Genomic DNA, 106,759 nt, shown 5'->3' with positions numbered 1-106,759 from the left:
CAAAAATACATCCATTAATGATTGTAACCCATTCAAAAAGAATTATAAAGGTATCAGATTTGACATCATATCATAACGTTGTTCACCTCACTGAAAAACCTCAAGACCTCCGAGCCAAAAGTTACGTCAGTTCTAATTTTCAAACGTGGTTTTCTAAAATCTTAGTTTTCGTCGATATTCTCACTTCAATTGACCTCCGTATCAACCCGAACACTTCGATTTATGCTCTAAATCGTCCGTGCGCGATAAAAATTCATTGAAATTGTTTTTTTTTTCTCTGCAAAAGGCACGGTGTTCATTTTACCACCCCTGTTCATTTTACCACCACTTCCCCTACTAGAAGTGGTACCCAAACTAAGACCGAGTGGGACGGACCTGCACTCACCCCCTCGTAACGCATTTTGTATGAATATTTTTCAAATTTTGTATTAGCTGTAACATCTTAAGGACACCCACCTACTCCCTTCAGCGTTATGAAATTTGTGAATGGGCCCAATGGGAGTCGCTGTAGAAAATTTCTGCAAGTAATCGGCGAAAAATTTATTTAACGATTCCTTTTCAGTATCAAATCAGGCTTAAGCCTAAGCATAAGCATTGATGATCGTAGTTGCTACATACTTAAACAGTGTAAAAATTCGGTAAATAAAATTAACGAATTAGATCTGTAAAACACTAAATTACAGATGTGTCGGTAATCGAGCAATTTTTGACAGCAATACTACCGAGTTTCGGTGAATTCTCGTTGATCTGTCAACATTTTTACTGAAGCGTCTGTGAATCCCCATCATCACCGACAACGGTAAAATACTCCACTGATGAAGGGACTACACTGAAACAAGCATTGAAGTAATGACAACCATGAACAAGTTTTTAAATTTACTATTCCAATCACGATAGAGCTATCAAGAACGATTTTTATTTGCGTTTTGTTCCCTCTCAATTCCAACCGCATCGATAGCCAAGCGGTAAGCGTTCGCACTTGACAATCGCAAGATCCTCGGTTCGAATCTGGCCTGCTGCAAGGTTTTAACCATGATATAGTAATTTTTACTGTCGAAACGGTGCCATGGTAAAATTGAACGCACAAAATATTTGAAATAAATGCTAATTTAGTCTGCACAAATCAAGTGGCGTTGTGTATTTAATTTAACCCTCTGATATAGTAATTTCAACTGCAACGCTGTTCTCAGTGTCCAGTCGCCCTGAACGTTAAGTGTCCTTAAGTCCTCCTCAACTGCAAAAAGACAACGTGTGCGCGGCCTACCACGAAGCCGACGGCCTCGTCCGGGTTCTCTACTGAATATTATTTTTGCTTGTCGTTCTTCCGGCATTCGTACCACGTGACCAGCCCAACGCAGCCTGCCGTGTTTTATGAGCTTGATAATATCCACTTCTGTATGGTACAACCACAGATAACAGATGTTTATGCTAGAACAAACATTTTCTGAAAACCTGTGTAAATATTCAAATTAAAACTCCTTGCAATCACTAGCGCCGCCACACAGCGAATTGCGTCAATCAGTGGTGAATATCAGTATTTTGAAATATTTCATATTCACCTCTGACATTGCCATGGGAACTTAGCGATGACAGCGCCACCACGATGTTGCTACTTGTGTTGCCATTCAAAATGACCATTAATTGTCTTGACACAGTTTTACAATCGGACTTCAACGTCTGTTATCTGTGGTACAACTCATGATTCATGCGACGCCGCCAGATGCCATTTTCTTGTTTACCGTCGAGTATTGTTCGCAGCACTTTACGCTCAAAAACTCCAAACGCTTTCCGGTCGACCTCTTTTAACGTCCAGGATTCATGGCCGTATAGAGCAACCGGAAGAATAAGTGTCTTATATAGCGCGAATTTTGTTTTCGTCTGCAGGCTTAAGCTGGTTACGGAGCCCGTAAAAAGCCCTATTCGCAGCTGCAAGACGCCTTTTCATTAACATCATTATCGCACGTCACTAAAGTTCCAAGATACACAAATTCTTCCACTACTTCAAATTTTTCACCACCCAGCACCACTTCACTACCAACGTCACGGTTGGAACCACGCTGTCTACCAGCGATCATGTACTTAGTTTTGCTGGTGTTGACGGTAAGTCCAATCCTCGCTGTCTCCCTTTGAAAAGGCACGAATGCCTCTTCTACGGCTCGACGATCAATTCCGATTATATCGATATTGTCCGCAAAACCCAAGAGCATATGCGACCGGATGACGATGGTACCGCTTCTTTCCCGCCCTCCTTATAGCTCCTTCGAGAGCAATGTTGAACAAAAGGTTCGAAAGCGCATCTCCTTGCTTCAATCCATCTAAGGTTACGAAGGAGGTTGAAGTCTCATCCGCAACCCGCACACTTGATTTCGATCCATCCAACGTTGCACGAATCAGTCTAATCAGTTTCGCCGGAAAACCGTGTTCTACCATTATCTGCCATAACTCATTTCTCTTTACTGAATTGTACGCCGCCTTGAAATCAATGAACAGATGGTGAGTCTGCAAGTTGTATTCCCGGAACTTATCAAGGATTTGTCGCAAGGTAAACATTTGATCTATCGTTGATCGGCCCTCATGAAAACCAGCTTGGTATTCGCCGACGAAGGACTCCTCCAGCGGTCTCAATCTGTTGAACAGAACACGCGACATTATTTTGTACGCCGAATTGAGGAGCGTTATTCCTCGGTAATTGGCGCACTCCAATCTGTGGCCCTTCTTATACAGAGGGCAGATAAGGCCCTCCAGCCAGCTAGCAGGCAATTCTTCTTCCTCCCATATCCTCAACAGAGTACGGTGCAGTATTTCGTACAGCTGCTCACTACCGTGCTTGAAAAGTTCGGCCGGGAGCTCGTCTTTTCCAGCAGCCTTACAGTTCTTCAACTCCTTAATTGCTCTTCTACAGGATCAAAACTATAACCACCGCTAAAATGTGAAGCGAAAAATATGTATATGGCGAAATGCATCTAACAAACACCATTGTGGCCAAGTTGACCATTTTTGCATGTGTATATCGCGTGGCAAGCACGAAGATACTTTTAAATCCTTAGAAGTCGAGAAAATTTTCTTCGACTTCGGGATTCGATTCAACAATCCTCAGCTTAGTCTTGCTGAATAGCTGCGCGATCAACGCTATGGCTATATGAGCCCCTAAGGCTCAAGAAAGAAAATAATAGTTTCCAAAACCATTGCTCAAAACTTAAGCAATGTTTATCATTTCATTATACTTGCTATCTGGATTGTGATGGTTGATTTTTATAATTCTTTTAAATTTGAACGAAAAAAACTGGTTTTCATTTTTAATGATTGCTGATGACTGAATAAAAGATTTCTGAGCCTTAAATGAAATGAAGGGTGCTCTAAGGCAAAAGTATAAGATGAAAATAAAATATATATGTACCTATTATCTTTATTTCAGAGATTTGCGGCCCGAAGCTGGCTCATCAATTGAAAATTAAACAAAGGCTCGAATGTACGTCTACTTTCTGTATTCAATTCTTAGTCGATTAGTTAATGGCTTGTTAGAAGTTCTTATGACTAAAGGTTTTTTTTAAGAATATCCGGATTAATTGTGGTTTAATGAAAATTTTCAACACAATATTTTAAAGTGCTAAACCCTTCGCATAGAAGTTACTAAACTTCGATTCAAAACTTCTGAGTCAAATAAGTTAGAGAAAAGCTCAAAAAATGTTTACACTGACAGTAATAAGAAAGATTAAAAAAATATATTTTTAAACATCGCTAACCATTGAGAAAGTGAAACGATTTCAACACGTAAGTAGTCACGCTGTTGTATTTAATACAACACAGGCGAATGAAGTTCGCTTTTCGTCATAGTGTCAGCACGGTGTTTCTGTCGGTGGTCAACCACGTGACGACCGAAAAAGATTAAGAAGTACTGTGAGCAAAGTACTAATTAAGTCATTGATGTTTTTTTTAATTTTATTTTATTTTATTTTATTGATGTACAAGGGGGTCAGGGGCCAAGTCTCCAGCATAAGTTTAAAAACTCACGCCTTCCATAATACACCGGGGGTTTTGGAGTTTGGGAAGTAGGCAACGCAACATCTTTGACCAGAAGGTTCTTTAAGTTTTGCTTGTACTCTAGACTTCCACTACACGTATGAATGATGCAAGGTCAATAGAACATGAATCAGTCATACATATAGCGGTAGTGAAGTGTTTTGCCTAAGGATTTGGGAAAGAAGGGATTATGTGTGGTGTTTTGTAAATAGCTCTGTGGAATAAATTTGTTATTAGTTAAATAATTAGTTAATCTGATTTACCTTTCAAATTATATTAAGAAGGGTTATAGAAACGTTATACTCATCGTTTTCTCGGCTATTACGCTGCCATGAAAACGATCTACTTATGTAGCTAAACAAGCAGTAAAGCATGTAGTCTGTCATTTCGTAACTTTTCATCGGAGCTGCGTGTATCAAAGTTTTGTTCAACGTCGTTGCTGTACCAAGATTTTGTTTTGTCATGTCATTTGTATGATATTTCCAATTTAAGTATTGTCTGTCGAATTAAATCTTCATTTTGATTTGTCGTTTCAGTAATTAGAATCCACCTTGTTAACTAAACTTCTACAAACAAAGTCAAGTAAACTACCAGTGTAACTAATTATTTAATCTGAAATGATTTGTTTTACGCCCAATGTTTTGTTTTACTCATATTTTCTTGCCCTTTTGAAAAGGAAACATTGTGAAAATAAGACAGCCCGAATTTGTTTGAAAAAGTAGTGTCATAATTGTATTATTATTGTCTTTTCGAAATAATTTAAAACAATGTGTCATTTAAGTGTACTTTTTAGTCATGCTACTGTGATTACCCTTGTCTTTTACGTGAGTTTATAGTCTTAAATCGGGTGAGTTTATAAGTCCCATCGGGCTCATCATCAAGGAAGATGTTCAATGCTTCAACCAAAGGGGTACCAGAGGAGTCCGCGACACGTGTAAAGAGGAAACGCTCAGAAGCTGGCAGCAGGAATGGGATAACTCCACTAAGGGTAGATGGACCCATCGACTAATACCAAATGTGTCAGATTGGTATGGTAGAAGACATGGGGAAGTGAACTTCCACCTGACGCAGTTTCTGTCAGGACATGGTTGCTATAGACAGTACCTGCATAGGTTCGGGCACGCAGAATCTCCTGCGTGCCCCAATTGTGCTGGTGTAGAGGAAACAGCGGAGCATGTCGTGTTCGATTGCCCCCGTTTCATTGTTGTGAGAGGTCGCATGCTCACTACATGCGGAGGGGACACGTCCCCCGACAATATTATAGAGAGAATGTGTGCGGATGCCGAGTGCTGGAATGCAGTAACTACGGCTGTCACTTACATTATGTTAGAATTGCAGCGTCTATGGCGCGCCGACCAAGAGTTGGCTGCAGAGGATTAGCCCTGCCGAGGCTGGTCCCTTGTAACATTGTTTAAGTCGGCTAGGAGAAGCAGTTTGCCTAGGCTACTTCTGCTACACGTGTTGTGCTATATGCACTGGTCCCTTCTCGAAGAAATACCGTAAGGTGGTTCCGGGGAGATGAGGGTCTGAGTCCAAGGGTCATGTCGATGCACTGTTCACCACTTGAGCAATTCTAAATGAATTGCTCATGCACAGTGCATAGGCTGGTTTTAGCGGGTCGTCGTTGGTGCGTCATCCCCGCATTCCCTGAGTAATCTTCTCAGGGGATCTGTTTGCAGATTTCCCCCTTGTAAAAAACAAAAAAAAAAAATAGTCTTAAATGTCAATGTTAAATTGTTATTTAAGTCTGAACCAAAATATACTATTATATCAATACTTGTCCTATTTAGCTGGAAGTTGCTGCGATCCTTCGTTGATCCGTTGGTTCCGACGGTCGTTCCCGTATCCGCGTTTCCTCGGCCACTACGCTGCTAAGATAAGGGATGTTCTTCCTCTTCGTTGACTTGTTGCTCGTGGTAGTGGCGGGTTAAATATGAAAACAAGGATAGGGAGAGAAGAAATGTTAGTGATTGTAACATGCTTTATTGCAGTATTGGCCTACATTGAAGTCATACAGAATTCGCTCTTTGGATCTCACGATAATAATCCCTGAAATTGATTATGAATCGCATGAAATTGATCCGAAAGAGCAAAAATCTTAATGTTTCAATGTAGGACAATCCAGCTTTATTGCATGTGAGAAGTTCTTGGTGATATTGTCACAACGGCCATTCAGAATGGTTCGACGGATGTAGATAAAAGATCGTTATGATAAAATTAACGCGGCGACATATTAGTAAGCTCAGCTCAACAATCGTATTTGCAACTGTTAATTTAGATAGTTAAGCTAAGGGTCGGTTATTGTATATAACTTTATAGATAAGGAGAAGTATAGTACGAACGCGAAGTTATGACCTTCCATTCCATCTGCAAGTGCTCCCCACAAGCACAACACTTCATTCTGGCACTTTAGAACGTCCATGTTGTAACTTGTTCACACAAGAAATCTGCCTCTGTTCTGCCGAGTTGGCAGAACGCGCTCGTACCCCATTCTGAACCAAAGGACAGGGTTCAACTAATATCATGGTACCTTAACTACAAATACAAAAGCTACTTCAATGTTATTTCCACTACTACGCTCACGATAATTATGTTATGATCGTTAGAACAAAAACGATAGAGGTTACTACTACATAACAGAAATACTACCACAAGAACGTTATAAATTACAGCATTCTGTTCAAAAATATTATATTATTTTATAAAAGACAGTAAAAAATGAAACATTTCAGTAACAACAGCGTCATTAGTTTTCTAATTATTATACATATATCAGTAATACTTCTAAACTATCTCTAATACCGTTACAACCTTAGTAGATAACGCAATACCGTAAAATGCCGTAAATAGGCACATTTTGGAATATTTCCCAAAAATTGGAAATTATTGTTAATGATGATTTTGATTGCAATTATGAATATACAAAAACAAATAGCGGTATGGGCATCGGATTTAGGCGATGCTCTGAATTAGGGCAACCCACGGTATTGGTCTTATACCAAGGTAAGTATTACTACATTGTTAGTAAACCTAATATAAAAGTGTATTTTAACTGTGTGAGATGCAGAGACCACCCGCACCCACTCTTGCGCCTCGTGGACTATTGAAAACGACTTGTAGGGGCAATGGGGGCAATATGAACATACGGGGCAATATGAGCCACCCCGGTTTTGACCTCAAAAACAGTGCTTTAATGTCTAGTGTCATTATGATCTGCTAAAGGATGCCTCAAATAGCCACCAGAATAAAAACCGTAAGAATATCCGTTTGAACACTCAAGATATTTACAAAAATGTACAAATTTGTCCTTCGTCATGAAAAGCTTATAATTTTGGCAATTTTTAATTAAGCCTATAAGACAATTATATTTATAATTCTGGTAAATTTTACCAATCCATGGAAACTTCTGATCATGATGAACAGTTCGTGAGCGAGATAAGATTTGTTCGTAAACAAAATTATTGAAAAACAATATATTATTTTCAAGATGAAGGGGCGGGGCAAAATGAGCCACCTAGATTTAAGCAATACAAACTATGTTTTGAACATAAAAATGCATTGCCTAAATATACCAGATTATTATTTTTACTGCATAGTCATCTTTATGCACCATTACAAATGGAGCACTTTGCTAGAAAATACGTTGAACCAAGTATCGCAATTTAGTACTAGTATAACATGGTCTGTTTACTATGTATTATGTATCTTTAAAAAATAAGCCGCTAGAATCAATAATTTCAAGCAAAGCTAATACAATTTCCTTTTCAATAATGTACTCTTCACCACTAACTCGTCTCTATACTGTTTTAAATAAAAATCATTCGATTGAATGAGGTGGCTCATACTGCCCCGTAGGGTGGCTCATAATGCCCCGTATGGTTGGTGACCACATAGAAAAACATGGTTTTCCAAAAAGTTCCTGAAATAATTTTCTAGTTGATGTTAACATTAATTATCGACGTAACCATAATGTTTGCTGTTTTTCTATGCATTCCATGACGTTTTCCTTAGGCGGCCCATATTGCCCCGATCACCCCTATATATTGAACTAATACTACTATTAGAAATAGTGCTACTGATGAAGGTGATCGTTGGTTTCCCAGTCTTGTTAGTGATTTGAGTGTTAGTAGAGACTGGTAGTAGGCCCTGCCGGTCCCTCCAGCATTACGCGTAGTTATCTGGTGTTAGATCATGCGACAGTAACTAAACTCATGCTGAAGGTGTGATAAATCAAGTGTAAAATATATTTAAGCATTGAAACACATGTCATTCTATAACTGAAACTATTAGACTAACTTACATTTTATAAGTTATTATTACGATTAATTTTCGCGATCAATATATTAACATTAGAGTAATTTCACAATATCAACAATATGTAATGCCAACTTGATGTATCACCGTCAATCCCATCACCCAAGGGCAGGGACTAATTAAGTCATTGATGTTTTTAATACATTTCTATGAAAGTTATTTGTTTGAATCAAACATAGTTACAATACTCGACGAGTCACTTCACTGAAGTAGAGAATTGTCACCTCGGTATACGAGACCGACAATTCTCACCTCACGCCACTTGCAGAATAAACCAAAAATATGTAACTCTGCTGAATATTCCCTTTCATAACTTACGTCATTTTTGTGGTTAAGCTTACTCTCCACAGAACGACACCGAGACATCTCCACAGAACGGAAACCGTTCTTAACCCCTCTACCGGCAGCTTCATTTTTTACCGCAAAATTCAAATTCAAATCGTTATAACTTTTTTGTTTTTCAATATTTTTGCACCATTTTTTCACAAGCTTTCAAAAAACTCTTCTAGTTTTAGGATCTGTGTCAATATTGATTATTGGTCATCTGGTTTTGAAGATATTCCAAAATTCCTTGGGGGACCGACCCGTAACTAGAACCCCCCGTTAATTTCTCAGTCTACAGATTTTTTATCGTATTCGGATATTCACTCTTCGGAACAATACACTAATAAGAGTATGTTGTGAAAAAATGAAGCAATTTGGTGCAGCCGTCTTTAAATAATGACCATTTAGGTTTCTGGAATCACGCTGGCCAAATAAAGATCTTAAAAACTTCAAAAAATATCATATCGTAATTTTCAGATATCTCCAAGAATACTGAACCGATTTGTATGATTTTTTCAGAGAAGCTCCTTATTACCTGGCATTATATAGCCCACATTTTATTTTTTTGATAAATTGATCAAAAGCAAAATGGCCGCCAAAGACATTTTATATGGAAAATGTCGGTCCCCCAAGGAATATCGGAATATCTCTAAAACCAGATAACCAATAATTAATATCGACATGGATTCCTAAACTAGAAGAATTGTTTGAGAACTTGTGAAAAAATGGTGCAAAAATGTTGAAAAATAAAAAAGTTATGACAATTTGAATATTTATTTTGCGGTAAAAAATGAAGCTGCCGGTAGAGGGGTTAAAACAGTTTGAAGGCATCAGCATTAGGACAATGCGAAGCACTTGAGTACATAATTTTCATCAAGGTAAAGTAAAAATGAAAAACAAATATGGAACACCAGGAGTAATGCACCAAATGCCATAAAGTCGATTGGCATAATTAAACAAATGATCAAGAGCCATTCGGCATAACATGAAAAACAAGCCTATCCGAAAAGAAGAAGCATAACCTTGATGGAATTCCAGTTATTCCAAATGGCCACTCAGTGTTTAATGTGGTTATGCTAAATGTCTTTGTGCTATACGACTTAAGCCTTATTTCATATGGGCTCCTCCGATGGAAGCCAGGCTTTGATACTTTTTCTTAAGAATGTTATAGAGACAGAGGCTATGGACGGTGATATTTAAAGAAAAGTGTTTTTTCGAAAGCATGCGTTTTCCATTTTTTTTGTCTTTATTACAGTTGATTTGTATATAATCATTCAGAAAACTCGTTTAAATATTTTCATCGGTGTAAACACTCCAAATCCCGAGTTTAATAATTTAATGTGTACATGACAGTGTCATGTACAAAATGAACATTTTTGCTTTCCATTTCATCGATTGGAACAATCTATTGTTTCACCTTATGCTTATGCGCCTGATATACTGTGTAAAACTATTGTTATGATCTTTTCCTAGCATATGCTTATTCATAAAAATTTGTAGAACTGTCGATTCAGCAAAAGTTTGTCCACTCGCATGAGCTATTTCAACGCTGCAAATTGTGCATATCCTCACCGTTCGTTGCGCCGTGCATATAACCTTGCACACTCCATTGACTCGTTAGGTAGGACAATTCTTGCGCGTCGTTAATTAGCCGATTGTAAATGTAAGACTGCACATCTTCCGGTGCTGGTTCATATCTTGGAAAAATAATCATAGAAACTAGAGTATTTGCGATCAGTTAACAATTCGTCCTAACGATGATTATCGGATGGAATGCCAAACCTCTCTAGATGTTTATGAGTGGCTAAGGATAACCCGTATTATGAGCAAACTCCAAAGTAATAATGGCAAAGACTTACCTGTTTAGTGCAAGTGGATTGAGTGGTAAATTGCTAGCTTGTTCTAGTGGACTTATCGGCAACTGGTATGGAATGGTTGGCGTACTAGCAGTTGTAGATGAAACATCTGTATGTGTATTTGTGTTCATAAATTATTGAATAATAATTCAAGGTCTTAAAAGTAATGGAATAGTTTAATAAAATAATAGAACCAAAAAATAATTCATTGTATACAGCTGAAAGCTCACTTACTATTTGACATAGCTGAAACCCCGCTATTGTATGCTGGTGGGTTTGGTGTCGATGGTGGGGATGGAGAATCTAGAGATATTACAGATTGCGATGCATCTTCTGCAATGAAAGACACAGAAAACTTAACTAAAAACATGCTCAAGGGGGCATCCATATACCATAATATATTATGATTTAGTTTTGTGAAATTCTTAAGAAGTTTCGTTATATGTACCATCAGTGCACCAGTATCCGCTCATGTACCAGTAGCCCGCTCACACCGAAAAAAGATAAGTTTAAACAAAATAAATATGAAAACTCTAGCCACTAGACGATTCAAATCGACAAATTGAATTATACTGTGGACAATCTTTTGCGTATTTACTCAAATTACCTTACTTTTAAAACTCGTGAGCGGGCTACTGGAACATGAGCGGATACTGGGTCACTGATGGTACTATTCTTTTTTTACATTAATTTGATTTAAATGGAACTAACTTACGTTATCAAAATATAAACCCTCCACGCTCAATTTTTGTCGATCTAATCATCATGTTTTGCTAGTTAAAATCGATCATAGCACATATTGTACAATACAATAATTAATTTTTATGCGCGATTTTTTTAGTTTTGTTTTAAAACTTAAATTTTATCTTTGAAGGTAACTATTCTTAACTTTTTCTAAATGTAAAATATTGCTTTTTTTCTAATTTTTTCTACAGTTTCGAAGTAAATTATATACCTACTTCAGGCTTTTATTTCAATGATAATTTATTAGCAGAGTCAATAAATAAGTTGATAATGCGTGTTTATTGATTCTGTTTTTTTTTGTATTACATGTTAAATGAGGCTTAGACATTTGTGTTTTTCAAAAAAATTGAAGTGCAAGGATTGAATTCTGAGAAAATTAAGAGTATCCCTCACTTACCGCTCTCTGTTGCAATCAAGAATCGCAGCCAGGCATATTGCAGAATTCGTTCTCAATTGATTTTGAAACACGACCTGGGAGGGAGAAACCGTTAAAAAATTTATGTACGTCATAGTGAGCCGAGATTCTGCTGTCACGAACTGCCACTGTGAGCCCAGATCTTAAAGAATGGAAAAACATGAAAAAAGCGCGTAATTGATCAAAACATATTTTTGCATTTCAACAAAGTTGACAACAATCGGTTGAAAATCAATTCCTGCACACCAAAAACAACGCCACGATAGCACCTTTTAATTTCATCGAATATAAAGTACTGAAACACACATCTTTTTACTCTTTCCCAATCAAAATTAAAATTAAATGCACATAAAACTATGGCCCTTTTTCCAAGTTTGTCCAGAAAGATCGCAGGTACACATCAAAAGAAAACTAGCGATTTTTCCCAAGCCTGCCTTGATTGTCGTTGGTGAGCGGAAGTTATCTTGCAATTTGGAAAAGTGTTGTTCAATATTTCGTGTGTAGTATCTGTGCCTCCCTCCCAGGGTGGAACTACTATTGCAATACGAACGCTTTATGTATGGTTTTAGCATCACTCCACATCAAGGCGTCGATAGGCGCGTGGTGTACGCTCGGGCCTATCGACCGCATGGTTCTTGGTTCGATTCCAGGTTGCCGCGAAAACGTTTTTTGTTTTTGAATTTTGATTTCATAAGGCAAATTTATGAATTTCAATCCGATTTCTTGTGGCGAATTTTCATAAGCGGTTCCTATGTTTATCGATAGTCCATTTGCCTAAGTGTGGGGTTGCGGTGCCGCGTCATTTTGCTGATCTGAAAATTTGTTTGTTTTTGACGCCGGAACTATTTGTTGTGGTGTGATAATACTGCTTGTTACGCTACTAGCAATCATATTTACAAAATACTTCTCAAAGTGCCCTGCGAGAAGAGACGAACCAGCCAAGGGCTGAAAGTCTCGATAATAAAGATAATTCAATTCTCAAAGTAAGTAGTTTCTAAGACGTTTTTCTGGATTGTTTGTTAATTTTTTCATCGTATTTCTTCCACAGAACGCGGCTGTGAATGGTGCAATTTCCGGAGCCGCTGTCCAACGTCAGTCAGTTGGAGCATCTACGATCGGATCTTACAAATTTTAAAATAATTTATAATTGTGATGATGTAAGTATGAGCTTGTGAAATAATAAATAGGGGGAGATCCCCCAGTACCGGACAGCACCCAATACCGGACAATGTCGAAAAATTGAGAAATCATGGTCCAATCAAGATGGTGTATTAGAAGAAAAGAAAGCTATAATGGAGGCTAATGTTTGCGTAGAATAACATATCCTAGAAATATGTATGCCTTTTATAAAAAGTTGCAAAGTTTGAAAATCTTAAAAAAATTGAGGTATCGCCTTAATTTTGAGCCTATTTAGTAATTATCTTGAATATGAAAAAATACTATGGATCACGCAAGCATGATCGAACATAATCCTAATTTGATAGTAGGAGTGTATTTTGTACCATAAATGAACAAAATATGGACAAATTACAATTTTTGTTAAGCACCTTCTGTCCCCCAGTTTCGGACAGCTATATTATATCTTTGTAATTATTGCACCAGTGTTTCTAAATACATTCATTTTTCATGGTTTTTGTCGATCATGGCACAAACATGCAATAAAATTAAGAAGAATGAACAATCAGAACAACATCGTAAAATGTGCTATTTTTCATCATATATGAAAGAAGTTTTTGATGGACGTCTTGCAAATTAAGAAAAACTCAAATTGTTCTTGTAAATGTTGCAAATGCATTGAATTGGCAATTATATAATATTCCTATAGTAAAAACATTCAATGATGCTCAAATTTACAGAATTCGAGGCATTTCCAGATCGTGTCCGGTATTGGGTGCCACCTTTCAAGATCGATCATTTTGGTACTAAAATACCTCATCAAAATCCAATGTCAAAATTCATATTTAAATTTTCGAATTTATTTTTGTACACTATAAAAATGATAATATTTGTCATAAATGAGTAACACGAGCACATAAAAGCAATATTTTTTAAATTATGAATTTAGTGGCTTAAGTGTCCGGTACTGGGGGATCTCCCCCTATGTAATGTTTTATGTATATTTTTCTGAAATTCTTCCAATTAGATATTTGAAAATCTCAACCTAAATCCGGAACAAAATTAGCAAAAAATGAGGGATTTTTATACTTTTTTACAAAATACATCAAGGGTGAAAAACACCCATGTTCTGAAGTTCCTGCCGAATACTCCTTAATGGGTAAGTCGGCCTTACCCATTTAATGAGTCAAGCCACTTTAGTTGGAAATGGGTACGAGAGTACCCATTAATGGGTACTTCAGAGTTAGCGTGAAGGGACCATAGAGTTAGCCATGAAAATCAACTTTCAGTATGGTTCTCTAACTCGATATCGAGATACGAAATATCGAGTTAGGGAAAGCTAACTGTATTTAGCATTCGCGATTTTGAGTAAACACAGCGAAACGTTGTCAAATTCAAACAAACATACTCAAAAACAAAAAAAAATGTTCTAGAAAATTCAAAAAATAACATGACAATTGACTCATTGTTAAATTTTATCGTTTGAGTGTCGCAAGGGTTCATTAAACAACTTCGTTTATTTACGTTGTTTTCGTTTATTTTATTTACGTGATAGCTCATTACACAGTTTAATCTATGTACGTAATATTTTGTAACTTTTAGTTTATTTTCATACTAATCAAAAATGCAAACATTGCTCTCCGTTTCCTCAATGCCTTCTATTGTCGAATTTTACGAACATGCTGTTACGATCTCAGACAAAGGTTGAGCCTTTATTATATTCTATGCTTGACGGAGAACGTGCTACTGGTACACTAACGGTAATACAAATATTGTAAACTTCACCATACCAGAACCATAATAAACCGATAACCTTTTATAGTAAATGTAACAAAACAGAAAAGCTGAACAAAGAAGAAATAAATGACCAATAAGAAACCATTTCAAATGAAAACATGGCACCGCACACAACTTTAATGGAGACAAATCATTTTAGTGTGGATGAATAGTATGTTATTGTTGTGTCGTACATGTATGATTAAGGACCGTTTCTTTGTAAGTCGGATATCTCTAGTCTAATAAAACTACAGTTTGTTAGTTTTCTTATAAGCTGAATAATATATTCACTTTTGGACAAATTAACATATTAATGGTTAGCAAGTTATTTTACTTGACGGGTTACGTAATATATATTTTTTGAAATGATTTCTCTGTACCAGTTCAATTATTTCCTCGCCTAATTATTTCTATAACCTCGCTCTTTTGCGTTCATAGTTGAATTTTGTCAATGCGTCATCAACTGATGTGGCGCATTATACGTAATTAGAAATAAAATATTTCGAGGCATAAAATCCTATGAGACCGATTTTTGATGTTTAATGTAATTGTATCAATCAAAACCAAATTCCATCAATTAATTCTACACAATAATATATATTCGTTTTCTTCGCGATTTTTTTTTTGTTTGAATTTTTGTTATAATTCATAATGTTTTTAATCAAAGGAAACTATTGATTGACACGAGTTCAAGAAATACAACAAATGTATGACAAAAATGGTCCAAACATAAATTTATACCTCGAAATATCAGAAATTTGTTAATATAGTATCTAAGTTAAAAAAATTCTATGCCTTTTTCACCTAGTAAGAATAAATAAGTCTTATGTGTGAACTAAATCCGTCTGAGTTAGTATCGTATTTACATCCTTCTTTTAATAACAAAACCTTTCAAACCTGCTTTATGTATCATACAACTAAACAGTTATCCTTTTCTTGTAATAGTTATGTCTTATAAGACACATTTAATTATTCTGCAGAGAAAGTAATTGTGATTTTTTGGCAGAAATGTAAAAAATAGATTCTAAACATTAACACTACGCCACTATCTACATTAGGATTTTTTTTAGCCGATACAAATGTAGAGTTTGTGACTAATGCAAGAGTTGGTTCAAAAACGAATTGGGACGAAAGTAAACTAATTGATGCTTTAACCGAATCATGGAGATCGTATAATAAGAGGTCTCTTTTGACCTGTTCCTTAAGAATGGTCTTTAGTAATTTTTTGCATGACGTGCCTAATTAATGTTTCCTTTATGCTAAATCGCTCGTACCCATTGCAAAGGCTAAACAAATGTGCATTTCACTTGGGGCTCATCCTGATAAAAGCATACAGTGGCTTGATGTCGATAAAAATCTATTCTCTATTTAATTACCGTAAAGTGCCCTAATTCAGCGCATTGCCTAATTCCGCGCATTTCATACAAAACGATTTGTATATGGAAATACATATCAATATTGCAACAACTTTCAATGCCATTTGATGCTACTGCTATTTAGAATAAGTTTGAATCATCAATAAAAGCAAATAAGGCATTTTTTCGCGGCGTAAAAAAATAATCAGTGGAGGCCCGTCGAAGTCGACGCCATTTTTCTAATTTCCTTAGCGTCCGTGCTAAGACTGTAGGACAAAAACAAACGCGATTTCTTTATTGAAAATGTTTTATTTTTTATGCAATTTTCCATGGAACTACTTGCTACAGATATGTTTCATGATGCTTCTATGAAATCTTATCAAATTTTAGCATAATTATTGAGTTTCATCCCAAAAAGTATTGCGCGGAATTAGGTCATGTCTTTTTTCATAATGCCCTAATTCCGCGCACTGTGCTTCGCTGAACAACAAACAAGTAAAATGCTATATTCGTCATCACATCTAAGTATTTCTATGAAAGGTGTCTTCATGCATACATACGTTTCACGGGCAAGGATCTTGGGAAAGCTCACTTACAGGGAAACTAAAAGCAGCCGTGCAGAAACTAGGTGGTCATGGTGAGAGGAAAAGTTTATCCAAAGACCAAGGCCCATAAAAATTATAAAATTGTTGTGTGAAAAATATACCACGAGAGGAGAGAATCTATACATATGTGCACACAAAATTTACTTAACATTTTGAACCACAAATAACAAAAAGTATGATTTACGGGGAAGAGGGATTGCAGGGGCCCAGATAGCCGTAGCGGTAAACGCGCAGCTATTCAGCATGACCAAGCTGAGGGTGCTGGGTTCGAATCCCACCGGTCGAGGATCTTTTCGGGTTGGAAATTTTCTCGACTTCCCAGGGCATAGAGTATCTTCGTACCTGCCACACGATATACGCATGCAAAAATGGTCATTGGCATAGTAAGCTCTCAGTGAATAACTGTGGAAGTGCTCATAAGAACACTAAGCTGAGAAGCAGGCTCTGTCCCAGTGGGGACGTAACGCCAGAGAGAAGAAGAAGAAGGGATTGCAAATGGCCATATTTTGTGAGACGTAATTTATGGATGAATTTTATGGTTCTTCTGAGGTTTCTAGTTTGCTTAACAGATTTATGTATCAGGTACCCGTGGCATTAGCGGATACCATTGATTGAATTGTTTAAGACATATCGATTCCAAGCAATAATGCGAACTGGTCCTTGTGTTGTATGAACAATGCTGAATACAAATACCTATAGGGATAGTCGGGGCGGTTTCGCCAATGGGTTGGAATCAGCACCTCTTGAAAACTGCATAAATTCTGGAAATTTCATCTGAAGTAACATGCAACTCCAAAGCTGGCAAGGAAATTGAGCAATATGTATGTTATAAGTCAGTGTTCTGAACTCATAGAAAAATGAATGAATTATATTCGAAGTATAATGTTGATCATGGACTGTTACAATGTTCTTTGAAATTTAATATTTTTGCACAGAGTGTTTATAAACACTATTTACTTTCCAGTTTAGTGAACAAAATAATTGAATTACTAGATTCTATGAGATGATTTTACAATCTAAAATAGGATGCTCATATCACCCCATCGATAAAAAATCGACACGAAAAATGACAAATTTTGAAAAATCATTCATTCATTCGTGAACTTTATAGGCCAACAGAAATCGTGCGGATATAAAATTTGTTGGAAATCATACAAAGAACTGATCATTCCATAATATTTTCTGCACTTCTATCGACTTTTCCTTAAGGTCTCCAAACTGCCCAACATTTCCCTATACGAAATTGTTAATGAAAAGACCATAACAAATGTTTATCTTTGTTTCATGTGATAGTCATAAAAATATAAGAAATAAAACTAAACGGCTCACACAAAAATTTACTTTTTTTCATATAAAAAGTATTATGGAGGGTGGAGGGGGTTGTAAATTTTCTATTTCAACGTTACGTAATGAATGAATGCTGCCTTACATTGAAATAAATCTTAATTTGATTGCTTCGCGAGTGCGCGGAATTAGGCGTTCTTCTGCGCGGAATATGGAAAAGCGTTTCAGAAAGTGCGCGGAATTAGGCAATTTCTACGAGTGAACTATTTCAATAAAATCTCATTTTTAAATTATGAATACAGTCTAGTTTATATTTTTCCCATAATCTAAAACAGATTTGCTAGCGATCCACTCATAAAGCTTTTTTATTGATGCAATACTATTTTTTAATTAAACATTTGAATCGTTTTATTCCTTAACTGCGCTGAATTACGGCACTTTACGGTACACCCAGGTTTTTTTATGATGGGATTGTGCAGCGCGTAAATTAAAACATGTTTTTCGAAGAATTTTACAAAAACAAATCGCTGGTAAAAAAGCTTCAATTTACTGAGTGTATCTCTTTTCCCAAATATCACACTGACTTTCAATTTCTCCATTAAACAAAGTGATCTTAGGTAATAAAGTTCTCGCATTGAGTTTCAAAACGGCGTATCTGCAATGATCGAAAACGTTCGCTAGACCAAGTTGTTAACGAGAGAGAAAATCAATGAAGATTATATATCGATTTGTGTGGTTGTTATGACACTATACTAACCACGAAAATTAAATTTTATACTGATTAATCAAATTAACAAAGAAAAATCGATCAATGCGATTTGGCTTATACTATATTAACGCAATATACATTATTTGACAATGCCTTTGAAACTGTTTGTTTCGGTTTTAAATTCAAAATGGACGACTTAGAGCCTTCTAGTCCATGTTGTTTATGGGGGTAGCCCATATGGCATAATGCCATTTGAATACCTTATGAACACTGAGTAGCCATTTGGCATGACTTGGTGTGCACCATAGTTATGCCTCTCTTTTTAAATAGGCGTTTCTTCATGTTATGTCAAATGGCCATTATGCCAAATGGGTCTTGGTCGGTTAATTACGCCAAATGGCTTCATGTCGAACGACTTTATGTCAACTGACCTTATGTAATTCGGGGTAACCCCATTACATTCAAATGTTCAAATCATTCATTACAGTTGCTATCTTTTAACACATACAATGGAAAGAACAAAGTAATTGTGAAACAAGAGGTTAAAATGATAGTGAAACAATTTGAAAACGCTCAAGGTCCAGATTGTTGGTAAAAGTTTCAATGTTTTGAATAAAAATGTATCAATTTTCTGACCATGTAAAAGTCTAAACAAAATTACACAAAAGGCTCGGTTTCAAATATGCTTTATTGAAGTCATAGGTGGAAATGATGAACAGTTAAGCTATTAACAGTGAGAAGACATTTTGTCGGCATCTTATCGTGGGCATTTTCTAAAACTTTTGCTTAAATCTTTTTTGCCTTCAAATTCATGTCAATCCCTTGGAAAGTCGATAAGAAACTGAATTTTGAACTGTATGCTCAATTTTAATTTTTTTTTTAATTTTTCTCAAAATTAGATAATTTTAACCTTTTAATAAAAAAAACTTTAACAAAAATCTAACGCTCGAACTGATAGCATTATTCAAGAGTTGACGAATTGTTATGTGCACTTTGAAAACTTGAATATAAGTATCAAGAGTTTCAGAAATTCCAGAAAAACAAACTGAGAACTCATACGGCATAATCAGGCAATGGACATGCTCTATATCAGGCCTGCCCAACCTTTTTGGCTCTTTTTCGACATAAATGGTTGGTGCGTTCGCAAGAATAGACCAATATGAACAAAATTAGTCTCAAATGAAAGCTTTGTAGTATATCTGTCTAATCCATGCTGAAAATTTTAAATTTATATCAAACTCTTCGCTAGCGATCCAAGCAAAGGTAAAAATCAGTCCGGCCCGCGGGCCGGATCATTTTTTGGACTTAATTGCATCGGTAGCAAAGTGGTTGATAAAAATTTTAAATTTGCAGCATGGATTAGACCAATATACTACCAAGCTTTCATTTGAGACTAATTTTGTTCATATCGGTATATTCTTGCGAACGCACCAACCATTTATGTTGAAAAAAGCCAAAAAGGTTGGGCAGGCCTGCTCTATATCAACTGCAGCGATTTGCAGTAGACAGGATGTCCCGGGCCCGATCTATCTGACAAGCCAATCGAGCCCTCTGTCGCCATAGAAGATGGTGTCTCCATGCATGTCGATAGCCTGGGCATAATGGATTTATCAAATTCAAGACTTCTTCCCAAAATTGCATCGTTTCGAAAATTTATTTGCCCTCACATGGAAGTACTATCATAACTTATTGTGTAATCTCGTAGCAGTTACGCTATTGAGACAATTCTATAATAGCGATTTTCCTATTTATGGATTTGCCGATGACTGTCTAGCATTGGTAGTTAATATAGTGAAATAAACATCACCGCACATTAAATACATAGTCAAGAGATCTTACATGACCTTTGTACCATCAGCGCACCAGTAGCCACGCATGTCCCTATTACAGCTCACTAGTGTAAAAATGGATGTTTCGTATAAAAATGCAATCTTTTTCGCACGGATATCGTCAATTAACGCCGTCTGACATTATTTTTATTGGTTTAAATAATTCTTCATATTAGAAGCACAAGACCCTGCGACTATTATATCAGTAAGTATTTTTGTAAACTTGCTCTGATCAGTGTTCCCCAAACACCGATCATGCGGAAATCGATTCACTTTCTGGTGGAAAGAATAGTTTACCCGAACAAAAATTAATTAAAGGTACTGTACCTTTACGAAGTAGAAATCGGCTCTGTTAAGCTGGGTACGGCGGGTGAGCCTTTAAGTAAACGAATTGGAAGAAAAGTATTGTTGCAATTCCGTTGTATATCAGCCTACTTTTTAACAAGAAATTGATCGACATAATGGCCTACTTTTCCTACCAAGAGAAACAGTGCTGAAAAGTGCTACTTGCTTGCTGCCTGCGGCTGGTTCGGCTCCGTTAAACAAATTGTACATCCGTTTGAAGATCCGAATTGAGTCGAATTGGATCGTTCAATCAATATGAAGTCAGGGGCTAGTTGACTGTGATGGATTCTGAGTTGGAATCTGTTGGAATATGATCGTCTTGCGGACGAAGAGTTTATTTTGTTCACTCTTGCCTGGGAGCTTCATGTGGCGGTTCGTGCAGGCAATTTAGCACAAAATAATAATTTCGATATTGAGGGAAAACTGTATGCAGCGTCTTACCTGATCAGGAAAAGTGTGCTTTTACTACGCATGGAAGCTCATGTGGGTTTTCTTGAAATATGTTTATGCTCCAAGAAATAATCCAACTGTAACGGCATTTTCCGTAATTGCAAAAAAAGTTGTACGCAACTCGTTGCAAAACTCGATTTTTTCAGCACTCTTCGTATTTATCCAACTCGGCAAGCCTCGTTGGATAAATGTACGACTCGTGTTGAAAAAATCATCATTTTGCAACTTGTTGCTTAAATAACTATTTTGTGTGTTCCCGCTCATGCAAAAAATGGAACAAGTTGATTAAAAAAAATGATTTTAGTATACAGTCTTCTTTATTGTTGTTGTAGATATGGTTTGGCCATAAAAAGTATCAGGATAAATAACAGAATTCAAAATAGTGCATTTTTTAGTATGTTCGTCATGAAATCTGAATATCGTGAGCGGAAATAGGAACACTTAGATGCAGTGACAAATGCAAGTAATGATTATATAAATGTTTTCCATATTCATTTTATATTGTTGCTGATCACCTATATTTTGATCTACATTGTGACATAAAAATAGTATCGACTAAATAGTTATTTTATGGTAAACATTTGAACATTTAATTTCCTTTAAATGTGTGGAATCTGTTCCACTGATGGTACAATGTTTTGCACGAAAAAAAAATACTTACAAATCCTCACAGGGGATTGTGTTTTAGTAGAATTTTTTTTTTAACTAATATAAATAATGTCAAAAGATTTTATCAACAGTTTAGGATGTTGCCAGAGAGCAACCGTATGAAAAAGATTGCGTTTTTAAAGTTTTTTTTTTGTTTGCACTGGTAAGCGAAAATACTGGTGCTCTGATGATAAGTTGCAGACGAAATATGCCACAAAAGAAGCTCTGTATTAGAATTGAAAGGAGATTTGATCGCCTTTTCAGGGTTTTCAGGTATTTCATTTTATTTTTTAGTTTTCCAGGGGAAAACGGTATTGTGAAGTGATATTAAAATTAAATTAGTTGTTTTTTTTTTTCTAGATTGATGCTCTAAGTAAACTGTATTTGTTAATTGTAAATGAACTTTAATGTGGTAATCATGGAACAATGTCTTATTCAATGAGACCAACATGCCTATCTTACTGTTAACGACTGTTTAAAAAAAATGCAAGTTACTGATACGGGATAATAGGTAGTACCTAGTTCAAAATTATAGAAAGCAAGCAATATTCCAAATAAAGATTTACCACATTTTATAAAAAGAAAAATATAAAACTAGAATGTTTATGTCGAATCTGAGAAAGAAATCTACACATTCAATTTGTTTCACTATCCATAATTTCTTCGCTGACTATGTCAGTGCTCTCAAGAGCCACATCTTTAGGTTAAACAACGTACGAGGGCAACCAAAGTTCAGCGTTTTAGATTAGCCCGTGTATTGCGTGAATAAAAAAGAAAGAAAAACAGACATGGTTTGAGTTATTTCAGGTCGAATGCATAATTAGTTAACATGTTTTTTGAGCTTATGAGCAAATTAAAATATAAATATGACTCATAATACATTATTAATCGTGCGAAATAAAGATGACAAATTTTATAAAACAAGTTTGATGAATTGGTCTTAAGTCAAACTGCAGTTCACATAAAACATGCGATGATTAGGCGGCTTATCATGCCAAATCAAACTTAATTATAGACACGAAAACTGGCCATATTTTGCAGAGACCAAATTTGGTGAATTCTATCCAAATGTTACCCGATGTTTCAGGCAAGCGTAACAAATATTCTGACTTCATGGCATTTAAGTCCGCCTAATTATCGCTATATAAAATAAACGTCACAAACTACCGCAATTTTCCATTTTGCGAGATTTGTACTCGAACACTCTTTCGTCTAGTTCCGTTTTCGGTCGTCGAGTCTGGTCTAGAGTCAATCATTGTAAGAGTTCGTTTTCCATTTGACCTACCATTCATTTTTGGTTTAGATACCGCCGAAGCAGTAGCTGTAGCAGCAGTCATTGCAGAACTCGTCGTACTTGCGGCAGTGGTTGCACTCGAGGTAGTTACATTAGTGCCACTCTGGCCGCCAGCAGCAGCACGGGTTACTGTTTTGCGCTTCAAAGGGAGATCATCATCGGAATCGCTGAGCGTCAAATCCACCTACGAGGAATTGTCGGTCAATAAATAGACATATATGCATAAATTGTCAGGTTTTCAATACCGTATCATTTGAAGGAGCTGTAGTCGAAGAAGGTTCACTACTGGAAATTACGCTGGCTTGGTTGATGCTGGATTTTGGGGGATCCGTTGTAATTATTTCTGTTGAAATATGTTTGATACGTTAGCTAATTTCTATATCTTGCGATTTAGAATGAACCAATTCCGGTAAAATTCTTAGAAATCTTTTGAATAATACCATAATCGGTTAATTTGATCGCTTTGAGTTTGGAGTTTACGTATCTTCAACATATAAAAGTGTACTTACCAATATCATCCGAAACAACTTCGACTTTTTGAACTGGCTTGCTGGGTGTATCCAAAGTACACGAATCGTTGGTTTTAACGTGAGTACTCCACGATCCATCCTTGTGAAGCTGAATTTCATTATCTTCACTAGACAATTTGTTAGATGCAAGTACTTCTTGGAAATAGCTGTGAAAAAAGCGGGTGATCAGAATATGTTGATTGAAGGATTCATGAAGGACTAGTAGTACCCATCGATAACAAGATTGTCGTAGATAGCCGCCTTATCGCAGACGGGACAGTTCCAAGTTGGTTTACGCTCGTTCATCTGCAGATACAGTGAAGCATCAAAGCACTGCAAATGCGAGCATGTCGATGATCTGCGGGAGGAAAAAAAGTAGATATCAAACGTAAGAATTACATTTTGCTGGCATCTTCAAACAAGTTTGTTTCGAACTCATATTTTCAGGTAATTTTGAGTACCAACTCGGAACCACTTGTACTGGATTGCTATTACCTGCATGGGGTCGCCATTCGCATCTTTCCTAGAGGGCAAACCAAGGAGACTTTCAACATTGTAGTTGCAATCTCACAATCCGCATCTTCATTCAATTTTTCTTTGACTACAATGGATTATAAAAATGAGAAAAACATACAAAACCTGTAAGGAACATTTTAACTCACTCAGTGCCCGTGTGTAATCGGCCGGTTTGACTCCTTTAGTTTTCATGCGTTGCAGCAGCTGAGAGGAACTTAGTTTACGAACCAGATAACAGGCCGCAGCATAGCCTCTGTTATATTCCGTGCACCAGGACACCGCAATGTGATTCGCAACCAATGGAGAGAGCTTCACATTTGGAGTTATATTTACTGGCCGAGGAGGACGCTTTGGTTCAACCCCGGGTTTGTTGGTAGGTATGGGATTCTAAAAATAAGAATAAAGGTTTTTTGTTTAACGCGACTTACACGAGCAAGGCATGGAAGTATGAGTGGGAGTGCTTCGAGCACATAAGGACCTTTGACAGTGCGGCCCCTATTACCATCCCCCTAACAGCGCAGACGACCCCCCTGACTGGATAACGTCGAGACTTAAGGTGGCGCACTCTATTTCCATAATTGAGAATGGATGACTTAGGAAACTTGGACTATCTAACCATACGACTGAGGCAGTAGTTGTCAACAATCGCAATCCTGAGCAAATGGCGCTGATCTCGAAAAGAGAGTGCATCATCGAGTCCAAGCGATTCATGCATCTCGCGAAAATCTGTGCGATAATGATCAGCTTTAGCTTAGCTTCACTTGCTACGTTGAATATGCATATAGAAAGGCATGGACGGCTATTGTGGATGATACCTAACAGTTTTGATGTAATTGCCAGCAATCGTAAGCTCCTGGTAGGAGTGGCGCTATCCATACTTAGGTATGGGCGATTAATCTGGTCAAAAACGCTTGGAACGAACAGTAAACCAAAAGCGGCTATGAAGCACGTAAAGGATTATGTGCTTCAGAGTAGCAAGCGGACACCAAACGGTTTCTAAAGGGCACATCATTAATGAAGATGTTGAATGCTCAAATGCAAAATCGTCAAAATTGTCTTACGTAATTAAAAGACACTTCCAATGGCTGATACGCGCAACGCTGAATAATTCGAATTCAAGTCAACCTCGTTCGTCACATTAGACGGATTGAAACAAAGAGACGCACTTTTAGATTTACTGTTTAACATTTGCATAGTTGAGAATGGCTGAGGTAGGAAACTTGGACTATCCACCATACGACTGAGACGCTTATCTCAGAAAGAGAGTGCATCATCGAGTCCAAGCGATTCATGCATCTCTGGTTAATCTGTGGGATAATGATTAGCTTTAGCTAAGCTTCACTTGCGACGTTGAATATGCCTATAGAAAGGCATGGACGGCTATTGTAGCGTAGCTTTTGTGGATGATGTCCAACAGTTTTGGTTTTAATAATAATAAGTTTTAGTGTAAGCTCCTGGTAGGAGTGGCGCTATCCATACTTAGGTATGAGCGATTAATCTGGTCAAAAACGCTTGGAACGAACAGTAAACCTAAAGCGGCTATGAAGCACGTAAAGGATTATGTGCTTTAGAGTAGGAAGCGCGTACCAAACGGTTTCTAAAGGACACATCATCATGGAAGATGTTGAATGCTCAAATGCAAAATCGTCAAAATTGTCTTACGTAATTAAAAGACACTTCCAATGGCGATACGCGCAACGCTGAATAATTCGAATTCAAGTCAACCTCGTTCGTCACATTAGACGCACTTTTGGACTTTACTGTTTAACATTGCACTCGAGCGTGCAATTAGGAGATCTGGCGTGCTGATAAACGGCCAGGCTTGACAGAAAAAATGCAAAAATACAAAAATGAGGCGATTTCGAGATTTTTCTGAGGAGAAAAATTGAACTCAAAATTTACAACACAATTCCTCAAACGATTCGAGCAAGAGTGCAACCAAATGCGAGGATTTTTTTTCGTACTCATGCTTTCTTGCTGCTATGCTCACCTTTACTCACACCTGAAAAGAACTCTTGAGTGACCCGCCCGAACTTAACAGGCCTCGTGGAGTTGCGATGGCACTGATTTTTTTATTGAATTTTCCTCTGTTATGTTTTGTGCCGCATCTCCCTCGCAAAGGCAAAGACAGCATTCTGCTCTAGTGCATTGTAACAGGTACGCCTAGCGTACGTTACTTTGTATATATTATTATTATTATTATTGTGTATTAAACTTGTATATATAACCTTGAATTAAATTTAATGAATTAGGAAAAATGAATTCGAACCAATCATACCATTTTGTACAGCACTGTTAATGAAATGCTTAAGAAGTAGAACTTCGCCTGGAGGTTATGCAACCTGTGGGCATCGTTACGCAACAGAATTCGCGAGGTCAAGGAGAGAAATGGTCGTTAACGGCTATGATGCTCGGATCTAAGTCCGAAGGTCATCTTCACTTCGTGTCCTTGGATTTGATGGGAAAGTGGGAAGGCAAGATCTGATGTAGCCTGCATGAGCGAGATGCGATTCAATCTTGAGAGTATGAATAGCCAACTTTATCGTACTCGTTCGGCTGAAGCATTTCCGGCTTATCCATCTTTCGAGGTTTCTTATCTGAGGACATTACAGTCACTCGATCATTTGCCTGGAGACTCGAATACGTTTAGGAAGTGTGGCTCTGCCAATAACCGCGGTGTTCGAGGTAGTGAGTTTGAAAATTTTAGAAGTCTTTCCAAGTGCTAACCCCCGTGTTTCATTGCAGTGATCTGAGTAGAATAAAACCAGAAGTTAATTGGACCACGTTAAGATACTGTTGTGTGAAGAAGAGCTATAACAGAAAGGTAATGCGATAGGGTTGAAATCATGTGCGTGCCATGTGCAGTGTCTTATTATCTCGTTTTCGTACAGCCGTACGACGGCTTTCTGTGTCCGATATAGGAACCACCGTTCAACCCGTGAGCTACAACTCTCCATCGAGTCCGTCCGTTGGCAAATTCCCTGGCCGACGGTCATCCAACGGTCAGAAGGGGCCGCGCCGTCACCATCGCGCCCAGGTGGAAGCCGTTCGAATCCACGTGAAGTAGTCGAGGCATAAGGATCCATTCCGGCTCCGATCCGCCCTGCTAGGTGAACACCGAACAGCACTAGCAGCGAGCGCAAGCGATACCACCAACCCTCCGTCTCTCCACCAACTACACCATCCGTCCAGCAACCCATATCTAGCATGCAGTAGCTGATCCCGCAAAGTCGATCGCAACAAAAAATAACAGGCCTGTAAGTAGAACAAAGAGCTCTATTTTTTCCCCAGTCCGTGTGCACATGAGACGACGAGATCTTTAACTCGTCAATGAACCCATAGCGTTTTGTGGTTCCCGAAATTCCAGCCTGCGGGCTATATTTGTAGCGCTATTGTTTCGTGAGATGCGATGAAGAACGAGGTAAACGAGAAATAGAAAAGACACGCACATGTAGGGATAGGAACGATTAGGTTGAAGTAAAGATTATTAGAAGTAGAAAGTTGAATTCGGTTATTAAAAATGTAAGATTGTGAACTCTATGATATCGCTTTTGAATTCCTCATTAAAACCCTTTTAGATTCCTATCCGTTTTTGATTCATGGTGTTGTTAGCATGGTGAAAGATTTCAGGTCGCGCGCTTAGTTTTGAAATTTGAATTCACTGAAAGTGTGAAGTGTAGAGTGAAGAGCGAACCGGTTCCATGACGGTGTCGACATCTGGTGTATTTGGCGGTGACTTCCAGTGATGATAACCGAAAGTTTCCTCGGAAAGCTTCAGTACCGTTTCGTTTAGGGTGATTTTGGCTATTATGCTCCTTTGATTGGAATGCAAATCAGTAAGTCTGATGTGGGTGAATTTGGGGATTGCTGGACCATTTTCCTATCCTTTCCAAGGAACGAATTGAACCAAACCTTAGGTTAGGTCTCATGCCGGGCAATTTAAAACTGGCGAATGGTCCTCACTAGAGGTGGCGCATAAGCTATTCGCTTAACCAACGGAAAACGGCCAGTAATCCATGTTTGGAGAGAAAAGTTTAATTCTTTCGGAGTAGACCGCCAGTCGTTCCCAAACGACAACTTGGCGTGCTACAGCATGTCAGCAAACTCAGGTGATGTTGGAAAGTATTATCAAGCCTATAAACGGCACGGTCGCCATTTAGCTTTCTAAACGAAATGTAACTCATTGAAATTAATCGCAGGGCAAATGTGTAGGCCTCTGTGCTTTTGAAAAGGAAAGCAACGAGAATAGGTCTGACCGTTTTTTAATAAAACTAAGTAGGTACATTTTTGCAGGTAGAGATAGAGGGAAGAACAGTAAACCTAAAGCGAACAAATTGGTTATTTTGGAACCCTTGTGACATGTGACAATGACATTCAATGGCCTCTTCGATATCTATTTATTTAAGTTTACATCAACAGGCTACGTATAGTCCCAATGATATCTATATAAATAACAATGGAATGATGTTTGTATGTCACGAAATGGCTTGAGAACGGGTGATTGGACTCACATGATTTTTTCACTGTTGAATTCGTCCAGAGCTCCGACGTGTTTGTGCGAAGAAAAAGTTTAGGAAAGTCTTCGGGATAGTAGGGAAAACGGGGGAAAACTAGTCTGACATGTTCTACACGGGACTTGCATAGCGTTTTTCAACAGCCTACTCGATGGCAAGACAAAGTTTGCCGGGACCACTAGTTAAATATAAAAACAAAAATACGTGGTAGGGTGCCGGTACCAATGGTTGTACTGTACCAGTAGATTGGACTATGGAATAAAACGTACATTTTTCGATAAAAACAACCTGCGCTATTTTTGGTGGATAGATCGCTTCTAGTTTAGTCGATTTGCAAAATTTTAGCTATTTATTATATCAAAAAGTTATATAAATAATTGAGTTTATGCAAAAAAATTGCTTCCTTGCACCAGCAGTTGCCATCGTGTTCCAATAGTTCCGTCATTGATCGAAAGTAGTTTTTAAATAAATATATAAACATTAAGAAATGTCCCAGAGATGATCTTTATGCTTCATTCGAAAGATTGTAGTTGCTGCTCCGAGGGAAAAATATTAAATCTATGTAAAAATCAACTATTATGTATAAAATTCCTCGTATCATTCCCGAACGTCCACTACTGGAGCACAAGCGCAACTACTGGAACACGTGTACCGATAGTTTAACGACACCTAACATGAACTTCACAATGAATTTATAACCATCCATCACCACAATTATACACAGTCACTGTACGCAATAGAACAGACAAACAACACCAAGTGAAGAGAAGAACGATCATGCATTACGGAAGACACCCATTACCAAAGTAAAACCCAACAGTACAAAATAGACTAGCAAAACGAGCGGTAGCATTTTCTTCCCTCGTCCGTTCTCCCGCGCAATAAAATCAAGTGCAAGTGCAATTAATCGTTCTCTTTCTCGTTCCGAAATATATCTTCGGCTGTGGCCAACGGTGGCAAACATCAACCCTTTAAGAGTACCCGGGTAGAGGTGAATAACAAAACAATGGTAAAATAAGAACAAATTTTGCAATCATATCTGGTTTAACCATTATTATGTTATTAATATATGACATAAATATCTTATCAATAGCAAAACATACAATCATAGCAAAATTTGTCATTGGTATGTTATCCTTGAGAGTCATGTAATAACTAATCAATAACAAAATATACTATCATGGTAAAATTTGTTATTTGTGCAAACATACTAAAAAATATTAAATATCTACATAATAACAAACATCGCCATCACAGTAAAATATGTCATTATTTTGATATTTGAAATCTTTATTTATATAATTCATGAGAACAAACCAACATCAAATTTTGCAATAATAGCTCATTTTACAATTCGTATGATATTCATTGAAGATTTAAAAAGCAAATGTTTTTTGCAGGAAAGCAAAAAGTTTATTTTTCAAACATACTAAATTTAGATATTAAAGTCAAAGAACTTAAATTACCATTATTTCGATCTATTCGTGAATAGCTTATTTAGTTATTATTTTGTTATCAATATCTAAATAATAACATATTTTGTTATTTGCGGTTGCCTATATTTTTGCTATTATTTTGTTATTACAATGGCAAAATATGATATTATTTAGTTTTTATGCCATATAAACTTAGTTATTATTTTTGTTATTTTATCTCTTATTTCAAACAAACAAAGAACAAATTTTGCTATTCAAACATTCTATTTTAATAGTAAATTTTGTTATTCTTTTACTATTCTCCTCTACCCGGGTAGGGATCGTGCGCGTAAATTACCTCCCAATAGCCAGGTTTCGTGCACCTGATGTGAGATTTAGTGCAAGTCGTGGCTACTGTTTGACGGTTGAAACCGTAATTGTGAAGTGCTGTGGTGGTGAATTTCACGTTCCCACGATTTGGTGCGCCGCTATTGCAAATAGCGGGTAGTAAAACCTCCGGTGGCCGGCAATTAGAGCTCCACGCTCGAACAAGATCTCTTTTAAGACTTTTCGTTATTATGTTATGATTTCTTTATAGCTCAGGTAGTCCACAAATGCAAAACATTGAATATAAAAAAGGTCAAGATTGTAAAACATTTCAAACTTAAAATATGTCTTCAGTTGCTCCGGCCAGCGAAAAAACTAGAAAATTTACGGCGAAGCATATTTTGTGTCAGGTGGAAATGAAAGATCGACACCACTCGATTAAAAATACGTTGCAGACCATGAACAGCATTGCTCAATTCGTAATCGGTGCGACGAACTATTCCGCAGTGGACGAGGTTGCACGTTGAGATGCATTTGTTGCCGGATAGCTTCGCAATCGATTCTTCCGATTAGAGTAGCGACAGCGGTTAAAGCTCTACAAACGTCTCTTCGAATTCGCAAAGGTTGCAAGTCGATCAGTTGGCAGCGGCTCTCGTAACTCGGAACGCGTAAAGGGTCTCTCCAAGGTAGCCTCCGAAGTGCAAAACGAAGAAATCTTCGTTGAACTGATTCGATGCTCTCGCATCCGTTGTTGTAGTTCGGACTCCATACCGCAGCTCCGCCGGCTGCTTGGGCACGTCAGGAGTTAATCATCAATATTAACCTCCTTTTCCCGAGCAGCCTAGATAGCCGCGTAGTGTCGGTAGCGGTTGTTTCAACTGGCGAAGAATTAACACTACGGACTGCCTGTTCCAGTGGTAAAAGTCCACCTCACAGGTGACCCCTAATTTATGGTGTGATGCGTACCGTGCCTAGGAATGAATGGTTAGGGGGGTCTAAATAAAACCTAACCGCTAACGGAGCCTGTGGGGTATCAGGGCGCCCTCCACAGTATTGAGTCCTTCCTGTGCTACCCGGAGCAATGGTGCAGGTGACCTTGTGTTTCTCCGAGATAATCGGTTGCCCTTCTTCAGTCTCTATCCTGAGGCTTAATAAGGGTGGGATTATGAATATGTTGACAATTAATTTAAATTATCACCTATATGGATTCGCATTATGCGTTTTACACAGTGTATTCTGTGCTCTTTCGCCTTTGGCGACTTTAAATAGATACCGATCTGGTTTTTTCGTTGCTGGTCTTTTTCGTGCTGAGATTACAAAAAGCTTAATCCTGCCTAGTTTGGGTAGTGGCTACGGTTAGGTTAGCTCAGATCAATCTTCAGCATAAAAGAACAGCAACGATCAATCTTTGCAGACTCATGCAAAATGGTGCAGCCCAAGTGGCGCTAGTTCAAGAACCCTACTTTCGTAGAGGAAACTTCTATCTAGGTAATTTTGTGGACCCAGTTTTTGCTACTTTCAGCAAACTTGAAATGGCAAACTCGCGCTCCATGCCCCGCGCATGCGTGCTCGTAAATAAAGCAATCGTTGCTACACTCATTTCTGAGTTGACGACCAGAGATGTGTGTGCTGTCACAATTGATGTTTCTGCTGGTGACCTCAACAGGAAATACGTCTATTGTTCGGTATATTTACCACATGATGAACCATCCCCAACGGATGACTTCAAACGAGTTGTCGTACACTGCGTAACAAAAGGCCTTCCGCTGATTGTGGGCAGTGATGCCAATGCTCATCACATCATCTGGGGCAGCTCGGATATCAATTTGAGAGGCTCCAGTCTGATGGAATACTTAAGTAGTACAGACCTTGGATTACTTAACATAGGCAATCGCCCAACCTTCATGGTTTCTAATAGAGAAGAAGTGTTAGACATAACGCTCTGCTCGAATAGAATCAGTCACGAGTTGACGAATTGGCATGTATCAGATGAGGAATCATTATCTGATCATCGCTACATCTTCTTTGAACATTCAAATGTAACTGCGCAGACTTTGCGTTTTAGGAATCCCCGATCAACAAACTGGGAACTCTATATTGAATTGGTTGCGACCAAATTTCTTGGATATTCTCCGTCCATTGAAAATCCAAGTGATCTGGATGATGCCGTTGATGCTACAACATCCTACATTATGGAAGCTTTTGAAGAAGCATGTCCTCTGCGGTCTGTAAAGACTACAAGAGGGACCCCATGGTGGAATTCCGATCTGACTAGACTCAGGAAACAATGTAGAAGGAGTTGGAACAGACGCCGTTCAGCTGGATCAGAGTCGTTCAAGTCGGCTCGCAAGGCTTACAAGAAGGCTCTTCGTTCTGCTGAACGATCCGGCTGGAAAAACCTTTGTACAAATGTTTCCAGTTTGAGTGAAGTCAGTCGGCTGAACAAAATCCTTGCAAAATCTAAGGATTTCCAAGTGAACGAAATTCGCTTACCTAATGGTGACTTTACTTCTTCCGATGAAGAAGTTTTAGAATGTTTATTCAATACACACTTCCCCGGATGTGTGGACATAGCATCTACGGATGAACCAAATGTCTTTTCATGCAGTTACGAGTCTCTGGCCTCGGCTCGCAGTATCGTAACTACTGAATCGATTCAATGGGCACTTAATAGTTTTGCTCCTTTCAAATCTCCAGGAGCGGATGGGATTTATCCTGTTCTGCTCCAAAAGGGATTTGAGCCTATCAAACATGTTTTGAAAAAGCTACTTGTAAGCAGTTTTGCTACCGGGTATATTCCCAGATCCTGGCGTGATATTACTGTAAAGTTTATCCCGAAAGGAGGCCGTGCGTCGTATGAAGAAGCGAAGAGTTTTAGACCAATAAGTCTGACTTCTTTTCTTCTGAAATGTCTGGAACGCATTATTGATCATCACATCCGTGATGTTTATTTGGCAAACATGCCTCTTCATGTGAATCAACATGCTTACCAATCTGGAAAGTCCACGGTGACTCTTTTACACAAAGTTGTATACGATATCGAGAAAGCATTCGCTCAGAAGCAATCCTGCTTGGGTGTTTTCTTGGATATTGAGGGTGCCTTTGATAACGTGTCTTTCGATGCCATATTGGAAGCCGCACGAAACCATGGGCTACCTACAATGATTACCAATTGGATTCATCAAATGCTCAAAAACCGACATCTCTTCTCGACATTGCGTCAAGCAGCGATTCGAAAATTGAGTGTTTGCGGATGCCCCCAAGGGGGAGTCTTGTCACCACTTTTGTGGAATCTCGTAGCAGATACGCTATTGAGGCAACTCAATAATTGCGGTTTTCCAACTTATGGATTTGCCGACGACTATCTAGCTCTGATAGTTGGTATGTGCATAAGCACCCTATTCGACCTGATGCAAAGTGCTCTTCAGGTAGTCGAGAGTTGGTGTCGCCAATATGGCCTTTCGGTTAACCCGAATAAAACATCTATTGTTCTGTTTACGGAAAGACGAAACCGCGATGGAATTCGACCTTTACGTCTTTTTGGCACTGAGATTAATGTGACTGATCAAGTAAAGTATGTCGGAGTCATTCTAGATTCCAAACTTTCATGGACACCTCACATTGATTTCAGAGTCAAAAAAGCTTGCATGGCCTTCGGTCAATGCCGGCGAACCTTTGGTAAAACTTGGGGCCTCAAACCCAAATATATCAAATGGATTTACACAACAGTTGTTCGACCAATATTGGCATATGGATGTCTTGTGTGGTGGCAAAAGGGCGAAGTGAGAACAATCCAATCAAAATTGGGCCATCTCCAAAGGATGTGCTTGATGGCGATGTCTGGTGCGTTCTCTACAACTCCCACAGCAGCGCTCGAGGCCCTTTTCGACGTTGCGCCACTACACATATATCTTAAACAAGAAGCACTTTCTTGCTCTTACCGTTTATGGGTACTGGATCTACTGGAGAAAAATCCAGTGAATCGTATATCTACACACACTTCGTTGTTTCCACTTTTGGTGAATTGGGACAAAATTGTCCTTGCTCCAAGTGATCTCACAATTGCTTGTCACTTTCCTTACAGGACATTTATCACACAATTCCCTTCACGGGAAGAGTGGACGTCTGGCTATTTGGAAAGAAGTATATCAAACAATATAGTATGTTACACTGATGGCTCCCTTCTTGAAGGTAGAGCTGGTGCAGGAGTATATTCTCGTGAGCTAAGGCTGAATCAGTTTTACTCACTTGGTAGAAACTGCACCGTTTTTCAGGAGGAAATATTTGCCCTTATGTGTGGAGTGCAATCAGCACTTCAACAGCGCGTAATGGGTAAAGTCATATACTTCTGTTCAGATAGTCAAGCTGCTATAAAAGCTCTCGCTTCGGCCAACTCAAGGTCGAAGCTTGTTATCGCATGTCGAACTCAAATTGAGGAACTGAATTCAGTCAACTCTGTAACTCTTGTATGGGTACCTGGCCATTCTTCCATCGTTGGAAATGAATTGGCTGATGAGCTACCTCGCGATGGAGCATCACATGACTTCATTGGCCCTGAGCCGGCTATTCCAATTTCGAAGTGCTGGGTGAAGCTTCAGATAAATTCTTGGGCGGCAACTCAGCACAAGCAATATTGGAATAGTTTGGAGTCATGTCGTCAAACAAAATTGTACATTACTGAGCCATCTCCAAGGGTGGCGAAGTATTTAACAAATCTGTCAAAGCAGAATTCCAGTCTCTTGGTCAGATCGTTGACAGGACACTGCCGACTCAACTATCACATGGCAAATATTCAGCGTGCTGACTCATTTGTGTGTGATAGTTGTGACTCCGATTATGGAACTTCGTATCACCTGATATGTAACTGTCCAGTTATTGCGCAAATGCGATTCCAATTACTTGGTAAACACTTATTAAGTGAAACTGAATTCAGAAGCCTGAATCTTCAGGACATTCTGTTATTCTTAACCCGCTGTGGTAATGAGCTATAGGCTCTCTTTACGCTCTTGCGTTTTGCAGTGTCCTTTTTAGGGCGCTGTTCGAACCCATTGTGGTATGGAGCTACATGCTCTCAATTCGCTTATGCGATTTTCCCTCTTCAAGGGACCCCATTCCTATTTCCTCCCATCTTTCCCTTCCCTTTCCTCTCCCATCGGGTAGATGATGAAATAGGCTCAAATATGGCGATGGCACAAATCTCCCAACTGGTGGGGAACGTGCCTTTGGAGCCGGCCTTCTGATACCTGATACCTGATCCCGCAAAGTCGATCGCAACAAAAAATAACAGGCCTGTAAGTAGAACAAAGAGCTCTATTTTTTCCCCAGTCCGTGTGCACATGAGACGACGAGATCTTTAACTCGTCAATGAACCCATAGCGTTTTGTGGTTCCCGAAATTCCAGCCTGCGGGCTATATTTGTAGCGCTATTGTTTCGTGAGATGCGATGAAGAACGAGGTAAACGAGAAATAGAAAAGACACGCACATGTAGGGATAGGAACGATTAGGTTGAAGTAAAGATTATTAGAAGTAGAAAGTTGAATTCGGTTATTAAAAATGTAAGATTGTGAACTCTATGATATCGCTTTTGAATTCCTCATTAAAACCCTTTTAGATTCCTATCCGTTTTTGATTCATGGTGTTGTTAGCATGGTGAAAGATTTCAGGTCGCGCGCTTAGTTTTGAAATTTGAATTCACTGAAAGTGTGAAGTGTAGAGTGAAGAGCGAACCGGTTCCATGACGGTGTCGACATCTGGTGTATTTGGCGGTGACTTCCAGTGATGATAACCGAAAGTTTCCTCGGAAAGCTTCAGTACCGTTTCGTTTAGGGTGATTTTGGCTATTATGCTCCTTTGATTGGAATGCAAATCAGTAAGTCTGATGTGGGTGAATTTGGGGATTGCTGGACCATTTTCCTATCCTTTCCAAGGAACGAATTGAACCAAACCTTAGGTTAGGTCTCATGCCGGGCAATTTAAAACTGGCGAATGGTCCTCACTAGAGGTGGCGCATAAGCTATTCGCTTAACCAACGGAAAACGGCCAGTAATCCATGTTTGGAGAGAAAAGTTTAATTCTTTCGGAGTAGACCGCCAGTCGTTCCCAAACGACAACTTGGCGTGCTACAGCATGTCAGCAAACTCAGGTGATGTTGGAAAGTATTATCAAGCCTATAAACGGCACGGTCGCCATTTAGCTTTCTAAACGAAATGTAACTCATTGAAATTAATCGCAGGGCAAATGTGTAGGCCTCTGTGCTTTTGAAAAGGAAAGCAACGAGAATAGGTCTGACCGTTTTTTAATAAAACTAAGTAGGTACATTTTTGCAGGTAGAGATAGAGGGAAGAACAGTAAACCTAAAGCGAACAAATTGGTTATTTTGGAACCCTTGTGACATGTGACAATGACATTCAATGGCCTCTTCGATATCTATTTATTTAAGTTTACATCAACAGGCTACGTATAGTCCCAATGATATCTATATAAATAACAATGGAATGATGTTTGTATGTCACGAAATGGCTTGAGAACGGGTGATTGGACTCACATGATTTTTTCACTGTTGAATTCGTCCAGAGCTCCGACGTGTTTGTGCGAAGAAAAAGTTTAGGAAAGTCTTCGGGATAGTAGGGAAAACGGGGGAAAACTAGTCTGACATGTTCTACACGGGACTTGCATAGCGTTTTTCAACAGCCTACTCGATGGCAAGACAAAGTTTGCCGGGACCACTAGTTAAATATAAAAACAAAAATACGTGGTAGGGTGCCGGTACCAATGGTTGTACTGTACCAGTAGATTGGACTATGGAATAAAACGTACATTTTTCGATAAAAACAACCTGCGCTATTTTTGGTGGATAGATCGCTTCTAGTTTAGTCGATTTGCAAAATTTTAGCTATTTATTATATCAAAAAGTTATATAAATAATTGAGTTTATGCAAAAAAATTGCTTCCTTGCACCAGCAGTTGCCATCGTGTTCCAATAGTTCCGTCATTGATCGAAAGTAGTTTTTAAATAAATATATAAACATTAAGAAATGTCCCAGAGATGATCTTTATGCTTCATTCGAAAGATTGTAGTTGCTGCTCCGAGGGAAAAATATTAAATCTATGTAAAAATCAACTATTATGTATAAAATTCCTCGTATCATTCCCGAACGTCCACTACTGGAGCACAAGCGCAACTACTGGAACACGTGTACCGATAGTTTAACGACACCTAACATGAACTTCACAATGAATTTATAACCATCCATCACCACAATTATACACAGTCACTGTACGCAATAGAACAGACAAACAACACCAAGTGAAGAGAAGAACGATCATGCATTACGGAAGACACCCATTACCAAAGTAAAACCCAACAGTACAAAATAGACTAGCAAAACGAGCGGTAGCATTTTCTTCCCTCGTCCGTTCTCCCGCGCAATAAAATCAAGTGCAAGTGCAATTAATCGTTCTCTTTCTCGTTCCGAAATATATCTTCGGCTGTGGCCAACGGTGGCAAACATCAACCCTTTAAGAGTACCCGGGTAGAGGTGAATAACAAAACAATGGTAAAATAAGAACAAATTTTGCAATCATATCTGGTTTAACCATTATTATGTTATTAATATATGACATAAATATCTTATCAATAGCAAAACATACAATCATAGCAAAATTTGTCATTGGTATGTTATCCTTGAGAGTCATGTAATAACTAATCAATAACAAAATATACTATCATGGTAAAATTTGTTATTTGTGCAAACATACTAAAAAATATTAAATATCTACATAATAACAAACATCGCCATCACAGTAAAATATGTCATTATTTTGATATTTGAAATCTTTATTTATATAATTCATGAGAACAAACCAACATCAAATTTTGCAATAATAGCTCATTTTACAATTCGTATGATATTCATTGAAGATTTAAAAAGCAAATGTTTTTTGCAGGAAAGCAAAAAGTTTATTTTTCAAACATACTAAATTTAGATATTAAAGTCAAAGAACTTAAATTACCATTATTTCGATCTATTCGTGAATAGCTTATTTAGTTATTATTTTGTTATCAATATCTAAATAATAACATATTTTGTTATTTGCGGTTGCCTATATTTTTGCTATTATTTTGTTATTACAATGGCAAAATATGATATTATTTAGTTTTTATGCCATATAAACTTAGTTATTATTTTTGTTATTTTATCTCTTATTTCAAACAAACAAAGAACAAATTTTGCTATTCAAACATTCTATTTTAATAGTAAATTTTGTTATTCTTTTACTATTCTCCTCTACCCGGGTAGGGATCGTGCGCGTAAATTACCTCCCAATAGCCAGGTTTCGTGCACCTGATGTGAGATTTAGTGCAAGTCGTGGCTACTGTTTGACGGTTGAAACCGTAATTGTGAAGTGCTGTGGTGGTGAATTTCACGTTCCCACGATTTGGTGCGCCGCTATTGCAAATAGCGGGTAGTAAAACCTCCGGTGGCCGGCAATTAGAGCTCCACGCTCGAACAAGATCTCTTTTAAGACTTTTCGTTATTATGTTATGATTTCTTTATAGCTCAGGTAGTCCACAAATGCAAAACATTGAATATAAAAAAGGTCAAGATTGTAAAACATTTCAAACTTAAAATATGTCTTCAGTTGCTCCGGCCAGCGAAAAAACTAGAAAATTTACGGCGAAGCATATTTTGTGTCAGGTGGAAATGAAAGATCGACACCACTCGATTAAAAATACGTTGCAGACCATGAACAGCATTGCTCAATTCGTAATCGGTGCGACGAACTATTCCGCAGTGGACGAGGTTGCACGTTGAGATGCATTTGTTGCCGGATAGCTTCGCAATCGATTCTTCCGATTAGAGTAGCGACAGCGGTTAAAGCTCTACAAACGTCTCTTCGAATTCGCAAAGGTTGCAAGTCGATCAGTTGGCAGCGGCTCTCGTAACTCGGAACGCGTAAAGGGTCTCTCCAAGGTAGCCTCCGAAGTGCAAAACGAAGAAATCTTCGTTGAACTGATTCGATGCTCTCGCATCCGTTGTTGTAGTTCGGACTCCATACCGCAGACCCATATTCCAATGTTGCTCGAACAAGGGAACAGTATAACGCTTTCATGCAATAGATGTCGGTAAAGTTTTTTGCAGTTCTAAAGACGAAGCCAAGCGTTCTTGGTGCTTTATCGACAATATAAGCGATATGATGGGAGAATGTCAGTTGCGAATCCAACAGAATACCATTAATATCATTAACGCATTGCACTCGTTCGATGGGCGTATCAAAAATGCTATACTCTAGGATTATCGTCTCTTTCTTCCATAAAAAAAGTGATTACGGAGCACTTTGCTGGATTGACGACTAGTCGGTTGAGATCACACCATCCAGCGAAGACGTCCTGGATATAACGGCAATCGACAATTGAGCATATTCGCAGAAAAATGTCGTCTGCGAACGTTAGTCGACGACCTCCACAACAAAGTGCACGTCGTTAAAATACAGAAGGAAAATCAACTGACCCAGATGACTGGTATCGTTTTAGTTTTTCGACGTAATTAAGTCGTTGAACTATGCTCAAACGTTTATGTTACAATGTATTTCCTTGGACTTTGCAACTGTTACAAAATGCTTTGGCTTTCAATACTTTCTTACAAAAGTTGACCACCGAACATCATAAGCCCCTCCCCTTTATAAACTGGAACAAACCCCTCGATTCTTATACTCACCGGCAACGGGCACAACTTGTTGTTCACCTTGACAACAATATTCGGTGGGAAGTAATCCTCCTGTTCACAAGAGGTCTCCAGCAGACAAAACCGCAACTGAACCTGAATGGTATGTTCGATTTTGTTCACATTTCGGATATCCCTGTTAGTCGCAATATCAGTTGCTTGCTGAGGAGTCAAGTGGAAGAAGAATGAGCCCTCCTGGATGCGCTGCGTGGTGTTGCTGGGCACAAGAGTTGCCGGTTTCAGCAACGTTGCAAGCACGTCAAAAAATGCTAGCTTCTTTAGCTTCACGTCCGGGTGTATTGGATAGCCCGGATTCGGTGTTGCTTCCGGGTATGGAATAGGAACGATTCCGTTTGCGTGAACCTGCCCGCCACGGTTATCATTCTGCACTGCATTTGCATACTGTTGTTGATACATTCCCTGCGGTACCCGTGAGATCACCGGAGGCTCTGGAGGAAGAACAGGTGGTGGAGGTTGTATGGGTTGAGTAGTTATTACCGGAGTCTCTGCTGCTTGCTTCAGCAGTTCTGTCTCCTCTTGACTGTAAAAAAAAGGAATCAATCAAATCGAATCACACGAGTTCCAACTACAAGGTTCTAACGTACGCTTTTTTGTGAAGGTCACGGACTTTGTACTTGAGGACTGAGATATTTTGACGAACAAGGATTAATACACGTTCGATCAGTTCGCTTTTCCGGCCACTTCTGCTGATGTTATTTTCCCCAAGTAGTTGCTGCAGATCAGATACACGAAGCTGATGTACCAAGTCCTGTAGAAAGTAAAAAAGGATAGTTTTGTAGAATGTGAAAAAAAAATGAATAAAAAAATGTCAATAAGTGTTTTTGCCGACGCTCACAGTGACGAACCATTCATTTTTTGTTGAAAAATCATATTTACTTCCCACCGTTGTAACGATTAACGATTACATATTTTACAGATTTGTAATAAAAGCATGGAACGAGCTCACCAATTGATCCTTCCTCCTTGAATTCGCAGCTGAATCCAATTTCAGTTTTACTTAACGCATACAGACTACAGTCACCCCACAGTAGGGAGCGGCTTATTTTTCAAAAGTTCTCAAAACCAAAAATTCGTGTGCTCTACTGAATTCAAATCACATTAAAAGAGAAACCTCAAAATCTGAGCCAAAAATATTAACATTTAGAGGTGGCGCAAGCGTCTTGAAGGTGAATTTTCAAGTTATAAAAAATGACCTTCAAGGAAGTAAACATAACTTTGTTATTTTTCAACCGATTTTGAATCTTTCAGCACCATTATCTTCCAAATTAAATTTATGGAAACTTTGTTGAACACCAAATTTGTCTAAAATTAAAACTTGATTAAGTTAAAAATACTTTTATCCAAATATTTCCTCATTTTGCTAAAAAAAATAATTTTTGTTAATAAAATATTGATGTAAAAACTCAATCGATTCTGAATCTGTTTTACATGTTTTTGAAGCAAATTTAGTTGTTTTCAAACTGTCGATGCAACATATTTTTCTAAAAAATGGTTTTTACTTAGTTATTCAACAAAAACTACCCAAAAACGTGATCAATCAAACTTCTTTGGATTATTTAAATTTTTTCGCCGGAAATTGCATTTTTTATATTAAACCTAAATTTATAAAGCATCTTGCTTTAATTACGAGTTGAATAGTGCACATATTTTTTAACATATGCAAACATATTTTTGTTTCAAAATTATTTAAAAATTGTTGCAAAGTCCTTCCCAAAGGTTACACAAATGAGAAAAAACAGTTTCAGCTTTAGAGATAATATTTAACTAGCAAAAATTTGAAAAAAACTGACATTTTTCATTAAAAACTAATGTTTTTGTGCAGTTTTTGCTGAATAACTTGGTCAAGGCATTTGTTTTGTGAAATGTGATGTATGAGAGGTTTGAAAACAATTTAATTAGCTTCAAAAGCATGTAAAAAGATTTGGAATCGGTTGAGTAATCATGAAGTTGTGGTCAAACAAAGTTGAAACTTTTAGTAAAATGAGGAAAAATTTGAAGTAAATTACTTTTAACTAAAACTTGTTTTGATTTTAGACAAATTTGATGTTCGTCAAAGTTTTCATAAATTTAATTTTGAAGGTATTGATGCTAAAAGTTTTAAAATCGGTTGAAAAATAACAAAGTTATATGTACTTCACTGAAGGCCGCGAATTTTAAGGTACCTATATTATCAAAAACAACTATATTTTGCAGTACCAGGGTGGTTATTTTGTTTTATACAGCGTTACCATGTTTTTCATTCTTACAGTCAAACCTCCATGAGTCGGTATCTGAAGGGACCATCGACTCATGGAAATATCGAGTCGTGGAAACAAATGCTTTGGTAAGCTGTTTGAGGGGACCATCGTAGTAACCATGAAATTTTGGTTTTAGTATGGTTCCATGAGTCGATATCGAGTTATGGAACATCGACTCATGGAGGTATCACTGTATTTTGTTCTGAAAAATGACCCTTAGTTGATCCATAACTGTGGGATGACTGTAACTGAGAAAGAAATCACTCTGTAGACGCTAGAAAAATAACACTTTTGCTTTTTTTGCAAAAAGTTGCTCTGACGACACAAAACAAAAACACGAGTGCTATAGCTTCCGCGTATTTCGACCTCAACTGTAAGGCCGTCTTCAGCGTTGTGTACTAGGTTGAGGTCGAAATACGCGTATCTGTCAAAGGATACAAACTCTAGAGGATTTAATGGTATAGTACAAAATTCGGTTTTTCATTTACTCATTCTTACCTTGTTTCAGCATCCCCGGATACAGATTTATTTTTAAATTAACCTTATTAAGTTGACAGTTATTTTTATAGGTATGTAAAATCATTAAGGCACAGCTTCTTTAGAACGTATAAACAGCTGTCCGCCGTTTTTTTAGAGAAAATTACTTTTGCCTAAGTTTGCCTAAACATTAGTTATTAAAAAAAATAAGTGCCTCAAAATGTATAAAAAAAACAGCAATTTTGTTAGAATTTAGTTCTATAAGAACCAAATATATGTAATTTTGCTCAAAATGCAGTCTTCAACCCTAAGTCATAGCCCAAAATAGGTTTGTGCCGAAGGCGCCTTCGAGCTTCGTGGTCTCTCAAAGGGCTCCGCAGCTTGTAGGTTGAAGCGCCCATCTAGCGAGTCGTGGGTTCGATCCCCACCGGAGCACATTTGGGTTTATTCATATATTTCATAACGCAAAAAATGTAATTTTCAACACCCACCCACGCCCTCGTTACGCTTTTTGTATGAATATTCTATAAATTTTATATGGGCCGTAACATCATGATAAGGGACAATGGAAATTCGCGATTTCACGGAAGCCGCGAATTCCGCGAAATTTGGCCTTCGCGCGATGTTTTGGAAATCCCGAGAAATCAGTTAAATTTGAAGAATTTATATGATAATCACAGTATGATCCAGTTTTTTGCTTATGTAAATAGTTTATTCATCTTGAATTCGAAGTTTCATCGAAAAATTTAAAACCGTTTATTTCTAACTTTAACGTTTTTCAACTTGTTATTTTCGGTTTTAGATTTTGTAGTGCCAATCTAATATCAAACTTATAATCAAAATTTGTAAAATTAAAACCGTATTTATTGAAATTCCATGACATTTACACATATAATGACTATTTTTACTGAAAATGTGTATTTTTGTGTAAAATATGGTCAAAACAAGTCGCGAAATTTCGATTTTATCGCTTTGGTCACACGCGAAATTTCAAGAATTTTGTCGCGAATTTCCACTGTCCCTAATCATGATGATACCCATCCACCCCCTTCAGCGTCATGAAATTAATGAATGAGCCCTTTGACACGTGTTTCGACGTGTACATGAATACATGTTAACTTCTAAACGTCAAAACTTTATAACAGCAAGATTCCTTAGGCGGGATTTGCCTATAATTTGACCATTAATGGTGCAAGCTGTTTATGCTGAGCTGAACTTCAAATAGTTGATTTTAGAAGAATTTAAAAAATGGAAATCGTATATAATATCCGTTAACTTTAAAAAAAGGAGGATATGTCCTCCCTAAGGATGCCGTATGATAACATTGTAATCTTTTGTAACACCTTAAATATACATAATTGCATTTAGAAAGCATCTGTTCTCTTTTTTTCTTGTATGGTATTCAGTTGGAGCTGCCTGACAGCTTAACTTGTCAAGGCTGAACCCTCGGTCTGGCTTTTGCCAAGTTTCCCCTCTACCAGGACCAATACTCAGACGGACTAGGCAATGGCGCCCACATGAACACTGTTTTTTATTAGTATTGTGACGTGGTAGTTTTTGAAAAGTACCCATATTCCCTTGCTTCTGAGAAAAGGAAGCATTGTGAAAATCAGCAGCTCCATCAGAATTTGTTTGAAATAGTGGTGTAGTAGTGTCATTACTAATACTGTCTAGTCAAAATGGTTTTGAATAATTTTTCATTCAAGTGCTATACTGATTACTCCTGTCTTTTACGTAAGATTAGAGTCTTAAATGTCAATTGTCAAGTCTTAACAAAATTAGGCTGTTTAGTAGTAGTTCTAGTTAATTTCATTTTTTGTTGTTAAAAGTATTTATTGGTTATTGGCATTACCTTCATATATCCTTAAAGAAAAAAGCCACTTTCCTTGTCTGTTCAACAATTTCTCGAAGCTAGCAATGGTACCCTAATGATCGATCTCAGCGTCTTACTTTCCATAGTCATTTTTATAGTGAATATTGAAGAATAAAGTTACCCTAGGCTTCTATTACAGTCTCCTACAAGATTCACTTTTCGGTGGCAAATGCAATGCTTCACAACGCCTACTTTCTACTTGTAAATTTTGCGAAAATGAAGCTGGAATTAGATTATTTATACCGCTGTTACAAAAGAGGTATTTCTTATTATGACAATGTAAAAACCATATTAAAATAAGATTGTCGCCACTTATTTCTACTCAGTGAATCTACTAGTCATTTTCCTAAGAGTTCCTAAGTATTCCCTACGTCGTATATGATAACGATGTATCTAGCTAGGTAATAGTAAGAGTGGCTACGGATCATTCAGGTTAGCAAAAGGCAAACTAAACGTCACCAATAGTATTAAGTGGACATTAATTATTTGAAATGGGCATCAATTCTATCAATAACGCAGAATGTCCGTTGGATCACATCCGAGATATTATTGCGTCTATGCCATATGAATTATGACGCGGCTTTAAGCAAAAAATGCCAAAATGTGATACCACCACTACAGGTTACGCCTTTGGTTTCCATCATATGGGCTAATGGATTATGCCCTCCCATCGCGGCAAGGTCGCATAACCAAGGGGAGGGCCTTTAGAAAGCATCTGTTCTCTTAAAACAAAAATACACAAGATCGGACTCTTCTGGACCAACACATCTGTGTGTAATTTTCAGACATGCTGAAAAATCGGTTTTGTACTGATTTATACTACATTTTCACAAATGCCATGTCCATGTCACATTGGGAAACCTGAAGATATTGCGAACCATCTATGCTCGATTTTATGCGGATCGCACTTAATTTTGTGCAGCTTCGTTTAAGCGTGTATGAAAGAAAAAAGCTCAGAAGAGCTAAAAATCTTTATCGTCAATGAAATATTTGATTCATTTTTTTTATATTACAGTCATCTCTCCCTTACTCGATATTCTGTATCCCTTATCTCGATGGAATGCGCGGTCCCTTTAATTTAGCATGCTTTGATACCTCTGTAAGTCGATACCTCTCTAACTCGATGCTATCTGTTCCAGTTTCCCACGTGAATTATCCTCTCTAACTCGATATTTTCATGAAAAGTTCCAAATGTCCTCCAAATGTTAAATAAAAATCTAGAATTTGAATATTATGACTAAATTGATAGTAAAATTGAGGTTTACTGCCTATTTCTGGGTGATAAAATTTTCATTTTTTTCCGACCGGTAAAAAAGTTTCACATAGGTAAATGTGGTAAAATTGTATTATATTTCACATTTAAATTACTATTTTGAATGTATTTTGTCAAAATAAAAAAATAACATTTGAAAAATATGTGTTCTGTATCTCGATACCTCTCTAAATCGATGGTCCTTTCAATATCGAGTAAGGGAGAGTTAACTGTACATACACTCCAAACAAGTATAATCTTCAAAAAATCATAAATAAACCTGTTTTTCACAATGTACAGTCTCCCTTACTCGGTATTCCGTATCTAAATATCGAGTTAGATAAACATAATAAAAGTTGATTTTTATTGATTACCTCGACGGTCCCTTGGATAGCATTCGCACTAATTTTGTGCTCTATAACTTGACCTCCCCAACTCGAGGGTCCTTTCAACATTGAATTGTGGAAAGTGATGAAAAATGATCAGGTATATTTATGAAAAGTACAAAAAATGCAAAATGATAATTTAACAACTTTTAATAATTCAAACTGTTTTAACTACCTTAGCCCGATAAAAAACCTGCATACCATTAATAAATAAATATAATTGCAAAACCAATAATTTCAGTTCAGTTTTTGTAACTTTGGAATTTGAAAACTTTATTTTTTTTTTGTATGGTATTCAGTTGGAGCTGCCTGACAGCTTAACTTGTCAAGGCTGAACCCTCGGTCTGGCTTTTGCCAAGTTTCCCCTCTACCAGGACCAATACTCAGACGGACTAGGCAATGGCGCCCACATGAACACTGTTTTTTATTAGTATTGTGACGTGGTAGTTTTTGAAAAGTACCCATATTCCCTTGCTTCTGAGAAAAGGAAGCATTGTGAAAATCAGCAGCTCCATCAGAATTTGTTTGAAATAGTGGTGTAGTAGTGTCATTACTAATACTGTTTAGTCGAAATGGTTTTGAATAATTTGTCATTCAAGTGCTATTCTGATTACTCCTGTCTTTTACGTTAGATTAGAGTCTTAAATGTCAATTGTCGTCAAGTTTTAACAAAATTAGGCTGTTTAGTAGTAGTTCTAGTTAATTTAATTTGTTGTTGTTAAAAGTATTTATTGGTCATTACGTTCATATATCCTTGAAGAAAAAAGTCGCTTTCCTTGTCTGTTCAACAATTTTTCGAAACTAGCAAGTGTACCCTAATGATCGATCTCAGCGTCTTACTTTCCACAGTCATTTTATAGTGAATATTGAAAAGTAAAGTTACCTTAGGCTTCTATTACAGTCTCCTACATGATTCACTTTTCGGTGGCAAATGCAATGCTTCACAACGCCTACTTTCTACTTGTAAATTTTGCGAAAATGAAGCTGGAATTAGATTATTTATACCGCTGTTACAAAAGAGGTATTTCTTATTATGGCAATGTAAAAACCATATTAAAATAAGATTGTCGCCACTTATTTCTACTCAGTGAATCTACTAGTCATTTTCCTAAGAGTTCCTATGTATTCCCTACGTCGTATATGATAACGATGTATCTAGCTAGCTAATAGTAAGAGTGCACTGAGCTGATTCCCTCGTTGAATGCTATATGGTAGTCATATACATCTGCACTATTAGATTTTCCTATGAAAATTACCATAGTATGAAAATGTATGTTTGATGTTATATGCGTAACATATGAGATGACTTTTCTGTATCCATGTCAGTGTTATATGCAAATATATTACGGTCTACGAACCGTGCGAGTAGGTGAACATCATTTGCATGTCTAGTATATGCTATCGTAGTGAAACTGAACATTTATATGTAAAAGCAGTATCTTCTGAGTGCATCCAATACACTTTTTATTGATATTTCGAATAGTTGATACAAAATACCAAAACATATTCTTTTTCAATGATTTTGTTCTTTTTATTTCAAATTTATTATTTACCTGTTACTATTAAGAACTTCTAAATTTCAATTTTTTTTGTTTGATCACCTATGGAAGAGCCCAGTATCTTGCCTAGTGCGTTGTCGTTCACGAAGTCGGGTGTCCTTGAATGCTCATTATTTTCCTACAAAATAAACAAAATTCAAATCCGACATAAACATTTTCTCTTCAGTAATAATTTGTTAAAACATATGAAGCTTAAACTTACTTGTCATTGCCAAAAAGGTCTTAATCTCAATGGTTCGATCCTTACAATGTCCATTGTATCGCTTTCATTTATGTGAAGAGACGTCGAGTAGTACATTCTGCAAAATGGAAAAATGAACAATTCAAACCAATATCAACTTTATTGTCAAATCAATATAAAATACAAAACTTACCATTCTTAATTGAAAAAAAAAGATTGCTTTTGCTAATTTTTCAGTAATTCTGTTGGTTCGCCTTCCGCTCTACATCTGTTGCACTCACTGGGTAAAATCATAGTGGTGACATGAAGTATACGCATATAAAAAACGAGATGTCGTTGAACCCGCTGAAACTATATACGAAACATGTACCGGTTATATGTCCCATGCTTATAGCTTCAATGTAAGCCACCGACTATAATGTTTATGAGGACGCTGTTGAATTCAAAGAGTTTTGCGGATGATATGCATAGGAATCCATATAAATTTTAGGCAACGAGGATACAGTTGAATTAATATGAAATTTCTAATAAAAAAGCCTGTTCGTTTTATTTCAGTGTGGCTACGGATCATTCTGGTTAGCAAAAGGCAAACTGAACGTCACCAATAGTATTAATGTCCACTTCCGTTGGATCACATCCGAGATATTATTGTGTCTATGCCATATGAATTATGACGCGGCTTTAAGCAAAAAATGCCAAAATGTGATACCACCACTACAGGTTACGCCTTTGGTTTCCATCATATGGGCTAATGGATTATGCCCTCCCATCGCGGCAAGGTCGCATAACCAAGGGGAGGGCCTTTGGAATTTGAAAACTTTATAAAACATTAAGTGCATGAGACTTCATCATAATTTTGTTTTGATCAAGGACATCTTGTGGCTAAATTTAAAAAGGCATTTTAATGATTTCTGTTAATACAGTTACTTCAGTGTAGAAACACGCATTCAATTGAGGCTCTATAATTGCTTTGAAGCATGGGTCGTCAAAGTTGGGAACCACTAACGTAAGCCGACTTCAATTTGGGTTTGATTAAAATTTCTGTTTTTGAACCAGATATTTTCTATGGTAAAATGAAGATTCTGCATTTTTCGCGTTTTCGTAAGAAATATCATCCTTTTTACAGCAACCATCCACCTTCTACGTGTATAACATAAGGGCCCATTCACAAATTTCATAACGCTGATGGGGGTGGGTGGGTGTCCTAAAAATGTTACAGCTCATACAAAAATTTAAAAATATTCATACAAAATGCGTCACGAGGGGGTGGGTGGGTATCGAAAATTGCCATTTTTGGCGTTATGAAATTTATGAACAAACCCTAATACATCTAACACCCTCCTCAGCTGCGTTGAGCTGTACACTAAAAATCACCTTTTACGATCTCCATTTTCTGCTGGTCCCGTTCACATGAAATTAATTACGTGCGTATCGCGTATTTCACTTCCTCCCGACACTATCACTCAAAGCATAATCTTTCTGGTTGCTTTTATGCTCAAATTATCAGAGAAATTGCAAGAAATTTAACAAAATACAAAAAAATATTCCTGCACAAACAAAAAAAATGGACAATCTTTCAATGTCGCTCATCCCTTTTCCACCACAAAGCAAAGATAGCAGTGATGCCAAACGCCAACCGGCTTCATGTGTCGAGTAGACAGTACAGAATCCAGCTCCTCAGAGAAGAAGAGCAGTGGCACAGTGGCTCATCATTGTTATATTCGATGTTCAATTATGAATGTCGTATTCGTTTTTAGAAAAAAGGGTCAGTTCAAACAAGAATTTGTAAAAAGTTGAGTTTCAAACCTAAATTTTGAAAAAAAAAAAAAAATAAATAAAGAAAACTATTTAATAAGAGTACCAGAAATTCTGTAGTTTTGGTTTGATTTTGAACATGAAATTTGTTTCAAAATTCTATTGTAAAGATACATAACAATCCCCACTGTGAAAAGATCATTTACAATCAATTGAGAGGTACGAAAACAAATTGTGAAAAATACATTTGATAACCTGTAGAAAAATAAGATATTGGGTACAATAAAATCTATTGTATATTAATAATTTTACCAAATAATTCTCAAGTATCTTTTCAAAAAAACCTATCTAACAATTCATTTTAACAATTTAATTTGAAATAACATAAAACCAGACATTTAATCAATGTTTCCAACTGATCTGAATAAAAATAAATCTTCGATTACTTATAAAAAGGTTTCTCAATGGTTTTAATCATATTTATTTATTTATTAATTGATCACCTTGTAACGTAAGATATACATCTTTTTTATTGTTACAGTTAAGATTGCAATTGATGAAAAAAAATGACTGACGTACATAATTGAATTTTGGAAAATTGTTCTCTTTAACTAACACAACCGTCTATTGTAAGTACAATAAGAGATTTACATAATTAAATAGTATAAAAACTCGTTTATTTCTGTAAATTTATAGTTTTACTAGAATGTTCATTTGAAAGCCGCAGATGTTGTTCAACTTTACTATAGGGATCCGTTGCACTCGCGGAAATTAACATTTCTGTCAAAGTGTGAGCCAAACGAAGAAAAATAAACATTTTTAGTTATTTCCCTGTTACAATATTATAAGTAAACACAGTCAAAGCATTCCATTGTATTTTTGCTAAATCCTCATATACAGGATCCCTAATTGACTGTAGACAGTACATGTTAGGTGAAGAAATAACCAATATATTTTGGACCCCCTGGGCTGTTTTCCTGCAAATTCTACAGTTTAAATCGAAAGACCAACTCAGTTTGCGTGTCATTTGGAAAGATAGGACTATTCCGCAACAAACAAACAAAAACTTTTTTCAAATTTCTGATCTAAAAGCGTAGATTTTCTACAGATTCTATACAAAAAAAAAAAACATGTGCTTGTGCCAACATTGGTTGTTCGCACAAAGTATTAGCGCATTTGCTCAAAAGGACACGCGGCGTTCCCCTGAGGAAAGTAACGCTTCCTTTTTACCTTATTATTGACAGATAATTTTTACCCTGAAAGTGCTTGGAAGCTTGTTCCAGCGAGTCAACTTTTCACTTCCGAAAGAAAATACGATCCGATATACTAACTTCTTCTTCTTGGCATTAACGTCCTCACTGGGACAGAGACACCTGCTTCTCAGTTTATTGTTCCTATGAGCACTTCCACAGTTATTAACTGAGAGCTTTCTTTGCCAAAGTTGCCGTTTTCGCATTCGTATATCGTGTGGCAGATACGATGATACTTTATGCCCAGGGAAGTCAAGGAAATTTATATTACGAAAAGATCCTGGACCGACCGGGAATCGAACCTTCAGCATGACTTTGCTTTGTATCCGCGGACTCTAACCACTCGGCTAAGGAAGGCCTCCAGGATATCATCATTCCCTATTTTCAATTGCGCCAATTTAAACTGTGTTCGTGACACTAGATCCGGAACGATATTACACATTTGTCTCATCCATCGGTTCTACAGTGAACATTTTCATGAAACTAGAATACATTGGGTATCATTTAAATGAATTCGATGTGTGTGAGTATATCGATACATATTTAGAAAATTATTATAATTTTTGCAATGTAGACTTAAAATGTGATTATGGTGATGGAAGTTTTCAAAAGTTATTGTTATATTTTTTCTATGTAATAAAATGTAAGGTTCAAACGAAATGTAAATGCCTTACCTAATAATTGATTGCATAGAGCTTCCATGGTTTCCATTCATAATTTTCGTATGAATTGACACATACCTTTAATATTTAATGAAATGAACTCTAATTGTGTGTGTCACACATATCAAGCATGTTCCGATACAAACTGCAAAAATTGATATGGGAGACACATATCAGCAATATGATAAATTTTATCAATATACTTTACCAGAGGCGACGCATACCCAACCAACCACCTGCCCAACGAGAGTTTTTTTTTTTTAATTTTGTTAATAACGTTAATTTAAACAGTAAATTGGTGATTTACCGGTTTTAGCACGTTTCAGCTACAAATCTTATCAGAAATAACAAAATATTGCATTTTGGCATTTAGTATAATCCCTCTAGCACTAAACCGAATAGCGTCTTCCGCTTTTTACTAGCGCTGCCTCTCCTGTACGTTAAACATAATGTCGGAAGAAGTGCGCTGTATAGATCATCAGATACTCTGTACAGCGCACTTCTTCCTACATTAAGGAAAGGAAAGGCAACGCTAGTAAAAAAACGGAAGACGCTATTCGGTTTAGTGCTAGAGGGATTATAAAATAACATCAGCGATCGATTTTTTACAATTTCTTACTTGTCTAGGAAATATTTTCAGCTGCAAATTATCTTCGTGTATCCGGCAAACATAAAAAACCCTATTTTAAAAAACATTCTTTCGGTCCTCAAGCATTGCAACTAATATGTGAATATGTAGTGTACTGCGTACTTGAAAATTGTAACAATGTAGCGTGAGAGCGCATCGCAAATGATTTGAAGCCGTTCGCTTTGGTAACGACCCGACTGTTATGTTAGCAATGTGCTCTAGCACAATTATGTTAGAGCTGGACTCTAGCGACCTTTTCATAATAGGGCTCGAGAGACACATACTATTTCAATGCGTCGCTGGAGCACTAAACTGCAAAGCGCTTGCCAGTCCAGCGACGCGACAGTTGAGCGACGTTGCAGCGATTACCTGGATGCACAATAGGGCGATATTCAAAACTGAAAAGGCAATAGATGGCACTTTTTCAGTGGTAGTAAGGGATGGTACACAAATTATGTCACGCTAAATTTCAACTTTTTCGACCACCTACCCCCCCCCCTTTGTTACACTTTTTGTATGAGTCCTTCGGAAATTTTGTAAGGCTTGTCACGCTTGGCTCGACCTCCTCCCCCCCTTGGAGCGTGACGTAATTTGTGCATGACCCCTAAAAACGAAATCCTGAAGCAAAGAAAGCACCACGGAAGATGAACTAAACACAAAAAGTTATGTATTCACTTTACACTTGATTTCTAATCACTACTTTTTTGATCCAGTTGTCTAATTGCAAGTAATTTGCGTTTTTCATTATTTTCCATACGTTTTGACAGTTCTCCGACTACCATTCTTCCGTGCGCTTGTGTTGAAAGTTTGAGAAATTTGAGAATCCAGCGTAGCGCGATCAGTTGGTGGCATACAAACAACAGTGTCGTCGCTCGGCGGCCAGTGAAAGAAACTGAATGTTCGAAAGGTTGCCTGTACTATTTGCCGCTGGCGCCAAGCGTTTAAGACCGAAATAAACAGTCGTTACCCTATTGCCCATTGCACGGTGACGTCATCAGAAAATCGCTCTTTTTCTGCCTTGGGGAATCTGAAACCAATGGTGCCAGTACCTGTCAAAGTTGACAGGTACTGGCACTGTTGTTTTCAAGTTTTGTTGTTGAGCGAAAGAGAGAGAATTTTGCCGTGAAATGAGCTATTAGCATTAGCATTAAGCCTTTCGCACAAATTCGTAGGTGGTACAGTCTTAGACCATTGTATGAGGGTTGCCTCCTTCCCGTCCGTTACCAAAGTCAGAAATTTGGGACTAACCTCTAACTCTTAGACAAAATTGACGCATCCTCCAACAGTCGAGAGCTGTCCTGGTCACGTCCTTGCGAAAGCTGGGGCATGGGAAAGGATGATTGATTGAACACCTACTTAATAAAGATGCACAGAACTGTACGACCTCTCATAAGTGTTACGGGATGTTGTGGAATGTTGATGGAAAGGGTATTGCCATAGGATACGTTCGGTAGACGTTCTGGCCGACAAATGGTTAATATTTACGTATTTTGGTCATGCGCTGCTGATCAGAACAAACTCACCAAATTCCTCTTTCGAAACTCCTCTGCAATCCGTCTCTCCTCAATAATGAACAATAGCGTGAGCCGTAACTTGGCGATGCCCATCTTTTTTTTTTTTCTATTATAGACGTTTTAACCGCAAGGGTCATTCACGTCTTTCTTTATTAGGTAATTCATAAATATTTTACAATTTTTTGGGATTTTTTTTACAATTTTCAAAGTTTTTTGTATAATTCTATTGTTTTTACAAAATGTATAATTTTATCTTCTTTCTCTTTTCTGTTTTGTAACATATCATAAAGTGTTCCAGTAATACCGATTGAATTCCTGATTCTTTCATATTTTACACAATCTACCATTAAGTGTTTTATAGTTAGTCTGCAGTTGCAGCTTGAGCATACTGGGAAATCTGCGTATGGAGTTAAAAGAAATTCATGTGTTATACGTGTATGACCTATCCTGACTCTTGTTAAAATTTTTTGCTCGTATTGATCTCTACGATCTGTCCATTCAGAAACCTCGCGTTTTATATCATTTAACTGCGTCCCAGGATTTGCTAAATTCCATTCTTGATACCAAGCCTTCCACATTTTCCTTTTAATTAATTTCTTTGCGTCTTTGGCGGGAATTTCGTTATTCACTATACTCAAGTTCCTCCCTTCCTTCGCTAATTTGTCCGCATTTTCATTACCAAGTATTCCTGCATGTCCTGGAACCCAAACTAGACTTACATTTTTTGATTTGATGATTTCTTCACACTCTTGTACCCATGGATGTTTTGAGCAACCACCTTCTAAAGCTCTAATACAGCTTGCGCTGTCCGTAAATATAACACTTTTTGTGTTTGATGGGACTTTCGACATGGCTGATTTGATTGCCATTATTTCCGCAGAAAAAACTGAACATTCATCGTGTATTTTCCCGCTTTCTGTGAATGAGGTAGAATAAACGCCATATCCTGTTTTTCCATCCCCTTTAGAACCATCTGTATAAATTTTCAGATGTGATCTGTATTTCTTGATACATATTTCGTTAAAGCACGACTGAGCCTTGGCTGCATTACTGCCAGCTCTAATTTCATTTGCAACAGACCAATCTACTTTTGGAAAATCAAAATTCCACTTTTGTGGACTCCAACGGAATAATGGAACAATGTTTGGGAAAATATCTCCAGTTATGGTCTCGTATGATGTATTTGCTCTTTTAATCAACACCAGATCTCGGTTTGTGCGGCCTAGTTCCATCATTCTAACTGCTATTTGGGATTCCATCAATATAGCAAGGTACTTGAAAGGAAGCTGCCCTGATTCACAGCAAATAGCTGCAATGGGACTTGTGCAAAACGCTCCTGAAGCTAATCGAAGAGCTTTATTATAAGTAGGTTCCAGTACTGGTAAAACCATGTCTTTCCTTCTGCTACAGATAGAAAACCCATAGAACAACCTGGGTATTAGCAATGCTTTAACTATTCTTATCAAAGTTTCACGGGAACATCTAGCTTTTCCTGACAATATTTTGAGGAGGTTTATAACTCCCGTTGCAGATTTTTTTCTTTCTTTTACATGTTCTTTAAAGCTGAATTTGTTATCTACTATCACTCCTAAAATCTTCATATGCTTCACACATGGAACTGTTATCTCATCAAAATGAACATTCGGTAATGAACCTCGATGTCTGCAATTTGAACAGGTATGGAGCAGTTGACACTTCGAAATCTCGACTTTGAAGCCTGTAGATGAAAGCCATTCAAATGCTCTCTCGGCTGCCAGTTGAATTTTTGCTCTGAGTCGTTTCCTCTGTTTGCCGTACGCCACAATAATGATGTCGTCAGCATATATAAGTATTTGCACGTCCGTAGGGATGGCAGTGAAAAGTGGATCGATGGCTATCAGAAATAGTGTAACAGACAGTGTAGATCCTTGCGGTACTCCACGGTCCATTGATCGTGTAGTTGAAGATATGGATCCCACACGAACTTTAAAGGTACGGTTGTCCAAGAAACTTTTGATATATCTGAGCATTCGCCCAGAAATTTTCATTTCAACAAGAGATTTTAGAATGGCTGTTCTGTTTACCGTATCGTAGGCTTTTGATATGTCTACTGATAGTAGTTCACAATGCTGGTCCTGTTTGATTGGTTCATTCAAAAATTCTTCAAGTTCAGAAAAGTAAACATCAGTACCTAATCCTGCCCTAAAAGCATATTGTCGTGGATCTATCAAGTTTTCATTTTCAATATACCCTATCAATCTTCTGTTGATTATTCTTTCAAGGACTTTTGCCATGCAGTTTATCAAGGATATTGGGCGGTAGTCACCAGGATTCCCTTCATTCTTATTTTTCTTGGGTATAGGAATAATGATAGCTTCTTTCCAACTGTCAGGAATTGATCCTGAATGCCAAACTTGATTACAAGTACGTACTAACGCTAATTTCCCAATCATTGGTAAGTTTTTCAATAGGGGATAACCTATTCCATCTGAACCAGTGCTCTTGCTTGTGCATTTTCTCAAGGCCCACTCTAGTTCTCGAATTGAAATATCTTGATTGTAATTTCCATTTTCTAGTTGATTGGTAGGCAGTAAAAGAGAATTTGATTGATTGTCCTCCGACATCGATTCTCGGCTTGAAATCTTAGCATAATGATCGGCGAGAGCTTCAGCCACAACACTGGGTTCATCAGAAATACCTTCATCAGTTTTAATAAACGGTTTAGTATTTTTCAATCGTCCTTGTAATGTATTAACCCGCTTCCATAACTCTGCGCTCGATGAATGTATGCTTACCCCTTCTACGAAGTTCTTCCAGCTTTCTTCTTTAGCATCTTTAATTTTTTACGGGCATTATTTCTCTCCGTACGGAATTTTATCAGAGCTGCTTGGTAATTTGAATCTGTTTTCTGCAACCGTCGTAAAGATCTTAAAGCTTTACGCCGGCTTTTTATCGATAATGCCACTTCATTATTCCACCACGGGACCTGTTTGTGCCCCTTTTTTCCGGAAGATCGAGGAATACAAGATAAAGCTGTGTTGAATATCAAGCTAGAGAGATCTTCTGAGGTATAAGAAATATTTTGATCTAAAATGAGGTTGATTCTACTTTGATATTCGCTCCAATCAGCTTTTTCGAAGATCCATTTAGGATTACCGGGATTATCAATATTTCTATCAATAGGAGCCAGAAAGATTGGAAAATGATCGCTGCCGCGTAAATCGTTATCAACACTCCAGTAGAGATTGTTGATGTACTCCGAGGACAATGTCAGATCAACGGCTGATTGGTTTCCGTTAGCTGGACAGAAGAATGTCATAGAATCGTCATTCCAGATCGTCAGCCCATGATTTCCTATTATTTCTATCAAAATCTTTCCTCGCAGGTCGGTCGAATGTCCACCCCATATTTCAGAATGCGCATTTAAATCACCCATTATTAAAAAAGGTTTGGGTAGTTGAAGAATTAGCTCATTAAGTTCATCTTTAAGTATGTTGTTGTCATGAGAAGGGGGGATATACAGTGAAACATATGTTCGTTTAATGGGACAATTAACCTGTACGGCCACCGCCTGTAAAGTTGTAGTAACGGGGATTCTTGAATGCGGTACATTTCTACTCACTGCGATAGCAACTCCACCCCAACCGGTTATTGAGGTTGGATGCAAGCAGTAAAAATTGTAGTTAGTTGAAAAAGATGAGCAGTTAGGCTGGCAAAGAGTTTCTTGATGATGATGATGATGATGATTATTGAGCCACCATCAGCGCAAGGATTACCTATGGCTGCAGAATCATACCGGGATGGTTTGATCTACCTGATGGTTTGTTGTAGCAGGGCTAGTTAATATCTTTGAAGACCTTTGGAAGACAACACTAAGGCTGTTTTCTCATGACAATAGGCTGGCGACCCCACGCACTTTCATCCAGTCAACAGTTCAATTAACTCCCTTAGGCTACCCCTCCCCAAAACCCAATATATAGTAATATATCATACATAGTGTTGTTAAAGTATCTTATCGTAAAATTATAGAAATAAATAAATTAAAAAATATACTCAGCCTAATCCAAATAAACTCAAAAACAACGTCCGGGAAAGTATTTCAAGCTTGAAAGTCAACCAGTTTGAAACATGAAATGAACATCAAAAAATGGAACGCTTCTGACATTGAACGACCTCTTGAATATTTTGCTTCCAACAGATCCAAAAGTTCTTCTCCAGAAAGGATTAATCTGGAAAACGGATCACTTCCAAAGGCTCGACACAATCTCCTAGAACTTGTATCCGAAACGCCACAGCACACACGGAAACCGAAACCTCGAACAGCTTCTATGGTTCGGAAAATTTTCTCCTCCGGATCCAACCTTAAGCAGGATTATCCATCGTCTCAGAATCGTTTAAAAGGGATGATGAGCGTGCCGATGATCCTTGTGTTATGTATGAACCTTAAAGGTGGCATAGCTGCATAATCGATGGCTAGCACATCACTTCCCGAACTACACAAATTTGAATTAACACGAACTATTTTCAAAAAATCCAAGTAAATGCACCTTCGAATTAACTTTTTTACAAATAAAACTTCAAAATTTTCAGAAAATTGACGGAGCATGAAATGTTTGCTTCCGTTTTCAGCCATCGCTCACTTCGATCATGGCTGGCAAAGAGTTTCTTGTAGACAAACTACATCGGGTTGATGATTTCTAGCTAAAATTTGTAGTTCCGATCGTCTAGCACGATAACCACGTATGTTCCACTGTATCGCGGTAGCTTTTTTGAAGGGTTTTTTGTAATTATTGTTGTTGTGCTCGATGCCTGTGTTAGTACTATGAGAATGTTGGATTGTTTCAAGATTATTGGTACGTTCAGAGTTATGTTTAGAATTGAATGTTAGTTGGTTGGGTTGGGATCAGGCAGACTTACTCAAATATGGATTATAGAGTAGGTTCAATCCACTCGGAATCGTTTGTATCACGGGAGGGAGAAATGCAGAAATCGGATTTGTTGAAAGTGGTTCGTCCTTCGGTGTTAGCAGTATTCTTTTTCCTTGTATCCTTCTTCGATGCGGCTTGTGGCTGTACATCCGTTGAGCCTCCGGATGCCTTTTTGATGGGAGGTGAGTTTCTACCGTAGTCACACGAGGTATTTGGTGATTTATCTTTGCTTCGCTGACGTTTCGTATTTTTTTGTTCTTCGCTGGTGTCCATCCTGTGTTCATCATCTGTTTCCGCTGATACTGATATGGCTTGATGTTCTTTTTTCTTCAGATCTGCTACCTCCTTGATTAGGTTTTGTAAAAGGGTTCTCAACTTCGCAATTTCCTGATCCTTGGCTTCCAATGTCTTCATTAGGTCGCTGGTACTCGGTGTAGCTGTGATTCCTTGTTGCTTTTGGGCTTCGTGTCATCCTGATCAATCTTGATTTTGACTATGTTGACTTCGTCAATTTTGACCGGACAATCCCTTGATCTAGAGCTGTGAGGCCCGCTGCAGTTAATGCAGAGAGGATCAGCTGCGCAAGGTGTAGAGACAGCATGCTCCGAAGAGCAATCCGCACATGATTCGTTCTGCGTACAATACTTTCTGGTATGTCGGAACCGGTGACATTTTGTGCATTGTAATGGGGAAGGGTAGTAGGGGCGTGTTTTTACCCTTACATACCCAAAGTAGAGAAACTCTGGAACCGTCGTTCCTTGGAGTGTCAATACCATCGTGTTCGTTGGTATAGTCTTCGTTCTGTCTTTGGGGTCTTTCCTGGTAAAACGACGTACTTCGATGACACGCTGAGCACTGAGGTGTGAAACCATTTCGTTGTCCGCAATTTGCAGTCCATACTGACAACTTACGATGCATTTTCTCACGTTGAGAGTCTCGTGGAAATCGATTTTAATAGGGGTACCATCAATCAATTCACGCAGTCTCATCAGTTTGTCGATTTGTCGCTTCTGACGAACTTTCAGCACATATCGGGCTCCTCTCGCTTCTGGACGGGCATCTTCGATCGCACCAACAGCTGCATCAATGGACTTCTGAATCACAAACGGATCATCAGGTAGCACATCTTTCTCGGTAGCCGGTTTCATCAAGAGAATAGACAGCTCCCCGTTGATCGGATCCATCCACTCCGGTTGTCTTCGACCCGCAAAGCTGCCATCAACAATGTTTGAAACCACGTTTCCATTTGACCACGGTTTTCTTCCTGTAATGTCAGGGGGAAACGGGTCCCCGCCGATCGCCTGAGATGACCCTGAGGCCATCGTCAGGCTGCTAACAACGGTTGTTGCGTTGAATGTGGTTGTACGTATCGGACGAGAAACGATGATTGGATAATATGAAAATTATTTGCGTATTGCTCACTATTGTTCGACTGAACAATGGATACTTTCTGACGCGATGTCGAACACGTGGGTAGGATTTATATTTTTCACTTTTTATGAAATTTGCAGTCCAAAAACACTTTTGTTTGTCGTTTAATCCGAGAACTCTTCAAACTTCACTACTTTGTCAAGGTCAGTCCGCCCTTCAAGATTTAGGAGACGAACGAAAAGCGAAAATAGTCCAACTCACAGTCTCTAGATGAAGAACATCGACTGTCCTACACTACGGCACAGAGCGAACTGGCGATGCCCATCAAAATGCACGCACCGCCGATAAAAAAAAATGCAGTTCATAACCTATGCCAAGCCGAGCATCCGCGAACCACAGAAGATAAAAAACGAGTCGCGCGAAACAACGAATTCAATTGCTGGAGCCATCACAGAGCACTTTCGAGCAAAACGCAAGCAAATCATCTTCCGAAAAAAAAAAAACACTTTTATCACTTTGGAAAACATGTTTCCACAGAACATTTGCACGTGGCGTAGAACCATCCGCCAAATCTAATTTTCACAAGCCGACCTGAAAAAAAAAACTCGGTGCGAGGTAAACGGGACACAAAATTCAAAACACTTATTTCGCCGTGAAATGAACTATATTCAAAAAATGTAAATCGGCACAGTCCACAAAGGAAAAAAATGTGCTAACTTTATTGATAAAACATTCTTTCTGAGCTTTTAACAACTTTTTCAGCTTGTTAACATTAACACATCAATGCAGAGCTAGATTGAGGGCGAATGTCAAAACTAATACAATCTCAGTAAAATAGATTTGAAGTTCAACATATAATTTCAATTCTCTAGCATGTTTTCAATCGATTTAATCGCAGGATTAGATTTGTAGGATCCATTCATATTACTTTTGTAGCAAAAATTGTTCCCATAACATGTTAAAATAAATGAAAATATATCATGCACCATTCGTTCAAATTTAAACACTGTTGCGCCCCTCGATTTTTTGTCTCCTTCAATTTACAGCAGCCATGGGGCTTTGCACAAAAATCTTCCTCTCTCTCTCTTTCCCTCTTTCGTGAAATTTGCAAACAACAAGGCTTTTGCGCACTATTGAGAATCGAGTTGCGACGCGGCGAAGTTGGTCAAAAATCAAACTTCGCACGTTGGTTAACCCACTTTTTAACGCAAAGCAGTATATCATAATTAGAGTGTCCATTTCCCGGCCATTTTGCTCGTCCCGGGATTCGGGACAAAAATCTATGCTTGTCCCGGGAAATCCCGGGATCCCGGGATGTATCAAATTTTCAATAAAACTTGCATTTCGGTTGAAATGGAAGTACAAATTTAACAATGCATTTTTTTTAATTTAAATTAACAAATAATGTAACTTTTTAAAATAATATGTTAGTTATAGCAAATCACATTTCAGATAAGACTTTCTTATTTTGATGAAGTAACCTAACAATAATCAAAATTTAACTTGACTAATTAAGGGTTTGCTATGGATTTTCTCAAATTCTGTATAACAATTATGAAAGGAAGTATAATAAAAACTTAAGTCATAACTTTTAAGCAATTTACTTCAAACATTTGCAAAGTCATAATATCTTTAAAACAAAAGAAACGATTAAATATCATTGAAGGTATTGTAGATCATGCTAAAAGTTAATTACTGAAAATTATTGACTGAAGTTTACTGTCGTGGATTGCAAGTCAGTCCCATCTGCATTTTGGTCAAAATTGAGTTGATATCAGTTTTCATTATATCTTCTAATTATCTTTCAGCTGCACTAACAAGTAATCACTTTTTGTTTAGTAAAATTGGAAAAAAAACATCAAGTCGAATTGTCCCATAATGAAAAGTAAACGCATTTCAGTCCCACTGCAGATTTTCGCATCGTGTAATACAAAAATGAATCGTTATTTGGTTATCTTTATATTTTTCTTGGAAAGGTAACGAAGTAAAAAGCAAATTATGAAATTTTCATTGAGATCGAAACATGTTCCAATCTCCTAGATTTTTTGAATTTTTGTATGGAAAACGAGATTTAAAACTTCTCAGTCAATTTTCTCAATGCCTATTTTTTATAAATGGTACTGACATGCGATTTCCGGCACTTTAGGTGTACTTTCAAATTTGTTATCTCAGCATAGGCTTATGAAAACGGCTAATGTTGAAAAGAAAAGCATTAAAACTTTGCAATTATACAAACAAAAATATGTGTTTCTTACTTGGAAAATTGATCTTTTCATGAAAATAATTACTCGTGTATTATTCTTTTTGATTATGCTTTTCTACTTTATCAAATAAGGTTGACAGTGAGGAAAAATGTCATTGTTTTTCATTGAAACTTAGTGGTTTTCATCAAATTTTACGTACATTTCGGGAATCTCGGGATTCCCGGGATGTCAGACATAAAATCCCGGGAAACGGGAAATCCCGAAATTTGTCAAATCCCGGGATTTTTTGTCCCGGGATGTCCCGGGATGGACACTCTAATCATAATCAATCTCAAATGCGCCCGGTTACCGCATGAGGGATATTGTTCGAAATTAATATCAAAGTTTGTTTAATACCAACTTAAGGACAACAAATTCGCTTTTATGTTTTTCTCACTTGTTTTGTGAAAAACGTTATTCCAAAAGAAAAGCTGTGCATTATATGAATGTAATTTATTAAATAAACAGTTAGGTAAATAAAACTCAGTTTGTTTACATTTGTCAGTTACGCCATTATTCTGGTACTGCATTGAATTGATTCAAGAGCAACTACATAAAATTCGTCCCGTTGTGCAGAACATTGCCAGAATTTTTACCACAAATCTATTAGAATCCCAAAAACACAATTTCATGTAATTCACCAGAAATGTCTGCACAATATTTATCAGAAAATTCAAGTTTCAATTAATTCAAGATTTTCCATTTCTTGAGACTTAATTTGAGAAGTTCATTGCTAAACACTTTTAATTTGAGAAGGTACTCCATCTTCTTCTTCTTCTTCTTGGCATTAACGTCCTCACTGGGACAGAACCTGCTTCTCAGCTTAGTGTTCTTATGAGCATTTATTTACTTCTTAGTGTCCAGGGCGAAGATAGTGACCGGCACTTAATTGTGACTCGCTAGTCGCTTCCAGCCCTGCTGATTGAAAACATTATTTAAATGAGCTTATGCCGAACCGGCAGCCGCGGCACAAACAAGATAGGGAATTTGTTCGATTTGAATCACTGTTTGTGCTATACCTTGTTATAATCGAATAATTGAACTTGGGCATCCCTATGTGAAGCAAATACTGGAGACCAATATGCGTTCCCTTACCTTAACAAGAGATAAAAATTCTTCACAACTTACCTTCAGTTCCGTAAATTCTGCGGCTTGCCGCGTTTTTCTCATTTTTTAGAAACAATGGAACTTCTATGGCTGTTCCTCGCCTTTTTCAAGGAATCTATTTATCAATGTACTTTGACTCAATTTTTTCGTACCGATTTTTTCAGGCCACTGCCAGGATAATGATGGCAATGGAGGAGGAATCTCACCGGGAGAAAGAAAAACCGGAAATATTCACTGATCACATAGAATTACGATCACAAACACACAGATCTAGTCAAAGTACAGAAACTTGCACAAATTTATACTGATCTTCAAATGCAAAACACCAATTTGACTCGCGAAAATCCTTTTCAGATCACAAAAATGTCGAGGATTTGGACGATCCAGCAGCAAAGCAAGCGCAAATTTCAGTTTGCTGGCTGGCTTGCGGTGTCCTACGAAAAGAAGACCAGAAAATCTTGCGAAGAAGCAATAAAATTGACAGCGATCCTTTTTTTGGCAACTAGAAATGCACGGAAAAACAAAACAAAGCAATTAATTCGAGCTAGTCTGATTCGAGCAGTTCTCGCGTAACATTACCAAAAGGTTTATAAACTACAGTCCATTTTACGAGCCGTTTTATAGTTCAGCTCTCGCTAACCATAAATAAATAAATATATGAAGAAGAGATCCTCCATTATCTCCCAGTGGTGATAATTTTGGTCTTGGTCAATTCATTTGCTTAAAAACTATAAGGGTATATCCATATGGGGTTATACGAACTGGTGACGTAGGGACGTGGGTATGTGCCGATAATGTATTGGGCTTAGAATTATGGATAGTATCCACTTCGTAAAGTACTGTGCAAAAGGATAGGCCAAGTAATGGCCAAGAAATAATTCAGCTGTCCAAATTAGGGCCCATTCACAAATTTCATAACGCTGGAGGGGGGTGGGTGGGTGTCCTAACGATGTTACGGCCCATACAAAAACTGAATGATATTCATACAAAAAGCGTTACAAGGGGGTGGGTGGGTGTCCAAAATGGCCAATTTCAGCGTTATGAAATAAATGAATGAGCCCTTACTTGAGCTGTATCCAGTTGACAAGTAGAGCTGATTTTGTAACATTGGTAACGCCTGCCGTACAAATCAAATCTCGCATACTCTGAGATAACGCCATAAAAGCCATTGGTAACCACGTGTGTAGCTCGTTGTTTCTGAGCAAATGAAAGAATAAGCACCCAAACCAACATCACGGGCAGGTAGATAATGATACTTACATCCCCATAGCGTTGGTAAGTAACATGAAAATACATTCAAATTCTCAGAAACAACGAGCTACACACATGGTTACCAATGGCTTTTAGGGCGAGATCAGAAGTTATGCGAGAAATGGAGCTGTCACTATTCCGTGCGGAAAAATGTGCCGCTCAATGGACCTATGCACGAGTTCACTGTTTGACGTTTGAGCGGTGCCGTGTTATTTATGTGACCATGGCAACGAGTGATTTCGGCACCGCTCAAACGTCAAATTCGTGAACTCGTGCACTGGTCCATTATGGACCGATGCACGAGTTCACTTATTTGACGTTTGAGCGGTGCCGAATTCACTCGTTGCCATGGTCACGTAAATAACAAGGCACCGCTCAAACGTCAGATAGTGAACTCGTGCATTGGACCATTTCGCAAGTAAAAATGACACTTCGCTCATTCTGGATCAGCTGTCAAAATTACTTTGGTAATTAGCAACAAATTGTACACAAAGAAGGCACAGCAGCAGAGTCCGTGGATACATTCTCAGATTGTCGTGTCATCAGTTGTCCATGGCAAATGAGACATTGTGCGAATCTTTGAGATTGATTGAGGGAAAGATTTAATAAATAAAGTCGGAAAAATACTCTTTTGACCAGGAAATGCTAAAAATTCTTGAGGACCTTTTATATCGAAGACGCAAACTTTTCCGTGTTAAATTTTCAATCGTCCGACATCTATCCGTCATTCGGTAAAACGTTCGGCGGCAAAACGGTATGAAATTAAATGTCACTTCGGAAGAGAAGGCAGGAAAAAGGTAATAAAAATCATAATCCATCGAAGTTATCGAAAGCAGACGTTTCTGCGGTGTGAAAATCGAACCGTAATTTTCAAACCTTTAATTAATTAAGAATCATTTTTGTGGAATTCGGTGTAACGCTTTTCATCATCACAGGGGAAGTGATTTCCTCTAGATTACAGTGAGGTAAGTTACTTAAAAAGTCGTATTCGGAAGTGGAAAACTTCCAATTTATTGAGTCAGCCGACCCGAAAGGCAAATAGCAAGGGGAAAGGGGGAAGGTGAGGGGTGATCGTAAGTGATTTTGAATTTTCGTTCCTTGGAAGCCGGAAAAATGTCCGGTCTCAGTAAATATTCGCCTACCCACCGCTATTCATGTAGAGCACAGTGACATCAAAATATTGATTATACTCCTGATGTGCCGGTTAATAGGATTTAAACGTGGTTCATAAATAGAACGAATAGTGTGGCAAAAGACCACGTAAACCCTCGAAAATGGGTGTGAGGGAGTGGATTCTTTTTATTGATTTCGGAGATCCTTGTGAAATATGATGAACTTGGTTCCGCGATGCATTTTTATCGTTAGGCTAGAATGATGTCACAAGACGACTGGCGGGAGGTAAATTCTAAAGAAAGACGAATTTTAGACCTACAAGAATTAGTAGGTATCATCTGTTGATTGCTCAATCTTCCGCCTGTATGACTCTGAAAAGCTTTATATGCAATTGAGCCTTAAAAAAGTTTCTTTAAAACCCATTATGTCATGGAGAGTTTACAAAAAATGAGAGTTTTGAATAAATTAATAAATTTTGGAATACTTTTTCAAATCGACATAAGGCACTTCCACACGGCTGGAGAAAAAATGAAAAGAATTACAGTCAACTCTCCATAATTAAAGGGACCATTGAGTTAGGGAGGTGTCGGGTTATAGAATACAAAACCAGTGCGAATGTAATCAAAGGGGTCGTCCGTAAATGACGACACATTTTAGGGGTACGAACGGGTCCCAAACTAATAGCATTTTCAATCATATCGGCAAAAACAGGATGCGATCAAAACGAATTTGACAAACAGTTTTTTCGAACTTCTTTTATACCATAGTAATTTATTTTCGGCGTCAAAATTGAGATTCAGCTACAATTATTCTAAAATTTAATTTATTGAAAAAAATCTATATAAATGCAATCAAACATTTTATGAAACTTAAAATATTTATACCATATTCTAAGTAAGCTCTCAGTTAATAACTGTGGAAGTGCTCATAAGAACACTAAGCTGAGAAGCAGGCTCTGTCCCAGTGAGGACGTATGTCAAGAAGAAGACTAAGAAATACTTAGTTCCGAATTGTAACTTAGTGATAATGTCTACTCTTGTTGATCTTATCTTATCGAATATTAATAAATATACAATTCTAAAGTTTGGTAAGTTAATTTATAATTACAGTTAAACCTCCATGAGTCGATGTTCCATTACTCGATATCGACTCATGGAACCATATTAAAAATCAAATTTCATGGTTACTATGATGGTACCCTCAAACGGCTTTCCATGGCATTGCTGTTCCATGACTCGATATTTCCATGAGTCGATGGTTCCTTCAATATCGACTCATGGAGGGTTGACTGTAATTCTTCATCGACTCAGAAAACATTTTGTTTCCTATATGTCAAACAAACAGAATTAATCGTTTGTGTTTTTCATTGTTTTTTCTGTGAGCTTTATTTCCTAAAAAGAAACCGAAAAAATAAAGAGGTTTTGTGCCACTTTGAGAATGATTTCCAATGGAAATCACTCAAGGGGGTTTTCCCCCTTTCAAAATTTTAGGGCTGTCTTGGTAGTGTTGTTCGAATAACACGTCAAACTGTTCTTATAGAGGACGTTAGCAAACAATAAGGACGTTTCAATGCTACGTAATTTTCAGGGGGTATCAGCATTTGTGATTAATTGCTACAAGGGAGGAGGGGTGTAAAATATCAGTGAAAAAATGCTACATCATTTCGTTCCCTGAATGCTACAACTATATAACCCGAAGATCAAAATTTAGCTCTGTGTAACTTTGAAAATATGACCATTTCACAAGGTGATGGTTAATCGCAGAGAATATGATTGAAAAATAAACTAAAACCTGTGTGTTTTGAATCACACGCTAATGAGCTGTGGATAATTTGCAGAACTTATTAAGAATAAATTAAAAATAAATGGGCCCAGATTTACCGCTACGCAGCTATTCAGCATGACCATGCTGAGGGTCGTGGGTTCGAATCCCGCTGGTCGAGGATCTTTTCGTAAAGGAAATTTTCTCGATTCCCAGGGCATATAGTATCTTCGTACCTGCCACACGATATACACACTCAAAAATGGTCAATCGACAAAGAAAGCTCTCAGTTAATAACTGTGGAAGTGCTCATAAGAACACTAATCTGAGAAGCAGGCTTGTCCCAGTTAGGATAAAAGAAGAAGAAGAAGATTAAGAATAATGTTTTGACATATCGAAGTTTTTTTTTTAAATTCTTTATTAGTATCATTCTAAAAATTACATTCATTTCTTATATCTAGGTGTTCTGTGTTAGACAACACTATCGTCCTTATTTGGTAAAACAAATTTAAGCTTCTATTAACATTTTGTTAACAAAATATTACATTTCATTTGCCGTAGTAGTTCAGATTTTTTACAGGTGAGTTGATTTCACCTGCTTGCAAGATAAAAAAACACGTTTTCAATTTACTCAACCTAACTTAACTTAAATATATAACGCATTAATCGTTGCAATAGAAGATTGCAACGATTTTTGTCGAAAACTATTAATTTTTTTATTTGACATTTGTTCCAATGTTTCAACATTGGATATTCTATGTAACTCATTAGTACTATACCAGGGAGGAAGCTTCAGAATCATTTTAAAAAGTTTATTTTGAATCCCCTGCAGAGCTTTCTTCCTGGTATTACAACAGCTAGTCCATATTGGTACAGCATACAGCCTGGCTGCTCTGAAAATTTGTTTGAAGATCTTGGTCTTAAGACAAAGTTGTGATTTTCTATTAACAAGGGGATAAGAACATTTTACATATTTGTTATATTTGCCTTGAATGCACTCAATGTAATTTTTAAAAGTTAATTTTTTATCTAGCATGAGACCTAGATACTTAACTTCGTCCTTTGGCGGAGAGATCTGTGTCATCAGCAAGCAAAGATTTTTGACATGCTGCCTTCAGAAACACCAGCTCTTACAGGAAGTCTTTCAGATCTGGAGTTCTGAAAATGAACCTGAAGTGTACGATTTGACAGATAACTTTGAATTATTCTAACAATGTATGTTGGAAAAATAAAGTTTTTTAATTTTACGATCAAACCTTCACGCCAAACACTGTCGAATGCTTTTTCTATGTCTAGAAGAGCATGACCAGTAGAATGGCCTTTAGATTTGTTGGAACGAATCAAATTTGTTACACGTAAATGTTGATGAGTGGTCGAATGTCCATGGCGGAATCCAAACTGTTCATTGGCAAAAATTGAATTTTCATTGATGTGGACTATCATTCTGTTCAAAATGACCTTTTCAAAAAGTTTACTGATGAAGGCAAGCAAACTGATTGGACGATAGCTATATGCTTGTGCAGGATTTTTGTCTGGTTTTTTATCATTATCATTTTTCCATTTGTCAGGAAAATATGCCAACTGAAAACATTTATTAAATATATCCATGTTCGCTCTCGCATCGCAGTTGGCGTCATCGTTGGCTGCTTCAATTACGCTCGAGCATCGCAGCGCAGAATAGCAGCCCATTCACTATTGTTCGCCTTTGATCGGATAGCAGCAAACAGCCGAGAGCATCCGGACCCCTGCGTCCATCTATTGGGACCCCTGCGTCCATTCTCGGACCTCTGCCGTCCATTCCGGACCCCTGCGTCCACCTGTTGGGACCCCCGCGTCCATTTCCGGACCCTCGCCGTCCATCCGGACCCCTGCGTCCACCTGTTGGGACCCCTACGTCCATCCCGGACCCCTGCGTCCACCTGTTAGGACCCCTGCGTCCATTCCCGGACCTCTGCCGTCCATCCGGACCCCTGCGTCCATCTATTGGGACCCCTGCGTCCATTCTCGGACCTCTGCCGTCCATTCCGGACCCCTGCGTCCACCTGTTGGGACCCCCGCGTCCATTTCCGGACCCTCGCCGTCCATCCGGACCCCTGCGTCCACCTGTTGGGACCCATGCGTCCATTCCCGGACCCCTGCGTCCACCTGTTGGGACCCCCGCGTCCATTCCCGGACCTCTGCCGTCCATCCGGACCCCTGCGTCCATCTATTGGGACCCCTGCGTCCATCTATTGGGACCCCTGCGTCCATTCTCGGACCTCTGCCGTCCATTCCGGACCCCTGCGTCCACCTGTTGGGACCCCCGCGTCCATTTCCGGACCCTCGCCGTCCATCCGGACCCCTGCGTCCACCTGTTGGGACCCCTGCGTCCATTCCCGGACCCCTGCGTCCACCTGTTGGGACCCCCGCGTCCATTTCCGGACCCTCGCCGTCCATCCGGACCCCTGCGTCCACCTGTTGGGACCCCTGCGTCCATTCCCGGACCTCTGCCGTCCATCCGGACCCCTGCGTCCATTTGTGGGACCCTTGCGTCCACCCGCCGGACCTTTGCCGTCCATTGCCGGACCGTAGCGTCCACCTTGAGGAACCCAGTATCCACCCCGGACCGTAGCGTCCACCTGTAGGACCACAGCGTCAAAACCCACCGGGCCGTAGCGCCACTATTTCGGACCGTCAGCGTCAAACCACCAAGCCACAGCACCGCAAATTGGACCCAAGCGTCAAATCGAACCGTAGCGTCAAATCATCACCATCCCATCAAACCCAACAGCCAATTTCAACCACCGCTGCAACGAAAATCGATTCAAATTCCATACCACGTGAACGAGAGAATCATTAACCAATCAAGTCGGCATTTGTTTGCTCTCACCAGTTCCACGCACCAGCCAGCTAGATCGAACTGAACAGCACATCACAGCAGCCACCGATCAACAGCCTACTAGTAAGCAAAAGGGAATTTGAAAACATTCGTTTTCGGGCGGGAGTATGTTCGCTCTCGCATCGCAGTTGGCGTCATCGTTGGCTGCTTCAATTACGCTCGAGCATCGCAGCGCAGAATAGCAGCCCATTCACTATTGTTCGCCTTTGAGCGGATAGCAGCAAACAGCCGAGAGCAACGGTAGGCATGGTAATGCTATCTGCAGCGCGCTGCTTCTATTCTGTTGTATGAATATCGTTACCGTACTGCTTGCACCTATATAAGGCGCAAGCTAATGAATGTATTTTTAGTGTGCTTATCATATCCCTCACCGAGTAGGAGCACTGCCTCTTGGTGGGGAGAAATAAATCGTTTAAGAGTAGTCAGTTCAGCGTGTTTCTTTGTCGTCGCCCGGAGTCCCGTCGGATTAAGTAAAACACAACGTAGGGCCGTCACATCCTGGACGAAACAATCCACTAAGAATTATAAGCTACTTTCTGGAAGTTTCTTGATGAGGATGTAAAAAATTCCATCATCGCCAGGAGCTTTCATGTTCTTTTAGGTTTTTTTCATAATAATTCTCACTTCTTCCAAATCAGTCTCCCAGGAATTTTAGAAAACGTTCTCTTGATTGACAATGTTTTCGAAGTCCTGAGTAAATTGATGGCAGTAACTATGGCACTAGGAAGTCCTAAATTAAAATTGTGCGCACTTTCAAACTGCATAGCAAGTTTTCGAGTTTTTTGCTATTAGTTAGTAATAATTAGTTTTCCTCTGGTTTTCATCGTCACAGCACACCACTTTGTAGCGTGGAACAAAATGTTGCGCAGCATGTATCGCGTTAAGCACTTAGAGAATGGTATGAGATCGTGCGTCGCAAAAAACAGCTTTTGCATTTAATTTGCATAGCAAAAATTTAACGATTGATTGGTGAAAATTGCGATACATGCTATCAACAATAGTGATTATTGAAACGTGCTAATTTTTTTTAAAAGAAATTTTTTAGTAAACTTCAAAAGCAGTGGTTAGGATGAACGAGCTGCCACCCCTGTGCAGTGCACATGTTGCACATGTAGACGCGACGCCTCTGATGTTTCATATATATTTCAGTCGGCTCGAAAATAATTGAAAGTCGAGCTGATAGGATTGAGAATCGGTTCCGATCGGGAATAGTAGAAATATAACAGGGATATGATCAGAATTAAAATCAGCGTGAGTAACCAGTTGGCTACAAAGGTGACTATGAGTCGGTAAGACCAATCAATCGTAGGGGATGGTACACAAATTATGTCACGCTAAATTTCAACTTTTTTGACCGCCCCCCCCCCCTTTGTCACACTTTTTGTATGAATCCTCCGAAAATTTTGTAAGGCTTGTCACGCTTGGCTTGACCCCCTCCCCCCCTTGGAGCGGTTTCTAGAAAAGGAAAAACTTGTAGGACTATCAGGGTATTGAATTGAGAAATATCCTGACGAGTATTCATCAAATTAAATTCTGCCGTTAGAATTACAGTTAACTCTCCCTTACTCAATATTCCGTATCTCGATATCGAGTTAGAGAACAATAATAAAAGTTGGTTTTCATGTACGTATATGGCAATCCCTATCCCACCTATTTGATTTGACAGTAGCCAATATCAATTGAGTATCCACATTATAATGCATTTGAGTATCCGACGGTAGCCTAGAACATGTTGGTTTCGAAAAGATGGCGGCGGCGCGTACTGCTGTTTTCATGGCTAACTCGATGGTCCCTTAGATCGCAGTTGCACTGGTTTTGTGTTCTGTAACTCGATACAGGTATGTTCCGTTTTTATCAACACGATCGGCAATTTTCAGTTGACAAAAACGGAACCGTGACAAAAACGGAATAATTTTCTTAGACAAAATATTTTACAAATTTGAAAAGAAAATTGCTGTTTTGTCAGAATAAAACACATTTTCTTCATATTAGTGCACAGTATTGATGTTTACGAGATATGAGAAGCATTTAGATTGTTCATTCTTATAGGTTCGTAACGAAAGTTGATTGCAGACTCCTAATAACACAGCGTAACAAAAATTACACTTTTGCGTGTCTCAAGGATCAAATTAGGTGTCTCTAGTAGTTTTGAGGTTGCCGAATCTGATGCCATTCTCAGAAATGTTCCAGCACGTCACAATTTTGAGCTACAGGTCGCCGAAGTTGTATAAAACACTGGTTTTATTGATGTTTACATAAAATTTAAGGTATAATTCATCAATTTTTTTGTGATCTTATCCAACAAGCGAATAAAATAGGAGTTAAACTTTCAATTTTTTTTTTTTTTTTTTTTTTTTTTTTTTTTTTTTTTTTTTTTTTTTCCTAGCTGGACCTGTATGACAGCTTCGTTGTCTGTGCTGGACCCCATTGTGCAAATTTTTACCTCTACTTTTGCCAATATTTAGACGGAATAGGCTATGTTGCCCGCTTTAACACTATTTTGGATGAATATTGTGCAGAAGTAGTTTTATTAAATTGTTTATGCTTCAGTTTCCCTCCCGTAGTCATGTTTGTATAGTCATCCTTTAGTTCTGAGCAATCGGATTCTTGTTTACGCATGGAGAAGCGACATGAAAATATATGTTATTAATTAATGCATTTCTTGGAAATAACATACAGAGCTATGTTGTAGTAGTCTATGTTGACAAATTGTAGCACAGATGTCATCTCCAAGCATCTTTTGACAATGATGGACAGAAAGTATTAATTATACAGAATGCGGTCGTATATCAAACGATAGCGATAGGGAGATCCTTTTTTCCCGAATAGAATGAAGGTTATTGAAGAGAAAAACATGAAATGTACTTCCATCTATACGCGAACAAGAACTATCTGAAGTGCCTCGTCATTCTACGTCATGTATTCTCTAGTATTTTAGTCGTTTATGCTACTAGTCTGAAACGTGATTTGAATAAATTTCAAAATATGAATCAAGTGTTTAGTTCTAAATAGTCTTTATCTTCCGAAGGTCGTACTGGAATGCTAATCAATACAATACTTTTCTAGGAGAGATGACTGTCTATGTTGCCATCTTGTAGTACCGAATCCAAGTTGTAGATAATTAATATGAGGAGAAGTATCAAATCTAAATGTACTGTAAGTGTGTTTGGTGTGGTCATCGATGTGCTTTATGTTCGTCTTATTGTTATTGTTCTGAGGATTTCTCAAAATAAGAATTCAATTGAATAATGTCTCAAGTTAGTTTACAGTTTGGATAGACAAAGTTATTGGTACGGTATTATTGGTACGGTATTATGAATATATAGGGGGGCTGAAATGATATACAATATGTGTTCGCTAAGAATTAAAAATGTTACTTACCCCTTTCTTAGTATACCCACCATTTCATATGGATCGTTTTTACCTCAGTTTGATGGTAATTCGATCCGTGTCCGTGCTGATCTATGTGCTTCGGCTCCTAACACGACGTTTGATACATACACTCAAAAAAATCCAAACGTCATTGCTACGTGAAAAATCACGTAGATCATTCCAAATTCATTTTGCCTCCACTTTACCTGACTAAGATAAAGATCACTAAGCCATTCATAACCATCAAATAGTGAATCGGTAATTGTTACTGAGGTTACCTATCGCACCTACGTGAAATTCACGTAGGTGCCTAAGTTCATTTTGACATCTGCATGTTGTACGTACATTCGGTGTTGAGCGCAAATTCTAAGATGGCGCCCGCTTGATTTTTGAGGAACTTCAGAAGCTGCTGAACTTTAAACCCTGTGTTAGATTGATTTCAAGGTAAATATGCTTTGAATGCCGAAGAATCCCTGCATTAATTCATATTTTATACCTGATTTATAACCTCTATCAATTACAGCACGCGAAGGCAAAGACTACAACAAGAAAGAACAAACTCACAACATTTGGGAAACAGGATTCACAATGCTCAGATTGAATATAAAAATATCACAATCTTTTAGGTCTGTTTACATTTTCCAATTGGGAATTAGTTATTAGATATAAGGTTGGTCTTTATTCCAGTTAAATTTAATGCAAAACCATCTAGATCCTATATAAACGCTTCGTAAAGGCTACCGGAAAATCCACGTAGCTCTTACGTGTAGCGCCGGTGGAATGGACGAAGTTCAAAAGTTCATGCGTTCATTATGGGCTACCTATGATTAACGTAAGAGCTACGTGGAAAGTGCGATGGAAAAAAACCACGTATGTTTTTACGTAACAATGACGTTTGGATTATTTTGAGTGTACGACAGACCACTTGCTCCCTCGTGATGGTGTTGTTGTTAGTTGTTATACATGAAAAGAAAGAAAGTTATTAGTATTAGGAATGAACAGGATTTAGTGAGTTTTCATTGAATTACATTTGACTACATCGCTGATTATAGTCAACGACATCGGAAACTTTATGTGTTGACTGTTGATCTAGTTTTTCCTCAGTCCCGTTGGTCAGTATTGCTAAAGGTCCTTTTTAACATGTTTATTAGTACTTGGACAAGTTGAATATTTTAAGTTTACTACTTTTGTCATGTTGGTCAATAATGATTTTGATCAGTTTGTTTTATACATCTATTCATCTTCAAATCTGGTCTCGTCTGTTTTCATTTAGAATCGTCGTACCGTCAAGCTACCATTCACCGTGCATTTAAGAAAAATCTTTTCATCAAAAAATTTTTCCAAATTATTTAAAGCAAACTAGAATACCACTACGAGGCGTACAATTATTCCATAAGTCAGGGAAAAATAAAAAATTAACGATGCATATCAAAAAAATACTCAAAAATTATGTTTACAAATATCATGTTAAGGCCGCCTCGTACCGTGCTATGGCACCATTTACCGTGCACACTAGTGCACCATTTACCGTGCGTATAGTTTTCGTCATGATTTAATTTCGTATCTTGAAGAAACGTTGTTGGTGGAGCAACTATGTTGCTAGTAGTGTGCGCACTCAGTTTTAAGGGTATTCAAATCTTATTTTACAATAAAAACCATAGAAAGTTGAAAAAATGGCAAAATCATTTTTTTTTTCATTGTAATCGTTATAGGAGGTTTGACTGTATTGTCCAAACCATTCCTTATTCGCTCAAAAATTAAATATGGAGTAGTTAAATCACGACATAACAATAAATCCGATATTACCCAATAATTTCAAGCCTTTTATACTAATGCACGGTAATAGGAACCTTATATATTAAAACGGATCCATTCACCGTGCATTTGTATTTCGACTAAAACACAATACAAAATCGAATTTGCATAAAATCTCATGGTTCATACAATGAAATACATGTAGCTAGAAGTATCTACAGCAAAAACTCATTGAAATTTTGAAAAAATTGATACTCTAACGTTAAAATGAAAAATGTGATTTTTTGGCGTTTCTACCAAGAGTTTTAAAAAATCCCATTATTAAACATAATTCACATGATTTTGACTACTACAACTAGGTTTTTCAGAAGGATTTGTGACAAGAACTACTTCAATCCATCAGCTTTACCTTATATTGCTGACAAAAAAATAATTTGTGAAAAATGTATGAATATTCTGTAGGAATTTGTATGTGTGCACGGTGAATGGAGGCCGCACGGTGACTGGTGACTTAACGGTAAATACATTTCTATGTGTTAAAAACTATACTAGAAATAATAAAGAAATAGAAAGTCATTTTTTATTGTCCGGATCCACTTTTCGGTGACAAAATAAAGCTTCATCGCGCCTAAGCCCTATCTATTTATTATAATTTTGCGAGAATGAAGTTGTTGTAGTTTTATGATACCAATATAATAAATGTGGTTTTTTATTATGATTCTAATAAGAGAAGCATAACAAATTAACATTTGTGTCACATTCTACTCGATGGATCCTCAGTCATTCTCCTCATTAGTCAATATTATAACCATTTAAACAAAATCTAACCTATCTGCATCAAAGCGTGGCTACGGCTCCTGTTACCCCGATGCCTGGTAACAGGATAACCGTTGGATCACATCCGTAAGATTGATGCATCTATGCCAGATGGTTGATGACGCGGCAATTAACAAATATTTCCTGATGTGATACTACCACGACTGGACATGTCTTTGGTTCCCATATATGTGCTAATGGGGTAAGCCCACCCATCGCGGCAAGATTACACGTCCTAGGGGAGGGAGTTGAACTTTCAATTTGGACATAATTTGGTTTAAATTGCACGATTAAATTGAGATTAAACCGATTTTATCAACATGCTTACTGTCTCCATACCAAATTCATCGTTTCTTTTATATGAGAAAATACAATACTTTTTCAAATCATCAAATAATAACCTTTCCGCTTCGAAAGTATTATGAACTTTATTGATAAGTATTGTTGTACACATAAAGTTTAGATTCTGGGGCAAATTTGGCGAATAAATTGCCTTACAAGCAGGAAAACTTGCATGCAAGTTGGCTGAAATAGTCATTTTTTGCATTTTCAACAGCCAATATGTGTGGGCTTCGTAGCCGTGCGGTTAGCGGCGTCAGTCGTTTAGGCGTATTGTGCTACAGAGTGTGGGTTCGATTCCCGCCCCAGTCGGAGAAAACTTTTCGTCAAACGAAAAATTCTTCATTGGTCCACTGGTCGTTCCGTGTGTCCGTTGTCTAATGTAAGTTATGTTCAGTCTGTGCAGCCTATGGCTGAAGACGGTGTAAATTGTCTTTCTATAATATCTTAAAAACTAGACGTGCTATGATATTTTTGAAAACGGCAATGGATTCAGCAACCCTTAATTGAGTAAATAACGGGATTTTTGGTGCTTGAGACAAAAACGTGTTCCGCAGTGTAATCGATATGATTTTCAATCAATAAATTATAAATAGTTTTAGTTTTCTTCATCAGAATTTCAATAAATGTATTATAGAATATTAAAACGATAATCACATAAATGTCCTTTGCATCATAAGATGCGTCATATTTGTAAAAATAGCTACAAGGAAGTGGGTCAAGCTGACCATTAACATGTTCTTTTTAAAGAAAGATTAAACAAGAAACAACTTCTTTTTCTACTGTTCATCTTCATCCTTCTGCTTCTTCTTTTTCTTTATGAAATCACATCCCAACTGAGAAAAAGCCTTATTCTCAACTTAGTGTTCTTATAAAAACTTCCGCAGTTATCAACTGAGAGCTTTTTGTCAAGGTACATATTTTTGCATTTTTGGCCACACCCGAATGGCGATTAAATGTGGAGTAATGTTGCGGAAGTTTTGCAAACTGAAATTGATATTTACATTTTCCTGTGCCTTGAACTGCCAAAATCTTATTAGTATAATGATTGTGGTGATCTTTCTTCCAAAGTTATTACTACCAACTTCAGCAGGGATGCACTAATCGCCCATCTAGAATAGCACCACCATCGCCTTTTAGCTTTACGTTAGATCACAAATAGACTGGCAATAAACTAATCTAAAGTTTTTGTTAAATAAGAATAATATTAAATACTAGTGGTCCCACCAAACTTCGTTTTTCCATCAAGTAGGCTGCTAGAAAATGACATGCAATCTCCCATACAAAACGACCGATTCGTTTTCAGTTGTTTTTCTAGTTATTCCAGAGAATTCTCCATATCGTTTCATTCACTCAAACGCGTCGGAACACTTAAGCAATGCAACAGTGAAACAATCATGTAAGTCTGTTTCGTGATATGCAAACACCATTCCATTTTTATTTTTATACTAGTGGTCCCGGCAAATTTCGTCTTGCCATCAAGTAGGCTGTTGAAAAATGTCATGAAATCTCCTATGCAAAATGACAAATTAGTTTTCTTCTGTTTTGTGGGCTTCGTAGCCATGCGGTTAGTGTCACCGAGGCATTTAGCCGCATCGTGCTAAGGAGTGTGGGTTCGATTCCCGCTCAGGCCGAAAACTTATCGAGAGGAATGTTTTCCGACTGTACCACTAGGCGTTGCATGCTAGTCCGTTGTCTAGTGTGGTGCTACCTTCAAAGGGCAAACAGCCCACTGGAAGCATTAACGTGTAGTGTCTTTTTTTTTTCTGACTATCCTGATAACTTTCTTAAACTTTTTCCCCGCACGAACCTGTCGCATCCCCTGAAAGAATTATGCAAATCTGTTCACCCTTTCTCAAGCCATTCCGTGACATACAAACACCATTCCATTTCTATTTATATAGATACATAGATAAATAGATAGAAGTTCATCAAAAATACAAACTCTAGAGCAAGCATCGCCAAATTAGAACTTTGTTGTAAGAAACTCTTTTGTAATTTTTATGAATAAGGGTATAGCTGTTTGTATAAGACTCCTAAAAAACCTTTTAGTCTTCATGTGGGGAAGGGGCTCAGGTCTGCTCAAAGATCAAGACCCCAGCGAATTTGGGATGGCAACGTGCATGACGTGGGAACATCCAGTATAAACAGATTTTGAAATTGTCAGCCATATCAGCCCTTTACCCTCTTCCTCGATAAAGTTTATTATATGGAGATTCCAAAATTTTCTATGGATTGATTAATTTTGCTGGACCTCTTTCCCTACCCATTGGAACAGGATCTAATCAATGACTGTTTGCTATAGTTTGTGCAATGCTATCGAGTTCGGGAGGTAGAAAATAATGTCCAAAATATGACGGGGTCGACAGTCGTGTCAAAAATAAAATAAACTCGATCATGTTTCTTTCCGTTGCCCAAACATTCTTGAGTTCATTCCCAAGTGCATCCCTTATTTGAAAGAACTGAATATAAATGGGATCGTCCATTAATCACGTAAGAGGATATGGGGGGAGGGGGGTTTGAGATATCTTTCGTGCCATACATTCTATTTTTTATTTTCATACAGTCGAAAAATCGTCAAAATTGTCTTACGTAATTAATGATAATCACAAATTCCAGTTGTTGCTAGGACGTGGCCAGAGCAACTCTCGATTGTTGAAGGATGGGCTAATCTTGTCCAACAGACCATGCTAAGTTTGAGAAGTCCACTTGAAACACTATTGAATCGTATATGACTTGACACCTAGCGTGTATCGTAGGTGCTCAACATTAACATAATGTCGAAAATTCAACTCTGAGGCTATTGAAAAGCATTCAAATTATTTTAAAATATGTATTCAGTTTGTATTCTAGCCATTCTGGAAATTTAAAAAAAAATCAATTTTGTTTGTTGATAAAAACGGAATACTTTGTTGACGAAATCGGACATTCCGAAGTCATTTTTCAAGCGTGCGGTTGCGAGAAAAAAGAATTGAGGTTTATTAGTGCGAATACGGTGGTTGAACGATCGAATTTTTGTGTGACAACGTGAAGGAAAACAGGAGAAGTATCGCCAAGGAAACAGAAAGTGGAGAAAAAGTGGGATTAAAGAAAAATCAGTGATTGAAAGTGTCGCGAAAAATCGGACGCCATTTTGGTGGGAGAAGGCGAATCGAAGTGAGGTTATGGGGGAGATAGAAGATCCTCCGGATACCGGAGGGAAGAACAATGGAAAAGAAGAAAATGGAAGGCAAAACAAACAACGAGTGAAATTTGAGTACAACATCCGCGATGAGGCTCCATATCGAGTTTATTTCGAGCTACGAGGTGGACCACAAGGAGGAAGAATCAACAAGTTTTCACTTGGATCGAAGCTACGAGGCCTGGAGGGATACAAAAACCACATCATCGATATGAAGCAGATCGGAAGAAACAAAATAATGGTTATCTTCAACAGCTACATAAGAGCGAATTCCATCGTCCACCATATCAACAACGAAAACAGTTTGTACACAGCGTACATTCCAAAGCATGTTGTTTGCATTTCAGGAGTCATAGCAGGAATCCCGAGTGACATCACAACTGATCAAATCCAAACGGACATCCAAAGCGAAGTTCCGGTCGTCGAGGTTTACCGACTCAACCGGTACGTGAATGGAGAAAAGCAACCATCGAACAGAGTATCCATTACTTTTCGCGCAAGCCGGCTGCCGGATATGGTTAAGTTGTTTTGCTGTGTGAGTAAAATCCAGCCTTTCGTGCAGAAGGTAGTTTTCTGCAAAAAGTGCTTGAGGTATAATCACAAAGCCGAAAACTGCAAGGGCTTCCGGAGATGCCAGACTTGCAGTGAACGTCACGAGGATGAATGTTATGAAAATTGTCAACAAGGGTGTAAATGTCTGCACTGCAAAAAAACCCACACAACAGGAAGCGTTGGATGTCCAGAGCGTCTGCGACAGGAGCAAATCAAATCCATAATGGCGAAGAAAAACTACACGTACATCGAAGCACGGGAGATGGTTTCGTTTACCTCGAACAACATCTTCGAACCGTTGAACTCATTACAAGACATGCCAACGCTGACGGAAACAATGTCGGAAGGTAGTAATTTGGCAGCACAATGGCAACAAACGAACAACCCGAGAGTACCTATCACAGCAGCGGTGAAGCTGTACACCGAGAAGAAGAAAAAACCGCAAAACAAGCGTAAACGATCTGCAATAACGGAGTCAACAATGGAATCACCGTCGAAAGCGAAATCGCAACCAGAACCTCTACCTGGTCCGTCAGGAGTACCGAGTACAAATCAACAAGTAAATGGAGTTGGATTGAACAACCCGCACAAGGTTCCCGAGGTGGAAAAATGGAAGTCGATGATGCAGGATACGAGCAGAAAAATCGAAGCAAGTGTAACAAACAAGTACCAAAATAAAGCAATGAGCTTTTATACGGAGCTCATAAGTGATGAAAGCTTCAGCTGTGAATTAAAAGAAAAAGTAAAGGAGGTAGTGCAAAAGCATTTTCAACTAAATCAAACAATAATTTAAAATAAAAAGTGAACACGAATCAACCAGTGAAATGTGAAGAAGATAAAAGTGTTAGAATGGAGGGAAACATAAAAATATTTCAGTGTAATATCCAAAGTTTAAGAAAACATAAAGAAGAGTTGCAGAGAGTGTTGATTGGAGAAGAATATTCAGTAGCGTTATTGCAGGAAACGTGGACCCAAGAGCTGCATGAAAACAGCTCGCGTTATAGGATATCAGGATTTCATAGCGTTCTCAATTCGAGGAAAGATGGCTATGGTGGAGCAGCAATTTACATCAAAAATTCGTTGAGCTACAACAGGGTGGAAATCGATGGATTGTCGGATGGAACACAGGCAGTAGCTGTGATTATTCCGAGAAAGGGAGTAGTGGTGACATCTGTGTACCAAACCCCATCAATCACAAATGTGGATTTTGAAAAGGACATCACACAAATTTTCGAAGCATTAAAAAATTTCAAAAAAGTGATAATTGGTGGTGATTGGAATGCTCACCATGTTGCTTGGGGTAACACAAGTTGTGACAGAAAAGGCTGTATATTCATGGATTTGGTGAACCAGTACAATTGGATAATACTGAATGACGGGCAGAGCACATTTGTGCCTACCCAACTGAATAGAAGAAGTACGGCAATCGACGTCTCACTGAGTTCTGCCGACATTTACGGAGATGTTCAGTGGACGGTACTAGATTATGGAGTAGGAAGTGAGCACATGGCGCTGCAGATCGATATGATTGATACGCCGAAGAGAAAAGAAGACAAGTGGATATATAATAGGAAGAAAATCTGCGAACAACTCACAGTACTGGATTGCAACGAAATCAGTTCTTGGAAGGAGCTCACCGAGAAGTTGCAGCGTTTCTACAAATAAAGCAGACAACGTGATAAGCGGACACCCAAATACTAGTGGTCATCAGTGGTAGAGGAAGCATGGCAAGCTAAAACTCACGCGAGAAGAGAATTTAACAGGAAAAGCAGTATGGAAAATCTAATAAAATTCAAAAAAGCGTCAGCAGTGTTCCAGAGGCGAAAAAAGGAAGAAAAAGAAGTCAAGTGGAAGGAGTTCGTCGACCAAATAAATCCGATGATGAGTTCAAAGGAGCTTTGGGAAAAAATAGGAAGGTTAACGGGCAAGAAAGCTCACAGGAAAGAAAATAATCTGCTTCTTGACGATCCCAAATTAGCAGAGAATTTCTTAGATATCCATTTCGGCAAAAACAGTCAGATAGATACGATTTGCCTACAAGGAACATTTGCGAACTACGACATTCTCGATGAAGATAAGTGGAACAGAACAGTGAAGACCAAAAACTCGAACTCTGCACCTGGTGAAGATAAGATGACATACGGGATGCTTCGACAACTGCAGCCAGAAGTGGTGCGAAAATTACTCGTCGATATTAACGGTCAATGGCGGAGAGGATATGCTGAAGAAATGCTAAAAACGATCAAAATCGTCGCAATCCCGAAAGCAGGTAAAGACCAGTCGAAATTGGAAGGAAAACGACCGATATCTCTAGTTCCAACTTGTACCAAAGTTGTGAATACAGCTGTGTTGGAGAAGCTAAAGGCTGAATTAGAATCAGGTAATGTACTGCCCACTAAATCCTTCAGTTTTTGAAAGGGGTTGTCCACGAATACGTGTGTATCGTATGTAGTGAATAAAATAATGGCAAACAGACGAGATGGAAAACTAACGAGTATTATATTTGTGGACCTAAGCAACGCTTTTTGCTCCATCAAAATTGAAAAATTAGAGAGGATTATAGCCGAAAATCGGATTCCCTCTGAATTGAATCGTTGGATCATAAATTTCCTATCCAATAGGAAAATAGTTTTCCAAACGAACGATAAAAAGCTAACGAGAATTGTTAGCGAAGGACTTCCACAAGGAGACGTGCTGTCTCCTACGCTTTTTAATTTATATACAGCCCAAATGCACGACATATATGTGGAGGGAGTCGAGCTGGTACAATATGCCGATGATTTCGGCATTATTGTCACGGCCAGATCGGTAGAAGCTCTAGAAACAATCGGACAGAGATATCTCGACCTTTTTGTGGAAAAGGCAACTGATCTGAACCTGACAGTCAATGCAGGGAAAACCAAAACTATACTATTCCAAGCGAGCAACAAAGCGTTAAACTACCAAATAGACGGAACAGTCATAGAGACTGTAAGATCACATGGATACCTCGGAGTGATACTTGACAGGTCTTTCACTTTCGGAAGACACACGAAAGAACTGAGACTGAAGGTAAACGACAGGCTCAATATGATCAAAGTGATCAGCGGAGTCAAAAACGGCGGACACCCTGAAACGATGCTGAATATCCACAAGGCACTGATTCGAAGCACCATTGAGTACGGATCTACGGTATACAACAATGCAGCAAAAATCAATCTAGGAGCACTGGCGGTAATCAACAACCAAAGCCTCCGAAAGTCAACAGGATGCACAAAAAGTACACCATTGAACACCTTACTGGTTTTGTCTGGTTTGGAACCCTTACCGATCAAACATGAATACATAGCTGGAAAGGAAATTGCACGAAACATTGCGCAGCAAACAGCAGTTGGGCAACAGCTTATTAGGACTACCATCAGGAACAACGTTGAGGATAATAAGATAAGCTTCATGGAAAAAGTTTTCATTAAGCATTTCCAACTGTTTGATGCTATCATGCCTATTAGAAGAAAATGCCCTGAGTACTCTAATGTTAAAATCGTGTCAGCCTTAGAAGGACTACTAACATCTAAAGGAAATGCAAATCCACAACTCCTTAAACAGCTAGTACTATTTGCCTTCAATGGCAAATATAAAGGACGTGCAAAAGTTTTCACCGATGCTTCAAAAGAAGGCCCGAACTGCGGTGTTGGAATATACGTAGAAAGAACAAACAGAAGACTTTCTTACCAACTAGTTAACGAAGTAAGTATCACTGGAGCGGAATTGATCGCAATCAGTTTAGCCTTGGACACAGTGGCCGAAGAGCGCATAACGGATGCTGTAATTTTCACGGATTCCCGATCCGCGTGCGAAATGTTGGAATTGGCGCTAGAACAGGACGAACGAGAAGAAATTTTAGAGGAAATCCTGAAAAAGGCGGCAAAGTGGGGTGTATCCTTACAATGGATACCCAGTCACATCGGAGTGAATGGCAACGAAATAGCGGACTATCTGGCGAAAAAAGGAACTCTGGACGAACAAGTTGCTCTTGAAAATAAAATCTCGTATAAAGACGCATACTGGATACTTAAAAGTAATAAGGCCTCAAAAACAAATGAATGGTACAAAGAGTATGCTAAAGACAAAGGGCAAAAATTTTTCCAAATCCAAAACGATTTCAGTTCAAAACCGTGGTTTGTTGGGCTTAAGCTTAAAAGCCAACAGATTCGTCTGCTTAACCGTTTATTGGCCGGGCACGATTGGTCGAAGTTCTGGAAACATAAGATGAAACTAACGGACAGCCCGGATTGTGAAAACTGTGGGGTGTAGTGCAACCAGCTCAGGATGTAAATGATTTTCCAATTAATGACTAAATATCATCGAATCATTCATCTTCGTTACTCGCATTGCACACTACATGGGGTATTGGAGACCGCAGAACATCTAATCCTGCACTGCGAAAAATATCGTAACACACGCACCAAATACTCTTTTTTGGTAATTTCAATCAACTCACGGATTTGTTCAAAACCAAAAACTTGAACATTTATAAGGAAGTTACGGATTTTATTAAGGAAGCAGCTTTGGATCTGTAAGAAACCTCAGCTGTGGTCAATGGACCGACGACAAAAGCAGTAGGGCATATAGTCTTTGTAACTGGCCCTGAACTAGCAGGCGGCCAAACGTCAACCTGCAACCAGAGAGAAGAAGAAGAAGAAGACGAAATCGGAACGTGACCAAATCGGAGCGTGACAAAATCGGAACGTGATAAAAACGGAACATACCTGTACCTCCCTTACTCGATGGTCCCTTCAACATCGAGAAAGGGAGAGATGACTGTACCACAGACAAACAGACGTCACACTCTCATCATTGCCCATCGACCACCTTTTTAACGGTCGATTCAAAAATATGGTAGGTGGCCAATCCGGGCGTACATGTTCTCGTGACTATGATTTTGATCGAGATTTGTTCTAAGTGTTACGTCTGTTTGTCTGTGACTGTACTTTGCGAATTATTCCATGAGCGAAGTTTGGCATTCAAGTCACCAATGACAAAAAAAAATGACTTAGGCGGCATCCATTTATTACGTAACGCTAAAATTGGAAATTTCCGACACCCTCCCCCCCTCCGTAACGCTTTTTGTATGGAAATTTTTAAAATTTTGTATGAGTCGTAACGCTCGAGCCTACCCCCTCCCCCCCTTCGAGCGTTACGTAATTTGTAGATGCCGCCTTATTGCGAGTCAACTTTCGCAAGACAGTTTGGAGCAAATTAACTTGCTATCCAGAGCATTAAAAAGCCAAATAGCAGCTATGAAAGTATATTTACCAAGCTGTGTTTCAACAATGACATCTAAAGTTTCAAAAACTGTAATTTCAAATGGCGAAAAAGTTGATGTTTTATACGCCTATGAATGATGATTGAAACTCCCCCACATACCCCATCAAATCGATCATTACGATTAACAAAAAAGCTGGGATCTTCTTTGAGTTTGGATCCAGGTTTCAAATAAGTCTCAGTAATAACTGCTATATGTTTGTTATTAGCTGTTCGAAAATGAAACAGCTCGTCCTCTTCACCATTCAAAGAACGAGCATCCCAATTTGAAATGTTTAAAATATTCGTTGGATCCATTAGAGAAACGTTAATATGGGGCCTTCCTTAGCCGAGTGGTTAGAGTCCGCGGCTACAAGGCAAAGCCATGCTGAAGGTGTCTGGGTTCGATTCCCGGTCAGTCCAGGATCTTCTCGTAATGGAAATTTCCTTGACTTCCCTGGGCATAAAGTATCATCGTACCTGTTACACGATATACAGTGACGCCACGCAGTTGAATCACCCACAATTTATGAATCAGCTGATTTCAAAAGACAAAATTATTATCAAACTTGTCACAAAATATCACAGAATTATTTTTAAACATAGTTTCTTATCAGTAAAATAATTCTTTTATTTTTTGTGACAAGTTTGATAATAATTTTGTCTCTTGAAGTCAGCTGATTCATAAATTGTGGGTGATTCAACTGCGTGGGGTGACTGTACGAATGCGAAAATGGCAACTTAGGCAAAGAAAGCTTTCAGTTAATAACTGTAGAAGTGCTCATAAGAACACTAAGCTGAGTAGCCGGCTCTGTAAATTTTACACCAACTTGGACTGCTTCAGTCATAGTGGTGGTTTTCAACATTGCATCAATCATTTGATTCAATTGTTTAGTTAGAAAAATAAAATCAGAGGGAGAAACATTACTTTAAGTAGGTACATTAGGGGTCATGCACAAATTACGTCACGCTCCGAGGGGGGTCAAACCAAGCGTGACAAGTCTTACAAAAAATTTGGAGGACTCATACAAAAAACGTGACAAAGGGGGGGGAGGGGGTCAAAAAAGTTGAAATTTGGCGTGACATAATTTGTGTACCATCCCTTATCTGATGATTCAAGCTATCGTTAACTGAAAAATGAGCATTGTTCGATACTTTTCCAGGGGAATTCCGGAAACGAAAAAAACATGACCATTCATCTGCCTGGCACGAGCCTCGACGACTCGCCTACGCGTAGGGCAATCCCAAAAGTTAGACTTATGATGGCCCCCGCAATTTGCGCATACAAACTTTGTGGTTGCATCCTTCACAGGACAGACGTCCTTAGCGTGCGTCCCTTTTGGCACCGACGGCACTGAGTGGAGTTCTGGAAATTCCCTCCAGGTTTTTGGAAATGTTCCAATGTCTCACGGATGTCGAACATAAATCTTGTTTTTTTCTAAAGCTTTAATATTATTTAGATCACTTATTAAAGTGAACTAAATAATATTCTTGAGAAAGCCCTTCCCGAACAATGTTAGATTGGGTTCTCTTTTCATAATGATTACTTGGACTGGGGAAAATCCAAGTAAATTATTAATTCCATTTTTGATCTCTTCGGGTGGCTTATAGTCACTTGAGAGACTTTTCAAGACAACTTTGAACAAACGTTCAGTTTTGTCGGCATAAGTTAAAAAATGTGCTTCTTCTCTACAATTCCTAACCTTTCCTTGTAATTTGGAAGGAAACCTTGATTCCCCTAATAGAGTTCAAGATCTCCTGCCTAAATCCCCCAAAATCGGAACAATTGACCACGATAGGCGGCACTCTTTGTTTGCTCACTTGAATCAAAGAGCCTGGGCAAGAGACTGCTTCGATTTGGTGTTCGAAAAATTTGTCTAGAGCATCGAACTGATTGCTCATTTCGATACAATTATCCATTACACCCTTGGGAGAACGTTCGCATTCCGGAGAAACGTCCTTTCTTCCATTCTTGCCACGTTTAGTGACAGTTTTAAATCCCACTTTTTTGGATGGAATTTGTGAATTCAGAGATTCACCCTTCCTTTTGTTTGTAGTGGCAACCATGTTAAGTGAGTAAACGAAAGAAGACGAGACCTTCGAGAGGTTTTTTCCCAAGACGGTGTCCAAGAAGGATTACCACTGCTAGCTTTCGCCAACGGGTCCAACGAAAAATCGAAGGCACGGGTCCAAACAAGAATCGTAAAGGAATCAATAGTAGCAAAAATAGTACTGAAAAGTACTGTTTATGTAGCACTGAAAAGTATTGTTTCATTGCTTTAGGTAGTTTTTAAAGAAAAACTTCCAAGCGCAGAGAGAATTCGTGTACGCACAGCACGAAGGTACGATGCGCACTGATTTGTGTGCATCCTTGTGCCACCAATGCTAATTACGGCCTTATATACACGTACGTATAAAAAATATATGAATTTACAATTAATTCAACTGTGGCTGGGTTCGATCCTTAATTATTGTTATTAACCTTTCAGTTGTCGCGCGGTTTGCGACCGTCACCGTCAGAACCACCACGCGACTACTGCAGTGTTAACAACAAATAGATTCGGGCTAATAAATGCGTGCTCTCCACTTGACTCCATTTTTATAATGTTTTAGGTATGCACATCGACATTGTTGTATCACTTCTTGGCATTACATCCTCATTGAGATTCCTCAATGGTACAGAGCCTGTTTCTCAGCACAGTTATTAACTCAGACTTTTATTTGCCAAAGTTGCCATTTCCGCATTCGTATATCGTGTGGCAGGTACGATAATACTCTATGCCCAGGGTGTCAAAGGATCCTAAACCGACCGGGAATCGAACCCGGACACCTTCAACATGGCTTTGCTTTCTAGCCGGGGACTTTGACCACTCGGCTAAGGAAGGCCAATATCAATACGTATTTTTAATACCTACAAATGCTTTCATTACCGCTTATCAGGGTTTTCAATAATTTTCCCACAGATGAAAATTAGGAAAGAGAGGAGCTATCTTCTGCTTACTAGCATTCTTTTGCTGGTAACTTTGTCCTATGCCGACGACGATGGAGTAACTGTAGAGACGGAAGAGGAAACGTCATCCGATAGTGTTGCCGCTAGTGATCTCTCATACGAAAGCCCGTATGCCGACCCTGCGAAATTCTACTTTGCGGACCATTTCGACGATCAGGAACAATTCGCTTCCAAGTGGGTAAAGTCTCAAGCAAAGAAAGATGACACCGCTGACGAAATCGCCAAGTACGATGGCGAGTGGGATGTTGAATTGCCAAAGCGACCATTGCTGCCTAACGATCTAGGACTTGTTCTGAAATCGAAGGCCAAACACGCTGCCATCGCTTCCAGACTGAATCGTCCGTTTGTCTTCTCCGACAAGCCTCTGGTTGTGCAGTACGAAGTGAACCTTCAGGACGGCCAAGAATGCGGAGGTTCATACATCAAGCTGCTTTCGTCCGGCAAGGAGACAACAGATCTCAAACAGGTGAGTGATGTTCGCGAATCATATGGGTATTTTATATAAATTTAGATAAAATATTAATGATTGATAATGAGGCAAAAGATGCTAAAAATACCGAAATAGCAATAGGTAGGGTAGGTGTACCAAGTAAGCATGACTTGTTGGTGATAATGACTAGTTTGAAGTCTTGCGAAACAAACAAATAAAACAGTTTTAGTACTAAATCGGCTCAAGCTTCTAAAAAATTGGTTTTGAAAATAATTGTGATTGTACCAATTATGTCAATTCACCATAAAAGTTTTCCAATTATGGACAATCGATTATTTGCACGAAATTAAATCAAATGCCATTCAAAGCGATTTATTATGCAACGCTAATAAGTAATGAAAGAATTGCTTATAAAAATATTAATATAAATCAAAAATGTTGCGTTAAATTTATCGTAGGATTTTGTTATACTTCGTCGTAAGCGTCGTTTCAAACTTAAAATGTTACACTACGGCGGATATTCAAACTTACCTGCAACATAAATTTATTTTCCAAGTGTAATTTTGTGAAAACTGTTATGGTTCGTACACTTCTACACAAAAAATGCAATAACAATTCTGTATTTCGATAAATAACTTCAGTTCAATTATCTACTTTGCACTTTTTCACCGAAATCGCATGGACGAACACGTAGAGTCAGCTTTTTGTCTTATAAGGGGCCGTCCATAAATGACGTAGCATTTTTAGGCTGATTTTTTACACCGCCCCCCTCCCCCCTCGTAGCATTTCGTCACAAATGCTGGTACTCCCCCCTGGAAAATACGTAGCATATCGAGCACCCCCCCCCCCCCCCTTTTTTTTTTATTTTCCTTAGTGACTGGGTTGAAACAAAAAATTGGAATTGAGAAGTTCAATACAAAGTTTGATATTTATTACTGACTGAAATGAAAGGATAAACTATTCTAACAGTTTGATATACAGTAGCGCTCAAAAGTAATTTGAAAAAGTTTTAAATAAACATTTTCCTTGGTTTTGGTTTCCAGTTTCTTATAGACTAAATTATATTAATAATGCTGTTACTATAAAATAACAAGTTTACTACCGTTAAGTCACCAGTCACCGTGCGGGCTCCATTCACCGTGCACATATACAAATTCCTACAAAATATTCATACAATTTTCACAAATTATTCTTTTGTCAGCAAAATAAGATAAAACTAATAAAATGAAGTAGTTTTTGTCACAAAGCATTTTAAAAAACCTAGTTTATGTGATCAAAATCATGTGAATTCTGTTTGATAATGAGATTTTTCAACACTCTTAGTAGAAACGCCAAAAATTACCATTTTTCATTTTAACGTTAGAGTATGAATTTTTTCAAAATTTCAACAAGTTTACATTGTGGATACCACTAGTTAGATGTATTTCATCGTATGAGCAATGAAATTTTATGCAATTTATAATTTTACATTGTGTTTCAGTCAAAACCCAAATGCACGGTAAATGGACCCTTTTCAATATGTATGGTTCCCATTACCGTGCATTACTGTAAAAAGCTTGAAATTATTCGGTAATATTAGATTTATTGTTATGTCGTGATTAAAAAAACTTCATTTTGAGTGTTTGAGTGAATATGAAATGGTTTGGACAACACAGTCAAACCTCCTATAACGATTTTAATGAAAAATTATTTATTTAGTAAATTTTTAAACGTTTTATGGTTTTTATTATAAATGAAGATTTTAATATTCTTAAAAATGAGTGCGCACACTACTAGCAACATAGTTGCTCCATTACCAACGTTTCTTCACGATACAAAATTAAATCATGACGAAAACTATATGCACGGTGAATGGTGCACTAGTGTGCACGGTAAATGGTGACATAGCACGGTACGAGGCGACCTTAACATTACATTTTCAAACATATTTTTAGAGTATTTTTTGTTATCCAACACTAGTTTTATATTTTTTCCTGAATTACTATTTAATTGCACGCTACGTAGTGGTATTCTAGTACGCATCAAATTATTTGGCAAAGTTATACAATTTATTGAAGTGCAATTTTTTCTTAAATGCACGGTGAATGGTAGCTTGACGGTATAAAAAATGTGAAAAAAATTGATTGAATTGATGAAGCTCGTTACTGTCGAGTTAGGGTCCAATATATTCTATAATATATTGAACAAAAATTTCGTTATATTAGAGGATTTTTTTTTTAAATTATTCGTTGTTAGGAAATAGATTTCAATGAAGATGATCAAGAAAATATATTAATTTGAAATGAATCATCGTTAATATTATCCAATTTCAAATCATTTTATCAAACAGTGGCCTGATACATAAATGATTACACTTGAAATATTTGGAATGTTTAGGCAATTTTAGCGATTATTAAACTAATACAATAATCTCTCTTAATATTTCAGTTGATTTTCCTTATCGTTTCCATACTGAAATAATCTTACACAACCTATAATGAAACCGTTAAATAATAAAAATTCTTCAAATTACCGAGTTATTAACAAAATTTAATGATAGCGCAATTTTGTTAACACTCGAATCTATTATCCTCATTAATATTCAGGCTATTCCATCAAGAGCATTGATATATCAAAACAAATGATGAGTTGATTGGGTGGAAATCTCCTGCAACATTGAAGGCATAATTCACGAAATAAATATCTTGCTTTAAAGGTAATATTTGCCAAGAAGAGCATATTTTATTTTCTTGAAGAAATAAAGCCCCAACAGAAAATATGGATAAAACTAAAACGGCTTACTTTATGTCATGTCAACAAATGGCAAAAAAATGTACTCCAAGTAGTTAGAGCATTGATTTTTCTTCAATTCATTAAACTTATTTTGTTTATTTATAAATTTATTAATTTAGACGCGAATATAATATAATATTCACATAATTATTTAAATCTTCAAAACATCTGTTTGATTGCATTTATCAAGAAATCTAAAGTTTCATACACGCAAAAAAATTGTGCGGTAAAAACTACCATTTTAGGGGGTTAACTTAAGCGCTCGCACCGGCAATTTTCAGCAGACCAGAAATGTGCTTGATTTTACCATGTCTGTAGTTGGAATCAGATTGTTGTAAATTATTTCTGTCAAATATACCAGTAATGCGGTGGGGTGTACCGTAAACATAGTAAATTGGTCTGAATTTCCATGGTAGTTTTAAGAATGGGCGTAGTCAGCTAAAATAGTTATTTTTACCACAGATTTTTTTCCCGTGTAGATATTTTTACAATCTTGTCATATGAATGTTTTGAAGCTTAATCATAATTTTATAACCCAAGTTTATAAGTAAAATAAAAGAAGTTTCATGAAAAATATTTGTATGCAATTTTTTTCAGCGCCTTCCTTTTTACGGACTTGATTCAAAATGCTACGTCCACTAGCTAGGACCCCTCCCTCCCCCTCGTCACACTTCGTCACAAATTCGTGAAGACCCCCCTCCCCCCTAAAAAGCTACGTCATTTATGGACGACCCCTAAGTAAACCCGATGTTTCATACCTACTACAGTTTGTGTAGGCATTAACAGCAACAAAATAATTGGAAATTACTCGCGGCAACTCACCTGGTCTGTCGTTCCATGGGAATTTCGATCAGTATTGGCAACGTGAAAACTTGTGACAGTATTCTACAGTGTCTGTATCACAGCCTACCTGGTTGAAAAGTATTGAGCCTATAGTCCATTTTACGAAACGGCAACACTGATGATATTGCTGTTAATTGCACACGTTACGACACCGCCTACTGTCAAAATTTCATTCATAAAATAAGCGATCAGCTATTCAGAAACGTCTCGTAAAATTGACTATACTACGCATGGACGTCCACGTGGGGTTTCGTGTAATACGTTTGTGATCCTAGAAACAATCCAATTCAAATGTCATTTTTCGTAATTGCAAAAAATGTTGTAATTCAACTCGTTGCAAAATGATGATTTTTTCAGCACGAGTCGTACATTTATCCAACGAGGCTCGCCGAAATAAATAACTATTACATCTTTTTTTTACTGGGCAACAAATGTGAACAGACTGCTTCCAGAGTATCGATATAATTGGGTTGGATGAAAATGTAAATTTCGTGACGAGTGTCCTTAAGTGTGGGGCAAGAATTTCAAATGTTTATTTTTCGATGTGCACGAATGTTTTTATCAAGGTCTAGTTATCATCAATCAGCCATAATTGGTACGTCTACCCTATACTTACATATAATGGAAATGCACATCAAGTGCTCTTACAGAATTTTCAATGTATGATAAAGCTATCAAATTGTTAGATTAATTAAATTTAAATCATGTTTTATGTTTTCCAGTTCAGGGATAAAACACCCTACACCATCATGTTTGGGCCAGACAAATGTGGCAATGACATCAAGTTGCATTTCATTTTCCGCCATGTTAATCCCATCAACGGTACCATCACAGAAAAGCATTGCAGGAAAGCAAAGTAAGTAATACACTGTTACGCATATAGTATAGTTGAATTACAGTCAAACAGACGTAACACCAGATAGCATATAGCTTTTTTTACATCCATCGCTCACTTTCAAAGAGCGTTAATTATTTATTTCCTTGGTATTATTACATCAATTTAATTTATAAAACCTCGTTAACGATGTTACGCCAATTTACTCGGTCGATGACTGTCTCTCCAACTTAACGCGAACAACAATTTCACAGAAATATTGCCGGCAGTCTTGCAACATGCCCTGCCCAGCGCACCCTTCCGACTTTCGCCACTTTCTGGATACTGTATTGGCCATATTCTATATTGGGCAAGCTCGTGATTCATTATCAGTCGCCACTTGCCGTTCTCCTGCACACCGCCAATGACGCTCCTAAGCAGCGTCGTTCGAACATACCTAGTGCATACAGGTTCTCTTCCAGCATGGTCCGTGCTTCATGTCCATAGAGAACCACCGGTCTTATGAGCATTTTTTACATGGTAAAATTGGTGCGGGGATGCATTGTTCTCAATTGTAGTTCCTTCTGGAGCCCATAACAAACGCAACTACCACTGATGATGCGCCTTCGTATTTCACGATTAACGTAATTATCAACCGTTAACAAGGATCCGAGAAAGACGAACTTATTAACCATCTCGAAAGTATCTCCGTCTATCGTAACATTGCTTCCTAAGCGAACAGCCCTGTCGCGCTCTGTTTCGCCTAACAGCATGTTCTTGTTTTTGACGCATTCATCACCAATCCGACCGCTCCGCATGTCACTCTAAAGCACCGACGAATCCAAAGTCCATTACCCTGTCGACGTCCCCAGCGTGATTCGAAAAAACTGGAGTGTTAATCCATTATCTTCACGCTATGCTACACACCGTCCATTGTTGCTCTTATTAGTCTTTTGAGCCCCCCGGAAAGGCTCGTTGCGGTCGATTATTACATCGTACGCCGCTGATGAAACCAGAGACCGTTTTCAAAAACGGCTTGATAACTTTCCACAAACTCATTTGGCGATAGACAACGACGTAATATAATCTGTAAGAGCACTTTGTAGGCGGCATTTAGGATAGTGATCGCACGATAGTTCTCACATTCCAGTTTGTTGCCTTTTTAGTGGATGGAGTATATGACCTCTTGCTACCACTCCTTCAGCACATGTCCCGTATCTCAGATTCTGACAGGCCCATTTTGATGAATTCAGCTCCAATGCCATCCTTACCAGTCGCCTTGTTGTTCTTGGGAAGGCATCCCCTCAAGGAGTTGGTTAGTTTCATTCATCCGCTGTGTTGACGTAGTCATTTCCCCCGTTATCGTGACCTTATGTGTCTGTGTTCTCCGTGCCATTCAATGTGTTTATCTTAGTGCTGCTTACACCTTTCGATCACATAACGTTCGTCCGTCTAGGCATCTAGAGTCTAGATGATTCCATCCTTATCCCTACAAAGTTCAACTCGTGTCACGAAGCCTTTTTGGTATGCGTTAAGCTTCTCGTACAACTATCGCGTTTTTTGAACGATGCAGTTGCTCAAATGTTTGACATTCCGCATATTCCTGGCATCTCTTTTGTCCCGGCCTATTTGATGTTTTCGTTTTATTTTATGTCGCTACATGTTTTGTCGCGTTCCTTGCTGCAACATTGCAGCTCGTGCTGTATCATTCTTACTTCCTTCGAACTAATCGTTACATGCCCTTCTTTCCACGTACACGATGATGCTCTCGGCTGGTACTCCAGCAGTACGCAAGAGGGGCATCTTTAATCTCATCCTCTTCCGGCAGCGCTGCCGCAAGATGCTGCGCGTATGCGGCGGCAATTTCGGGTGGTTGTCAGTCGCGCTAGGTTATTACGAGGCGGGCATCGGTACCGTACGTTGTTGATGAAAGATAGTTTTAGGCGCTGTTTCACCATCACAGGATAAGGGTTTGACTCAATGTTTGCACCGCGATAATTTAAAAGAGCGCTAACAAGAAACGTTAATCTTCAAGAGGTATCAGTCTTGTAAGGTATGGAATTTAGATTGTGTGAAAAGCCGACAAATTTCGTCAGAGTTACGTCTGTTTGCTGTTGCTAATTGATGCAATTGTATATTGTTTAACGTCACATTTACCTCAACAGGGATCGGCTAGATGACCCATTCAAGGACAAGCAACCGCACCTGTATCAACTTGTTATCCGTCCCGATAATACGTATGTAATCCGTGTGGATCATAAGATTATCAACGAGGGTTCTTTGTTCACCGAGTTTACGCCTCCGGTGAATCCTCCGAAAGAAATCGATGATCCTAGCGATTTCAAACCGGAAAATTGGGATGAACGTGAAAAGATTCCAGATCCTGATGCCAAGAAGCCAGATGACTGGAATGAAGATGAACCACCGCAAATTCCAGACCCCAGTGCGTCCAAACCGGAAGGGTGGCTTGATGACGTGGAAGAAATGATTCCTGATCCGAATGCAGAAAAACCATCAGATTGGGATATAGAAATGGACGGGGAATGGGAGGCACCGCTCATTGCTAATCCGGTTTGCGAGAAGGCAGTAGGATGTGGCTTATGGAAGGCTCCCATGATCTCTAATCCCAATTACAAAGGCAAATGGCGTGCACCACTCATCGACAATCCCAACTATCAGGGCAAGTGGGCTCCGAGAAAGATACCCAACCCTGACTTCTTTGAAGACAATAATCCCTTCAAGATGACTACAATTGTATGAAAATCGTTTGAAAGTTTAACAGGACGTAAAAAGATTAACGGTTTTTTACTTTCAGGCCGCTATTGGTATTGAACTGTGGTCAATGTCCAGCGATATTCTTTTCGATAATCTCATCATCGTCGATGACGAAACCCTTGCTAGAGACTGGGCAGCACAAACTTACGATTTGAAGAGAAAGCTCATTGATAGAGAAGCGGTAAGTAAAACTCATCTTGAGTATACATATTTTACACCATACACTATGGGCCTGAAACACATTCTGGAGGGACAAAAGTAATAACTCCTAAACGAAGCATTTCCGACATTTCGTGTTTTCAACATTTTTCGTTATTACGAGGAACATCGATTGACGTAAGCGAACAGTTTGAATTTTCGACTAAGTCATTGAGTCATATTCACATGGCACATCACTCTGTAACGTTTCACGAGTGTAAAACGTTACCATGAGGGCTGGTACCGACAGAGTTTCTTAAAAATAGGAACTTTAGAGACCTTATGTCTGTACAAATAGACTAAACGACCCAACAAAACGAAATTTAGTTATTTGACACGTTCCACGCACATCTACACCAAGATATCAAAATTTAAAACTCTGGAATATTATCAAAGCTATGCAGAATTTGAAAGCCAATATATTTAATTGTATAAAAAACATCAATTTGATTAAAAATACACCTACAAAATTTTCGCGACGTCATTTGCTGAACCTTGTTGGAAGACAAATGTAACGCGGCGCTCATAAAATGAAATCAACGAGATTTTGCAATTATTCAATATTTTCTTCCAGTTTGACGTCGCACTTAGGCCTTATGCAATACATAGCAGGATTGCCTAGAACAAACGCGGATTCTAAAACGTATAACAGCGAAGATATAGCCGATTATACAGTGATGTTTAAAAAAGTGCATTGCAGCGAGGATGTCGCGTTACGAAGTGCAACTTCTTTTATTTACCATATTTCAAATTATCAATTACTACAAAGAAAGTAACGTACATTGGAGTTTTCAAGTCCAGGATCCAGGAATTCATTCAGTAACTTCAATTGACTTTCATCAAAAAATTCCTTTTTACAAGAATTGAACCCGTAATTCCTGCAGACATTTCTTCGAATTTCAAAAATAATCGCGCAGTCTTTCTCAAAGATATAAATCAGGAGATTTTCTAAGAATTTTCAAGAATTTTTTCAAAAAATATTTGATACCTTCATAAGGAAGTCCTAGAATTTTTTTTTCCAAGAATTTTTCCAGAGATGATTTCAGGGAAGTGTCGAGAAAAAAATTCAGAAATGTTTGGAGAAATTCCAGGGAAATCGGGGTTACTTTTCTAAAGTAATCTTTGATGAAATTTCTATAGAATTCCCTGATAAATGCACTCTTGCAAGTATTTATGGAAGAATTTAACACTCTTGAGCAAGTATTGTAGATTTTAAGTGAGGAGGAGTTAACCCTCTTTAGACGGGGTACACTTTGGAATGTTGTTTTTTTTTCGTAGCTCGGAAATCGAAATGATTTTATTTTTGGCTTAAACCTTGATTCATAGCACGCATATGAGAAAAAAATATGGCTTTTGAAACTTTTTTGTATTTTTGAAAATTGTTTGAAAAATTGTATTCTTATATAACCTGCAAATGCCTGGGGTTTATTTTACACGTTAAAAATCGTACCTTTTATATTTTTCTACTATTAACTAGTGAAGAGAGATACGCGGAAGCTGACATTTCTGTTAAAGTGTGAGCAGGTGTGAGCCAATCGAGCAGCGAGAGCTGTCAAAGCGAGAGCTGTCAAAGCGTGAGCCAAACGAACATGCGTTATGTTTGTTTTGAACTTTTCTTGAGGAGTAATGTAATCCGCTTGAAATTATTTCGGTGAAAGTTGTTTTGCATAGGGCAAAAATATGAAATATTTACCTTTTTTGAATGTTTGTCAATGCGATATTTAGTTAGTGATTTTTTTTTGCTGTTTATTAGTTTGGAAATGTAGCTCAAAGATCTATAACGAAACAAAATACACTTGTTAGCAATGAGAAAGTCATGTCCGTGTTATAATATTATTCTCGACGCCGAGCAAACTCAGCACTGCTGGTCTGTTGCCAAATCATTTCATTTTACTTCCGTTAATCTCTCATATAAAGGATCACTACTATTAACCTATAACAGAAGAGCTTGATGGTATTAAAATAATTTCAAACCTGTGTTTCCGTTAATTACACGGAAAATACAAATATTTTCAGAAAAATATTTAAAATTATTTGTTTTTAAAAGTACCGTAAAAACTTTCATTTTTATTTTTTCCAAAAATCAGTAACTAGAAGAGGCTTCAAGAAAAAATGGATAGGGATGTTCAAAAATATAAAAATCAAAAACCAAAATTCAGAGATTTGAGAATAAAAATAAATCATTGTCCAAAACGTGTTCAGAACGATTTTAGATAACTAAAAATGATATTTAGATCGAAAATAAATATTTGGGTATTAAAGGGTTAAGATCATTCAAAATTAAATACCTAGATAAGGGTTTATTCACAAATTTCATAACGCCAAAAATGGTCATTTTTGACACCCACCCACCCTCTCGTAACACATTTTGTATGAACATTTTTTAAATTTTGTATGAGCTGTAACATCTTAAGGATACCCACCCACCCCCTTCAGCGTTATGAAATTTGTGAATGGGCCCTAACATCCTGCAGGATTTTCTGAATGAATTTCTTGACGGAATCTTCGAAGAAATTTGCGTATGAACGATCGGAGAAATCATTTTAGTAATAACAGTAAATAAGTTTGTAAAAAAATAAAATTAAAATTGATCTAATCTTGAATAAAAAGGTTCTTTGATAAACGTTTATTGGCGATCAAAAATGAGGTTAGGTTGCGGAACTTTTTCGAATTGAAATGAATATTTACGGGCCTTGAATTGCAAAAATCTTGTCAGTGAAATGATTGTAGTGATTTTTCTTCCAAAGTTATCACTAGAAATATTGATAAGGATACGCTAATCCCTAGTTTAGAAGAGCGCCATCTACGCACTTTAGCTTTGCGTTAGATCACCAATAGAATTAATAGAGATTTACTAGAGAGAATACGCAAGAAATGTTAGAACTGCAAGAGTAATCCCTCAAAAAAATCTAAAGACCTTTAAAAGAAATCTCAATAGATTTAGTCGCATAAAATCATGGAGCAATTTTTAAAGCGAATCGTAAAGGAATTCATATGGAAATGGCTTTTAGAATGACTCAGTATGAACATGTGAAACTATTCTACCTGCAAAAGAAAGGCTTTCTTTGAGTACGCTCTCTGTCGGTGATTACTTGATTGTTCCAACAAATTTAGGGGAAAGTTGGACAGTTAGGCCACCTTAAGGTAAAGTCGATAGAAATGCTAAAAATATTATGCAATCTTTGGATTTTTACATGATTTTCAACAAGTTTTAGCTCGATACACTAGATCCGCATGATTTCCGTTGTCTTATAAAGTTTACGAAAGAATGAATGATTTTGAAAAATTGTCATTTCCTGTTTTCAACATTTTTTGCTATAACAAGAAACATCGATTGACGTAAAGGGAGAGTTTGAAATTTCGACTAGGTCTGGCATTGAGTCATATTCACATGGGACATCACTCGTATAACGTTTCAGAGTGTAAAACGTTACCTTTGGGGCTAGTACCGACAGAGTTTCTTAAAAATAGGAACTTAAGAGACCTCATGTCTGTAAAAAGAGACTAAACGACCCAACAAAACGAAATTTACTTATTTGACACGTTCCACGCACATTTACACCAAGATATCAAAATTTAAAATTCTGGAATACTATCAAAGCTATGTAGAATTTGAAAGCCAATACAGTAATGTCCCGATTTTGTCAGCCCCATGCTGAATTTAGGGTTGACAAAATCGGAAGAGCTAAAATCGGGAAAAAAAATTCGACTGGTTTCAAGTTTTATTTTAACTTAAGGACTTAGTTTTAATATAAACATTGTGTTTTTTACTTCAATTTTCTATGTACCGTGATGCAAGGTAACATTAATCAGTTTCATGAATAATAATTGAACATTTCAGATTTTAAAATTTTGGTCTTTAGATGATTGTATAGATGTGGCCAAGGTCATAATTGACTTTATGCACCCAATATTACCAGTATAGACGAGCTCACTCTGATTAAAATAAATATCGTAAATGAATATTTACGGGCCTTGAATTGCAAAAATCTTGTCAGTGAAATGATTGTAGTGAGTTTTCTTCCAAAGTTATCACTAGAAATATTGATAAGGATACGCTAATCCCTAGTTTAGATGAGCGCCATCTACGCACTTTAGCTTTGCGTTAGATCACCAATAGAATTAATAGAATACGTAAGAAATGTTAGAACTGCAAGAGTAATCCCTCAAAAAATCTAAAGACCTTTAAAAGAAATCGCAATAGATTTAGTCGCATAAAATCATGGAGCAATTTTTAAAGCGAATCGTAAAGGAATTCATATGGAAATGGCTTTTAGCATGACTCAGTATGAACATGTGAAACTATTCTACCTGCAAAAGAAAGGCTTTCTTTGAGTACGCTCTCTGTCGGTGATTACTTGATTGTTCCAAAAAATTTAGGGGAAAGTGGGACAGTTAGGCCACCTTAAGGTAAAGTCAATAGAAATGCTAAAAATATTATGCAATCTTTGGATTTTTACATGATTTCCAACAATTTTTAGCTCAATACACTAGATGCGCATGATTTCCGTTGTCTTATAAAGTTTACGAAGGAATGAATGATTTTGAAAAATTGTCATTTTTCGAATCGATTTTTTACCAATGGGACGCTTTTTGGGTGTAGGATAACACGATAATTTTTCGAACTGCGCTACATAAACTTCCAGAAATAGGACTATTTGACAGGCTCTTGTTGAACTGGCAAAGTTGGCGTAGGAATTCTTCAAGTAATTCCAGTAAATTAAAAATACATCCGCAGGTGACAATGATAAAAAAAAATTAATCTTCTGTGTCTCAAGATCCTGATAAGCTAGAAGAGAAAAATTGTTCGAGGGCTATCTGTCGGCGAAAAATCTGATTGGAAATTCATCCGATAGATGCCACTAGCAATAAATTATATTCAATCTTTATCGCCAGATTCTGATCAGCTATAAGGTTGGTGTTTTCGACAAAGTTGTTCATCAAATTGAGCGCTACATGGCGGTGAAAAATCTTATTTGGAAATGTCCATCCACTAGGTGGCAATAGTAAGAAATTTTCTTCAATCTTCTGTATCTTTGTGGGCATCTTGGCCGTGCGGGTAGTATTACCAGTCAGTGTTTTTTTAAGACCCGATAAGCCAGAAGGTTGGTGTTTTCGAAAAAGTTGTTTCATTGTGCATAATTCGTGCGATTGCAGATCCTTCATAATTAATGCTCTTAAGAGCATCAAGTTGAAGAGTAGAAGTTCCGGGGCGACGTAAAACCCTGAGGAAGTAGTAAATTGAAATAAGCAAATGTGCTATTTTGTTCAAATGTGTAAGCTTATTGTTTTTAATAAAGTCATTTCAATTCTAATGAATACAGAACACTTTATGGGATCGCGCTATGAAGTACATGGGATATAAACCAGGATATTGGTTTGCCTACTTCATTTACTGTTCTATTCCCGTCATCGCATATATTTGGTTCCTGCTGAAGCGTCGAGATAAGGAGGTTTGATAGTGTGCAAAATGTTCTAATAGTAGAAATCCCAAACCGCCCGTTGCCCACCTTGTAGTATTGCTTGTTCCTTATATCCCATTTTGTCTGTTTTTTGCTTTTTTCTCTCCATTTAGGAAACTGTCGTATCCCGCGTAATGAAATTTGCAAATGAGAACCCATGGATGTGGGCAGTTCTCGTAGTAGTTGTAGGTTTGCCGCTAGCCATCTTCATCTATTTGGCTTGTTCGAAGGTATTGCTTAACTTATATAATCTGTTAAAAGCCTTATGGGTAAGCATTAAGTTGTGTATCAGATTTGAATGGTTATATAACGCCACATAAAACACGACTTATTGATTACCTGGGCTTTTCTAGAGCTTACCTTGTCAAGACACACATCACTAATCGTTCATTCTATTCTGTAACAGAGCACACCTTCTCCAACGGCACGAGCCAAGAAAACCGATGAATTTGTTCCTGATGACAGCGAGACCAAAGATGACACAGTCAAATCAAAATCCAACCTGAATTCAAACGAAGAAGATCGGTTGCAATCAGAAGTCGCGGATGCAGAAGAGGTAGAAAATGATAACTATGAAGATGACGAAGAGGAAGACGAAGATGAGGAAGAAGTGGATGAGACTGAAAGCAAAGAACCAGCTGAAGTATCGCCAGCAGATATCAGTCCATCGACCAAGGAAGCGGAAGGAGGAGTTAAGAAACGAAAGCCTAGGAGGGAATAGAACGCTTACATTTCACGTGGAATTACTTGTTCTACTTATTTTATTTAACGGATTCTCATTATCTCCTACCAGAGTGACTTTCCAAACTAAATTCAACATTCTTTTACATTCATACCATTCAACAAAGAACAAAACCAATGTGCGATATCAAGTCACATTTCTATTCTATTTTAGTTCAGATTAACATGCATACTAATTAGTTTGCATTGCGAGCGAATAAACGTCGTTGATAGGTTAGGGTTTGATATAAATTAATTTAAATATGAGCGCGTTTGTTTATTGTATTGCACATATTGGAAAGTCATCAATAAATGTGTGTATCATTCGTGCCAGACAAGTTTGGCTCAATATAAAACAAGAAAATAGTTAAATAGCTTTCTCCGAAACAACTCCCTAGTACCGTAAAAGTAGCCATTCAGATGACCCATATTGTATGCAGGGTTTATAGCGAGTCACATTTTAGTAAATTCCGATTACTTTTTCAAATCGACGTAAGTAACTTTCATACGGTTTTGAGAAAATTAATTAAGAAGAATCACAACTTGTCTTCTAAAACCGTTTTAAAATGAATCACCTTTTTGACATTTTTTCAACGTGTACATTGCTTAAATTTTGCATACAATGAGCTCGCGTTCAAAAACTATGGAGTTCCTACTATTTCACACAAGAATTTTATGACAAAGTTATAAGCCGTTTTATTCTTGCGACGTTTTTTTACCAGTGTAAAATCGACTCAAGTAGTGTTTTGTTTTGATTCGTGGTTAAGTCACTTTGTCTCTCCATACAGCGGGCGGCGAAAGTAGTGGTTAGGTTGCGAAAGTTGAGAATCTTACTTTCGTCGTTTTGTAAATCCGGAAATTAAACGTCCTAAAAGTGAAAAATCGAGTTGGTTCACAGCGAAACGTGTAGAATTTTGTCTGCGAAACGCGTAGGATGAATAAGTTTTCGAGAATTGGTCACTTTTTTAAGCCAGTCACTTTAAAGTCTCATTTTCGAAGGCATTTCAACTTATGTTACTTTTTGTTGGCAATAAGTCACTATAAGGTACAGTGTGGCAAGTGGGTAATGGAATTCGCATAGTTGAGATTCTTCAAATTCTAGAGACTTTAAATTGAAACAAATGAGGTCGTGTATATTTTTTAACTTAACTCCCACCAAATATAAGCAGAATGCTGAAATTGATTGTTATGAAAAATTAAAGAAAAAAATACAGAAAAAGTTTTTTGAAAAATGTCTCCTTACTTTTCACCAGCCCCAAAAGTGGGGCAAGTGAAAAGTTTACTGCTTTGAACAATAAATTGAAAAACAAACAGTTATATTCACGATTTCTATTAGCTTTAACATTTGTTAAGGCTTCCCAATGAACAATAACATAAGTAACATGTAAACAAAGAAAATGTTATTCTTTTCACTTGAATCTTCTTCTGTTCAGTTATGTTAGTTGAAATGATTCGACACCATTATAACTGCAACATTTCCAATGCTAGTTCTTACATTATAGGACAGCAATTGCATTTCTGCTCTGTAGAATTTCCACCGCTCGTTATTTGTTTTTGAGAAAGTCGGATAACTCTTCGGGAGAAATCAAACGGAATCCTTCAATAACGTATTTAGAATCTTTTTTATGTGGGTAGACCTATACCCCATTTTTATGTTTAGAATTAGCTTTACATAGACATTCCACGAGATTTCCGTGTGTTCTCTAATATTGCAACTTTTCAGTCAACGTCTTCCTTTTAATTGGCTGCCCGAAGTAGACATATTAATATTGTAATGTTTGGCAACATCTTTTAGAGAAGTTCCATGATTTCTAATAGCTTTTAACGCTTGAGTATAGAGTTTCTTGAATTATCAGCACGTTATGTTTTTCTATGATAATTGCGAACCATGCTTACTTATGGCTACTTAAAGAGAAAACACAAATTCAATCTCTCATGATAAACTTTTCACTTGCCCCACCTGATAAGAAAATTGACGGTGTTTAAATGTAGTTATTTTTAGGTCTACGTCGAATTGATTCTAAAACTTTTTTTATTGCAGTTTGAAACTGTCACAGAGGACAACTAAGAAGTGGTACAGGAAATTATTTTCCGCTACTTTTTTCCACTGAAAATATTAAAATAAGATTGTACACCGCCAACTTGTTACGGAGTAACAGTTGACAGGTTAACAATTTTTCGCTCTATTATGCAATAATGGCTGAAACATCTCAGAAATCTTTTACCTATCGTAATGTTCTTAATGGCCTCAAAGGTTTACGCATGAGTTTAAAACGTTAATTCACATATTCAGTAAAATATATCAATTGTTTTCACTTACCCCATTTACCCACTTGCCCCGCGGTACCTTACTCAATTATTTTGAGAAATTAAAGGGCGATATTCAAAACTGAAAAGGCAACAGATGGCTCACCTTGTCACCTTTATTCACAGAAGAGAGCATCAATGAAGAGAAATCGATCGTTACGCCCTTATTCTAGCACACGCTTGAAATTTTAAAATTTTTGGTCGAAAAAGTTGAAATTTAGCTTGACATCATTTGTGTACGTTTATGCTGACATCTGGTGTTGGAATTTATTGAATTTGCGACTGGGAGCAAAAAAAGTTTTCACAAAGCTTTTCAAGTTTTAAAGACCGGATAAAAAAAAATGAACACAATCGTTGTTCTTGCAATGACAAAAACTTGTTTTCTACTATGCCTTGCATTGTTTGTGTATCATTTGTTGATAAAGATTGAGAATATCGTAAAATAATGTAATATAATATTTCAATAGTTCTGTTCAATGCCACAGATATGTTGTTTATAAAACTCCTGTATACTGTAGAATGTAACAAATAAACCAATCTCAAAATTGAAGATTTGTTTTTTTTCATGGATAAATTTTGGACATGAATTTGATGTTAAATCCAGTGTTGCATTTGAACGCGTTCAGTTTGCGTTGCAGTTCAAATTTTTGAACGAGGGATCAAGTAGGCTTGAACATTGATCAGTTCCAAATTTTGAACCCAAGGGAGCGGAAAAATGACCCCGAAAGGAAAACTGTTGTCATGGCAGATTTAAAACATGTTTAAAAGCAGAAAGACTTGCAAAAGATGTCAAGGAACACTTAAGGTTCCATACATTGTGCGTGATATGAATTCAATGTTGTTTAAAATAGTGTTTTAAGGTGTTGTGCTTCACTGTGCATTTTAAAGTGAACGAGCCGTTCGTGAGCAGCCTCATAATCTTGCACGCAAGTTCACTGCTTGCTGCGTTCTCGTGCAAAATTAGAACGCGTTCAGTTCACTTTTGGCTCGCGTTCAGTTTGAAATGCATCACTGGTTAGATCTACACTAATAATAATAAATAAAAAATGATATAAATTCATTTTCAACGTTATGAATGTTATATGTAACAAATTTATTCGTGCGTGCAAACGGAAACGAGTGCGACAAATCATTTTGATAATAAAACAAAAACAGATGGCGTTGATCCAAGCATATGCTGACATCTGTTTTTGAAATTTATTGAATTTACAGCGGCTGAGTTGAAAGTTGAAGATTGAGACAATCGTTTGGCATAATGATCATTTGGTATAATGGCCATTTGGCATAACCAGAATTATATCACTTCTTTCAAAAGATGCCTGTTCTTCATGAAAATATGTTATACCAAATGACCATTATGTTATATGACCGTTATGCCAAATGACCTTATGCCAAATGCTTAAGACTCTAAGGGGTCTATTTTATAACTCGAGTCGATCAAACGTGCCTATTCTGCGCGGCGTGTGAGGTGACACGAGTCGAATGAGGTGACAATTGTCGACTCGCTCCCATTTGATTAACATTAGTCGACTCACGTCACTCGCGGTGAGAGCGACTCGTCTCGTCTCACACGCCGCGCAGAATAAGCACAAAAATGACTCGACTGGAGTCAC

General features: G+C 37.8%; 2 protein-coding genes and 1 long non-coding RNA gene across 8 annotated transcripts; 1 reads left to right on the top strand and 2 right to left on the bottom strand.

Annotated features, from left to right (window-relative positions):
- Positions 1-9,881: 9,881 nt before the first annotated feature.
- On the bottom strand, positions 9,882-63,966 carry LOC5579515 (E3 SUMO-protein ligase PIAS2). 2 transcript variants are annotated; one of them, XM_021844458.1, is made up of 12 exons: positions 63,536-63,966; positions 40,697-40,860; positions 40,086-40,632; positions 24,256-24,496; positions 24,089-24,194; positions 23,823-23,951; positions 23,594-23,760; positions 23,330-23,427; positions 23,076-23,268; positions 10,749-10,847; positions 10,518-10,623; positions 9,882-10,355 (listed from the first exon to the last, which is right to left on the bottom strand). In XM_021844458.1, the coding sequence occupies exons 1-12, from the start codon at positions 63,575-63,577 to the stop codon at positions 10,202-10,204; spliced, it is 2,046 nt and encodes a 681-aa protein (XP_021700150.1). In that variant the 5' UTR covers positions 63,578-63,966; the 3' UTR covers positions 9,882-10,201. The 2 variants fall into 2 exon arrangements, with proteins under 2 accessions (XP_021700150.1, XP_021700151.1); XM_021844459.1 differs by lacking the exon at positions 63,536-63,966 and adding an exon at positions 49,452-49,698 and having other exon boundaries at positions 10,088-10,355.
- LOC110676465 lies at positions 47,871-48,663 on the bottom strand. Its single transcript, XR_002500412.1, has 3 exons — positions 48,271-48,663; positions 48,099-48,195; positions 47,871-48,014 (listed from the first exon to the last, which is right to left on the bottom strand). It is a non-coding gene; the product is annotated as an uncharacterized LOC110676465 (long non-coding RNA).
- A 1,503-nt stretch (positions 63,967-65,469) lies between the features above and the next one.
- LOC5579514 (calnexin) lies at positions 65,470-103,198 on the top strand. Of its 5 annotated transcripts, none has more exons than XM_021844457.1 (7): positions 65,470-65,562; positions 88,779-89,291; positions 93,593-93,726; positions 95,850-96,438; positions 96,500-96,640; positions 101,982-102,110; positions 102,526-103,198. In XM_021844457.1, exons 2-7 carry the CDS (start codon positions 88,779-88,781, stop codon positions 102,838-102,840), a joined length of 1,821 nt encoding a protein of 606 aa, XP_021700149.1. In that variant the 5' UTR covers positions 65,470-65,562; the 3' UTR covers positions 102,841-103,198. The 5 variants fall into 5 exon arrangements, with proteins under 5 accessions (XP_021700149.1, XP_001647823.2, XP_021700148.1 ...); XM_001647773.2 differs by lacking the exons at positions 65,470-65,562; positions 101,982-102,110 and adding exons at positions 65,569-65,730; positions 102,233-102,349; XM_021844456.1 differs by lacking the exon at positions 65,470-65,562 and adding an exon at positions 65,569-65,730.
- Positions 103,199-106,759: the final 3,561 nt, after the last annotated feature.

The sequence above is a fragment of the Aedes aegypti genome, chromosome 2 (assembly GCF_002204515.2).
Source record: "Aedes aegypti strain LVP_AGWG chromosome 2, AaegL5.0 Primary Assembly, whole genome shotgun sequence".
In the NCBI taxonomy this organism is placed as follows: domain Eukaryota; kingdom Metazoa; phylum Arthropoda; class Insecta; order Diptera; family Culicidae; genus Aedes; species Aedes aegypti.
This window is presented reverse-complemented; position numbering and strand designations above follow the sequence as displayed.

What these genes read in the sequence shown, in the direction of transcription:
- LOC5579514 (XM_021844453.1), top strand. Translation starts at nt 66,137, where the DNA reads ATGATGTCACAAGACGACTGGCGGGAG. An exon ending in AAGCATTGCAGGAAAGCAAA is followed by an intron (nt 93,727 to 95,849) that starts GTAAGTAATACA and finishes TTACCTCAACAG; the next exon opens with GGATCGGCTAGATGACCCAT. An exon ending in AGCTCATTGATAGAGAAGCG is followed by an intron (nt 96,641 to 101,981) that starts GTAAGTAAAACT and finishes TAATGAATACAG; the next exon opens with AACACTTTATGGGATCGCGC.
- LOC5579515 (XM_021844458.1), bottom strand. Translation starts at nt 63,577, where the DNA reads ATGAGAAAAACGCGGCAAGCCGCAGAATTTACGGAACTGAAG. An exon ending in CGTGACCTTCACAAAAAAGC is followed by an intron (nt 40,633 to 40,696) that starts GTACGTTAGAAC and finishes TTTTTTTTACAG; the next exon opens with TCAAGAGGAGACAGAACTGC. An exon ending in AATCCACTTGCACTAAACAG is followed by an intron (nt 10,356 to 10,517) that starts GTAAGTCTTTGC and finishes TATTTTTCCAAG; the next exon opens with ATATGAACCAGCACCGGAAG.